The following is a 144179-nucleotide window of genomic DNA, read 5'->3' as shown; positions in this document are numbered from 1 at the left end:
TACTAACTCCTAAAAATATGTATGATACCTCATTGGATTTGGAATGATGTCTAGAAAAATGTTTATTCCCACATAAAAAAAGTTCAAAAGCTATTAACAAAAAACGGCCAAGTGCGAGTCGGACTCGCGCACGAAGGGTTTCGTACCATTATGCAAAAAACGGCAAAAAAATCACGTTTTTTGTTTGGGAGCGCCATTTAAACATTTATTTTATTTTAATGTTTCGTTCATATATTCAGATTTGTGTATGAAAATGTGAAACTATTATTTCTAAAATAAATTATTCGTCCCTAATTTACACAAAATTTATACCAAATTTGATCTCATATCAAGAGATAGGTATAAATAGAGGCAAACTGGAACGCAGAAGCCGACTTTTCTCCTCCCTTTTTGGGGGGTAGCCAGGACTTAATCTCGTAGCTATTTAGTGCGTCAGCTCAGCTTTGTATGAACCAAGGAATAATAAATAGTGTTAAACGATATCCCCTGAGGCCAAAGTACTTACTTCGCCTACTAAGAGGCAAATCGCGACTTTGTTATGGTTTATCGATAACTTATCACATCACTAGATTATCGACTTTCAATGTCGACTATTGCCCATCACTTTTCAGTCCGTGTACGTATTTAGAAACTTGACCCCGCCCCTAAAATTAGTGCGATAAGGACAACTGCAGCTTAGGCGAAAAATCCTGCGTAAAAATCTCAAAAATCGAGGTTTCGTACTCGACTGTTTCCTCCTCCAAAACTTAAGCAATCGTAACCAAATTTGGAAATCTAAATGATTATGAAATTGTCTGTGTCGGACTGTTTTGATTTTTTGGCTAATTGATACCAGTTTTGAATACCACGCCTCTCATTGCGGCATAGTCAGTGAGGCCATTTTTGGCCATGTTTGAAGGGCTCTAGCGCCTTAAAAAACAAAAATATCAAAAAAAGCAAAACACACCGACACAGATATTGACAATATTAATCTGTGTTGAAAAAATCATTCCTCTAGCTTCAAAAACCAGGGAGGAAACAGTCGAGTACGTTTGTATGGAGAAATGACCACTCCTGTTGGCTCTTAAGAGACTCGCTTTCAGCTTGTATTAACCCACACGTATTTTTATCCCTTTCATTATCACACCTACCGCTATACCCAGTATCCTATTATCACAGTACATAAGTCACATAAACTACTATTGACCATCACTTCAATCGGGGTCGTAAACAGACCATCGGAATTGTAATCTTACGTGCGTAGTCGTCATCAGATATATCGGAGCGGCCGAGGTGCTCAAAAATATCTGAACACGCACTAACGCCTTGACAATAGAGGCGTGTTCAGATGTTTGTGAGCACCTTGGCCGCTCCGATATATCTGATGGCGACTGTACAAGCGCACCTCGTGAACCCCAAATAGTTCACGTCGTTCCTTTGATTCTTTCATTTTTTTTTTATCATAAACTGATCGGCGATTGGCCCTAGTCACACCTGATGGAAAGTGAAGACAGGGCCTAAGATGGAGCTCACCGGTTCAGTAACAGCCTAATCACTCTTGTTTTAAAGAGACCGAGGTCATATTGATCAGGGAATACAGATCTTTGATAAGATAAGATAAGATGTTTCTTTGTAAAGTCATGTACATGTTATTAAAGTTCTACAGGAAGCTTCCATGACACCCTGTCAGGGCACAATTGGCACAACAATTTGTCTTATATCTAGCTTATTACTAATTTACATTTAAATTACATTTACAGGTCACGTATGCTATTATGTATAATTAATAATTGAATTAATGTTGAAGCGCTGGTGGCTTAGCGGTAAGAGCATGCTACTTGGAATCCGGAGGTCGCGGGTTCAAATCCCGGCTCGTACCAATGAGTTTTTCGGAATATATGTACGAAATATCATTTGATATTTACCAGCCGCTTTTCGGTGAAGGAAAACATCGTGAGGAAACCGGACTAATCCCAACAAGGCCTAGTTTCCCCTCTGGGTTGGAAGGTCAGATGGCAGTCGCTTTCGTAAAAACTAGTGCCTACGCCAATTCTTGGGATTAGTTGCCAAGCGGACCCCAGGCTCCCATGAGCCGTGGCAAAAATGCCGGGACAACGCGAGGATGATGTAATAATTGAATTAATGTATAATTAATAATTGGTTAGAGATTTTTTTGTATATGTATGAGGTATAAATAATTACAATAATTCAATGTTAATGTTTGCTTAATTGCTATGTTTGATAGTTACTTTCTCTTTGTTCCTTCACAATCTACATATAAATACGACTAGGATCATTCATCTGCCAAAAGACATGTCAAATCTTCCCCCCTACACAACATAAACAAAAACAACCGCTTACAATATGTTTATTAATCATACGCAGGAAAGTTATAGTTCCCCATCACTTTGCTGGCGACGTAAACACATTTCCAGGCAGGTAGCCGACCTCTTTACGAGATTCCCTGGATATTTACATAATAGCGAGACGCGGTTGAGTGTTGAGTGGTTCCGTATGTAAAAAAAAAATGCCTTTATTATTCCAATTTCAATTGTTACATGTCATGCAATATTTTACTATCAATAGTTTACTTTGATTACATTTTTTTAGGGTTCCGTACCTCAATAGGAAAAAACGGAACCCTTATAGGATCACTCGTGCGTCTGTCTGTCTGTCTGTCCGTCTGTCACAGCCTATTTTCTCCGAAACTACTGGACCAATTAAGTTGAAATTTGGTATACTCGTACATATGTAAGTTTGTGACCCAAAGACGAACATGTAACGTTTTTAAACACGGGGCCACTTTTGGGGGGTAAATGAGAAAATAAAAAAATAAAAAATTTCAAACTATCGTGTCGTTATCGTGTTACATATCAAATGAAAGAGTTCATTATGAAAATCTCAAATATATATTTTTTATAATTTTAGGATAAACAGTTTAGAAGTTATTCAAGAAAATAGGCAAAAAATGACTATTCCCCCCCCCCCTTTTATCTCCGAAACTACTGGGTCTAAAATTTTGAAAAAAATACACAAAATAGATCTTTACCTATAAATCACAGGAAAACCTATTAGAAATGTGCAGTCAAGCGGAAGTCGGACTTAATTACTTAGTTTTTGATCCGACCCCTACGGGTTTTTTAAAGACATTCACTCACGTTTCACATAAAAAATACATTGTTTAAACTGTGTAATGTACGGAACTCTTGGAACGCGAGTCCGACTCGCACTTGGCAGGTTTTTTGAAATCGCATGCCTTTAAAATATTTATGTGGTGTTCTAACAAATAATATTGAATATAATTTATTATTGTATTTCACATTCGTGCAATTACATATTATAATTTTTCATTATTTATAAATTGTTCATTGAGATATTGAGATAAGAGTAATTATTAATTAGATATTGTTTTTAAAATTTGAACACATTATTTAGGTGTGGACCCCTCGACGAGTAAAGGCCTCCTCCAGGCATTTCCAATTGTCTCTGTTAGATGCTATTTCCGTCCAATTTTCCCCGGCTATTTCTACGATCTCGTCTTTCCATCTTCCTTTTGGTCTTCCAGATCTGCGGTCTCCGTCTGGCCCTTTCCATGTAGTCAGTAGGTTCCGTATGTATTCATCATCATCTTCCATGCGTTATCCCGGCATTTTGGCACGGCTCATGGGAACCTGAGGTCCGCTTTGCAACTAATCCCGAGGATTAGCGTAGGCACTAGTTTTTACAAAAGCGACTGCCATCTGACCTTCCAATCCAGAGGGTAAACGAGACCTTCTTGGCTTATTGGTTCATTTGCCCCATCATCAGCATTTAGTTTGTATAAAAGTTTTGTAATTAGTCAATAAGTACTTATATTAAATCACATTTAGAAACGGGTCTATTTTATTTTGTTACCTTTATTTACCGACGTTTCGACACAGGTTTCACTGGTCGTGGTCGCGGCTAACTGACGTCCCAGCAAAATGTCAAAACAGAGATTTGTGTGACTACCCCACGAAAAGTGCATTTAAAGTTTGAGGTAGGCATCACATTTTCAAACCACCCACTACACATAAAAAGTTAATTATTGTCAATAGTCCGACACAGAACACTGACAACATCGGCGCACACATCTGAAATATGTGTGTGATTTAAATGTTTTAAATGTTATAATAAGTACTTATTCATTCACGTTCGCTGTTCTATTAGATATCGTCATTCGTGTTCCAAATTAGGGTCAGCCGCAATCGAGGGAAGCCAGTGCTGTCAAACTAGTTTAACTTGGCAGACATTCTGAATCATATTAACTAATAATCACTTAATTAAACGTACACAATATCAAAATGGAATGTAATGCCCTTCCACTTCAATTAGTCAAATTACTATCAATATATGTATCAAGTAAAAAAAGTTAGCAAGGTACAGTACATATCTGTTTTGCTTTACAAATAACATGAATAGAAAGGCGATTTGTCTTCGCCGTAACTGGGAGCTTTTCTTTTTCTAATGGGATAGAATATTTATGAGCTGCAATACTTGCAATGTGATCTTGTTGGTAATACGTTCAGTTAACCTGTTTTAATACGGTTTTGTAATTTAAAACTTTACTACACTACTTTAACCCATATAAACCCAGAATTAATTTTTGGGTCTGAGCTCCTTGAGGGTACAGGCTCACTCTCCTACAAATTTTAATGCGTAGGAATGAATTTTATTCAGTGTGTCGTAAACGACCCCATGGGCATATGGGTAGAAAAGGTTAAAATTTCGACTGAAAACATTGACTTCAACCGCATCTCACGCAAATATTATGAGTAAAAATTCATGATATAATCGAGTGACAACGAATCGATACGGTTTTTGACCATCTATGCCTTCTCTAAAATGACATATAGTTATGAAATAAAACTATGAAAACGGATTATATCGCGTATATTGAATTTATAATACATCCCGACGTTTCGAACTCTTTACAGCGTTCGTGGTCAACGGGTGACTGAGGAAAAATTACAAAATGCAAAAATACCCACATACTAAAATAATGAACAATCATAGACTACAAACTTTAAGGCTGGTTGTACATGCAAAATCGGTTCATAAGGCTAGTTATACACTATAATTATTTTTCAAGTAAAGATATATATATATATACGCGATAAAAATAAACTATATTCCTCCCTTAATTCTTTGATAATTTTTCCTCAGTCACCCGTTGAGCACGAACGCTGTAAAGGCGAAACGTCGGGATGTATTATAAATTCAATATACGCGATATAATCCGTTTTCATAGTTTTATTTCATGAGTAACTATCGCGGTAACCGAAGACAATATTATGACATATAGTTAATTAATATTAACTATATTGTTTCACATTATTTAAATCTATTTATAAATTATTTAAGCTAGTTATTAATTTCGTTTACGTAGTACCACTGTATTTATCACATTAAATAAAATAACGTGTTCCTAGAATATCAGAATGTCTTAAGTAAGTAGTATTAATAGTTTATAAATTAACCTGGACATTTAACATTTAATATTTAGCATCATTATTTTATTATTTTACTAATTTTCTAAACGAACTTGACACTTAACGCATAAACGTCGATAAAATATAAAATTATACATATAGATTTTATTGCTATTTGTATGAGATGCATGTAATTTTACCTAGACTTAAGAAAATTGAGTGCCCTGACAGGGTGTCATGTACCTACCATCCTCAAACTGTAACACCTAATGTATTATGAACATGACTGCAATACAATAAAGAATAAAGAATCTTTTGTATAAACTGGGATAAATTTTCAGCCCAATGATAATAATATAAGACACTCATATATATAAATAAAAACTCATACATATATATAAAAGTGTGAATCGAATTTAAAAAGTGTCTGTTATGATACTCTATGAACAAATTAAATAATTTTCTATGAAAATATTTTAATTTGTGTTTTTTCAAGTAGACACACTACTATTTAAACTAGTTTTACTAGTTAGTAGACACTAGAAACTAGTTAGTAGACACATTACTATTGTCTGTAATGATGTTGGTGTTGGTATTTATATAGATGGTGCTATTGATGTATTGATTATTTTTGTAACTTTTGAGTACAAAATATATCTAATTTCCGATTGTCAATTATTCCAACCTGAAAAATTAATAAAAACTCGCTTCTATCGACTATATCTACATCATTGTAAAACTGTAGGCACTTAATTAAGTTATACACTAAAAATACGACAATGATCCCATTACTGCCCTAGTGAACAAAAACGAATCAGCTACCTCATATCAAGGCATCTGCACCTAACGAATGTTAATTAATATTAAACAGCCGACCAATCAGGTGCGCGCGTTGGGCCACGCCCATCGCCGCCATTCCTGCGTACGCGCTTGATCGTTATAATTTAAATGCTAATTAATTTGTAAGTTCGTTGATTGGAGCGTCGGATGTTGGTGCTTATTTCGCAAGTAAACTGTTATCGTTAAAATCACGACGATTAAGTTTCTTATAAACTAAACTTATGTGGCTTTCCCAGATAAGGGTCCCTGTGCTTCATGTGCAATTTTCAGATAAAATGGTATTTATTGCACTAGAAGCATAAGGACGCTTCTGTTTTGGAAAGCCACTTACACAGGGTGGCTTAAAAATAAGTGCATTCCCGTTGCCAGGGAGGTTTTTGGATTATACTGAGCAACTTTTAGTATGGGACCAACCACGAAATCGCGCAACCGAGCTAGCCAGGGACTTTTAAGCAAATATAACGAACTCACAACTTGCTCTCATAAAGTAGCGTGACATTTTACTTTACTACGTCACAATGCTATTTTGGTTTTACCATCAATCAAACACTTACGTCATGTCTGAAACCATTCAGTCATTAAAATAAAGCAGTTAGAGTGTAGATTTTGTCGAATTAAGGAGCAAAATGACATATTTACGGCGAGAGCTTACACTGAATCCTGAACGACGCGAAGGATTAAATCATACAGAATCCCTATTCTGTTATAGAATCCTAAGCGCAGTGAGGGATTCAAGTGTTAACGACCTAGGTGGAAATAATTTTGCTACCATGTGACACATAGGTAGGTAATACCCATGCAAAAGAAGTCTTAACATCACCCATGAGGAAACTGTTATGTTCCAAAATTCGAATTAACCTAAAAATATAGTATGCAAAAAATAATATAAAATCCTAGAACAGAAAAGTGTCACTTTGATCCCTCCTAGCAGAGGGAAGAAAAGTGCCACTTTGATCCCTCCTAGCCGGAAAGAAAAGTGCCACTTCGATCCCTCCTAGCGAGAAAAAAAGCCCTTTTTCGAATAGATGATGTGAAAAATAAATTTAAGAGCAATGCAAACGGTCATTTTGTACAAATTGATAGAAAATTGCTTTCCTTAATTGGTGCAGTTAAAAATGTGCTTGTCATTTTATTTAAATCTCTTATCTAGTACAGTCGCCATCAGATATATCGGAGCGCCCGAGGTGCTCAAAATATCTGAACACGTACTCTAACGCCTTGACAATAGAGGCGTGTTCAGATATTTGTGAGCACTCACATATAAATCTCGGGCGCTCCGATATATCTGATGGCGACTGTACAATTTTGTCATTATGTCAGGATTTTTCGTGAAGAGCATTTATATGTTGTAAAAGGACGCTTTTTGGTTGATTTATTCACATTTATACCAGCCGGATAGACATGTAACTGCCCGAATCTATTCCATCCAAATAAACGTTACGACTAACGTTCATCTGAGGGAAACAGGTCAACTGATGTATTTCCCGTTGATTGCCCTAAATAATGACGATAAATAATCGGAAATAACGATGTCTTCCCTTTAAAACTGACTACGAGCGTTCCTATTGGTGGCAAAAGTGTAGGCGAGTCCATTTTCTCGATCCATTTATATCTAGAGACTTTATACATCTCTAAATAATTTTAGTAGAGTAAGACCAAGCTTAATTAGCAAATACAGCTAAAGAGAACGCGTCGTGAAACGTGTTGCCAAATTTTTTGGTTTTTTGACCGAGCGAAAGTGAAAGGTCTCCTCTGCAGGTCGCATTTCTCATAAAATTTGTGAGCAAGTACAGTAATCTTTTTTGTTAGCCTGGCCCTAAAACCAACAGAAATTAAACTTAGGTCATAAGATAGGTATTTATATGTACTTCATTTCTTTCTATGGGCACCAAGCGGAATTCCATTGCAGAACTGAGATATTGGTATTTTAGTCAAAATGTCGCCACCCTTATTAACGAGGCAGCAGAGTAAAAGTAATTAAATTTATTGCTGCTGGGTAGATCTGATGTTCGCGCACCTCCGGATGAGCGCGGCGAATGGTTTGCCGCGCTCGCCCGGCGGTGTGCTCTACTGCCTAGGTAATTAGGCTGACATTTTGACTAAAATACCAATATCTCAGTTCTGCAATAGAATTCCGCTTGGTGCCCTAAGAACGAAATGTAGTATATAGAAATACCTATCTAATGACCTAATTCTCAACTCTGTTGGTTTTTTGATTATTTTGACGCATAGTCCTTTGAGAAGAAAGCGGACTTTACTGGTCTTCAAGTCTTGGACTCAATAAGCGGTGGGAATGAGTTCCCTGTTGTGCCCACCCGAGCGGAAACTTAATGGCCAATATTGAAAAAATTGGATCTTCTATTATTGGGTAACATGCTTTTTTTTTTGGGTTTTTTGATCGTTAGTTACCCTTGCTTTTGTTTGTAAAAAATGAGTGTGGGTATAGAAAGTGAATAAAATATGGTCAGTGGTTCAGTAGCCACCTATTAAATAAGTAGAAAAAAAAGTGTGTGCGTGTAATCTTTAAGCGCCATTGAAGTAAAACTTCTTTGACGATGACGTTTATCGCTATGTTGGCACTTGACGTGTGTCTCTCAGTGTGTCCTATTGTACGTGTGTCACTACTGAGCGTTACTTCCGTCAGAAAAAATCTGAGTTACCCTCTAGTCGCGCCTAAAGAAGTTTTACTTCAATTAAACGAATGCCAGGACCGGATATTTATAAATGTTATTGATTTTAATGTTTTGTCAGAATTAGATTAAGGTACCTATTAATTTTATTGTTATGTCAAAATTGGATACATCGTAAAGTTTTAATGAGAGTCCATAAAAGTTTGATTTATTAAGAGCTTTCTCCAAAAAGGTGAGGATCTCTAAAAAGGGCTCGTTAGAAACCGTTTAATTTCACATATTTGACGAGGGAGAAAATTGAGATACATAATTGTTCCAAATCGATCAACTGTAATTTGTAATTTTTTTACAAGCGGTCGACCCGCATGATGGGAAGACATCGTGGCATGCGCTTGCAACTCATCATACTCAACTCATCATCATCAACTTGTCATAATCATGTAATTCGTTCATGTGTTTTGTTTACCTACTTAATTATAATGTCGACCATCTTAGATGATGTTGATAATATTTGATGTTGTCAAACTGCGCGCAGTACAGTACAGTTGAGTCGCGGGTCAATTCCCGTGTGGTCATTTTTAGGGTTCCGTACCCAAAGGGTAAGGGCGTCTGTCTTTCTGTCTGTCTGTCCGTCTGTCACCAGGCTGTATCTCATGAACCGTGATAGCTAGACAGTTGAAATTTTCACAGATGATGTATTTCTGTTGCCACTATAACAACAAATACTAAAAACAAAATAAAATAAATATTTAAGTGGGGCTCCCATACAACAAACGTGATTTTTTGCCGTTTTTTGCGTAATGGTACGGAATCCTTCGTGCGCGAGTCCGACTCACACTTGGCCGGTTTTTAGAGTTCCGTACCGAAAGGGTAAAAACGAGACCCTATTATTAAGACTCCACTGTCCGTCTGTCTGTCTTTCTGTCTGTCTGTCCGTCTGTCACCAGGCTGTATCTCATGAACCATGATAGCTAGACAGTTGAAATTTTCACAGATTTCTGTTGCCGCTATAACAACAAGTACTAAAAACTCCCATACAACAAACGTGACTTATTTGCCTTATTTTGCCTAGTGGTACGGAACCCTTCGTGCGCGAGTCCGACTCGCACTTGTCCGCTTTTATGAGCTCTAGTCAGACTTCGTTAGTTATCCTAGTTCGTTGTAAGTACGTCATTGACTCTATTACTATATCCGCAGATGGCGCTTGCTTTTATCTTCTCAATTTATACGATTGTCATCAATTAAACTTGGGACGAAGCACTAACGTTCGTTTGTTTGTTGACTGTCACTGTCAACGACACGAGTGGGCTGTCGTCAATGGCTGGATAAGGGTTGGAGGATACGTCTTAAGATATTTCGATTTAATTATTTTAACTTTTTTTATCAATGATGTGATTTCTTCCTGTAACTGCCTTTTTGTGATAACAAACGAGTAGAGCCGCCTGATCGGATCACCCTTGCCCATGGACATAATCATCGGAGAAGCGAGGAGAGGAGAGGATCATAATATTACTTATTAATCAAGCATGACGTTCTTCTGAAACACTCTGAACTGATTACGTCCACAGGTCATCATCCTCCTAGCGTTTGACTACTGTGACGGGGTCCGCTTACGTTCACAGGTGACATTCCGAAATATCGCATTCACCTGAAATAAGATCACAATGTACTACAACTCATAAACATGTCTAGCAAGGACTTGTGACTTGTGATGACTTGTAACTCTGGTAGCCGTTTAAGAAGAATTAACACTCTTACGGTAGATGTTGCTAGAGCCATAGTGGCTCATATATGGTGGAAATATTCGCTGCATTGGGTACAAGTGACAGTCTTGGTGACTCAGATGGTAGAGCACTGTACTAGTGATCCAGTGGTCGTGGGTTCAAGTCCGACCTTAGACAGTGATTTTTTCCACTTTTAATTTATTTCTAAGCTTCGCGTTCTTGTTCGAGCTGCTGAGGTGAAAAATTATTTACCTACTCTAAATAGGATAGGTACTTTAAACCTTTTACGCTATGATCTAGGAGTGAACACTATGTATACCTGCGTAACTGTAAACATTTTTACCATTTTTTTTAATAATCCTCCAAAGTTATATAAAGTTAATTCTATACAACAATATGAGATTTATCTTTGGATGAATCCCAAGACTAGCCTACAAAGTTGTTTGGGGTGTATCACCTCAAAACTGCCACATCACGGCGCCTATATCTTCACAACATTATGGCGGGCGTGGGTGGCGACATGTTGATTCTAAAGATACATCTTAAGGACTTTTCAAACTGTAGAAATCTCAACTTGATTTGATACTGATTGGACGTTACTCTTAGTCTATCTTGATTGTGCTTATTGAATAAAATAAATACTATCTCTACTCTACTACTTTATACGAAAAAAATACAATTTCATGCTTGGTTCGAGACTCATGTAACGCTACTGGAGACCTGAGAGCTGGCAACTGCCTCGCTATGTATCAGCCTAAAAACGTTGCCAGCATCTTCGATACTAGGCGATTTTAAGTACTTAATCGAATTTTAATTATCGTGAGTCATACTAACATTGTGCTAATTTTACGGTTTTTGACGTGATAACGTCTTATAAATCGATGAACACCGGTAGAATGCACGAAAAAGTGTCACGTTGTGGACAGATCTCCATGGTAACGTTGTGGGTTTTTTTATCAATGTTTTCTTATGACGTTATCACGCAAAATCATCGTCCGTAAACCAATTTTACAGACAACCATTTCTAATTAGTATTTTTAATCAATCGCGCAACAAGTTACGGAGAGCCTAGGTCTTAATTATCAACCACATTTTTAAGCGCAAGTGACTAAAATACGTGTTAAATCGTAAAATAAGCTCAGTGTCAATTTTTAACAAAAATTTTAATACAGCGTTTTGTTTCTATATATAATATTATTTTTGGATTCATGTTTCGATTTCAAATGTTCAAATACGTCTCTTTTTACCCGCTGTTTTATTCTTAACAGCCGTTGGAAATTGTCATTTATTCCTATCGACCATAGTATTTACATGATGTTCATTATTAATTCAAGGAAACTTGTAGCCTTAGAAATCCTATTCTTTACAAAATGTAAGTTTTCAAGATGTTTATTTACAAGTGAAATTTGTTTTTATTATTACATACAATAATTGCAGCTACGTTTAACCTTACCCAACCCAATTTTACCTACACCTGCAAAAACAGTGTTTCTTTAATACAGTTTAATGATCGTAATAATGATCGCCTTTCGCGCATTAGGTATTGGAGATATGCTAAACTTGAAAGGTAATGCTTGATTTGGATATACATTTTATTATGTAATAGCCTGGAGGTAGCTAAGCTGGTGAGATGTAACTTAGAATAGTTCCAGTCAAACGCTGATGAACCCAAGTATCACTTCAGGCGCGGCCAGGAGCTCCACGCTCCTAGAACGCGGCTGGCAAAGGCGAAAAAGTACATCGGTCCTAAAATCTACAATCAGGTCTCCGACGTGATAAAGACTGCGAGAAATAATAACCTGTTTGTATGCAAGATTTCTTAAGCAAGTAAAATTATAAGAAAAGTGTATAAAAAAGTACAGTCGAGTTACTAAATAGTACATTCACGTGACATTCATACATGGACTCTAAATCAACGCAAATACGCATGTTGAGTTGTTGTATATGGAATATAAATTATAATTGTAAATTTGAAAATGTGACGTGTAAAATTAAATTATAAATAAAAAAATTGAAAATTGAAAATTAATTGGAAAATAAATATTCAAGGTAGATACTGTTTTTATTATTATGTATTATATACATTATTATTAATTGTTGATAAAGTACAAGAGTTTCGGTGATTTCTTCACAATCCTAGCGAGCAGATCATACAACTTGGTGCCCGGGACAAGCTTCGATGCGAATGGCTGGATATCCTTCAACAAGAGTAATAGAAAATACAAATACCTAATATATATTTTGCAATTGAAAACCGATTACGACTTGCGCGAGTGCAGCCTTGCGATCGGTGCTACAGATCGCACCCATTGTCCGTTCCGATTTCGGATGTAGGATCCAACATCTGCGTAGTCAGACCGCAGACCGTAGTGCGTAAATGCATTTCCCACTCCGAAAAAAAAGGGAGCCGCCTTAAGTGGTCACGCACACTTCAACAAGCATTATGCCTACACAAACAAACAAATATTCTCGGTCCGACAGGCTGACGGGGGGCTCCGACATGCCTGAAATTATCGGAAGCGCCTTTCCGACATATGATGTCGGACGGAAGGCGCCTATGACAAAAATAGCTGCAGCTGCACATATCTTACATTTTACTTCCATCCGACATCCGATATCAGATCCGGCATTGTGAAAATGCTCTAATTCGTAAAGGAGTTTTACCCGTGTATGTCTGTTTCCGTATTCAAAGATACGGTGCTTTATTTGATAATGACTGGTGTATTTATACTAAGATTGTGTAAAACTATTAATTTGTTTACCAATGTTTCTTTTTGATGTTTATTTTTCTTTGTTCTTAAAATAGTGTCTGGCTTCACATCTTCTTTCCACACGCCATCCCAATAGTCCTGTTAATAATATTGATTTTAAGAGAATGGACTGACAAAATGTTGCTGCCATACAATCGAAGTTACGCTCTCAAACTTCAAACTTCAACATTTGTGTCGTTTTCAAGCAAAAGGTACCACATTGTCGCTTGTCATAAGTACGCTCTGACAGGTTTTTCGTATAAAGATACAAGCAATTTTCGTCCTTATTGTAAGCGACTTTTACACGCCAACATGGCATTTACATACTAGCAATAAAATAACACATGAACAATTATAAAATACAACTAATTGCAAATATAAATTCAAACTAAAGTATTACAATTACTAAGACAATTACAAAAAAAAAAACAATTATAATATTAAAAAGAAACACAGATAAAAAAAAAACTATGAAAACGGATTATTTTATGTATTATAAATTCAATATAGGTACGCGATATAATCCGTTTTCATAGTTTTATTTCATGAGTAACTATCGCGGTAACCGAAGACAATATTACAAAAAAAAAAACAAATTATTTAGAGCTGCAAATGTCTAAATGTCAGAACTAAAAGATTAATACAGTATATTTTTAAACGTCATGCTGATACATGGCATGAATATAAAAGTAATTATTTCAGCATGTTTCGAAATGCTGTGTAGAAGATTATGAGTACTTACACCACTCCTCAGCATGTACTGTCTGATGACTTCTTCCGTAGGCTCGCTGGGCTTAGAGGAATATTTTTTCGTACCGTTTTTCATCACAGCTACGACTACATCAGCTGGTGCCTAAAACAGTACAATACTTATATTATTTTCACCACACCAGCTCGTAAGGGCTCTTTTAGTTGCTTGAAATAAAGATTTTCAATTCAATTATTGAATTATTATTATATATAAATTATAGAATTAAATATTATTGCATACCAAAGGGAGTGTTTCTGTCCAGTCGACGGCGCCGAGTTCGCTGAGGTCTTTCTACACTTCGTCTCTCCAGCGGTACCTAGACAGACACGACAGAAACGGCTTCGGACAGAGTAGCATGGCAGTCTTTGGTGTCGGAGGCCAAGATCCACTTCGGGTCGTCGTGCCACAGCAGTAAGTAAGTAAGTAAAGGGAGTGTTAAAGGAAAATAAAACAGTGATTAATATTTAAGCATGCTTACCATTATTGGTACTATATCTGTCGTGTCTTCATTGTCCCTTAGAACTTTTTTTGACGACTGCAAAAAATAAATATAAAGTTACTTTAGGTACGAGAATGTTACATTTCATTTCTTACATAATATAACTACGTACCATAATAAATTGTACTATTTGCTCAGGACTCGGTTTTCTATGTTTAACTTTTCTCTGAAAATATAAGTCGATTTATTGTATGTGTTCTACTTATTCATTGAATAGTTATTTCCATTAGTGAAGGTTACTAGCTATCTGTCCCATCTCAGAAATTGAAAAAATAGAAAAGTAATAACCGCATAAAAATCAAACCAGTCGATTTTGCAAACTTACCAAGAGTCAGACCAGGGATTTTCTGATCATCATCATCAGATACCATGTGACATATCGAGTAGTTGCTTACTTGCTACTAGGAAACTATTCATATTCTGCGCCGCCGACTATAGACTTTATTAACCTCTTGTACGCGGCCTGTCAGATTTGATCATTGATAAAGTGACCTTGACATTTAAAATAGTAGATTTAAATTCACACGCACGGATCCGCGTCTAAGCAAACGAGGATAATCCGAAAGGAGGAGATACAGCGGCGGACCAAAGTAGTTGACATCAGTCGACGGATTGCTATTTACTCTGACTGAAATGATGCCAGGTGCGTGGAGGCCTTGTTCTAAGGCCGGATCACAGACCTCCAACCAAATGGGACGATGACATTAAAACGATTGCAGACCCACTCAGGAGGAGAGAAGCAGCGAATTGGGCAGCTCGGACATAGACTAATAATACTAGACCGCCAATCCCCTTAACCATTGCGTAACCAAAACGCTGCTTATTTTCGTATTGGATATCTAACGTCGAGTAGTGGATTTATCAGTACCACTACTTGACACTAGATGCCACGAGTGTCGCAACAGACGAAAAGTATATTGCTCAACAATTTACAAATATCACGAGCGGAAGGAGTTAAAAACAGAGTTCCGATTAATCCGGTTATAAAATTATAGTTAAACCAATTTGTCAGTCAGTAACAACCAGGAAAATTATAGGTACTCATCCCTTTCTTTTTTGGGAGATAGTACTAGTGTAAGACAAAGATAGTATGATTCTCTCCGTCTATGTTTGAAATGAGACAGTCCTTTGACAAACTATAGCTGAAAATTGTTGAGCATTTGACTTTTCGTTCATCGCGACATCTGGTGTCAAGTAGCAGTACTGATAAATCCGCTACTTGACGCTAGATGTCTTCTTCTTCCTCGCGTTATCCCGTCATTTTGCCACGGCTCATGGGAGCCTGGGGTCCACTTGACAACTAATCCCAAGAATTGACGTAGGCACTAGTTTTTACGAAAGCGACTGCCATCTGACCTTTCAACGCAGAGGGGGAACTAGGCCTTCTTAGGATTAGTAGGCTATGTCGATGTCGAAAAGATGTCGTCTACGAAAGTAAGCATGTATTGGTTACGCGCTGGTCAAGGGAATTGGCAGTCTAGTGTTATTAGTCTATGACTCGGAGGTAAATTGGGGAGGCGTACCTGTACCTGTAAATGAGATATTACTAACAGGACTGATTTACCTCCTTGTAAGGGTAGACAGGAACAAACCGGCGGCCCAGGTCTTTATAATACCTCGGTTCGCGATGATGATTATTGCCAAAGAACTCCGCTAAATCACCAGCTTCCAGCTCCCGTTCGTACTGTTTCAGCTCCTCCAGCTCGCCATTGCCAAGTTTCAACCTATTGTCGTGAGTGGATGTTAAAGTTGAAGGCTCATCATCTTCGATTTCCTGGTTTTCATTACTATTATTGATACCAGTATTTTCGTCATCATCTAAAAAATCTCCAGCTTTTGCGGCGTTTTCGTCATCTCCAGTAAAAACGTTAAATTCGTCATCGATTGCGTCGTTTTCATCATTGCCTTCACTTAAGTTCTTGCCTTCATTGCTATCAATTTCATCGTCATCAACTCCTTCATTTCTGTCATTCTCTCCACTTAATGCCACATCCACATCATCATCGACGCCAACATCGTCATCAATGGCATCATCATCATCTCCTGTTCTCTGTAAATCAATGTAACAAAAAATATTTCAATTAGTTCAGCATTTCTGATAGTAAAACTAAGAGGAACAGAATCGTGATAGGTAGATATCAAGTCTACTTTTTACAAGAAAATTTGATGTAAATGAGTGGCGCGACAGTATCTCGCCCTATATTAAACAGAGACTGGTAGTCTATCCAGCGGGTGGGATACCGTCGCGCCGCTCCTGTGCTAGACTTACTAATACTGTCTGATCTTATACGGCAAACTCTTTAAGAAAAAAAAAAACTTGCAAAAAAGTACGAGATTATGGTATATGTTGACATTAAGGTGCTGCAATTTTTTTGTACCTAAATGTCGTTACCATGGTTGAAATTCTAAATGGTCATTAGTACACTATCTAATTATTAAATATATCTTACCAAATTCTTGTAATGTAAAGGATATTTACTAGAGACTAAAGAAAAAGAACACAAAACACAAAAGATAACTAAAGTAACACAGCGCATGATGGAGTTGGTGAGCTAAACTAACTGCGTTTATTGATTGTGTGTTTTCAATTACAAAATTTAATTAAAAGACAATTCTGGTATGCACACGTCTACGTTTAGTATATCTGAACTGATAAGAATTATTGATTGATTTTAACTATCTCGACGTACAAAAGTTAGTTATGTTTTCATGAAAAGAAATGAGAGTAAGACACGTTTCGTGATTTTTAGGGTTCCGTACCTCAAAAGGAAAAATAGGATCACTCGTGCGTCTGTCTGTCTGTCCGTCTGTCACAGCCTATTTTCTTTAAAACTACTGAACCAATGAAGTTGAAATTTGGTACACGTACACGTAAGTCTGTGACACAAAGACGGACATGTAACGTAAACAAATGAATTTTAAAAATGGGGGTCACTTTTGGGGGCTAAATGAGAAAATTAAAAAAAAAAATAAGTTTTATAAACTGTATCGTGTTACATATCAAATGAAAGAGCTCATTGTCAGAATCTCAAATATATTTTTGTTGTAATTTTAAAATAAATAGTTTAGAAGTTATTTAAGAAAATAGCCAAAAAATTACCATTGGCCATTTATCTCCGAAACTACTGATTCAAAAATTTTGAAAAAATCACAGCAAAACTTATAGAAATGTGCAGTCAAGCGTGAGTCTGACTTAATTACTTAGTTTATGATCCGACCTCTACGGATTTTTTAAAGATATTTTACTCACGTTTTACATAAAAATACGTTGTTTAAAATTGTGTAACGTACGGAACCCTTGGAACGGGAGTCCGACTCGCACTTGGGCGGTTTTATCTATCTAGCCAACTTTAACCTTTTATTAATGTTTTGGTTGGATTCTGCCCTTGCAGATACAGTCTTAAAAAAAAGTTACACCGATTTTTTTCATGTCATTTGCATTTGATTATTATTCAATATATCCATACCCGTCCCAACTTGTTAACTATGTAAGTATGTATATGCAATCTTTGAAATGCTCTTTTATAGCTTGCTCAAGGTCTTTATCCAAAAAAAATGGAAAAAACGTACAAAAAGGCTCGAAATTTTTTTTAAACAGGCATTAGAAAGACCTTATCACCTAAATCAGTGACGCGTTGTTTTATCGACATTTTATTACGTATGACTGAATTTAGGAACGCGCCTTCTATTTTTATTGCTGGCCTAATGGATTTCTGTAACACGATCCTCGATTTCTGTACGGTTTTTTACATACGTTCGCTTTTAAGGTGTACCGCGAGCTTTACTTATCTTGTGGGGTGCGATAAATCTTTGATGGTTTTATTTGATCTTTGTTTTCAAGTTGCGGAAGTGTTATTGTTTTACGATTCTCACGTATATTTTATATTACCGTAGAACCACCCAGCTAATAGTCCAATACAAGTTTAATATGTAATTAAGTATTTTATGTTTTTTTTCTAGTTTTTTTTCCATTCATGAGAATATTTTGCTTCAACTGAGCCATGCAAATAGTAACTGTATACACCTACACTAAAAATAGTTTCATGATCAAAAACCAGTTGAAAATCAAATTCAAAGCAATCTATTGCGGGAATCTGCTGAAAATTTTGACAATGCTTCAATAAACATTAATTCTCCGTCACATCTGTTAGTAATAACGTTAATATTGAGCGCCACAAATCATATTTAAATTCTGGAATCATCTCGCAAATCCAGAGCATAATACGCCCCAACGCCACCCCATATTTGTTTTAAAACAGATAGTGATGGCCTTAATAGAGACCCGTGCACAGAAAACATAAGCGCAGTGGTTTGACTGCCAAGTAAGTGAGTAAGTAAATATTCTTTATTGCTCCAATAACAATACATTTTACATGTAAAATTACATGAAAAGAAGAAAATTATTAGTCCAAAAATCAAACATGTATTAGAGAATTAGGTATACATCTCTCTCAAATTGTAGTAGGTAGTTAATTATTTTAAGATCATTATAATATAGTTCGGCCCAGGACTGTCTCATTTTAAACATAGACAAAGACAATTAAATTGTTTTTGTCTACGCTGGTACTAGCACTCATAAGAAAGGGATGAATATAGTTTTCCTTGTTCTTATTGACTAATTGGTTGTGTTTGCCAGACTATATAACGTTTGCCCGGGGACATAGTCTTGGAACCCAAAAAAACTAGTTTTAAAAATCGCTTAAAATTTTTCTTCTTGATGCGCTATAAGCGATTGTCTTTCTTATAGAGCATCCTGGATATACCTACTTACTTAAACTATATTTTCATGTAACTATTAGATTAAGTAACTCCAAATTGTGTTATATGTTACCTACTTAATATACCTAAAATATAGAACTTAGTGTAAAAAGAGATTGATACTTGACTCCACAGTCAAACTAATTACAGTTTTGTGGAGCTTTGTTAAATTGTAATTTTTTACATTTGATTGTAATAAATAAAATTAATAATAAAATACCCAGGCTTTTGCAGTTGTGTTTATAAATGTTGCTATGTATTTTTCATGTCACTGTAAATGTTATAATTACTGATAAAATAACCCATAAGGCCTAGTTGTAGAAAAAAATGAATTTTGAATTTATTGCATCTGTTTAAAGTGGGTTGTCGGAGAGCTAGCTAAATGCTAATAGCGAAATCTAGCCCCAAACTAAGAAAACCTTGTTCTGTTGTTATAATAGTCCTAAATATTTTACAAAGAAACCAGTGAGAGGGCCATTTTAATGAACACTGTTTTTCAGCAGATTTGGAAATTTTTATGTTATTTCTACTCAGAATCACGAGTTCATTTCTTCCATTCCGTTACCGTCATACAAAGTCTATTAGGGCATTTTCACTTAGTTCCATTTACCTTTTTTCGAAAATCCATCAACCTCCCAAATTCTACTCAAAATCACGTGGACTATCGATTTAAAAAGAAAAAAAATATATCATGTATGAAAAACTGGGGACACTTTTTTCTTTGTCTCATTCAATAGTAGTCGTGATTCTAAGTCTAATAACCCAAAAATTGGTTTAAAAAAAAAAGAAAATGGTACCATTTATTCTGAAAACCCCCATGAAAGACTCTTATGAGGGTTGAATGAGCTCGTGATTCTATGTAGAACTGGACTGTAGGTACAACTTTAAATAAAAGGTCCCAAGAATCATTTTAATATAAACGTAAACATTTTTGCCTGCTAACTGTATCGCTGTGGTCGAGTCAGGGTTCTGCAATGATACTTCATATGGCAGCACTATGCAAATCGCAATTAGTCCAATAAAGACCCTGGACCCGGGATAACGACTCTAACAAATTTACTCGACACTCCTTTCGTCCTAACAGCAAAAAGCCCTATTAACATACAAGCCTAAGGGCGCTTACGGCGTTTTAAACCAACAGGTCGTTAGGGCCCAGATTTTTATCATTTGGGAATAACTTTTGAATGGGATACCGGACGAAGGGTAACGGCAAATATATTCACGTTTTTATGAAGATTTCTTGCGATAATTGAATATTTGTGGTGACCCTAAATTATTGAAACTATTTGAAACTACGAACCTAAATTACGAAACGCCCCAATTTTTACTTCCCAGCCTAAACGGAAGAAGAGATAGTTTTACTAAAGCTAACTGATAGAATTCTAATATGGGTTTTATATCAGTGCACGTTCAAATTGGCCTGTATGTCAAACTGTAGCCATTATAAGATTGTATTACTATGAGATCTCACCAGATATCCATCTTCTCTCTCCTATCGATCGGCATAATATATTCAGCAACAAGCACCCTTGTCAAACTCCGCTATCTGACGCCCCTCCAATGTGCCCATTCCGTTCGCCATTTGATCTCGTTGGCCCCATCAAATATTAAGACCATTTAATCCCGAGTGATGTTTACTTCAAACAGTTCAGGTTGAGTGACGTGTAAGGAAAGTTGAAGGAAAATTTGTAGTTCCACGTTAAAATGTAGGCATTTATTGTACGTAAACTTTATTGTGCTTATTGTGCGTTATTTTTCTTTGTCCATTGCTGTCTTTTTTACCACAATAAATGCCTTTTTATCGGTCATCATCATATATTTAAGTTATACTTTCGGTGGACCGATTTCCATGTATGTCAGTCCTCTGCCTTCTCCTTGACATCGACACGACGTTGAGTTTTTCCTTTACTTGATCTATGTACGTTCTTCTTGGTCTCCCTCTCCGTCTTCTTGCCTCAACTCTCCCTTCAATGATGTTTTTGATAAATTAGTCGTGTCGTAGCAGGTGTCCAAGCATCATTCCTCTTCAGTTTTCTATGGTTCTCAACAAACTCCTCTTCTCTCCTACTATGCGTAAAAACCTCTTCAGTCGTTTTCTTCTCCGTCCAACTGACCTTTGCCATTCGCCGCCAGCTAAAAAAACATATTATTAACACAATGTGTTAAAAACACATTTTAAATTTAATTAGTTAAACAATGTTAGTTTTTAAACTGATTTTGAGACGACTTTGATCACCCATTTAGACTGGATACATCTCTGACAAAGTATCTAATATTTTATTGATTCCATATTTGTAATTGTTTTTTTGTAAATTTTGGTTTTGTATTGCTTGTAAAAATTTACATGTAAAAGTGCCCCTGTGGCCTATTTGCTAAACAAATGTTTGATGTTTGATGTTTGACGTGCTTAGAAAGATATTGTTAAGTGTAGCTGCAGAGCTGCGTAATAAAGTCCCTTATTTTTTTAACACTTAAAGATACTTTGATAATGATATTGACAGTGCCAGCAGTAATGCGGTAACGCTTCAACAGTAAAAGCTAATCCGAATTTTGAAAATTTGCGATTAACGCTGCCATCTGAAAGGACCATACGGCCTGTCAGTTGTTCGGAACTGGCAAATTTTTGTTCTAACTGAGAGGCCGATAGTCAGTGGGCCCCTTTATGCCGCAGACTGGATGCAAGCGGCGCGCAGAGCGGCGAATCAAGGCTGATACATTTGGTCTTGTCCGTCGAGCGCAATGTATGAGTGACCTTGATTTGCTGCTCGCCGCGACGCGCGCCGCTTCTGTCCAGTCCGCGGCCTTATGAGGTTAGTTCCAAGATTGCTGTTATAATTAAAAACTCAGTTCCCGCTATTGCAAATAGGGAATATCATTCTGTATTCAACTCCGAAAGAGCATTCAATAAAAGCACCAATATCTGGCATCCGAACGCTAGTAAACAACCAGATATTAATACTTGTATTTTAATAACCAGCCAAGTGCGATTGTGATTCGCGGCCTTGGGTTTCCGTACCTAATATTTATTTATTTATTTAAACTTAATTGCAGAGTAAAAAATATACAGTTACAAAAGGCGGACTTAATGCCACACGCATCTACCAGTCAACCTTTAGACCAAACAGAGAAGCAAAGTTATAACACATCTATTGTATTTTTTTTATTTTTTCCTTTAAGTTAAACTAAGAGCGTGGGACTTTCAATCCGGAGGTCGCGGGTTCAACAAACCCCGTCTCGTACCAATGAGTTTTTCGGAACTTATGTACTTACAAAATATTATTTAATATTTACCTGTTGCTTTTCGGTGAAGGAAAACATCGTAAGAAAACCAGACTATACCTAGGCCTAGTTTCCCCTCTGGATTGGAAGGTCAGATGGTAGTCGCTTTCGTAAGAACTAGTACCTACGTCAATTCTTGGGGTAGTTGTCAAGCGGACCCCAGGCTCCCATGAGCCGTGGCGTGGAAAAATGCCGGGATAACGCGAGGAAGAAGAAGTTAAACTATAAGCTTGGCTAGTTTTAATTATTTGCTTGTGAGGAAATCGGACTAATCCCAATACACGGTCTAGTTTCCCCTCTGGGTTGTAAGGTCAGATGACAGTCGCTTTCGTAAAAACTAGTGAATTTGCCAATTTTCGGGAGTAGTTGCCAACCCGACCCCAACCTTAATAAAAAGGTGATGAAGGAAGATGATGGTGTGTTCGCCCAGTGACGGAACCCTAAAAACTTGCGGAAACCAATAGGTTATCAATATTCATAAACAGTGTTGTTTCTGAAGCGAAGCCAAGCAATAAACAAAGACTTCAACTTTGCCAACCGCTTCCAAGAGCTCTTACTTATATACACTAAGAGCTGGTCACCGAAAATGGTATATGATAATAATAGCTCAGTTTTTCGAGGGCACAAACGTACCAGTGACAGTGATTCATTAAATATCGACACAACTGTTAACGATATCGTTATCAAGCAATTTCGAAATTAAGTAGACAGTGTTAGCATTATTATCTATTTGCAAACCTTTTTGATTTATTAGAAAATAAGAGAATAAATTAATTTTTAACTAGCAGAAACGTCTGCGATCGATGCTATTAAGCTTAGAATAAATTTAAAAGTGGAAAAATTACTGCCTTGGGTGAGACTTGAACTCACGGCCTCTGGATCGATACTCCAGCGCTCTGCCAACTGAGCCACCAAGACCTCATCCATAGTCAGCAAATCTTCCGGGACCCTAGCGACATCTACCGTAAGAGTGTTAAGCTTCTTAAACGGCCACCGGAGTTCCAAGTCATATTGGAAATTCACCAGTTACGATGTGCTACCCATTCTAAATTAATTTGGATGAGGTCTTGGTGGCTCAGTTGGCAGAGCGCTGGAGTATCGATCCAGAGGCCGTGAGTTCAAGTCTCATCCAAGGCAGTAATTTTTCCACTTTTAAATTTATTCTAAGCTTAATAATAGAATAGTTTTTATTCGTAGACACACAGAAAATAGACATAGGTACATAAAAAAACAGCCAAGTGCGAGTCGGACTCGCGCACCGAGGGTTCCGTACTTTTTAGTATTTGTTGTTATAGTGGCAACAGAAATACATCATCTGTGAAAATTTCAACTGTCTAGCTATCACGGTTCATGAAATACAGCCTGGTGACAGACAGACAGACGGCAGCGGAGTCTTAGTAATAGGGTCCCGTTTTTACCCTTTGGGTACGGAACCCTAAAAAGAACACGGTGAAAATAAAGTGTCACGAAATGGCCCCATCTCAGCATGCTGCTGGCGACTTCCAGCGCTGATCTTCCGATGAGACCATCAAGTGAGAAATAACATACAACTGTAAGTATGTAATATCTGGCATTGACTCAGTCATTCTGGCAATAGGTAAATAATCGAATTCAGTTTATTTAATTTTAAAATTACATAACTGTACTATCTTATGTCAAAATTTTATGGACATCGAATTATAGTAAGTTCATAGAGTAACTTATACTAGAGCGGTACTGTCATAGTAAATTTTGTAACCCCAGTAAATTCACTGCCATCTGTCGACACACTTTAAAACTAAAAATGAAGATTTATAAAAATACGATAAAATGTATTTAAATATGGATAAATGATTTTTTTATTTGCATTAATTATTTTTATGATTTTGACCCATGTTCTTTCACTGATATGCGTTAAAATTGTTAAATAACAAACGAAACCGTCAACGCCATCTATACGACAGTAGGCCAAAGCTAGTAGCCCTCTGAACGAGAATCAAATTTTCTTGATTTTCGAGGCACGTTTTTTCCTTAGACTGTATCCATCTATTACGGAGTTATATCTATCTTTGGTAAGTTTCACTTGTCCTCGCACTTTTTAAACGTCCGTACCGTACCATTATGTAGTATATGTATACAGTGCGACATAAAATAGTAGAAATTAAATGAGAGCGCCACTTTCTTTGTATCAGAACTGTCATATTTTTGACGTAAAATGCTTAGTCTTCAAAATATTTAAATCACTACGGTTTCACTGACTTGTTTTTTTGGCGACATGTATTAGGTGCACTCGTGCCTGAGGAAGGATTCCCGACGAATCCGAAACATGTCGCCAAAAGCGATTAAAAACAATAGTGAGTGAAACCAAATATGTAGTCTGTGGTGAAACCGTACTGATCTTAATATTTTGAAATATGTCTCACGATAGTTTAATTGTGGATGGAATTTTTTTGTTCCATTATATTTTATTTCTACTCTTTCATGTCGCAATATAATATAGTAACCGGAAAACGTTATACATATGTCATACATATGTCATATGTACTACGACATATGTATACCGCTTTCCGGTTATATCTCTTAGACTACAAGAGCTCTTACTTAGCGCGCTCATAAATTTCAGTTTGCAACTTGCACTTGCATCGGCAACATTCGATCAATAACTTTTGTATAGCCTCTATATTTGCAAGCTAATATGCCACATTAAAACTTGCTATATTAGCTCCGTAACTTATATCCAGAAGTCGTTAGAACCTCGTGTGATGATTAGGTAAACTATACCCTGTTGCTCTGACTTAGGGATCTGTATTAAAGGGAAACCTTTGTTGTGATGTATTGATAAAGGGATATGAAGTTGTAGTTATGTCACAGATTAAACTTCTAGACGGAGCATTTAACTACAAGATCACAAGTTCCCTTTTATTGTTTTATATTAAACTAGCGACCCGCACCGACTTTTCACGGGTGCAATGCTGATGTTTTATACATATAAAAATTCCTCTTGAATCACTCTATCTATTAAAAAAACCTCATCAAAATCCATTGCGTAGTTTTTAAGATCTAAGCATACATAGGGACAGACAGACAGCAGGAAGCGACTTTGTTTTATAACTATGTGATTTTCCACCAATCCAACACACGCTTGGGCGGTTTTTAACATACAAAACATTCTGATAGACGGTTTTTTACAAAATATTTTTCATTTCTTGTATGTTTAGCAGTAGAGTTTGGTATATGTTTCAAAGTGTTGGGATTGTTGCAAATAAAAGGTCAGACGCGGTAGCAATAATTAGTCTATATTAAAAGAACTCAAACACTAAACTAACAAAAAATACAAGAAAACGTAGGGAACGAGACGATATCAAGCTCAACCTGTGAATACAAGGTAGTTACAAGACAACTTGTCGAGTTGTCGTCTAACTCAGAACTTTTATTTGCAACAGCCACAACACCTTTAGCACAGATACCAAACCCCAATTACTAAATTGGTGACCCCACTGTCAAATATGAAAGGAGGTTAAGGAGGAAAAGCTGCAAGGCTCACACAACAGTGGCTCACCTTGTAGTTTATAGCTTAGGTGGTTTTTTTGTCATTTTTTTATGTGACCTTTTTTGCCACTTTGGGTTATTTCTAGTCAGGATCGCCAGCCCTTTCTATCCCTATAGGAGAAAACAAGTTTTCCAAAATTTCCATACATTTTCCATTTTTGTTACCGACATACAAAGTATATGGGGAAATGGTAACACAATAGGAAAAAACCTTGGGACATTTTTTTATCCCATTAGGATCGAAAGAGCTCGTGATTCTAAGTAGAAATAATACAAAATTTACGAAAAAAATACAAAATTAATAAGTGGCATTTTTTAAAGAAATGCTCAGTTATGGGTAGATGGGAGATCTTTTTTTGTTTCATCTAGTATAAGTGATCTGTCATGAAGTCACGTGTCTTGTGTTACCGAGTTAGCTCATGTAGCTGTGAAAGCTTACAAACGAGGGAGTTTGATTGAACCTTGATATATAGGAGGCCGATTCTGATTAATCAATGTGTTACGGTGCTTATAATACATACATACATATAATTACGCCTATTTCCCGGAGGGGTAGGCAGAGACCACGGATTTCCACTTGCTACGATCCTGACGCTGCGTCTTAAGTGGGCGAACACTTGCGAACGCGAAGCGAAGCGGCGCGGCGCTGCGCGGCGGCCCTAATGCGTTCGCGTTCGCAATGAGATCGCCCACGTACGACACTTCTATGGGTATCGCTCCGCGCCGCGCTGCTTCGCGTTCGCGTGTTATTCGCCTACGTAGTACGCTGCGTGGCATACCTCTTTCGCTTCTTTCACTTTCATAACATTCCTCATACACGCTCGCCGGTTTGGGGTGCTTTTGACCTGACCTTTCTTGATTTCCCCGATCTGATCAGAGAAAGTCCGCCGAGGCCCACCCCTTCCAACTTCCGCTTCTACTTCTTTCTTATACACTCTCTTTGTTAGCCTTCTTCACTCATTCTTTCCACGTGTCCAAAGCATCTCAACATAACTTGATAAACGAAAAGTGGAAAAAAATACGCTGTCTCGGGCGAGACCTGAACTCAAAAAAATATGTCAAAATATTTTTGAACCAGTAAATTGACATTTTTTGTTGCCAAGTTTATATTTTCATTATGAAACTAAGCTTTTTACGTTTTTCAAGGAGCTTTTAAGCCATTAATCACCTTATAAAAAATTTTTTTTAAAAATGTTTCACACAATAACAAACTTATTATCATTATCAAAGTACTTCGGGATGCTACTATACCTGCCTGCCGCTTTACCAACCGAGATTCACCCGTTGACAAGGAAAATTTCCACAAAAAAAGATATACAAATAAAATAGAGCCAGTAAGACATTTTATGTGCAAAACATCTACTCTAATTTCTTTGTTGTACAGTTTCTAGCATCGACCAGGCAAAGCTAGTACCAGTCAAAGATATAAAGGGTACACGAAAAGAACAAGTCTAGTCACTTTTTTTCGAAAATGAGATTGTAATCTCAAAATATAGAGCCCTCAATGAACTATTAGTTACAACTTCTGTTACCGCTGCAATTTTAAATATAACTCCTTTTTTTCTCACTTTAATCACTGCTACACGAAATTAATATGGTTAATTACCTCCATCGTTCCTTTCAAACAGCGATAACTCAAAATGTTGTCACACTGACTAGACATGTTCTTTCCGTGTACCCTTCATATTATATGGTACTTAAATATTCATGTCAAATGTCAATGTCACGTTATTTCGGAATGTCGTTTTAAAATGAGAGCGTAACTTCGATTGTACAGTTACCATCAGATAAATCGGAGCGGCCGAGGTGCTCAAAAATATCTGAACACGCACTCTAACGCCTTGACGATAAAGGCGTGTTCAGATATTTGTGAGCACCTCGGCCGCTCCGATATATCTGATGGCGACTGTACGACGGCTAGGTTCTTGTGATCTATTCATACATAATTTATATAAAAAGAAAAATAAATCAGAACTCGACCTAATAAAGTATTAATAACTATCCCAAAGGATCTCACGAGAATATTGCATTATTACTATTACATCATGTTAACAATAATTCCTTTACGGGATTAAAAACATATCATTCACTCTTCTATTTGTAGGCCACCCGCATTTTGATTCATTGTATCCATCGTCCACACTAATTGACGTAATGTAAACCTTAAATCAATGAGTGTAAGGTTCACCTATGTTAAGTTAGTAGGTGGGCTTGAACTTGGGACAAAATGACCCATAATTTCCTAGTTACGGCTCCAGGGAGATAACTCGAGCTAACGTATTAATCTGGAGTCATAAATATTGCTCAAAAAAGGCCACTTAATACTAGTGTTGGTACAAACTCAAGTCTTATGATTCTAAATTTGAAGGTCTCTACTCGTTTTTACGAGTACGAGACTGTAAGTCCCAAGTTGAGTCCTTTATTGAGTGTTTTTTTAAACGCTACTCCAAACGACTCGAGTCTCCGATTAAAGACTTCGTCAATAATTTTGTAGGTTATATATAAATACTAGTAGCAGGAAATAAAATAAGCGTTATTGTATGGTGTACCTAACCTACGAATTTTACATGAAGACTGCATTTTGATTTTTTTTCTCAGAAAAGGACTCAAGTCTACAAAACCCTTTAGACTTGAAAATTTAGAAGAAGTGAATTAATATAAATAACTAAATATATTAGGACATTCTTACACAGATTGAGAGAAGTCCCACAGTAAGTTCAAGAAGGCTTATGTTGTAGGTACTCAGAATATATACATAAATATATAGAAAACACCCAAGACCCAGGAACAAATATCGGTGTTCATCACACAAATAAATGCCCTTACCGGGATTCCAACCCAGGACCATCGGCTTCACAGGCAGGGTTACTAGTATCACTACCCACTAGGCCAGACCAGTCGTCAATTATATACATTATTAAGTTGAAAATAAACTCGAGACTCGAGATCAAAATAAACTCGAAACTCGAGAGCGGACTCAAAGGACTCGAGTATTTACCAACACTACTTTATAAGTTTATACTAGCCATCACTGACCATTGGAGAACCTTAATATCGTTGTAATAAGGTATATAATTGTCACGTGAAAGATTGTATGGATGGGTCTCAGTTGATGTTGAATAAGGGATAATTGGGAATGTCAACGATAGAGTTATTTATATTTTGATTAGATAGACTTGTGACCTAAGGGTATGTGTAGTAGGTTTGCGTTTTACAGAAGTTAAGAATATTAGAGGGAAGGTATAGATAGACCACCAAAGGAATTCTCCGGTTTTAGTCGAGTTCTATTTTTTTTCTTCTTTACGTATCGTAAAATGTGCCTACCTACTTTGCTCCAAAATTCAAATTTCAGTTTTTTTTTTAATTATAATATAAATATCTATAGTCTAATATACTTATAAGTATATACAACTAATTATAATAAATAAACATGTATATGACACAAATATGACATAAGTACAGTCGCCATCAGATATATCGGAGCGGCCGAGGTGCTCACAAATATCTGAACACGCCTCTATAGTCAAGGCGTTAGAGTGCGTGTTCAGATATTGTGAACACGTCGGCCGCTCCGATATATCTGATGGCGACTGTACAAATAAGTGTAATATACGCATAAGTATTTACCACAACGATATTCAAATTTTATGTAATTTTTGACTTGTAACCTAATGTTATCAATAAATTTTCATTTTCATTTTCATTTTAGGTTAGAGTGCAATTACCCAGTGGGGAGCAATGTAGGCACATTTTAAGTTTAACGTACCTAAGTCGTGAAAGAGGAAAAATGATCGGCCACCTGATACGACACGACCAATTCATCAGGAACATCATAGAAGGGAAAATAAACGGAAGGAGAGGTAGGGGAAGGCCAAGAAAAAGTTATATGAGCCAAGTAAAGGAGCATGCAGGGGCCGTGTCGTACCAGGATACTAATGGGCTGGCTTCGGATCGACCAAGGTGGAGACAACTCCATCACGCTGCACCGACATGAGCCCACAGCTCTTAAATTGATTGATTGATTGACAATTATTACGCCTGAAACTTGTAAAAAATACCTCTCTTCTTCTTCATCGTTCCCTCATGACTGAGGATCGTGACCAAGAACTATATCCCTCCATTTAACGCGATCAAGGGCTATGTGGGCTGCCCTCTGCATGGAACCACATGCTTGTCTAATGGAATCCGACCATCTTGCCGGGGCTCTTCCTCTAGCGCGCTTGCCTTCAACTTGCCCCAGTATGATGTCACGTTAGAGGCTGTGGTGCGGCGATCGCATTATACCTACGTTAAAAAAAATTGTTTTAGTCTCCGATAGTATTTCCGACAAAGAGAAAATAATACTTCTTATAAAGTTACCTGTGTGAGTGGACACATGGGAAAGAAAATAATCAACAGCAATCGACTGTGATGAAAATAGCGACCGGAGCGAACGGCAACGGGGGGTCAAATAAACATGGAATCCTTTATAGGTCCATCGTTTAACTGAGGAAGTTGTTAAGGAGTTATTATGATGGTCAGCTACGGACTGCTTAAAGGTTTGGCTTAATGAAGCTGATTTGTGTAATTTTAAGTAGGTAAGTAAAAATGTAATATATCTTAATGTAAGATAATGTAAAATGTGTAAACTAGTTCTAATCCCAAACTCTGCCACTTTTCACTAGAAAATCACCGGTCTTCTTTACCAATCGCCTGAATCGGAAAATTTTTCAATTATACAAATAAAAATCCTTTTTACTGCACAACCTCAAAATAAATAAAATTAATTTTTCAATTATTTATTTAATTTAAAAACTTATAGTACCTATCGCTCATAAATACTGTTCCTCATACGCTACCGTTTGTTTTAAATGCCCACTATTTCATAGTACCCGAAACGGGCAGTAAACATGCGGAATTCCGGCAGTTTGGGCCCGTCCAATGCTTTTAAAAGTTAATAAAAGGTGCAGCGCCATTCAGTTACCTCATTAAAAATATCACACGAGGAATAAAAATAAGGCAGTTCGGTATAAATAACCACGAGCTCCATATAAATCTTGGTTTGCAGTTTGCTAGGGCTGGCAAGCGGAAAATTCTGAATTTTGGACGGTTCGTTTTTGTAAAATTTTTAGGGTTTATATCCATTTAAGTATCCAGGTTGATTTTACTTTTTGGAAATAATTATTATTTTTAATACCAATTCTATAGTACTTTATCGATTTTTGGAAAATTCTAAAGTAGATTAGCTCTTGTGATTTTTAAAATCTCTCCTAGGCTCTAACGATGCAAAGTTTAGATGAGATGTCGCTGATTAAAGGTGATATTCCGATGTCAACTTCAGCAGCATTACTGTTGCAACATTACTGCTGTAGAGTTAATAGACATAGACATAATTTATTGGTAATAAGGTATTATAGGTCACGTACCGCCGCTGTATACAGATACAGCAAATTGACAGCATTTTCCTTGATAAAATGAGTGACGTTCGCCGCCTCATTGCTGCCTCGATTATGATGTTCAATCCGTCACTCTTTTTATCGAGGAAATTGGCATTGACGCTGCCGCAGTAATTGCAAAAATAATGCAACTGCAGTTGACATCTGAATGTCATTTACACTCGGTCACCGTTGTCGCAATAGCCAACATTTTTTCTATCACAAAAGACATCAATTTTGAAATGCCATGTCTTAATTTGATAAACAATCAAACCAAAGGAGTTTTCCTTTGATATGTATGACAAGGCAAGGTACATGGTGTTCCAATTCCAAGTAATGTACTTAGGTACTTGCGCAATAGATAATAAAGTAGGTACTAATGACGACAAATGTGACTTTAAGAACTGGCCAACACTGGTGCCAATTATTTTACATAGTATGTTAGTGATAATAATTATTAGAGTAATTCCAGATAATGCAACCGAGTTATATTTCAAAATTTTACTTTAAAAGTTGTCGCTCAACCTAAACTGCCGCTCCGAAAATTCCATAATTTCGTCGCTCAAAACCGCATTTTGCGCCAAAACTGCCAATCGCCAACCCTAGCCAGCCTAGCGGCTACCCGCAATGAATACTCGAGTTTTCCCTCAACTCGGGGGTGTACGGGAATATGGGAATAAAATCCTGGATTTAATCTCTAACTCACCGTTTAATCTTGGATATCGCGGTTAATAATAAATGTATGCAATCAGGTTAAATTGCATTGTGGGGGTTAGTTGGGTATAAATGTTATAATGTGTTGCATGTTGCATGGGTTGGTAGTGATGATCGTGTTTTGTTTTGGAATTGGCTTAGGGTTATAGATTTTGTTAGATTCTGTGCGGGAAGAGAGTGTAGAATTTTTTGGATCCCAATACATTTCTCTTCCCGAACAGACTCTAGCTGGGTTACGTTATAATGCGGGAAATTATGTACAATTGAGTATTTGACTGTATTTCCAATAAATTATTTTACACAAACATTTTTTTTTTTTTTTAAGTTATGGTATTTGAAAAGGAGGAATATATGACAAACTGTGAAATTTTGATTGGTCAAGAAAGAGTAGAACAAGTGAAAGAGTTTGTGTATCTGGGAACATTATTCACTAGGGACGGTAAGCATGATAAAGATATTGAAAGGAGAGTGAGTGCTGGAAATCGCGTGAATGGGGCACTTAACGCTTTTATGAGCAGCCAGAAGGTGTCGCAAAAGGCACGGTTGGCTGTGCATAGAGGGGTGCTGGTGCTTATGTATGGTAGCGAAAGTTGGGTATGGCAGAAGAGGCATCAAAGCCAAGTCAATGCAGTGGAAATGAGAGCGTTGAGAAGTGTATGTGGGGTGAGATTACAAGATAGAATTAGGAACAGTGTGATAAGGGAAAAGTGTGGACTGAGCGAAGATGTAGTGACAAAAATTGAGAAAGGTATGTTGAGATGATTTGGACACGTGGAAAGAATGAGTGAAAGGAGGCTAACAAAGAGAGTATATAAGGGAGAGGTAGAAACGGGAGTTGGAAGGGGCAGACCTCGGCGGACTTTCTCTGATCAGATCGGGGAAATCCTGAAGAAAGGCCAGGTCAAGAGCACCCTAAACCGGCGAGCGTGTATGAGGAATGTTATGAAAGTGAAGGAAGCGAAAGAGGTATGTCAGGATCGTAGCAAGTGGAAATCCGTGGTCTCTGCCTACCCCTCCGGGAAATAGGCGTGATTATATGTATGTATGTTTGTATGTATGTACATTTTTACATTTACAACATGCATGAAATAAAGCATCAGAAGATTAATAGAGAAACGTAGACAGCAGTTATTTTTAGACACAATTTCTCTTTTAAAACCCGTATAGAACTTTAAGAGTAGGTATTTTGATTGTGACGTCACAAGCTAGTGTTTGATATTCCATAGTAGCAAAACCGTTTTGACAGTTCGAAAACAGAAACTATTCTACCCTATTCATCCCCAGTTATTAGACATTTATATACTTTTACAGCAAATTACCCATATGAAAAACGAATCACTTCAAAAATTCATATTCAGTGACCAGCGTAGAAAAGTAAACTAATTTTAATCGTTTAAAACCTTTAACCGTTTAAAGCATTTCTGTAAATAAAATAGGGGCTTTCGTTTTTTAATAAAATGGCAGATTGATAAAACCAGTTCGCACAAACTTATCTAAATAATTATCTTTATTATATGTAACTTAAATATGTAACCATTTCCACATTTTCGACTCGGGTTTAAACCTTTTTTTTTAGTATGAGTTAAGGTTATGCGACTTTCCTGTGGATATTATAAAATAAATGAACTTTAAAGCCTACTTTTCGTACCAGACACCTATAAACATGTTCGTTGGAACATGTTTATGGATATTGTTTCAAAATATTTTCAACCATCGAATTCCAAAAAGCTAATTGTTAACCCAAATTGTGTATAGGTAGTTTTTCCGAACGTTTTAGATTCGCTTTTAAGAAAAATACCTATGACTAGCCACCACGTAAAGATACCAACGATAACAAGAAAAACATCCCGAAAACAATGATTCCACTCCCATTTTTCCTATTTATCTCTCCCGGAAAAAAAAACTCTCCCGGAATCCCTTTAAGAAACGGACACAGAATTAAAGCGTATTTGTCGTTAGATCCGACGTTACTCATTAGGAATTCCTCAGTCGGTATTTGTGTCACTGCGTGACAGGGATCAGGCAGTGGGATTTGGGGCATTAATTATCAATTTGTAAGGAGGAAAAATTTCTCATTACAGTACAGACGAACTGTTTGGAAACCTTATTATAGTGTGGTAAGATGTATCGATTGGTACAGTTTGAAAAAATACTGTACCGTTGCACATAATTAGATCTTTAAATTATCGGGCCTGTCTTTACAAAACTTGCCTTCGTCTCGTGTTTTAACTTCGGCCCCTGAATTTTAAGCACCCTTATTATGTACCTGTTGCACAAACTACTATAGCAGCGTGTGTTTAACGTACAATATCGCCGCTACACTTACTCAACCTCGTATCTGCAACACTCATTTGATGACAAAAACACCCGTATTCCGAATGAAAGAAAAGCGACATTTCCATCAAGCGACCAAGTTCCAAGTGAGTGAGTATAGCGACGATATGTAAAAAAAGTAACGTGTTAACGTCTATTTATACGAGCGGCCTGCATCGTCTCCAAGCGGCATTACAACAAAATTGACGGAGTAATTAGGAGTCACAGCGGGAAATCTAATTCTGTACATTATGAGCACGTTGAAAACGGTTTTCACACACAACAGTATTTAAAGTGTCACAGCCAGTATCGACAAACTTAATAAATTGAAAAAATACTTTCGAATTGAAAGCCACGACAAGCTAGTATCTAGCTAGTGATTTTGAAATTTTCTACACAGATTTTTTTTGGGATTTTCTCGCACAAAATCAATTAGTACCGTCGTTCCAAACAATTAAAAATTGCCCGAAACTGCCCTCTCTGAAATCGCTCATCTGTCGGTTGATAGGTAAAATCTTACTGCAAACTAAACAGATAAATTATCTATAATAGCTATACACAAAGTGATATTCTAACTATACGTTTGTATGAAATAAATCGATGTCTATAAAACATTTCATTTCAATTCTTCACTTCGAATATTTATTCAAAACCACGCCAAACGGTACCAGGAACTCTCTCCAAGAAAAACACTCCAGTAAAAGGAAATAATAAAGCCAACTTCTAATTTCTCGCTGGCAAAATCAAATGTTTTTCCAAATCTCGCTTTCTTTGTTCCAGCCCTCTTCATATCAGCTTTGCACGTGAGTTAAAACAAACGTGTCTTAGTGTCTAGAAGAAAATAGGCGCAAGTATGTGAAGGGAGGATCATAAATATCTGGCTATTGTAATGGGATAAGGTTCCAAATTGATTGGTCTTCATGGTCTATAAATCGAGGGTTAGGTGTAGGTATGAGAGTATTAAAATAACAGTGGACTAACGGTGTATAAGGTTTATTTGGTAGTCTTACCGGGGACTTCGTCGGGGCCATTAGACGTTATTACGATAGTGGACCACCGCTTGTCCATATAAACGAAGTCCCCATTTTCCTCTTTGGATATTAACACTTTTTTTTACGCGCTAAATTCAATTCTGGAAAATAAGTATATGGGTAAAATCGGATTTAAAAATGAACCATGAGGGCTACCGTTTTTGTGCTCACCAGTTGTTGACTCCACTGTAGATGTAGGTCCAGAAAAACAGATCTCAAAATTCTTCTATACTTATTTTTAAAAAATCAATACATTCTAATATACACAAAAGTATTTTAACGACTAAATGTGCCATTTTTTTCAACTTGTTTAATTTTGCATATATTTTAGTTTGCACTTTTTTTAAAACACTAACATTGAGCTATACGAGTGTCTATTGTTTACCAATACCATGATTAATCAAAGATGGACAAAGATTTACTACAATTATGAATCAGGAGTGAAAATTCCCGATAAAAAAGCTTGAAACCTCCTAAACTTCTATGCATTTGACATTTTGAAAGACCGCGAAATTAAACGCGTTAAAATATTTGTTGGGAAATGAAATTTGGTAAAAATATTTCAGTAAAATAGCAGGATAATTGCTTTGTCGGGGTGAGATATGAGGGTATCCACGTATCATTTGCGGAATTTGTAATATAATGTACAAAAAAAAATCTGCCCTTTCGTATCTGAAGGAGCCCTTGGTATGTTTTGAAAATTATTTTAATTTTAATTTAAAACACGCGACTGAAATGTAATGATGTGATATATTGAAAGCTGCTTGATAGCTTTATTCAATGGCTATATTCCGCTTGCTTGGCTTAGCTATATTCCTAATAAGTACAGATTTCTGCACGTTATTAAGAGGCCGGTGTAGATTTTAGTCGCAAAAATGTAAAATTGATAGATTTAGTCGGTGAAATTGTACACCTTTTATTACCAAATTGAAATAGCAAGTGCTGGTTTCTATTAGCACGTCTTCTTATCTTGCCTTTTATCAGATCAATTCTTTGAAAACAGATTCACTAAATTAGTAATGTTTTTTTTTCTGATGGACGTTTAGGTAAACGCGCGTAAAGCACTGATTTTGTCGCTCTTATTTGTAAATTTCGTAAAGTTTGGACTGCTAAAAATGGTAAATTTATATTACACATGTTCTGTACTTGACCTTTATCAGATTACATTTTTGTTAGTATGACTTAGAGTTCGAGGAAATGAAAGTTAAACGAATTCAATTTTCTCTAGAAATTACTTCAAAACAAGTGACAATTTCTCTGAAAATCGACTTAATTTTAGGGTAATTTTGATACTTAAACAATCTACAACATTTGCTGAAAAAATTCTTATACATCAATTTGTATAATTTACCACCATAATTTTTTGATGAATTTTAAAAAACTACCCCTTCTCTTCATATATTACCGGTGATGCACGCTCGCGACCTCATTATTAAAAGGCAAGATGAGAAAACGTGCTAATAGAAACCAATACTTGTTATTTAGATATTACGTAACAAAACGTGTATAATTTCAACGACTAAATCTATCAATTTTACATTTTTGCTCCAAAATCGACTACGGCCTCTTAAGGTGTCGTCCATCGTCCCCGACGGAGCAGAGTAGACAAAATGCCCACAACCCTTTAATCGGCTCGCTACCCATATTTAAATGTTAAAATTCTCTCAGCCCCAATTTATATAGAAATAAAATAAATAACATTATATTAATTGGCTGTTTATTGTCCGACATGTACCAACGGAATGGTTTTTCGATACAGGTGGAGTATTGAAATGCTCATTTACATACGCGTTTCCGTTGTATGGAGCCTTTTAATGGATATGTGGACTCGGAGCCATTTTTTAATATACTATAAATTAATAGCATAGTAAATTTAGCAGCAGGTACATTTATATATATTTATATATTTATTGTTGTATATATTTATTTTATCTTCATATTACATTTATATTTGTGCCTATTAATTTAGCATTTAGTTTTAGTGTTCTTTACACACCCCGCACCAACTGCTTGTCTGTTTGGCTTTAAGGTTGACTGGTAGAGAATGCCGTGTAGCATTAAGCCCGCCTTTTGTCACTGTATATTTTTACTGTGCAATAAAGTTTAAAATAAATAAATATAATATTTATTATTACTTTCAGGGGACTTAAGTTATAAAGTTACCTCCGACGTTTCGAGGACGGCATTGTTGTTAGGTTCTTAAGAGGAAAGGGACGGCCGCTTCTCTATAAAAACGTACTCCCCATTTTCCTCCCTGGATATTGACATTATGGAAAATATCGTTACATAATTTGATGTATATTAACCATAGCTATGCCCCTACGTTTGACTTTGTTAGATTTTTTGATTATTGTAAAAATTAAGAGAGAAAAACAAAATTCATACAAATTTTTCAGTGCACCTAACTCTTATAATAATAAAAAAAACGTAGTTGTTGATATACAACAAATCGTTTTAATATTTTTGACACGACTGCCCAAAAAAAAAGGATATTGTTTAATAATGTTAATATCCTCAGAGGAAAATGAGGACTACGTTTGTAAGAAAAGGCGATTTCACCCTCCACTTTACAGATTGAGTGCCGGGAACCCGCTCTGCAGGTTCTTATAAGGTTAAATAAATAATGTTGAATTGTTATTGTAGCAATAGTTCTCAAAGCGGACATTTTTACTCAACTAGCTCCTGGACTACATGAGAAGTAGTACCAGTGTAGTTTTAATACACCTTAAATTCTGCACAAAAGTACCGAGAAATATTTACATGCAGGCTTTTAGGCAATTTGACGTGAATGTTGCCCTTTCAACAAGTTACTGCACTTTTATGGAGATGTATTTTTTAACGAGGAGTTTTTTCAATACTGTTTTCATCATAACTTTTTTCGGCATTTTGCAGTAGTGGAAAATATTATTTGGTGTTATGTTAACAGACCCCATTTTTAGGGTTCCGTACCCAAAGGGTAAAAACGGGACTATTACTAAGACTGCGCTGTCTGTCTGTCCGTCTGTCACCAGGCTGTATCTCATGAACCGTGATAGTTGAACAGTTGAAGTTTTCACAGATGACGTATTTCTGTTGCCGCTATCACAACGAATACTAAAAACAGAATAAAATAAATATTTCAGTGGGTCTCCCATACAACAAACGTGATTTTTTTTGCCGTTTTTTGCGTAATGGTACGGAACCCTTCGTGCGCGAGTCCGACTCGCACTTGGCCGGTTTTTTTTAAATTTTAAACTTATAGAACAAAGTCAACCCCCGCGTCTGTCTGTATGTATGTATGTTCGCGATACTCAAAAACTACTGAACGGATTTTCGTGCCGTTTTCACCTGTCAATAGTGTGATTCTTGAGGAAGGTTTAGGTGTATAATTTGTCTAGGTTTACCCGTGCAAAGCCGGGGCGGGTCGCTAGTTTTTGATAAAGACACAAATAAAGGATAAAATAAAAGGACTCGCGTTAGAGTTAGAACGGTCCGGGTCCAGGCCGCGGCGTCCGACATTTGTGACGTTTTCAATCAAAAGGTACATTGTCGCTTACCATAAGGACGAAAATTGCTTGTATCTTTATACGAAAAACCTGTCAGAGCATCCTTATGTCAAGCGACAATGTGGTACCTTTGGGTTGAAGACGACACATTTTGTTTTCTATAAAGGTTCAAAAGGTACCACATCGCCGCTTGCCATAAGGACGCGCTGACAGGTTATTCGATATATATAAATAACGAGCAAATAAAAATACGAGCAAATTTCGTCCTTATGATAAGTGACAATGTGGTACCTTTTAAATGAGAACGTCACAAATATGAACCATCAATGGACGCGCAAGGTATAAAATAAATATAGTTGGTCAAACCAAATTGTCAGTAAGTAAATAAAAATATACCCATCCTTTTCTTTTGGGTGCTAGTACTAGTGTATGACAAAGATAGTATGATTCTCTCTGTCTATGTTTGAAATGAGACAGTTCTTTGACAAACTATATAACAGATAAGGCAAGCTCATAATTTTGTTCCTTTCATTTTTTAGCTTCTTTTTCTTTGATGACATAGCTGCCTTCATATTATTTTCTAAGACGCCCTCAAATCAATAGTCACACTTAAAAAGCAGTTATCCCGTATTTTTACTAAGATATTTCTGTCCCCCGTTGTCGTTCTAGCCCCATTGGCTGACGCCCTCTTAATTTCCAGTAAATCGAGCCACTTCTTAGCGATGGGCCACATCTGAATAAACATCCCGAGACCGCTGCTTAAGGCCAAGCGCAGACGGCCGACTTTCTTAACTACCTATTTTGCAACGGTGCGTCATACTGTCCGCGCGCCAATTCCGTGCATTCGGAGGTCGAGGAAGTGGGGGTGTGTGCGTCGCGCCCGTACGTACAAAATGACACCACTCGGTCATGACGCCCAACATTCCTAACATTCCTCAGCCGTGCACCAATTTCGCGCGCGGAGAGTACCTGTAATTAAGGTCCAAGATGCTTTTCGATATATTAGTAACTAGCGACCAGCCACTGTATCTCCAGACATGTATCTCATGAACCGTGTTACCTAGACAGTTGAAATTTTCACAGATGATATATTTCTGTTGCCGCTATAACAACGAATACTAAACACAGAATAAAATAAATATTTAAGTGGGGCTTCCATACAACAAACGTGATTTTTTTGCCGTTTTTTTGCGTAACGGTACGGAACCCTTCGTGCGCGAGTCCGACTCGCACTTAGCCGGTTTTTACAAGTTTAAGACTGCGAACGACTCAGCGTTCAAATCTTTAGCTGCGTTTGTCGTGCTACGCTGCGCGAGGCCGAAAATAATCGTCACATGTACCTATGACTAGCCACCACGTAAAGATACCAACGATAACAAGAAAAACATCCCGAAAACAATGATTCCACTCCCATTTTTCCTATTTATCTCTCCCGGAAAAAAAAAACTCTCCCGGAATCCCTTTAACAAACGGACACAGAATTAAAGCGTATTTGTCGTTAGATCCGATGTTACTCATTAGGAATTCCTCAGTCGGTATTTGTGTCACTGCGTGACAGGGATCAGGCAGTGGGATTTGGGGCATTAATTATCAATTTGTAAAGAGGAAAAATTTCTTATTACAGTACAGACGAACTGTTTGGATACCTTATTATAGTGTGGGAAGATGTATCGATTGGTACAGTTTGAAAAAATACTGTACCGTTGCACATAATTAGATCTTTAAATTATCGGGCCTGTCTTTACAAAACTTGCCTTCGTCTCGTGTTTTAACTTCGGCCCCTGAATTTTAAGCACCCTTATTATGTACCTGTTGCACAAAATACTATAGCAGCGTGTATTTAACGTACAATATCGCCGCTACACTTACTCAACCTCGTATCTGCAACACTCATTTGATGACAAAAACACCCGTATTCCGAATGAAAGAAAAGCGACATTTCCATCAAGCGACCAAGTTCCAAGTGAGTAAGTATAGCGACGATATGTAAAACAAGTAACGTGTTAACGTCTATTTATACGAGCGGCCTGCATCGTCTCCAAGGGGCATTACAACAAAATTGACGGAGTAATTAGGAGTCACAGCGGGAAATCTAATTCTGTACATTATGAGCACGTTGAAAACGGTTTTCACAAACAATACTGTTGTTTGTGAAAACCGTTAAAGTGTCACAGCCAGTATCGACAAACTTAATAAATTGAAAAAATACTTTCAAATTGAAAGCCACGACAAGCTAGTATCTAGCTAGTGATTTTGAAATTTTCTACACAGAATTTTTTTGGGATTTTCTCGCACAAAATCAATTAGTACCGTCGTTCCAAACAATTAAAAATTGCCCGAAACTGCCCTCTCTGAAATCGCTCATCTGTCGGTTGATAGGTAAAATCTTACTGCAAACTAAACAGATAAATTATCTATAATAGCTATGCACACGCTATGCACAAAGTGATATTCTAACTATACGTTTGTATGAAATAAATCGATGTCTATAAAACATTTCATTTCAATTCTTCACTTCGAATATTTATTCAAAACCACGCCAAACGGCACCAGGAACTCTCTCCAAGAAAAACACTCCAGTAAAAGGAAATAATAAAGCCAACTTCTAATTTCTCGCTGGCAAAATCAAATGTTTTTCCAAATCTCGCTTTCTTTGTTCCTTAGCCCTCTTCATATCAGCTTTGCACGTGAGTTAAAACAAACGTGTCTTAGTGTCTAGAAGAAAATAGGCGCAAGTATGTGAAGGGAGGATCATAAATATCTGGCTATTGTAATGGGATAAGGTTCCAAATTGATTGGTCTTCATGGTCTATAAATCGAGGGTTAGGTGTAGGTATGAGAGTATTAAAATAACAGTGGACTAACGGTGTATAAGGTTTATTTGGTAGTCTTACCGGGGACTTCGTCGGGGCCATTAGACGTTATTACGATAGTGGACCACCGCTTGTCCATATAACCAAGTCCCCGTTTTCCTCTCTGGATATTAACGTTAAAGAACATATTTTTACGCGCTAAATTCAAATCTGGAAAATAAGTATATAGGAAAAATCGCATTTAAAAATGAACAATGAGGACTACCGTTTTTGTGCTCACCAGTTGTTGACTCCACTGTAGATGTAGGTCCAGAAAAACAGATCTCAAAATTCTTCTATACTTATTTTAAAAAAATCAATACACTCTAATATACACAAAAGTATTTTAACGACTAAATGTGCCATTTTTTTCAACTTGTTTAATTTTGCATATATTTTAGTTTGCACTTTTTTTAAAACACTAACATTGTGCTATACGAGTGTCTATTGTTTACCAATACCATGATTAATCAAAGATGGACAAAGATTTACCACAATTATGAATCAGGAGTGAAAATTCCCGATAAAAAAGCTTGAAACCTCCTAAACTTCTATGCATTTGACATTTTGAAAGACCGCGAAATTAAACGCGTTAAAATATTTGTTGGGAAATGAAATTTGGTAAAAATAGTTCGGTAAAATAGCAGGATAATTGCTTTGTCGGGGTGAGATATGAGGGTATCCACGTATCATTTGCGGAATTTGTAATATAATGTACAAAAAAAAATCTGCCCTTTCGTATCTGAAGGAGCCCTTGGTATGTTTTGAAAATTATTTTAATTTTAATTTAAAACACGCGACTGAAATGTAATGATGTGATATATTGAAAGCTGCTTGATAGCTTTATTCAATGGCTATATTCCGCTTGCTTGGCTTAGCTATATTCCTAATAAGTACAGATTTCTGCACGTTATTAAGAGGCCGGTGTAGATTTTAGTCGCAAAAATGTAAAATTGATAGATTTAGTCGGTGAAATTGTACACCTTTTATTACCAAATTGAAATAGCAAGTGCTGGTTTCTATTAGCACGTCTTCTTATCTTGCCTTTTATCAGATCAATTCTTTGAAAACAGATTCACTAAATTAGTAATGTTTTTTTTTCTGATGGACGTTTAGGTAAACGCGCGTAAAGCACTGATTTTGTCGCTCTTATTTGTAAATTTCGTAAAGTTTGGACTGCTAAAAATGGTAAATTTATATTACACATGTTCTGTACTTGACCTTTATCAGATTACATTTTTGTTAGTATGACTTAGAGTTCGAGGAAATGAAAGTTAAACGAATTCAATTTTCTCTAGAAATTACTTCAAAACAAGTGACAATTTCCGTCTTCTCCGAGACCACGGGGACAACGCCGTCCTCGAAACGTCGGAGGTGGGTTTAATACTTATTTTACGCGATTAAGTCCCGTCGTTGTAAATAATAAATAATAAGTGACAATTTCTCTGAAAATCGACTTAATTTTAGGGTAATTTGGATACTTAAACAATCTACAACATTTGCTGAAAAAATTCTTATACATCAATTTGTATAATTTACCACCATAATTTTTTGATGAATTTTAAAAAACTACCCCTTCTCTTCATATATAGTAGTAGTAGTAGTAAACTCTTTATTGTACAAATATACACATTAAAAATTACATGGTACAAATAATAAGATGTACAAAGGCGAACTTATCCCTATGAGGGATCTCTTCCAGTTAACCTTTGAGTAGATGAGAGGAGAAAGTGAAAAGAGGGTGACAAATGTAGCAAAATGTACAACAAGGTACCAGAAAGATAAAGGATATAAATACATACAAAATTAATAGGATAAACATATAATATATTACACAAAAAGGAATGGGGAAAATACACTAAAAATTGGAAAAAAGTAGAAAAATATAAAGCAACATACAATACAAATATAGGCACATTAGTCAATCAGATAACCACAGCTTCTTTAACCTCTCCTTGAACGACGCAAGCGATTGCGCCTGTCTGAGCGAAACTGGCAGCTCATTCCACAGCTTCACTGAACGCACTGCGAAGGACTTGTTGTATCCACGAGATTTGTGAGAGGGGATGGCAAGTGATAAATTCGCGCTAGAACGGAGACGGTGGCCACTGCCTTCAGCCAGAAATTGAAATTTTTGAGAGAGGTATACAGGAGAAGAAGGTGTAAAAAGAACATTGAAGAGAAGAGAAAGAGTGTGAAGATCTCTGCGGCGGCGGATTGGAAGCCAATTGAGTTTATGACGGTAGTAAGATACATGATCGAACTTCCGTAGTCCGAAAATGAATCTTATACAGACATTCTGTAAGCGCTCTAACTTGTCCAAGAGCTCTTCTGTCATGTCAAGATTCACAGCGTCGCCGTAGTCGAGTAAAGGCAGTAACAGAGAGCGAGCGAGCATGGCTTTGGTGTCAAGTGGAAGAAAGTTCTGCAGGCGCCTTAAAGAATGGAGCGATCCAAACAGCTTTTTGCTCAATTCAGTGACATGAGGCGCCCAGGAAAGTGTCTGATCCATGGTGACCCCTAGATTTCTGACAGTGGGTGAGAAAGGAATTGGTATACCATCAAAGAAAATTCTAGGTGCCACCTGCTCAGACAATTTGGAGATGTAATAAGGACTTCCAAAAACGATCGCTTGCGACTTCATGGCGTTGACTTTCAACCCGAAAGATGAAGCCCACAAACAGACGGATTCTAAGTCGGCGTTAATTTGGCTTACGAGGGAATCGAAATCGTCAAGGTTGGCAGCTGAATAAATTTGCAGATCATCTGCGTAAAGGTGGTAGCAAGATTTTAAAGACTTAGTAATGTTATTTATGAAAATGGAGAAAAGCAATGGAGAGAGAATACCCCCCTGGGGGACGCCAGAAGAAAGTTCACACCAATCAGAAAGATTATCGTCAACTCGAACCCTCTGACGCCTCCCAAAGAGATAGCTGCGAAACCAGGACAATGAAGTGGGTGAAACATTAAAATGATTTAAAAAGGCTAAGAGAATGTCGAAATCAACTGTGTTGAATGCGCTGCTAAAGTCCAAGAGAACCAAAATTGTGATTTTTTTATTTTCTATATTAAGGCGAATGTCGTCGGTGACTTTAACAAGCGCAGTGGTAGTGCTATGCCCGGGGCGGAACCCGGATTGGAAAGGGTTAAAAAGGTTGTGTCTGTTGAGGTGCGAAGAGAGACGTCTATTGACAAAACGTTCAATTATCTTGGAAAGGACTGGTAGGATCGAAATAGGACGATATTGGGAAAACGAGGAAGGATTAGACACTTTAGGAAGTGGAATTATGTGGGCATTTTTCCAACATGAGGGAAAGACACCAGAGGAGATAGAAAAATTTATTATATGCGACAGTACAGGAGCAATTGAGTCCGCCACGAGCATAAGCATATCCAAGCTCAGATTATCATCACCGACGGCTCTAGTTTTATTAGACTTGAGTATTGAAATAACTTCTTGCGTGGTAATAGGGCCAAGATCAAAGAGAGCAATGTCTGAAAGCGGAGAATTGGCTAAAAGGGACAAAGAAGTTTGCTTGACAAGCGGGTCAAGGCAAACAGGGGAGGCGCTGAAAAATTGATTAAGAGCGTTCAGATCTAGAGTCTCGATAGCATTGGGTTTGGCCTTGCCAACACCAAGTGATTTTAAAAAACTCCAAAGCTTAGTGGGAGGACATTCGTCAATAGAGCGATATATTACCGGTGATGCACGCTCGCGACCTCATTATTAAAAGGCAAGATGAGAAAACGTGCTAATAGAAACCAATACTTGTTATTTAGATATTACGTAACAAAACGTGTATAATTTCAACGACTAAATCTATCAATTTTACATTTTTGCTCCAAAATCGACTACGGCCTCTTAAGGTGTCGTCCATCGTCCCCGACGGAGCAGAGTAGACAAAATGCCCACAACCCTTTAATCGGCTCGCTACCCATATTTAAATGTTAAAATTCTCTCAGCCCCAATTTATATAGAAATAAAATAAATAACATTATATTAATTGGCTGTTTATTGTCCGACATGTACCAACGGAATGGTTTTTCGATACAGGTGGAGTATTGAAATGCTCATTTACATACGCGTTTCCGTTGTATGGAGCCTTTTAATGGATATGTGGACTCGGAGCCATTTTTTAATATACTATAAATTAATAGCATAGTAAATTTAGCAGCAGGTACATTTATATATATTTATATATTTATTGTTGTATATATTTATTTTATCTTCATATTACATTTATATTTGTGCCTATTAATTTAGCATTTAGTTTTAGTGTTCTTTACACACCCCGCACCAACTGCTTGTCTGTTTGGCTTTAAGGTTGACTGGTAGAGAATGCCGTGTAGCATTAAGCCCGCCTTTTGTCACTGTATATTTTTACTGTGCAATAAAGTTTAAAATAAATAAATCTAATATTATTATTACTTTTAGGGGACTTAAGTTATAAAATAAAGTTACCTCCGACGTTTCGAGGACGGAATTGTTGTTAGGTTCTTAAGAGGAAAGGGGACGGCTGCTGCTTCTCCATACAAACGTACTCCTCATTTTAGTCCCTGGATATTGACATTGTGGAAAATATTTTTACATAATTTGATGTATATTAACCATAGCTATGCCCCTACGTTTGACTTTGTTCGATTTTTTGATTATTGTAAAAATTAAGAGAGAAAAAAAAATTCATACAAATTTTTGAATGCTCCTAACTCTCATAATAATAAAACATAACAAATTGTTTTAATATTTTTTTAATAATGTTAATATCCTCAGAGGAAATGAGGACTACGTTTGTAAGAAAAGGCGATTTCACCCTCCACTTTCGGCTTTACAGATTGAGTGCCGGGAACCCGCTCTGCAGGTTAAATAAATAAATAATGTTGAATTGTTATTGTAGCAATAATTCTCAAAACAGACATTTTACTCAACTAGCTCCTGGACTACATGAGAAGTAGTACCAGTGTAGTTTTAATACACCTTAAATTCTGCATAAAAGTACCGAGAAATATTTACATGCAGGCTTTTAGGCAATTTGACTTGAATGTTGCCCTTTCAACAAGTTACTGCACTTTTCATGGAGATGTATTTTTTAACGAGGAGTTTTTTCAATACTGTTTTCATCATAACTTTTTTCGGCATTTTGCAGTAGTGGAAAATATTATTTGGTGTTATGTTAACAGACCCCATTTTTAGGGTTCCGTACCCAAAGGGTAAAAACGGGACTATTACTAAGACTCCGCTGTCTGTCTGTCCGTCTGTCACCAGGCTGTATCTCATGAACCGTGATAGTTGAACAGTTGAAGTTTTCACAGATGACGTATTTCTGTTGCCGCTATCACAACGAATACTAAAAACGGAATAAAATAAATATTTCAGTGGGTCTCCCATACAACAAACGTGATTTTTTTTGCCGTTTTTTGCGTAATGGTACGGAACCCTTCGTGCGCGAGTCCGACTCGCACTTGGCCGGTTTTTTTTAAATTTTAAACTTATAGAACAAAGTCAACTCCCGCGTCTGTCTGTATGTATGTATGTTCGCGATACTCAAAAACTACTGAACGGATTTTCGTGCCGTTTTCACCTGTCAATAGTGTGATTCTTGAGGAAGGTTTAGGGTGTATAATTTGTCTAGGTTTACCCGTGCAAAGCCGGGGCGGGTCGCTAGTTTTTGATAAAGACACAAATAAAGGATAAAATAAAAGGACTCGCGTTAGAGTTAGAACGGTCCGGGTCCAGGCCGCGGCGTCCGAGTTTTGTGACGTTTTCAATCAAAAGGTACATTGTCGCTTACCATAAGGACGAAAATTGCTTGTATCTTTATACGAAAAACCTGTCAGAGCATCCTTATGTCAAGCGACAATGTGGTACCTTTGGGTTGAAGACGACACATTTTGTTTTCTATAAAGGTTCAAAAGGTACCACATCGCCGCTTGCCATAATGACGCGCTGACAGGTTATTCGATATATATAAATAACGAGCAAATAAAAATACGAGCAAATTTCGTCCTTCTGAAAAGTGACAATGTGGTACCTTTTAAATGAGAACGTCACAAATATGAACCATCAATGGACGCGCAAGGTATAAAATAAATATAATTGGCCAAACCAAATTGTCAGTAAGTAAATAAAAATATACCCATCCTTTTCTTTTGGGTGCTAGTACTAGTGTATGACAAAGATAGTATGATTCTCTCTGTCTATGTTTGAAATGAGACAGTTCTTTGACAAACTATATAACAGATAAGGCAAGCTCATAATTTTGTTCCTTTCATTTTTTAGCTTCTTTTTCTTTGATGACATAGCTGCCTTCATATTATTTTCTAAGACGCCCTCAAATCAATATTCACACTTAAAAAGCAGTTATCCCGTATTTTTACTAAGATATTTCTGTCCCCCGTTGTTGTTCTAGCCCCATCGGCTGACGCCCTCTTAATTTCCAGTAAATCGAGCCACTTCTTAGCGATGGGCCACATCTGAATAAACATCCCGAGACCGCTGCTTAAGGCCAAGCGCAGACGGCCGACTTTCTTAACTACCTATTTTGCAGCGGTGCGTCATACTGTCCGCGCGCCAATTCCGTGCATTCGGAGGTCGAGGAAGTGGGGGGGTGTGCGTCGCGCCCGTACGTACAAAATGACACCAATCGGTCATGACGCCCAACATTCCTAACATTCCTCAGCCGTGCACCGAATTCGCGCGCGGAGAGTACCTGTAATTAAGGTCCAAGATGCTTTTCGATATATTAGTAACTAGCGACCAGCCACTGTATCTCCAGACATGTATCTCATGAACCGTGTTACCTAGACAGTTGAAATTTTCACAGATGATATATTTCTGTTGCCGCTATAACAACGAATACTAAACACAGAATAAAATAAATATTTAAGTGGGGCTTCCATACAACAAACGTGATTTTTTTGCCGTTTTTTGCGTAACGGTACGGAACCCTTCGTGCGCGAGTCCGACTCGCACTTAGCCGGTTTTTACAAGTTTAAGACTGCGAACGACTCAGCGTTCAAATCTTCAGCAGAAGAAAGAAAATAATCGTCACATCTGCAGCGAGCCTTACGGCTGTGTACGAGTATAATCTCATCAATGCATCAGAGCGTCTGTCCGCTCATAATTAACATTTAGCAGACGCGTTTGGCTAATATTTACTGGTGAAGATGTTACTGCTGAATTGCTGATAATTTAATTGTGAACTGCCATTCTGATTCCTTTCAGGTCTCAATTTATCCAGAATTGGTTAAACTTTTAGGTTTTTCTTCCAACTGCCTTATTTCTTGATATTATGAATAATGAAAATAATGAAGAGTAATGAATAGAATTAGGCGTTACTTTGCGGAAATCCAAAATATTAATTTGCTAATCCGCGAAAAGATAACATGTTAGTCAATCAGTGTTAACCCGTTACAGTTAATTGCATGTAAAAAATACGCAAGTAATTATAACAGGTTAGCACTGATTGACTAGTACGTTATCTTTTCGCAGATTAGCAAGTAATATTTTAAACATATTAATAACGGGTCACTCACGTATTTTAAGTCGAAAAACGCTCGACTGTTTCACTCCATACCGAGGAGCGTCATCTATTCACATCATCATCTAATATGTTTAATATGTCTGTGTCTCACGGAAGTTTTGTTATTAAAAGTAATATTTTGGTATTAATTGATATTATGAACTTAAATTTTAACTTGAAACATGTTTCAGTATCAAACACTTGTGTTTAGATTGCCAATTAATTAGTATTTTATTCCATAAATTAATTATCAAATCATAAATACTTTGTGTGCCTGAACACAGTGCAGCCAAGTGAAAACGACAGGACTGGATTACATTACAATTTCACAACTTGTATTACTTAGACGCCAAAGATCATTGATGTTTAGCTTGGTAGGGTTGGCAACTTCATTCCCAAGACTTCCAAACTTCCGAAGACCAAGTCTAGACTATTCAAGTATGCATTGCGGATGGCTTAGAGATTGCACAATGTCAGTCTATTAGACTGATAAGCAAGTGCAATGATTTACATTGGATAGGTTTCACCTGAAATGCCTGCGTGACATAATGAACATCTCGTGGTCTGATCGTGTCAGAAACACGGAAGTTCTACGTGCTAATGTTAGCGGCATTGAAGCCTAGTCATGTCTCCCGTATGTCCAATGACAGAGTGGACAAGCGCATCTTTTTATTTGGGCTGCAAAATGGCAAACGGAAACAGGGCGGCCAACTTTTGCGCTATAAAGATGTGCTGAAGCGCCACATGCGGAGACGTGACATAGAACCATCGCACTGGGAGACTTCGGCACAAGATCGGCCGAAGTGGAGGTATACAGTGGGTACAAAAGTGCAAGACTTCGAAGAGCAGAGGCGAGTAGATCTCGATGCGAAGCGTGACGAGTTAAAGGCCCGACCTGCGGTCATCAATTACAATTTTGTCGGAGGGGTGCTAATGCTAACCTGCAGTGAATGCGGCCGTACATTTGCTGCTAAAATCGCGGTTATGTCAGTCACCTGAGAGCTCACGAGCGTCGCTCTCAATAAGCAGTACTAAACAGTCGCCGTGGTCGAAACCGGCCAGGACAGTATGATGATGGTGAACTAAGTGCAGCCTGAAATTGATGTCATATACTGAAGAAAAAGTGAGCAACCCCTCCAGTGGCGGAGGACGGATTAGAACCGGGGTCTTCAGCAATCGCGGCTAGCGCACTGGACCTCTAGGCTACCTCTTCATGGCAGTACCTGTCCCAATTTCTCGAGTATATGCCATCTTGGAAAGACTAGGCGTCTTTGACCAACTATCAAACGTGCGTCAACCAATCAATTCAAATTATATCTTTCCAATGGGTTTATTTTTATTTTTTATTTTTGTTGAAGCTAATGAAATTGTTGTGCACTGAGGTGAGGTGAACCATGATAAAGAACACGTATATAAAGTAAATGCGTAAAAACTTTTTATATTGCATAATTTTCCACACATCTACATATTGTTTTGTTTAGTCAACTCAACTGTTAGTGGCAGATCTTAGGTCCACCACCTTGCATTTTTGAGACAAAGCAAACCGTTTGGAACAGTTGTTTCTGGGGGTGATCTAAGCTGATTTAGCCCGGTTGCCACGAGGTCCCCCCCAGCAGGTGGGCAGGAGAGGGGGGGGAAAAGTGGCTCCGGCGCGCCTCACTCTAAGCTTTATATCTGCATACATCTAGCAAATATATCAAGTTAGGTGTCTTTTTCGTATAATTCGAGGATGAAGAATTCATTTCTGTGACTAAATTTTCACTCACCCATACAAAAAATACGAGAAATTCAAAATTCAAAAATTTTCTTTACACTTTTTTTTTCAAAAATCCTCTACATAATTAAAACTATGGCGATTTGCTCTAGAAAAAAAATACCTGTGAATAGCCCAGTTATCCTTCTATATAAAATAGTAAACTTGTCAAACATTTTTCTTTTATAACTCTGTTAAAAAAATGTTTTGTGTCGCGCGGCGTACCCGCGTTGTAAGAGAGGTATGCAGCTTTTAGGATTTTTAAGTATGTTTAGATGATTTCTGATGAGTTGTTATTCTTCTGTTCGTAGATTACATTAATAAATTACTTCTGGACGTGATATATATACAAATATATAAATAAAGACTGGGAAAACTTTACTATTAACTAGCTTTTGCCCGCGACTTCGTCTGCGTGGAGTTAGTAATTTGGGTAGCTTAATTTTTATCCAATATGCTTTTTATCGATTTCCCATACAAACATCCACCTCCCTTTTCACCCCCTTAAAGGATAATTTCTGATATAAAAACCACCCCGGGACTCAAACTATCTCTATATCAAATTTCAACTAAATCGGTCCAGCGGTTTAAGCCTGAAGAGGTAACAGATAGACAGACAGACACACTTTCGCATATATAATACTAGTTCTTGCCCGCGACTTTTATCCAATCTCCTTTTTATTGATTCCCCATATAAACTTCCACCCCCCTTTTCACCCCCTTAAGGGGTGAGTTCTGAGATAAAAACTATCCTATGTCCTTCCCCGAGACTCAAACTATCTCTACACCGAATTTCAAGTAAATCGGTTCAGCGGTTAAAGCGTGAAGAGGTAACAGACAGACAGAAAGACACACTTTCGCATTTAAAATATTAGTATGGATGTGATAAAATTAACATAGTTAGATGTATGACAAAAAATGTGGGTTGAAATAAGATATATATTGTTCGCAATTGCCACTACATGCACATAAATATGTCAGTGCATTTTAGTTTTTTTTAACGCAGTTGCACCTCCCTGTGCATTTTGTTTTGCAGCGGCAACGAATAAGCTCTAAACAAGCAACAGCCGCCGCAGGTAGGCTTGTCCAAATGGGCTCCCAATAACCTGTTGCTGAGGGGCTATAATATGTCCCCAAACATAGCCTCCTTGGTATACTGCACGGAGAATAATGTTTACTTAGGGCATCTTCCGTTGGAGGCAGATTCTCTAACTGGAGATTTCTTCGGCACTCATTTACACTCGTACTTGTACCTGATCTGAAATCAGTAACAAAATGCATAGTGTTAAAATAAGTCTAGGGTTGACACCTCGCGTAATTCAAATTTGTTCAGACTTAATATTGTAAGACTTACTTGAGTTACTTGTCATATAAGACAATCACAAATTTTTCCAATATTGGCAACGCCTGCTCAATATTGCCTTGTTTGCCAAATTTAAATCCCTTCGTTACAGCAGGATATGCGCTCCAAGCTTGAAATACGCTTTTTGTCCCCTTTCCACACAAAAAAGAAATAGTGTCGCAACCTGAAAAGGCGTGGAAGAATGGCAAGACTTCTGTCCTTTCTGGTCCTGTAAAATAAATTATACATCTATGCGTTACAAATAAAATCATATATTTAAAGGAAGTTTGCAGCACGCATAATTTATTTCACAGTACCAGAAAATACAGTAGTCTTGGCATTCTTCCACGCCTTTTCAGGTTGCGACACTATTTATTTTTGTGTGGAAAGGTGAAAAAAGCGTATTTCAAGCTTGGAGGGCATATCCTGCTGTAACAGAGGGATTTAAATACGACAAACAAGGCAATACTGAGCAGGCGTTGCCAAATTTGCCAATATTGGAAAAATTTGTTATGGTCTTGTATCACAAGTAAGAGTCTTACATTTTAAGTCTGGACAGATTTGAATTACGAGGTGTGAATTGATTCCTAGACAGTATTTTAACACTATGCATTTTGTTACTGATTTCAGATCAGGTACAGTACAAGTACGAGGTACGAGTGTAAATGAGTGCCAAAGAGTACTTTATACAATAAGAAATCTCCAGTTAGAGCAGGGTTTCTTAAAGTGGGGTCCACGGACCCCTTAGGGGTTCGTAGCATGTTTATCAGGGGTCCGCAGTAAGTCAAATATCTACTGTAAACATACTTATTAGGAAATGTTGTAATAAACTTGACGAGACCTAAGTGTAATGAAACTTATAATAAAAGTAAATTTTAAAATATAAATAAGGGTTTTTATTATTTTTCTAAAATATATTTTAACCGGGGTCCGTGGAATTGTTTAAATTGTGAAAATGGTCCGTGACAGCAAAAAGTTTAAGAAACCGTGAGTTAGAGAATCTGCCTCCAACAGAAGATGCCCTACGTAAACATATTCTCCGTGCAGTTTACCAAGGAGGAGTTTGGGGAGGAGGTTTGGGGACAGATTATATCCTCTCAGCAACAGCTACCATGCCCTGCTGACTGGGGCTGGTCCAAACAAAATGGTTATTGGGAGCCCATATGGACAAGCCGACCTGCGGCGGCTGCTACTTGTTTGGAGATTATTCGTTGCCGCTGCAAAACAAATGAGCAAGGAGGTGCAACTGCGTTAAAAAAACTAAAATGTACGGACCTATGTGCATGTAGTGACAATTGCGAACAATAGATATCTAATTTTAACCCGCATTTTTGTCAAACATCTAACTATGTTAATTTTATCACATTTATAATAACTACTGGCAAATTTATAAAATGTAGGCGCGAAGGAATATCGTCCCATATAAAATTTGAATTTCGCGCCTTTTTCTGCTGACATGATTTGCTTGACCAACTATATATCACATCCAGAAGTAATTTATTAATGTAATCTACAACCAGAAGAATAACAACTTATCAGAAATCATCTAAACATACTTAAAAATCCTAAAAGCTGCATACCGCTCTTACAACACGGGTACGCCGCGCGACACAAAACATTTTTTTAACAGAGTTATAAAAGAAAAATGTTTGACAAGTTTACTATTTTATATAGAAGGATAACTGGGCTATTCACAGGTATTTTTTTTCTAGAGCAAATCGCCATAGTTTTAATATTGTAGAGGATTTTCGAAAAAAAAAGTGTAAAGAAAATTTTTGAATTTTGAATTTCTCGTATTTTTTGTATGGGTGAGTGAAAATTTAGTCACAGAAATGAATTCTACATCCTCGAATTATACGAAAAAGACACCAAACTTGATATATTTGCTACATGTATGCAGATATAAAGCTTAGAGTGGGGCGCGCCGGAGGCACTTTTCCCCCCCCTCCCCTGCCCACCTGCTGGGGGGAACCTCGTGGCAACCGGGCTAAATCAGCTCAGATCACCCCCAGGAACACCTGTTCCAAGCGGTTTGCTTTGTCTCAAAAATGCAAGGTCCCCTTAGAAAACGGGATCTAAGATCTCTAGCTATGTATAGGTACGTACCGTAAGGTCGGGGTACTTTAGCCCTTACAAGGTTACTTTGTCCACCCATGAAAACCCATTTATTGAATCTTATAAATGACACTAAACGCTTACACAAAAACAGAATAGTCACATAATGTCGTTTTTAAGAATGTACGAGTACCTATCAATTCAATAAAATAGGTTTTCATGGGTGTGCAAAGTAACCTTGGAGGGCTAAAGTACCCCGACCTTACGGTACCTATTATTACACTTTTTTTTTTTAATCGTATGCCACTTTTACTGTTTTCTTTTTTTCTTTTTAGGGTTCCGTGCCCAAAGGGTAAAAACGGGACCCTATTACTAAGACTCCGCTGTCCGTCTGTCCGTCTGTCCATCTGTCCGTCTGTCCGTCTGTCCGTCTGTCCGTCTGTCCGTCTGTCCGTCTGTCTGTCACCAGGCTGTATCTCAAGAACCGTCATAGCTAGACAGTTGAAATTTTCACAGATGATGTATTTCTGTTGTCGATATAACAACAAATACTAAAAAGTACGGAACCCTCGGTGCGTGAGTCCGACTCGCACTTGGCCGGTTTTTTTTTCTTTACGCCCTACAAGTTGTGACTAAGAGGCGATAGTTAATAAATCTACAACAATAAACACATACTAAAACAACCATTACTTTAATCCTTTTATAATGTGGCCTCTTCTAACGGTACAATAATCTAAACTACTCGTACTGTGCGCTCACATTAGGAGCAGCTACACTGATATGTTTGTTCCAAATGACTCACTAAAAGTTCTTGATAAGAGAGCAAGGGTTAACAGAATGTTTAGGGATAAAATCATTATAAAAGAGTTCGAAAGAACATGATGATGACACCAAAACACTAGTAAAAGAAATTTCTACGCTTTTTGCGTAAAATTGAAATTGAAATTGAAAATCTTTAATTGAATATATTGAAATATATTAGTAAACACACATAAATTGTAAAATAAATAAATTAAAATTATAAATAAATTAGCTTCAATTCAATAAAATTTGATTATAAATTACACATCCATTAAATTCCATTACTTTACATTTAAAATTTATAAGTCAATTAAATTAGATCTAATTACATTAAAAATATAAATACATTAAATTAAATGACATTAAAATTATAAATTTTAAAAACACAATCACTTGACATATTGCCAAACCGATTTGACTTGCCCAACCCAGTGTTTTTGAATTGGACAGTCGAATCTGTCTGCAATCAATTTCAGAATGCTGTTGTGGCTATTTCTTACACGACTCCACATGGATGCAATTTTTTTGCGCATGATTGCATGGAACATGGAAGTCGTCCGTTCGGGCCTCAGCAAACATGCCTGAGGCACTGCACCATTTTGGTAGCCCCAACAGCATTCTGAAAGCATTATTATATTGCACTCTTAGGGCATTATAAGCTCGTAAAACTCGGCTTGCGTAAAAATAATATATTCGGCGAAAACTTACACACGCCCACACATTGTAATATGATTGTATTTTTATTATATATACAGATTATTAAAATAAAACAACTACTTGAATATGTCCATTTGGCAAAAATATATACCAGATCATGCATTTTCGTTGGCTAAGAATACCTATAATACATTAGATATTTCTCTTGTCTGCCTAATTGATATGTGGTACACCACACTGATTTAAACTTTCACGATTTTTACTCATTATTATTTACAACGACGGGACTTAATCGCGTAAAATAAGTATTAAACCCACCTCCGACGTTTCTCCGAGACCACGGGGACAACGCCGTCCTCGAAACGTCGGAGGTGGGTTTAATACTTATTTTACGCGATTAAGTCCCGTCGTTGTAAATAATAATGATATGTGGTAATTAAGTACTTATATAATATTATAATTTTTTTTTTTTTATTCTCACAATAATCTTTTCTCAGTGGAAACTTGCATTAATTCTCGTGTAAGTTTCCAGAAACTTATAAGTAGTGTCTACTAGCTGGAAACTTTAACTTTTGGTCTGGTCTGGCCATCAGAAATCACTAAATAGTATAAAACAAAGTCGCTTTCCGCTGTCTGTCCGTCCGTCTGTCCCTATGTATGCTCAGATCTTTAAAACTACGCAACGGATTTTGATGCGTTTTTTTAAAAATATATAGAGTGATTCAAAAGGAAGGTTTATATGTATAATTTGTAAACTACCCGTGCGATGCCAGGGCGGGTCGCTAGTGTAGATATAAAACGAGGAATATACAAATAAATAAAATTCATAGAACATTATAATATAAGTAAATAAACAGCCATCCCTGACTCGGAATAGAAGACTCGACAGAAATGCCCTCCCTATCTTATCCACCGCGATACCTTACGGGCACTTCACATAATGACCGATTTCATTAAACGGCCGGTCAGACAACTCTGTATGGCTCGATAACTATTGTAGTCAGAGGGCAATGACAAAGTTGCATAATGAAACAAAGCAATGGTAATTAATGTCATTAATGTCTGACGCGATTAAATTTTATTATTTTACCAACTATTTATTATGTGTATGTACAAAACGCGAGAGTATTGTTATAAAGCAATGGTAATTATAAAAACAATTTTTTTTTTGTTGAAATATTTTTTAAGTAAAAAAAGCAACTTTTTTTTTGGAACAATAGATAGATAGATGGATAAACCATTTATTTGTTTGCCACAATACACACATATAATAAAGACACAAAAGAGATACAAAAAGCAACATTAAGATAAAAAAAAAAAAAACCGTAGGATTGCTGTGTGCGTTGCAGCAAAACAAAAGGGTTCTGGCTCAGTTATACGCTCCGCTCTTTCGAGCGAAGCACTGGTAATTCTGCTTGAACCCAGAGGTCACTAACAGACTATCAATGTAGACAGTAATGTCATAATAGTAATAAATAAATTGACCAAGATATTTCTAATAAAATTGCCATTGTAATGTCTGAATAAAATAAAAGTGTCGTAGGAATGTAAAGGTGTGGTGCGGGTTTGTGCGTATATGTAGCAGTGTTGGCCGAACGTTAATTGCAATAAACCATTAACCAGACAAATTGAACCGTAAACCGTAACGGACGGTAAGTACAGTTAGCATTAACGTTTCGGCCAACACTGATGTGTAGTATTAAGAGCTCGTTCCCACTATGTCGGATGTCGGGACGATTTTTAATCGGGTGTCGGCGCCTTTGTTCACACTAGTCGGCTGTCGGGACGATTTTTAATCGGGTGTCGGTGCCTCTGTTCACACTAGTCGGCTGTCGGCCACGACCGCAGCTGGTGCCATTTGAGGTTCTCATTTGATTCGGGAGGCACAGGGGGTGCGGCGCGGGCGGGGTCGGCCCGACATTCGACATCATGTGAACAGCGCCGCCGACACGATTTTTTTCTGGACGGAGGGCTGACAAGACACACGATATTTTATGTCGGATCCGACACAAAATCGTTGTCGTTCGTGTGTGAATAGCTTCATATAAAATGTTCTGCCGCTACGACACCCGATTAAAAATCGTCCCGACATCCGACATAGTGGGAACGAGCTCTAACAAATACAGCAGTAGAGAACGTCCTACAATATGTTGATATTCATGCAACATTAATAAAAAAAAAAACATTGGAGAAATCGTCCTTAGGGAGGCAAATGCAGACGAAGATGTTTTATCGTCTGAAAAAATTAAACTCTCAATTTTAAGAAAACATTATTATGAAATCCGTTTCGAACGGAAAATTTGTATGGTAATATTTCGCTGACCATAAAACAGAGTAATGGTGGCCCTTCGGACCCGGAGACGGATTCTGTCCTTAACAGTTTGATATGGTTTAAATCGGATTATGATACCTTTTTTAAAACTGTCAAAACGATTTTTCTACTATGGAATTTATATGAAACACTAGCATGTGACGTCGCAATCAAATAACTTCTCTTTATAGTTTGATATGGGTTTTAAAATAGAAATAACTGCTGTCTACGTTTCTCTATTAATCTTATGGTGCTTTATTTCAAGCATGGTGTAAAATAATTAATTTTAAATACAGTCAAACACCCTATTACTTAGAACTGTAGGAAACCCATTCAGTGTATGAGGCAGGTAGCAAGACCACTGCATCCGGCCATGACCATAGATGTTTGGTAGTAGAAGTAGTAATAATAACTTTATTGTACACATTACAGGTTAACCACCAATAAGTGCGAACGAAATGCCATTTCGTTAGCACTAATCTAATTGACGCAGCGTGCAGCGGCGCAACTCACGCAAGTTTTATCAAAGTCGTATCAATATAAGATACGTCACGGTCAGACGGTAAAAGACCCGACGGGCTCACCTTAGTTCCCTGGCGGAGGGGGCGGTGTCTTTTATGGGATGCAACATGTGTTAGCACATTTGCTGCGTCCTTTGCGTCATGTGTGCCCGTTGCTGTCGAAACAGCCGGACCATGGTGCAGCGAGGCGTCCGAATTGTTCAGAGAACTGGGTCGGCGGCTGAGAGAGAGGGGGAGCGATCCCCGATCTGGATCTTGGCTTGTCCAACAAGTCTCCATCGCCATACAGCGCGGCAACGCTGCGAGTGTGATGGGGACTTTTGGACCTGGCATGCCACAGAACGGGTCTTAGGTTAGTTAAATAGTTTTAAATTTGTGTTTGTAAAATAGTATTGAAAAATATATATATATAAGATAAAAACCACATAAAATTATCAAATCAGAATGGGCCCCATAACGGCCCCTTGGACCCGATTGACATCTTTTCATTAAAGTAAAAATTGCTAATGACTTTATCTCCATATTTTTGCATGAAAACGTCAGCGCTTTACTTCTTTAAGGAAAGTGAAATGAATTTGGGATTTATTTGGGTACGTACTTACGTAGTTGCTATGCTAACTGCAAAAAATCTAAAGGGTTCAGGCGAACAGACGTTCATCAAAAGTCGGTCGAATTGAGCTCTTTGTGGATTGGGGTTACTTTGATTCCTGGGAATACTTTGATATAAACTACTTCATGGTTAGACTTAATTTATACTTTTTTAAACGCAGTATTTGGATTCTTTCTAGGGTTCCGTACCCAAAGGGTAAAAACGGGACCCTATTACTAAGACTCCGCTGTCCGTCTGTCCGTCTGTCTGTCACCAGGCTGTATCTCGTGAACCGTGATAGCTAGACAGTTGAAATTTTCACAGATGATGTTTTTCTTTTGCCGCTATAACAACAAATACTAAAAAGTACGGAACCCTCGGTGCGGGAGTCCGACTCGCACTTGGCCGGTTATTTTACAACTGGTTACGGTCATGTCAGTGTGTGAAAAGGCGCACATTTAGAAAAAAAAGTTTCGTCTACGCAAATGAAACGATAGGATCAAGGTTTCATTTATCTAATAATCATCTTAAACAGCTGTACCTACGTAATAATAGTGTCTATTGTAATAAGTATTTTTAACTTGCCTCTGTCTTTTGTATGTTATATTATATATTAATTTTGTTGTTTTTCTTGTTACCTGTCGTGATTGTTTCACCGGATGGTCTCACCGGAAGATCAGCGCTGGAAGTCGCCAGCAACATGCTGAGGTGAGACCATTTCGTGGCACTTGTTCTTTTTATTTATGTTTCTCTGTTCTGTATAACTTTCTATTTGTGTGTGCTAACGAATAAATTATTTCTATTGTATTCTATTCTATCTTGCTACACGGTTTTTCTTTCTTCGCCTAACTACGCGACTTTCCTTTAAGTATAACGTTAGCTCACAACAAAAATTGAAGGTAAGCCTAGGTAAATCTAAAAACAAAAGAAAATCACGAACTACGCTCTCATAAACACATTTCCAGGCCAACAAGATAATGAAATCGCACCTGAAACGGCACAAACAACCCAATTTGGTCCAATCCCCTAAAAGTAAGTGGATGAAGCCGCAACGGCTATGTTGCCTTTTACGGGAATTATTCACGGATACATCTGCTTGTGTGTTGTCATTACACTACATTCTAATTGATACAGGTCTTAAGGTAGCGTTCAAAAATCAATGATCAATTTTACCCCGCGAATCAAGATAACCACAGTTTACGATCGTAATGTGGGCTAACTTGTCAATGCTAGTTACATCTAAACTACGGGTATTGAACCAATTTGGATTTGAATGAGGAGTTAATGGATTTCTGGATTTATTTTTAACGTAAGCTACATATTTAAACTACTTGCAAAACACACTATAGGCACAATAAAAACTGTAGTCATGTTGAAAAACTTTTGTACCACAATAACGCTGACAATTTTTTTTTACTACGGCATAATTGTAAGTAATTTTAACAAACGTTTGCATTTGTGTATCAAGGCTAAACGAGAACATTTTGTACATAATACGTTTTGTTTTAGTTAATTGTAGTTTTAATTTTCAATGTAAATTTTTACTACACATGTAAGCCCAAAAAGGAGATGGCGTGACGACCTGGACTCTTTTTGTGGCGACTGGCGGGAGCATGCACAAAGCCGTGACGAGTGGCGGAAGACAGGGGAGGCCTTTGCCCAGCAGTGGGACACAATATAGGCTATGAAAAAAAAAATGTAAGAGAAAAATATCCCTAAAACTTTTTTGTCAAACAAAGTATAGGGTGATACTTTGAATTTATCTAATCTATGAAAAAAGCATCAGTTTCTAAAACACTTCATTCTTTTTATCCTGGATGTAATATTTAACAGCGATCTGCATCTTTTGACACTTTCACCCCATTTGACACTCGAATGGAGATGTCCGATGTTTGTTTTAGGACTTTTTCACATTTTTACAGTTTGTTGACAGGTTTACTGGTATGGAAACTGTTGAATAATTAATGATTGGTAAACCGAGTTGTTTTTAAATTATGGCTTTGTGACGGAGTTCAGTGGTTTTATGCCTATTCCAGGAATCTGTATATTTTATTATTATCTCTAACAACATGTTCATATAGTGGTAACATGTTAAAAGAGCTTAATGTACACTGCTTAGGTCAGAAAAATGTAATCAGGTCCCAAACACTTATGTTAGTGCTTACACTTAACTTATGTTTTCTGGAAAAATCTTAACAGCGCGAAGTAGAATTAGTCACGCGCGGTACAGCACTATCTATCGGATAATTCGGTAACTAACATTGACTAATTGCAATTAAAAGGGAACGTGTACAACGGTTAGCAAGAGTAGGTAGATGTAGCTATCCGGTTGTGTTCATTTAAAAAATAAAGAAAAATTACAAAAATTACATTACTATGTTGCCTCGCCCATGTAAAAGACAATTAAACTCACAACGAATGAACGTATCCATTACATTTTTTATTAAACTGTGCTGTTACTGCAGCGCCGTTAAAAATTAAAATGAGCTCCATCTTCATACAATTTACTACTAGTTAATTTACTGGAACGCGAAATAAAAATTAAAACGGAAGCATTCCCAGCAAAATAAACGATAAGCTGTAAGGCTGTAACTACATTTAAAAACCGTACTCACTTACTCCATTTTTCTTTGAAGCACTAGGATAGGTACTGTATTACTACTAAAAGAACCTATAGCTGCAGCTCTTCATATCGGCAGCTAAATTCGTAAACCTCGTAACTGCATTTCAAAGACATTCTATTTGCTACTTTAGCCAACAATACTTAAAGTTGCAAACCGCTTATCTCCTTTCCGATGAGATAGGTTTACGAATTTAGACGACAATGTGTAGTTACCACGTTTTTCCATGGAGCGATACAATGGTTGTTCCAGAACTAAAAGGGTGTATGTAAGTGTGAAGATTGTGTGTTTTTATGGCATTTAGGTTGTGGTAAAAATGCTTGTGAATACACGAGGGTATCTCGTCTGTTAATTTGTTTACACTTCGCATGTTCCCTTGGAGTTCGGAAAAAATGTGATAACATAACAGTAGAACTTCAAAATATATGCGAGTAATATTTTTCAGTTTTTATAATAATTATGCATTACTCCGTCCGCGACTTCGTTCACGTCAATTTCGTTAATAATGTAGGTAAATACCAGTTTTACCTCCTTATGAGGCAATTTGTTTGTGTTTATCACGAATATTTGTCCTGAGATACGGAAGTTATCTATGTATCCAAGTATATGTATAATTTATTTATTTCTTTAACTATGTATATCTTTCTTTAACTATGTAGAGTAACTAGACTTATATTGACCGGGATATAGACCGTGATTACCTTTTGTATTATTTGTGAGCTCCCGATATTTCGACGCAGTTACATGCATCATGTTCACGGGTGACTGAAGATAGCGGGTGGGTGTCAAAGTTGTGTAGACAGCGCTCTGTCTACCCTCATTCTTGCGCGTCGGTTGCGTTCACTTTCAACGTTACCAACGGTCGCATTCACACTTGTTGGTCCGGTCGCGTTCACACTCGTTGGTCTGTCCAAACACACTACACTCACGGTGTCACTACGCGTGTTTGATTCGGATATCAATGGTTTTTTACACAAACAAATCACAGGATTCCACACATTTGACAGTTTAAACCCATCTTCACGATTAAAATTTTTGTATTTGTGAATTTCAACGGCTTCTCTTACCAATCTTGGTATATAGTGGCGTTCTGTCGAAATGACCTTGGGACTATGCAACTCGATCCAGTGATTTGTACCCGACTCAAGGAGATGCTGAGCAATAGCTGACTTGCGAACGTCATTGTTCTTGACCGCAGCAATGTGTTCTTTAATTCTGCAGGCAATAGTGCGTTTGGTCTGCCCAATGTACGAACTACCGCAGCTGCACTCAACTTTGTATACACCAGGTTTTTCCAGGGGAAAATTGTCTTTGGGCGACCGCAGAAATTGTGCAATTTTCCTGTGCGGGGTGAAGATAGTTTTTACAGAGTAGTTATTTAGTATTTTTGATATCTTGTCTGTCACACCCTTGACGTACGGCATAAACGCTGGCTGTCTCTCAACGCGATGAGTAAGGCGCTTGGTTTTGGGTTTGGTTTATGTAGAGTAAATCGTCAATTACTGGCCACTGTATAATAACTGGCCACCTTATACTAAAAAAAAAAATGAATTCTATTCACCTATAAACAGAATTCAGATTTAGTATGTATAAGGTGTCAATAACTGGCCACCCTTCAATAACTAACCCATCTTATACTAAAATGAATTGTGTTTATAGGTGAATAGAATTCATTAAAAGTTTTAGTATAAGGTGGCCAATTATTAAACAGTGGCCAGTTATTAAAAAGTGGCCATTAATTGACGTTTTACCCTATATTATCGCCTAGTATGCTTAGTTTGCGGCTATGCTGATCTGTGTAAGATTGTCCCCAAATATTTACTTATTTTATATTTGTTTGATAGTCTTTCTGCGCTGTTATTTTCTCATCATGGGCCCCTTAGGGCGTCTGTTTATTATTTTCCACATCTAACGACACTGGTAGAACGTAATAAAATAGCCGAAGTTAAGACCTCTGGAAAATTAATAGGGGGTATTACTGTAATGTTCTGCCACCAGAGTGCAGCACAAGCCCGTTTAGTAAACCATAGAGTAGTTTATACATACTGTGCCTTTTACAGTTTTTTGACAAGTTTTCAGAGATAATGAAATATGACATTGATTAGGTACACCAAGGCGGTTTGTTTACAGATAACCTACCGGGAAACGCGAATCCGAAATTTCGCTTCTGCCTCTTATTTATCGCTCGAATATGCAACAGTGATGTTAAATAACGAAATTTCGATTTTCTTGTTTTGCGATAGACCCCCAGATTGTGTTAGTGGCGCCCCCTGCGCAGAGATTCGCGTAATATTCCCTATTAAGAGCCATATTTGAAAGAAAAAAGTTAAATGTTTTAATTTATTAGCGGAATCCAGTAAGACCTGTACCCGTACCATGAGTCACTGACACTAACGTCTACGTTATTTACTTTCACACATCTAGCTCGCACTAATATGCGAGTACGAGCGAGATGCATAGAAAGTAAGTTACGTTCTCGATAGCGTATATCAGTGCCAAACTGGTGGTAGCCACACTTTAGGCCACACGGGCACGGTCGCCTCCGTCTTCGTCCCAACTTCTCGAGTTTACAAGGTTTACAAGGTGTAACAAAAATAGTAGGGATCCATATTAAATCACATTTAGAAACGGGTCTATCGCGAATTTATTTTGTTACCTTTATTTACCGACGTATCGACACAGGTTTCACTGGTCGTGGTCGCGGCTAACTGACGTCCCAGCAAAATGTCAAAACAGAGATTTGTGTGACTACCCCACGAAAAGTGCATTTAAAGTTTGAGGTAGACATCACATTTTCAAACCACCCACTACACATAAAAGTTAATTATTGTCAATAGTCCGACACACAACACTCACAACATCCGCGCACACATCCGAAGATGACCTTGGCTTTAACTTCTGGATCACTGGTCCCCAAGTTGCCGATAAGTTAAAACCATCTTCCCTATTAAAATTTCTGGGGTGCTTCTTGATTTCAATCGCTTCTCGCACAACTCGAGGATAATAATGGCGTTCAGTGGAGACAACTTTTGGTTTATGAAGCTCAATCCAGTGATGTGTTCAAACCGCGAAAGTTTTAAATATTATAGTAGGGCGTCGACGCAAGCTCCTGATGACCCTACTCGGTGCGGAGTGAAACATGTCGAGCGTTTTCGACTTAAAACACGTGAGTGACCCGTTATTAATATATTTAATATGTTATAGTAGGGATCCGTTTAAGAGCATGTTTGGTATCCTGTAAAATTAAATCGTCTTCTGATTAGGAAAAAGTAGAAGAAAAAAGTTTTCAACACGCGAAAATAGTTATTTGTTTTACAAGGGGGCAAAGTTGTTGTTTAACAGCTCGTGCTGATATTGATACCCGAGCAAGCGAGAGATTCCTAAATTGAAAAATGGAATCTTCAGTTATGCGAGGGTTTCAAAGCACGAGGGTTAAACAAAATTTGCCCCCGAGTGACACAATTTTTCACCACACCAACCCAAAGAAAATACGTGCAAGATATCAATTAAAATCAATCTAAATAAAATCCGAATAAATGTCATTAAATATTTATCATTCAAAATAATCATTAAAAAGTCAATTCTACCAGTTAAATTAAGGAAACAACTCAAAATTCGCATTTGATTACTTTGCCTCACATGTGGGTAAAATGTAACTTTCTTATCAGTTATTGAACAATCAAAAGAGCTTTTACCAGTTGGTGTGGTATTTTTATTCCATGGGACAGGTCGTTTAAAATAGTGTTACGTCTCACAGTAGGTATAGTTATTTACGATACAAGTGCGGAAAAGAGGAAATTCAAAACGAGTGGCGATAAATTAAAACACGACCGCAGGGAGTGTTTTAAATCGACACGAGTTGCGAATTACCTATTCGCACGTGTATCGTACAACGTTTTACAGTACATATGGCCCTTTAAACTTTCGACATATGCACGAAAAGTGCTCTTTTACGCACTAGTGCGAGAAAGTAGCACCATGTGTACTGTAAAAATTTTTACAAAATATCATCACCATCAAATATTATTCCCCTTTTATAGGGCTACCCATGAAGCAAACATTTTACACGCCTGCTTAGGTAGCCAATAAAATTTAATAATATGTGCTTAGTTTATTAGCTAGTGACCACCCGTAGTAAAATTACGAGTTGAAATTATTGACACAATAACGCACGCTATGGCTTAACTGTAGTAGCTATGGGCCCTATTTGAAACTTTTGAAATATACCTTGTGATATGATTATTTTGGTCATGAGTTTCATGAGTAAAAGGTATTTTCTATGGGCAGATATTATTACTATAGACAAGCCACAGCAAACAATCATAGAGTAACTTATACTAGAGCGGTACTGTCATAGTAAATTTTGTAACCCCAGTAAATTCACTGCCATCTGTCGACACACTTTAAGAGCCCGTAGTCGATTTGAAAACGCGCGAAGATACGACTTTTACACAGTAACCGAACGCCGGCCGCTGCTTGAAATAACGCGACCGCCTAAACAATATTGATACTTTCCCAACATTATGCGTCACTTTATAACTTTAATTAGGTTAAAATAAAACTTTCGGTAAATTTGATATAATCGTTTATTACTCTTAACAATTTACCTATGTATTCATATAATACATACAAATTATATAGCATGATGATAATGATTTGCACTAAGGCAATATCTTATATATATATAATCATCTTACTCGCGTTATCCCAGCCTTTTTGCCACGGCTCATGGAAGTCTGCTAGGGTCCGCTTGGCAACTAATCCCAAGAATTGGCGTAGGCACTAGTTTTTACGCAAGCGACTGCGATCTGACTTTCCAACGTTCCAAGTTCCAACCCAGAGGGGAAACTAGCCTTTTGTTGAAATTTGGTATAAAACTATCTGTAGTTTGAATCCCGGGGAAGGACATAGAATACTTTTTATTCAAGAACTCACCCTTTAAGGGGGTGGAAATTTGTATGGACATAGTTTGAGTCCTGGGGAAGGACATAGGATAGGTTTTACCCCAGAAACGGGGGGGGGGGAGGGGGGGTAATGGAAATTTGTATGGGATCCAATAAAACCGATTTGGATGGAATTTGATATTATGGAGATAGTCTTAATCGTTGGGAAGGGTGATAATAATTTTTATTTCCAAAGTCATCCTCTTCTCTTCTCCACTCTTCTAACACTCGCTCAACGTGTGGTTGGTTGTACGATGAATACTGCTCAAGACCTGGAACACCTGGAGTGCTTCTGGGTGCAAAGGGTCAGGGGTAACACTCGCTCAACGTGCCGCTGGTAGAGTATGATGGGGAAAACTTAAGACATGGAACACCTGAAGTGCTGCTGGGTGCAAAGGGTCAGGGGTAACACTCGCTCAACATGCCGCTGGTAGTGTGTAGTGTACGATGGATACAGCTCAAGACTTGGAACACCTGGAATGCTTCTGGGTGCAAAGAGTCAGGGGTAACACTCGCTCAACGTGCTGCTGGTAGTGTATGATAGGGAAAGCTCCAGACCTGGAACACCTGGAGTGCTTCTGGGTACAAAGGGTCAGGGGTAACGGGTAACACTCGCTCAACGTGCCGCTGGTAGTGTATGATGGGGAAAGCTCCAGATCTGAAACACCTGGAGTGCTGCTGAGTGCAAAGGGTCAAGGGCAAAGGGTGGGTAACACTCGCTCAACGTGTTGTGGGTAGTGTATGACGGAGACAGCTCAAAACCTGGAACACCTGGAGTGCTGCTGGACGCATCGGATCAGGGGTAAAACTCTTTTAATCTGAAGTTAGTAGAGTATGCTGTAGGCAGGTTAAGTTCTTCAAGACCTGGAACACCTGGAGGGCTGCCAGATGAAGCAGGCACCTGACCAGAGCTACCACACGTTTAACATGCAGTAGGTACTGGGCGTTAAAAGGGGGTGGAAGTTCTGATAACAATAAATGAACCTGAGTTCCACTTAGTACAGCCAGGGTTCATCATCAGCTCTATCTTGGGTACTGCTCTCCCATTTGCTCATCAAGACGTGTCAGAAGACCAAAACAGCGTGTGCCTATATTGCACCAAACCTGAGTTCCACTAGGTACAGCCAGGGTTCAGCATCAGCTCTATCTTGGGTACTGCTCTCCCAAGTGTTCATCAAGACGTGTCGGAGGACCAAAACAGCGTGTGCCTATGTTGCACGAAACCTGATTTCCACTAGGTACAGCCAGGGTTCAGCATCAGCTCCATCTTGGGTACTGCTCTCCTAATTGCTCATCAAGACGTGTCGGAAGACCAAAACAGCGTGTGCCTATGTTGCACCAAACCTGCGTTCCACTAGGTACAGCTAGGGTTCAGCATCAGCTCCATCTTGGGTACTGCTCTCCTAATTGCTCATCAAGACGTGTCGAATAACCAAAACAGCGTGTGCCTATGTTGCACGAAACTTGATTTCCACTAGGTACAGCCAGGGTTCAGCATCAGCTCCATCTTGGGTACTGCTCTCCTAATTGCTCATCAAGACGTGTCGGAAGACCAAAACAGCGTGTGCCTATGTTGCACCAAACCTGCGTTCCACTAGGTACAGCCAGGGTTCAGCATCAGCTCCATCTTGGGTACTGCTCTCCTAATTGCTCATCAAGACGTGTCGAATAACCAAAACAGCGTGTGCCTATGTTGCACGAAACCTGATTTCCACTAGGTACAGCCAGGGTTCAGCATCAGCTCCATCTTGGGTACTGCTCTCCTAATTGCTCATAAAGACGTGTCGGAAGACCAAAACAGCGTGTGCCTATGTTGCACGAAACCTGATTTCCACTAGGTACAGCCAGGGTTCAGCATCAGCTCCATCTTGGGTACTGCTCTCCTAATTGCTCATCAAGACAGACCAAACCAGCGTGTGCCTATGTTGCACTAAACCTGCGTTCCACTAGGTACAGCCAGGGTTCAGCATCAGCTCAGCTCTATGTATACTAAAACCTTCTCCAGAATGTAACAAACACTTTTCTAAAAACCGCATCAAAATCAGTTCAGCCAAATGCGAGATAATCGCGAAAAAACATACATACATACATACATACATACATATACATACAAACATACGGGTCAAACTGAGAACCTCCTTTTTTTGAAGGCGGTTAATAAACAAGTACTTACAACCCAAGGATTAAAGTTTCTGGTCGCAGTTTACACGCACACAGTACAGCCAACCACGCAAACAAATATAACTTTTTACACGGCGAGCGACGCACACAATGATAAATAACTTCGTCGTCGTCGATGCAACGTGCGGAACCGATCAACAAACGTCCTGCCTCTACCAGCTCCCGCGCGGGACTGAGGCCGCGAGCGCGTGTCACCGATGTTATACCAGAAAAAGGGGAAGTTTTTAAAAAATCGTCAGAAAATAAAAGTTGCAATTTAAATAAAATGAAGTACAGCAACAGTTTAAGTAAACATTGCAGATTATTTGAGTATGCAATCTACGTCGAAAATAAGTAGATTTTCGGAGAAATTGTCACTTGTTTTGAGGTCATTTCTGGAGAAAATTGAATTCGTTTAACTTTCATTTCCTCGAACTCTAAGTCATATAACAACAATGTAATCTGATAAACCTAGAGTACAGAATATGTGTAATACAAATTTACCATTTTTAGTAGTCCAAACTTTACGAAATTTACAAATAAGAGCATCAAAGTCAGTGCTTTACACGCGTTTACCTAAACGTCCATCAGAAAAAAATTCATTACTAATTTAGTAAGCCTTTTTTCAAAAAAATGATCTGATAAACCTAGAGATAAGAAGTCGTGCTAATAGAAACCAGTACTTGTTATTTCAATTAGGTAACAAAAGGTGTACAATTTCACAGAAGAAATCTATCAACTTTACATTTTTGCGACTAAAATCGTAACCGGGCTCTTAAAACCAAAAATTAAGATTTATAAAAATACGATAGAATGTATTTAAATATAGATAAATATTTTTTTTTATTTGCATTAATTATTTTTATGATTTTGACCCATGTTCTTTCACTGATATGCGTTAAAATTGTTAAATAACAAACGAAACCGTCAACGCCATCTATTCGACTGTAGGCCAAAACTAGTAGCGCCCTCTCAACGAGAATCAAATTTTCTTGATTTTCGAGGCACGTTTTTCCCTTAGACTGTATATAGATACAGATACTATTACGGAGTTATATCTATCTTTGAAACAATGAAATTGTTGCAATCGCAACCGAACAAAACGTCGTAAGCGCCGAAAAATTATGGCGCTTACGCGTTTAGGTCGCGACACTAACGCTTCGCTTCTATGGTTTGTTGTCAAAACAACATCAATTCATGGCGCAAAATACTGGTTCTCTGTACCGGTTCTATACGTTAGTTATAATAGTCCAATGTCTATGGGCGAATTTATTTATATAACCTACAAGTTTTACTTAGTTTGAGACTTGAATACTTATGTAGGTAAAATTGTCACCAAATATTGTTATTGGCAGTGATAGACGCAGTCTACAGTACCCACCCGGTAGCGTTTGGATTGAGACTACACCAGCATTACGCGGCATTGCTGCCGACTGCAGTGCTGCCGCAAATATCTTAAATCCAGGCAGCAACATCGATTTTGACTTTTTGACATTTGCAACTGCGATGCATTCGGCAGTTATGTTGCGGTGCAATACTGTCGCAGTAATGCTGCCTACTGCATTACTGCAGGAAATGTCAAAATTAATATTATTTCGATAAATTTACCATTTTAAAGATAAAGTTGACTTTTGGATGGTAATAATTACGACAAATTTTATTATTATGACAATAATGAACTGAAATAGATGTCATATATTATATTAAAGAAAAAATTATGAAGCCCTCCAGTGACTACATAAAAACACAAATCAGAATATTTAATAAAATAATTTGATTTGTTCCCAAAATTGTGTATAATAATGAAATTAAGTAGGTATGGCAACTTAATTGTAATACTTATTTCTACGCCGATAGAGGCAGAATATGACGCACATTGTAATTTTACCATCTTTGTACCACATTCTTTGAAATAACCGTTAAATTTGTATTTATATAAAATTCATGCTGTCAGCTCTCCCTAAAACCCCCTTAAACTGCTCTAAACATCGCCATCCCCTTTCCACCTAACAAAACAAGCACATTATTAAATCCCATGCACAAGCGTAATACCATGTTATTGCACCATAAACTTGTATTTTATCATGCAATGCATACAATGTACGAGACATTCATATTAATAAATATTAATATAGGAACATTAATTTTATGATGCCTAAGAGGTAAACAAAGCAAAGTGAATATTTACTGCGGCCAGTACTTCCGAAGTATGTGGAATGATGGACGGCTTGCGGTATGGCGGAAAGAATACTTATTATAAAGGGGGAAGTAAATTTTCATTAAGTCTTATCTAGACATGGGTAATTTAATACGTTTTAAAATATAAGTTTCTACTTTCCTAGTTAGGTATCTAAAGTTTGTTGCTCACATGCTCGTTGTTGTGGAAATATGTGATTTCAGTGTCGAGGATCACTAATTTTATATAGAATCTTGGGATTTTTATGTTTTTTTAAATGTACGGAGTTCATACGTCATCTTAGTTTCGTGGTTTCATTGATCTTCTGAAACTATTATTGGTATCGAGTCTTTTAAGTATAAATTGGACGAACTCGACTGCTCAGCGCTTAAAAACTTGAGTATTTTAAGTCCCGAATCCGCAGTCCTTTAAGCGCAACTCGATAAGACTTTAGTCTCCGAAAAAATAATCCGTCAACAATAAATTTTAAAGGTCTAAAAATCTAAGTCTTATTTATTCTCACAAAAATACGATTTTCAAAATCATTTTTGCAAAAACATGAAATCAAACAAAGAGAAACTGTAAACTTTTTTTTTCCAATTAGTATAAATCTTTTTATTGGGAAGATTGGCCGTTTACTAATAAAATATAATTAATTCTTACCAAAAATCAAACGAATTAATTAAAAGAATCCACCACGGCTAAGCGATTCACAAAATTAGACTTCCAAAAATCAAAAACGAATTTGTAATATGATAGAACATCGTTATTTCTGGAACTTTTCTAATTATTACTTTACTTAGTTCAAAGGATTTTAGTCCGTATTAAAAAGTGTTTATAATTCACGGATTCGAGATTATGGAGTTTGTGAAGTTATGAACTGTCGGTTCATCCGGCCGGAAGATTGTTCTTTGATATGATTAAAGAGGTGAGGACTGGTTTATGTGGTAATTAAGAACTTTGAGTCTATAACTCTAGGTCTATGGCGTGGACAACTTTATTAACGATATAGTTTCTATGTTGTTAGGAATGATGATTATTTAAAAATATGACGTAGAAAATAGTTATTCGTTTTACAAGGGGCAAATTTGTTGTTTAAAAAGTCCTTGAGCTGATATTGATACCCGAGCAAGCGAAAGATTCCAAATTGAGGATTTCAAGGCACGAGTGTTAAACAAACTTTGCTACTGAGTAAATAAAATACATTTTTTTTTCACCACAACAAGGCGAGGAAACATTACAAATCAAATCCAAAAGGACGCTATTAAATATTTATCACATATTTATCATTCAAAATCAATTCCACTGTAAAAAACTATTATTGCTAATATAGCAATGCGTTACAGCAAACAGCTCTTACAACAATACATTAGTTTTCACCACACCAGCTCGTAAAGTTCGCTCGTAAAGGTTTTATTTATTCTTCAAAAATTTATGAGAAAGTTGTATTTTATCCACAAGAGCGACAAAGCAATTTGATGCTAATGTTTGAACATTTACCGAATCTTTTTTCTTTACGTCGGCGGCAAACAAGCTAACAGCCTACATGATGGTAAGCGGTCAACAAGTCACCATAGTTTACGAACGCTTGAAACATCAAGAATAGTGTCAAATTTTTTTTTATGTTTTTATGTATCTAATTTTAGCTTTCCTTTACAGTTTTTGCCTAAATCAATCTAACGGCGCGATTCGGAAAACGAATTAGATTCACTAGATATGAAATAGTAGAGGTATGTTATGTGACGTTCCACGGAAAAAGGTACCTTATGAAAGATTAATAATAGCGTAAGCGCCAACCGCCATAAGGTACCTTCATCCGTGGGACGCCACGGATCTTTACTATTTCTAGTGAATCTCTATAATTCATTTCCCCAATCGCGCCGATAATATGGAAAATAAACGACTCTTTACAAACAGTAGTTCACCCACACGGTCTGCTATAGAAAAAAAGACCTTTCAAAATACATTTGCGAAAAAGTTACCGAATAAATAGAATTAAATATGGTTTCCACGTCGCGTCGATGGGTATTTTTTCGGCACCAACCGGTTAAAAGCACAAACAGTTAAACTTTTCACTTACTGAGTTTGTTTACTGGCCGCCGCGGCGCGGCGCTAGCGTCGCTGATAGGGTAACCAGACTTTAGAGTATGTTAAGGATAGAATTTAAACTGTCGTGAGTCATAACTAATATTAAGCTAATTTTACGGTTTAACTCACGTATTTTTGAAGTAAAACTTCTTAAGGCGCGACTAGGGAGGGTAATAAGCCATCAAATTCTTAAAATTGTTTCTTGACCTACAGAATAAAGAATGTGATAGCATTGAGTCAACCTTTTGTAAAGTAAAATTCATTGTTTAACTTTACAATTAAGACTAAACAAAAAAAAATGTCTAAAAATTACGAAGCCTGTTGCAAATATCATAGCGGTTTGTGTTGGCCGTTTAATAAATTTTATATACATATTTAAAACACAAAAGTATTACATTTGAAATCGATAAATAACAAATCAATATGATATTTCTAAATAATGTCTGAATATTACAGGAAACGTATTACTTTAAGATATGAATAGAATAGAATACATTTTTATTCGTAAGCACTAACAAACGAGACATTACATAATATGAAAATAAAACATAGAATAAGATTAAAGTGCCACGAAATGGTCACCCTCGTCACGAGAAGTCGAAAACTCAGCTCTAAAATGTATGGTGACGTGTTTTGCAGGCGTGTTTGAGTTAGCGACTGTTTTAGTTAATGCCATTTTGTTTGTTTGTGTGTCTGCGGATTCTGCTTTATTGAATCTCAGTTGAATCATGTGGGTCATTCGGGACATCTGAATTTTGCATGTTCTCGAAATTAACCATAGGTATGCATTCAGCGTCAGCAGTAATGCTGGTATAGCCTGAATCCGAACGCTGCAGTCGTCATTCAAATAATCACCTTTTAAAATAAATAAATAGGTAAGTATAATTTAACGGCAAAAATACACCTGCAGAACATAAGTGCTCTTTTTATCAACTTATCAGTTCATCTCCATACATTGACCACCACCCTATTCAAACCAAACTTTAAAACACAGATCTATATTAATGAACATTAAAAAGCCTTTTTTGTCCGCCATTATTTTGTTTTCGCGACAACCGGAAACGGATATAGAGGGAGACAGAATAATAGCCGTCGGAAATGGTCAGACATGGTGGATTCTTACTTTTTTTCTCTCATACGCTGGACATTGCTAACTCAATACAGGCAACATACATAGATAATATCAACCTTGTACAATTGGAATAGGGTTAGTTTTTGAATGAGTAGGGAGTAGTCTCAAAATTACGACTAGGTATAGATTCAGTGGAGCGTGATGCTAGCGCCATGGAGATATGGCTGATGTACGGTATTTTTTGGCGGGGAATTTGAAAATTCTTTAGGTTTAGCTTTAGGAAGCTTAAAAACAGGGAGATTAGGGAGACGTAAGTACATCTCCCTAATCTCCCTGCTACCGTACCATTTTTTTATGCTTGTACGTGAGTAAGTACGTGAGTAAGTACGTGAAGCATTAAAAAAACCGGCCAAGTGCGAGTCGGACTCACACACGAAGGGTTCCGTACCATTAACTATAAAAACGGTCACCCATCCAAGTACTGACCCCGCCCGACGTTGCTTAACTTCGGTCAAAAATCAGGTTTGTTGTATGGGAGCCCCACTTAAATCTCTATTTTATTCTGTTTTTAGTATTTGTTGATATAGCGGCAACCGAAATACTTCATCTGTGAAAATTTCAGCTGTCTAGCTATCACAGATCACGAGATACAGCCTGGTGACAGACGGACAGACAGACGGACTGCGGAGTCTTAGTAATAGGGTCCCGTTTTTACCCTTTGGGTACGGAACCCTAAAACTAGCTCGTAAATTACTTAAATACATCGATGGCCTCATTCTGTACGTTATCAGACAACACACGAAGGTATATTACACTCAAGAGCAATCAACTCGGGTCATTTGGTATAAAGTTATTCATATACGGTGACACGTTTTCATGGCCTTTGATTGTAGTTGACGTAATACTAACGGCTGAAGTAAAGAGGTCATATATCAGTATGCGACGTGCATGACTAGATGGGAAAGTTCACGATAAAGGCCTTTGGGCTGCAAACGTTGAAGTGAATTTTGAAAAGATGAAATATGAAAAGTGAACAACTTTGAGAACAAATCATATTATTTTATTAAATACTTGCGTATTTTAAGTAGTCACACTACTATAATATATATAAGTTATGAACTGTAATATATGTCATATATTAAAGAAAAAGTGACGAAGCCTTGGCCACCTCGCCACGGCGGTACCCGTCCCAATTTCTCGACTATATGCCATCTTAGTAAGACTAGACGTCTTTGACCAACTCTAAGGGTTTTTCTTTAATATGATGTCATATATTATTACAGTTTATAGTGAAAAGTGAAGTTTAAAAAGAATTAGGAAATGTCATTAATAATGTTGTATTGAAATAATTTTTTACCCAGCAGAGCAGTCTGCGAGCGATATTACAATTTTTTAAATTAATAAAAATTGAAAAATTCACCGCATCTGGCAAGATTCCCTAAACCTCTATTTGCGCCTGCTTAAGGCCTGTAAACATAAGGAAGCAATGGAAAATTGTACACAGACAGGTCTGGCAAGATTCGGTAGCTTAGCTGATTAGAGCTATCGGAACTGTGTTCCGAAAGGTCGAAGGGTCTTGCCCGAAGCAAAGACGTTTGTATAGTATTGACTTAAGAGCTGCTTGAATTTTTAAATTTTGGCTGTCATTTTCATTTTGTATTATATTCATATTCATATTTTTTTATTTGTATTAATCATACATTGTCATGGATGCGTAATTTACATTATTAATATTATTTTATACAATAGATATGTCAGAAATATATACAATTAAAATTGGGTTTCATTGTAAACATTGGAATAATAATAATAATAAAATAAGGCAGCTTGTGGCGAGCTGTTGGGGAGTGACGACCCCACGGACCCGAGTGCTCCAGAGAGTCGGTCAGGGTCTCCGTCTCCGGCGAGTCTTCGTCGGTCGGAGTGGACCCCAAGGGGACCCGCAGGACTCTCAGCTCTGGCTTGCCTTCATTGGCCGTCCAGAGGGGAGTCGTAAGAGCTATATGCTCCAGGGGTGGAAGTGAAAGATGCATAAGACGCGAGTTGGCACAGTGGCTGGAAACAGCCACTGGGTAGAAAGCGGCGCACACCTCTCGACACCCCTGAGCCGCTCACACCGGTGTTGCTCCTGGTCGTCTTTACGACGGCAGTTTCAGGGGCCCACCTAGTCAGCGGCGAGTCACCGCCTGCCTCGATAACGTGTACAGACATTGTTATGGCAGGTGTCCGGACCTCTCAGCAATAGCCCAATCTTTTGACCAGCCAAACTTCAATCCATAAACCGGTATACTGTTCACTTTTTCTACAATAGTCCCAATGCCTGCTGCGACCGGTTCATGGGTGTCTATTGTTGCACCTGTGAACGGGTTCCAGCAGGCATTCTACATGACATTAAAGCTCTCCAAGGGGCCTCTACGTGTTGGATCTATATCCCCACGCAAGCCTATCAAAAGACCGGGATTTATAGGCCCGTGAAATCCAGAAGGAGATACAAATAATAATTAAATTGTCAATAAAATAATCATACCCCGTTCCAATACGTTAGGAGTGATCCTAATTAGCCTTCCAGAAATTCCTTAACTGAGTAATACGCCTTTTGGATCAGGAAACACTTGAGTTTTTTTATAAAAATGGGATCTGAGGCAACATCCTTTATATCAGACGGTAACCTGTTATAGATGCGTGGGCCTATAATTTGGAAGAAGTTACCTGTTTTTGCAAGCCTGTGCCTAGGTATTACTAGTATGCAGTAACGCCTGCAAACGAAGCCATAAAGCTTAGAAATAAAGAAAGAAGTTTAAGAAGTGTAATACTCGTAATACTCTTACGGTCGGTGTCGCTAGGCGCCTATCTAAGGCGCATATAGAGGAAATATTCACCATCCTCGAGTGAGACTCGGTAGCTCAGTTGGCAGAGCGATGGGCTAGTGATCCAGTCGCGAGTTCGAGCCTTGCCCCAGTCATTTTTTCCACTTTTTATTTATTTCTAAGCTTTATTTGTTCTGGTTTATATTTGAAGCTATACCCCTATATCCTTTTCAACTAACACACCATTATCTAATCACTCACACAAGTAGTTCATTAACAATACAGATAACTCATAAGACAAAGCAACAGGTAAAGGTAAAGATATCGCATATGACTTCCCTAAAAGCTTAAGTTCCAAGTTCCTTTATTTAATACAAACTTTGTAGGCATTAAAACTAATAGTGAGGCTAATTCTGTTTTTACATATTGTTTTGATACGACCTAAAGTAGTGTCATCAGCGCTATATGCTCTCTGTCACTCTTAATTAGTGCGATAGAGATATATATAGCGTTTCGTTCGCTACGGCGCTAGCGAGGGTCATATTAGCTAGGCTCCTAGGCATCTCACGCGCACAAATAAGTGCAAGACGACTGTTGATTGCGTTACGTGAGAACCAATTGGAGTTAAGGTGACGTTCAGATGTCAACTGCATCTGGGTTACTGTTGCGGCGTGTTTGTCCACCGCTGTATCTGTCAATTTCCTTAAAGTGAGTGACATTCGCCGCCGCATTACTGCCGCAATTATGACGTTATTTTGTTAAAGACATTTGACAACAACGACGTCACAACAGTAATGTAGCTGCAGTTGAGATCCGAACGTCACCTTTAGCAGACGTTGATTGATGAAGGTCACGCTGACTCAAGGTCGTAACAAAATAATATCAAAACCATATCAAAGTTTTAAAACAAAATCGGTTTCCAAGAACAACAGTGAACTGAGTTTGCGTACTTTTGTTAGTTGGATTTGAGATGGTGGGTTTCTTTCGGGCTGGTTTAACATGATTTAAACTTGGTAGTTTTGATAATTAATCGTACTGTCTGTTTTGTTTGTGGTTTTGAAAGTGAAGTACTTATTATATCTTATTATACCTACTCGTACAATTTTAAGTTCTATTGGTATTTAATACACTTCTGTAATGTTATAGAATAGGATGTAAGATTTATTATGTGAATATTATAATGATAAGAGAGCCAAATGGGGAAAGAAAGCTGAAACCTGTTTTATTGTTGTAGCGAAAATATTTTTTGTTTTACCGATTCCAAAATTTTTAAAGGAGGTGCGAATGGTTAATATACTTATTCCCAGATTTCTTGAAGACGTCCGGAGAGGTTAAAAAAATAATTTTGTTTGAAAAAGAAACGGGAGAGAAAAATCTTCACAATAATTGTAACATTTGGATGTCAACTCATTTTATCAAGAAAATTGACAGATATAGGCGGACGGCGGCAACAACAACGCCATATTTCTTTTAGTATCTTACCTAATGTATTTGTACAAAATTTCGTACCTAGTAGTAAAAGCAGGTAATTATGTAGCTGGTAGACTTTCGATCAAACGCTTAAAACGTGACCACAAGTTCGGTATCTCACTTGAGTGAATTTTAAAGTAGGACTCACGCTAGACCGGGCCGGGGCCGGGCCGGAGCTTCCGGCGCATCGTTTTCTATGGAGCCGACCTATGTACTAGTTTTCGTTCCTAGTCCCATATTACAGTCCGGAGACGCACTTGCAACCTCTGGTTTTGCAGACGGTAATTGCTTACTATCTGGTGTTTCGTTCGCTCGTTTGCGGTTTGCCTTATCATAAAAAATTAGATCATAACCATACCAATTTGTTAATAAAGAATCAGCCACATATTTTAAAATAAAAATTGGCCACCATATTTGTTTAACCGGACACCGAAATAAAACGAAAAGCGAAAAGGAGCAATTTCCGGGCATCTTATTGTTCGAGTTAATCGAAATTAAGCGATCCATTACGAGATACCGGTTGGCAAACTTTACACACGGCTATATAAATATATGGTTAAGGTTGCATCCGTATTGCGACTGCGCGTTACTGTTGCAATATTACCGCTGTAGCGTTAACTAATAAGGATATTGCCTGTATTTAAAATAAATGATTTCACAACATACACGAAAAGCACCAGAAAATTTTTAGAAAAACATAGAACGGTTATTTCCAGACATATATTTTTATTTAATCAATCCGAAAGAACTACAAAGAGTAGGTAACTTGACCGTGACGTCATTGTTTTGTTTTCATATAGATTCTATAGTAGCTAACTGTTTTGACAGTTAGAAAAAAGAACGTTAAATCTATCACTCATTTTATAAAGGAAATTGACAGTGTCATCGCCGCGTCAACGTTGCAAAAAGTAATGTTGTCGCCGTCCGAATATCACCGTTTAAGATTGGTTAGCTATGGGATTTCATCGTTTACTTCAAGGATACATACATGTCATACAAAATAAAATATTACAAAAATCTTAACCTAAACTAGAACCAAACACAAAAACTATTCACAAAATGCGCCCCGCGCCCCTCCAGACCGTTTAGGTAACATTAATATAGGAGACAGCGTTACCGTTATTGCTGCAGTATTGCAAGTTAAAAATCTCTTAGTTTGCTCCTTACACCATTTTTATATCTCTGTTTAGCCCTATGGTTGAGAATCCCTTTATGCATTAAATCCGGCATTTTTTTTATATTTTGGGAAATAAAGTTATAATAAATAAATATTGGAGTGCAGCCAACTGCATTGCTGCCTGGAATGCCTGTAATGTTGATGCCTGGATTTACTGCAGTAATGCAGCAACGCCGCTGATGCAGTCCGAATCCGAATCTTACCTTTACACACAGCTATTGGTTATTGTATCGATATTTTACGCGTCGTTGGCCGTCGATATTGTTTTGTTTTTTGATTCTTTATTGCTTTCACGTTCGGGGAACTTGAGATTGCGTTGATATTTATATACGAAATACGAAAAAGTTTTATAAAAAATATATAGACTGTAAGGTACTGTAAAAATCACGCACTTGAACCCTGTGGAGTTGTAAAAGAGAGAGACTAAGGAAACGTCCTACTATTAGAAATGCCTATAACTTTTTAGATGATATAAACTGATTTTTAATGGCATAAAAAGGTGTGCACTGTACTTACGTCCAAGCCTATGTCATCATTATTTATTAGTTCCATGTAAAATACATATACCTACGGCAAAACGACAGATATTTGAGACACCTCTGTAACTTAAAGGATACCCCACTAGCCATTAGTGTTCGTTTTTAAAATTGATTTCAATCGCAATATTACGAGTTGTTTTTAAACAAGTCGAATACAACCGTTTCTATACATCCCCGTTGCGATGAAGCGCATCGGCATCAAACTTGTACCCATTATTTTAACAGCCCATCGATATTGCTTTCCCATTAATTGACCAATCTTCAGCCTTATTGCTTAAACATTAAGGTCTAAAAATTATCAGTTAAAATTTATCGCTATAAGTTACCATCATCGACATCGATACACAGACTACTGACCAATCTACACCTTTAAAACTAAGAAAATAAGGGTGACTAATCGTCAATAATTTGTATGTTGCTCTTACTTACCATCGTTGGCAGAAGAAACGGATTGTTCTTAGACTTTATTTCAACGACTTAAGGCTTATTATTGATCAAATTAGGGTCACTAATGGTCAAATGCGTTTTTAGCAACGCATTACTCAATTTCCTTACTAATTTGTTTGGATATTTGCTTTATAAATTGGATTTTATTAAAACTGCAATGTTCTGTTCTCATGCGTTTTGTTCTGGCTGATTTAATAATAGGGTACTTTACATTTATTTTAAAAGGTATTAAGTACTTTTACTTTAGAATGAGTTCGGTTGTTTTTAGTTTTTTTGTTTAATGATGTATCAATAACGGATATTAAGTTTTAGTTGAAGCGTGACTGATGTTTGAGCATGAATATTATAATTAAGTCATTAAAATGCATTTAGGTTTGTCTATGATGAGTAAGTACGTTAATGTAGGCGGTGTTGAAAATAGTAGACACAATTTTGTGTTTATTTAAGGGGAGACTAGCCGAGGTGGGAGACTTGAACCTTTAATAAATAAAAAACCGGCCAAGTGCGAGTCGGACTCGCGCACGAAGGGTTCCGTACCATTACGGAAAAAAACAGCAAAAAAATCACGTTTGTTGTATGGGAGCCCCATTTAAATATTTATAATATTCTGTTTTTAGTATTTGTTGTTATAGCGGCAACAGAAATACATCATCTGTGAAAATTTTCAACTGTCTAGCTATCACGGTTCATGAGATACAGCCTGGTGACAGACAGACAGACGGACAGACGGACGGACAGACGGACAGCGAAGTCTTAGTAATAGGGTCCCGTTTTTACCCTTTGGGTACGGAACCCTAAAAAAAACACTTAAGGTACCGTTCGGATTCAGACTATACCGGCATTGCTGCTGCAGTAATGCAGCGCAATTGCTGCAGACTGCTTTGCTGTTGCCAATGTGAAAAATCCGGACAGAAACACCGATTTAATGAAAAAATAGAAAAGTTCTGCGTTTCGGGCAAATCTCGAACTTGCGACCTTTCGGAACAGCAGTCCTGTAGGCGACGGAACCACAAACTATGCTGCACGCGTGCTGGCAGCCTGGCCGGTACGGATGCCGCTGCCAGCGCGCGTCTTTTGTTTAGGTATAGAGTTTTTTCCTGTCAATGAGCGACAAATGTATATTTTTGCACATCGTATGTAATTTTATGTGTAAATAGCTTGTTGCTTGTAAATATTTTGTGAGTTTTCTTGTGTGATTGTGTAAATAATGTGTAATAAATACTGTACAGACAAACTTTTACGCATTTTATTCATTATCGGCGGCCCGACAACTTACAAGTCCAATCGCTCTTAACCAACTGAGCTACCAAAGCTTACCAAGACACGTGCACATTTTTTCATTCCTTCCTTTTTGTTTACACACCTTAGGGAGGTGCATAGCGACATCTACCGTAAGAATGTTTTTTCTTAACGGCACCGAAGTCTCAAAGTTATATTGAGAATTCACCGCTAACAATGTGATAGCCCGTATTAAACCTAAAAAAATAGTTAAGTTAAAAGATGTCTCCAAAAGGGTAAGTTAAGTAAAGTAAGTAAAGCTAAGTAAGTTACTTTACCTAGTAAGTAAAGTCAAAGATAAATATAACTCCGTAATAGATGGACACAGTCTAAGGAAAAAACGTGCCTCGAAAATCACGAAAATTTGATTCTCGATCAGATGGCGCCACTACCTTTGGCCTCCTCTCGTATAAAGGCCGTTGACGGTTTCGTTTGTTATTCAACTATTTTAACGCATATCAGTGAAAGAACATGGGTCAAAATCATAAAAATAATTAATGCAAATAAAAAAAAATCATTTATCCATATTGAAATATGTACATTTTCTTTTTTTTTATAAATCCTAATTTTTAGTTTTACAGTGTGTCGATATATGGCAGTGAATTTACTGTGGTTACAAAATTTACTATGACAGGACCGCCCTATCCTCTTTGGTAAAGTCAACTGCAGAGAAAAGTTACTCCCCTTGCAGTTTATACTTATTTTTATTTCGGTCACATTAACTAATTCGGGCTCGAAATTAATTCTATCTATGACAGCATCGTGATACATCCCCTTTATTTAACTTTTCTAATAATATAAATGGAGGCCAGTAAGTAAAGTAATAATATTAGTTTTATCCCCTCGATTGAAATGTCACCCGCTGTCAACTGACAACTTTCCCTCTGTTTGTCTTTAACATTCTTATTTGTAAGAAAAATCAATTGGATTAATTTATCATGAAGAAGTAATGTAGGGATCTTGAGGCACGGCAGTGCCCCCGCCAAGTCGAGCAAAACAAAGAGGCACGGCCGTACCATCCTTTTCTCGAAGTCACTCAGGCAATTTTCAACGTTCTGTAATTTTGTGATAGTTTAAGCTAGAACCCTGAATTTTCAGTAACGTATAGAGCATAACATGATTTAGATATATTTTCAATAACATGTAATTTTAACATGTAGTTTAAGAATTATTGCATGTCAAAGTTCCTTAGTTTTGACACTGACACACTCACTCACAATCATCATAATTCTAAGGTACTTCTAGCAGACCAACAAGCTCCAAATTTGAAACGTAATTAGTTTTTAGAGTATTAAGCCAATAAAAACTTAAAAATACTTCATTATCAGTCACGTTTTAAAAATTTAATAACTGCACAAGTAAGTTTGTAATCCTATATAAATATATGCGACAACAAAGTTATGTTTACAGTTCCTACAATTAGGTATAAGGTACGTTACGTTGTACGATGTGGGTATGAATGAAGATGTGTATAATTATGATATGTATATACATAGTATGAGTATGGTATGGGTATGAGTACACGAAAAGAAGGACTGCCTACAAAAAGAGATGAGATCCCATCAAAACATTACATGTAAAAAGATGCAAGTCTCGCAACGCAATTCTTCTACTACAAAAAAGTTTTGAGATGTAATGTGAAACCAAGTCGGTATTTTAGTCAGTGCTTTACTCGTACCGTAATTATCGTAATCGTAAATATGTGTATTAATGCTCAAACTGCATGTGATTAGCGCTAGTTATGTTTAATTAGAATTATTTTTAATAGTTGTCGATGATCCTTATGTCATTATGCAGCCGTGAGATGACCAAGTCATCATACGTATTAAAAAATAAAGATATCTAATATTGATACGATTTTAACACCCCCTGGCACTCTGATGGTATGCCTTTTTTTTTTTTTTTTTAATAAATTTTTTCGTTGATAAAATACTTACCTAATACCTAATACTTGCTCTTTATACTTAAGATGGACTAATTACCTACCTACCTAACCGTTATACTATAACTAAGAACAGCTGTAAAAAGTAATTAAATAAATTCATTTGTATATTTTGTATTTGTAAGATAGTTTGTGACGCGGGTAAGGACAAAGGATATTATAGTTTTTATCAATCATAATTATCATTCTACGCAGACGAAGTTACGGGCAGAAGCTAAATAATATAGCTGACATTTTATTTCAGTTTCAGCGAAGTATTTCAGCGAACACAAAACATAAGGCAATGTTAAACCAAACTCATAAATTGCGCGATTCCTTCGAGACTAATTACACCGAAACATAACACTTTTTACCCCTAAGTTTAATAGTCCTTTTCCACTTCCAATGCCCTTTGAAGTCGCCATGAGTTAGCGGCAAATTTCTTATTTAGACAATTTATTACCCACGCGTTTTGAGGCATGACCCCTATATTAGTACTAAATCTTGATTTACGCCTCAAACGGCTTGTCCGTGAGACTACGTTTTCAAATAATTTACGATTTAAGATTCACATTGGTTTAAACTTTAAAGTGGGATTTGGAGTTTAAAAAAACCGGCCAAGTGCGAGTCGGACTCGCGCACCGAGGGTTCCGTACTTTTTAGTATTTGTTGTTATAGCGTCAACAGAAATACATCATCTCTGAAAATTTCAACTGTCTAGCTATCACGGTTCATGAGGTTCACGGTTCCTGGTGACAGACAGACGGACAGACGGACAGACGGACAGACGGACAGACGGACAGCGGAGTCTTAGTAATAGGGTCCCGTTTTTACCCTTTGGGTACGGAACCCTAAAAACGGTTACGTACTTGAAACTAAGCGGTATTGATGGCGTTACAAAGGTGATATATGAATGTTAGATGTCTAAATCGGAATGAAGATTATAATTTAAAAATGAGAAAGTTTGTAGGTATATTTGGGAGTTTATTACTGAAAACTCAAAATAAGCTCGTTATGTGTTTGGATTAGATACCGGAAGCTTAGTAATTTGGATTAATATAGACACAGACCATATAATACTGTATAGGCTCAAAAACATTCGGGAAAATAATATATATACTTATAAAGTACGCAATTTAGATTTTCGAATACTTTATTTTATGATGTGCACAGAAAATTCACGTAACTTTAACTCATACTAATAAATTTTGACTAAATTTTATGATAACGGAAAACATGGAAATAGTTATGCTTCCCGCGGGACTTAAACCTGCAAACCTCCGCAATCCGTGCTCTTTACCAATTGAGCTACGGAAGCCTACCAGAACCTTGCAAATCTTTCCATTCCTTCCCTTATGTATACACGTCTTTGGTAGCACGGAGGTTGCGGGTTCAAGTCCTGCCAGAAGCGTAACTTTCCATTTTTTACTTTAATATAAAATTTGGAGTATATATCGCTCGCAGACTTTCAAATTGTAATGAACCCAGAATTCATTTCACTCTTTTTGGCAGTTTGAAAACAAATTTCACAACCGTGAAAATTCGAATAAAACCTAAAAAGTGGTTATTCAACTATGAAGCATTCAATCGATTACATCAACAGGAATATAGAACAAACTGTAAAATAGCAGCAGTATTTTTAAAAACAAAACATGAACTGCACACTTAACGCATTTAGGATTCCGTATGATGGGATCTTTATTACATGCCAGATAGAAGATCGCCGAATCAGAGATAGCAAAGCTTTTCTATAAACTATTAAAAGAAACTTTTCTATAGAGTTATACAACAAAGAATTTGGATTTGGATACAACGTAAACGAATACAGCAAATTGAAGACAGTGACAGTAATAAAATAACCCTACATAATATCACCTGCCATCATGTTATAGATACCTTTTTTATTTATTGTAAAATACAATCAGAATATTGTCTTTTTTTAAATTATGATGTGAAAGTCGCTAAAATGATTGTTGGATAAATTGGGTAGAAATATTTTCTACTTCGATATTTTGTTTAGAACTAGATTTGGAACTTAATTGAGAAATGTTACTTATTACATTACAACCTATATGCACTATAAAGAACCATTTTTCCTTTTGTGTAATCCTATCTGGAATGGATAAAAATCTGTACGTATTATCGTCCGTCTGTCTGCTTATTAGGTTGTATCTGCTTGAAATTTCCTCTCTTTGTGTCTTTGTAAATTAAAAGTACATTAAATATTAGTGGGGTCTTTTTACACACGTTTATATTAATTGATATTTTTACAAGCTTATAATATTACATCTTCCTATTGTTATAAAATCTTGCAAAGTATCAATAGCGGCGTGACTATAGAAAACATGATACATATAATTTGAATACAAAATTCAGTTTCACGCATCAGTGAAACTTGCAAAAACACTATTTTTCTATAATTTGAAAGAAATGTTCACTAATAAATCAGGATGGAGCCGAGTCCGATTCGCGCTTAATTAATTTAAAACAAAACCAAAATTGCGCTAACGCTTTTACTCCCCAAAATACGGCTTCGAGAATTCCCAAACTTCAACTTAAGACGATTCTCGCTGATTTGGCCTTGAGCGTCTCAGCGTCTCTGTACCCGCACCCCGCTCACTACGATCGTACGTGAATTTCGTCTCGGTGCGGCGACTGCGGCGGAACGAGGTTCAAAGAATAACCTACAGCTATACTAGCCCAGAGGCGCGCGGCATTTGGCGTTTGTGTATCTTTTGCAGATATTTTGTTGTTTGAGTATGAGTAGATCATGCGTGTAAATTATAATAAAAATATATTCCCTTATGCATTATACTTTACAAGCCTCAATTAGTTAATTTGTGTTTTATCTGTTTCTTACAAATAAATACCTAAGTCAAATCGACGGATTAAGATTTATAGCTAAAGCTTGGTATGTACTAAATTGAGGCGTACAGTGCGTTTATTTTATACAGTTTTTTTTATCCGTAATAAATAAATATAAATAATGCCATTAATAGTTAACTTATAAAATTAAAGTACCTACTAGCTTCATATACTACTACACATGTGTTATTTTTCGAAGTTCGAAGTTTTCTCAATCATTACGTGGGAATATCATCATTATTAGGGTTCCGTACCTCAAAAGGAAAAAACGAAACCCTTATAGGATCACTCGTGCGTCTGTCTGTCTGTCCGTCTGTCACAGCCTATTTTCTCGGAAACGACTGAACCAATTAAGTTGAAATTTGGTGTATATATGTAAGTTTGTGACCCAAAGACGGACATGTAACGTAAACAAATTAATTTTAAACACGGGGGCCACTTTTGGGGGGTAAAAGAGAAAATTAAAAAAAAAGTTTTTCAAACTATATCGTGTTACATATCAAATGAAAGAGCTCATTGTGAGAATCTAAAATGTATATTTTTTATAATTTTAGGATAAACAGTCAATTCAATTCAATTCGATTCAATTCAATATATTCTTTATTCAAATAGGCCTAGCAACAAGCACTTTTAAATTGTTTAGAAGTTATTCACGAAAATAGGCAAAAAATTAGCATTCCCCCCCTTTATCTCCGAAACTACTGGGTATAAAATTTTGAAAAAAATACACAAAATAGATCTTTACCTATTATAGATCACAGGAAATCTTATTAGAAATGAGCAGTCAAGCGTGAGTCGGACTTAATTATTTAGTTTTTGATCCAACCCCTACGGGTTTATTAAAGACATTTCACGCACGTTTCACATAAAAAATAAATTGTTTAATTCGAGTAATGTACGGAACCCTTGGAACGCGACTCCGACTCACACTTGGCCGGTTTTTATTACAAGCGCGCCACAACCAAATCAGCGCTTTGCAGTCATTTATTTTTTTAGTGGTTAACGGCTATATATGATGAACCCCTGTGGACGTCAGCTGCCGCGTCGTTGATGGGTTGAGAAATGGCAGCCACCGAAACACGCAAAAAAAATGTTATCGCCTCCCGCTTGGTACTGTGTCAGATGATAGTTTAGATGCTATTGTGAATTAAAAAAATGGTCAGCCGGTTGTATCTCGGTGGACCGTCAGCTGGTCACATGAACATATAAAAAAATCTTTTCAGTCATCGCATCCCATTTCATACTTTGTCAGATGGTAGTTTAGATGATATTGTTAATAAAACAAATCGTCGGCCGGTTGTATCGCGGTGGAAAGACCGTCAGCTATTAAAACATTATTGTTAGTTTAAAAATAATTTTAATTGATTTAGCCGTTTAATAAAAATAACCAAAGTTAGCCGCAAAATGGCCTGTGTTATTATTTTTATTACGGTAAAACTATAAATATCAGGAAATAAGTTTAATTTTATAATTGTTGAACAATAAATGAAGATTCATATATATTTTTTTCATAATTTTTTGTTTACCCATTTAGAAGACATAATACACCAAGTTGACCCCAATGAAATAATTACTGAAATCCAGAAGGAGATACAAATAATAATAAAATAATTAAACGTTTATTAACAGGCAAGAATCACCCATGAAAAATTTACAGACATAACTACAATTACACTATTTAACACTAATTACTACTTAACTAAACCTACAATAAACTTAATAGTAAGTTTTTCCGTAAATAAAAATACGATAGGCCGTTTTGCTAGTTCTTAATCGATTAAAATTATTTTTAAACTACAAAAACAATGTGTTTTAACAGGTACTATTCATACATACAACGTAATAGGTAATAGGTAGCTTATGTTAAATCAATTATTTATTGTTTCGAGATGGAATGGAACATTATTCAAAACGTAAAACTTTAATGACATTATAATATGTCGGTTAGAAAACATTTATTTATTTATTTCAAATGAAGTTTTCTCACACATACGTATATTATAGTATAATATATACGGATATTATCATTACATTCATTGTAATAGACCGCAAAATACCATGTTGCGCTCGCTAATGCGCGTCGCAACCAAATCAGCGCTCTGCAGTTATTTATTCTTTGGCCACAATAACTCCGATATTATGGCACTTTGCTTGTGCATAAGCGAACATAGTGCAAGGAAAGCACGGAGCGACGAGCGACACAGCCTCCTCGTCTCAAAGCTGGCACACGACTGCCGGCCACGCCATTTTCAGGCTGCATACGCATGAAATGTGGAAAAACGTTCGATTTCTTAAGAAAATATTTTTTGATTAAGAAAAGCTATGTTGTATTTGTAGAACCTGTTAAAACATTTTTGTTAGTTTAAAAATAATTTTAATCGATTAAGCCGTTTAGAAGTTATAAGCAAAGTTAGCCGCAAAACGGCCTGTCGTGTTATTTTTTTTCGGTGAAACTACAAATTTCAGGAAGAAAGTCAAATGTTGCGATTGTTGTCTATAGAGTGAAGATGCATATATATTTTTTTCATAATTTTTGGTTGACTCATTTAGAAGTTATAAGCTCTAAAATGTAACAGTTTTTGGCCAAAAACTGCGCGAAGCGCCTTAACGGGTTTGAATTTCAAAATTTAAAACTCCTTCGGTTCATCAAAATTCCCCCATCGGAACACCAATTAATGGGGGCTTATTGTAAACAGATTGCTTAATTAAGAACAAAATGAATAAGCGTTTAGCGAGTAGGTAACATGAAGTCAAATTAATTTTAATGATGAACGGCATACAATCTTGAAAGGCAAACTTAATTTTCTAGTCTATTATTCATTTGGCAGTGGAAATGGCGAATCGGGCAAAAGTTACAGGATTGTGTTGGGAGGAATTGTGCAAGAAATTGTATGTAGGAAGTCTATGAATTTTTAAGCAGTCGCTGACTATCCAATATTAATATATTGGATAGAGATGTTTTCAAATTTAACTATAAAACTCTTGTGAGACTCAAACATATTAAATACGTGAGTTAAGAATACGTGAGTGACCCGTTTTAAAATAATTTAATATTTTTTGAGATGTTTTCAGTAGGCAGCGCTTTAGTAACTTCTGTTTTAATGCATTCTCAATAAAAGTATTTTAAAGAAATTGTAAAGAAATTTAATCGCGTATAAAAATTGTAAAATTAATTTATAAACAGAATAAAATTTTATTAAAATTATTACCGGTTAAAATTACATTACAATTAAAATTAAACTTAAACTAAATTATAATCGCAATTACAGAATCGAAGTTTTCCATACTTCAAGAACTTCGTCTTGAAGTATGGACTAGAGTAGGTTTGTCAGACTTTGACTGTCATTTGTGACTTTTGTAACAGACATTCGACCATCAAAACAAACCTGATCGACTGATACCATTAATAAAAACTTATCTCTAGCTTATTATACAGTGTAGAAAAAAATTATGGGCCCTGGAGGGAAAGTACCTTAAAACCTTAAGTTAGCTCATTTTACTAAAAGGTAACATTCTTTTATTTTAAAAAAGAAGCAGAACTGCATTCAAAGATTTTGAATTCGCTTCCCTTGTCCGGAAATGGAACGGACTAAAAATTTAAAAAATACTAAATATTCGATTTTATGGATAATTTGTACGACAGACGAGTGTAAGACCTAATGTTTCTCGGGAAAATTTCAACATTAACATGAACTGTATCGACTAGTCAGGCGATACAAGAGAATTAAAAAAAAACTGTGAGCGCAGTTTTCTTTATTTAAAAAAATAAAAGAATGTTTCCTCTAAGTAAAATGAGCTAACTTAAGGTTTTAAAGCACTTTCCCTCCAGGGCCCATTAATTTTTTCCACACTGTATATTCACAGTGTTCGTTCAATTTTTCCAGCCAGGCTCGCATGTGACACGGCCGTTTATAAAGCACTGTGGCGACCCTTAATAGTCCGACGACAGCCAAATGTCACCAGCGTTTGTTTGGACACACTCGCCCTATTTTGTGGCGGTTTTATTTGTTCAGGCTAAGTTATCGCAAAGTTTCGGGGGATTTTTATGGTAATTCTAGAGTAGGCTAGGTTAGGCGGTCTTGTTTTTCATGTATTGCTCCAGTTAAATCATAAGCTGAGAAGTGCGAGTACTAAGTCGGTTATTCATTAGTACTGTAGAACTGTTCTATTGGCTACCGAAAAGGTTACCTTCTTTTGTGTCTAGGTGATTTAAAAAATGGTACAGAAAGCAGCGATGATGACAGCCCTGTCTGTTACGTCCATCATGTAGAGTTCTGAGCAGCGAAAAACAAATGCCACAAGTAAAACAAAACTAACTTAAAATAAATAAAAAATCTAAAAAAAAAAAACAATCGAAGTTACTGTGGTTAATATATCTACATCAAATTGCGTAGATATTTTCTATAATGTTAATCCAGAGAGGAAAACGGGGACTACCCTCCCATAGAAAATGGACCAGCAAAAATGTATGAAACAGCCAAATTTCTTTTCGCGATTTCGGGGTTGGTCCCATAGTAAAAGTTGCTCAGTATAATCCCAAATCCTCCCTGGCAACGGGAATGCACTTATTTTTAGCTACCGTGTATATTATATTCATTCCTACGCTGAGCCACTAACTTGAAGATTAGAGTTTTGAATGATTCACGGTTAGTTTCACTAGACTTATATTGACCGGGATATAGACCGTGAAATAACAAGTGTGAATGCGACCGATGGTAACGTTGAAAGCGAACGCAGCCGATGCGCAAGAATGAGGGTAGACCGAGCGCGGTCTACACAACTTTGACTCCCACCCACTATCTTCAGTCACCCGTGAACATGATGCATGTAACTGCGTCGAAATATCGGGAGCTCATAAATAATACCAAAGGTAATCACGGTCTATATCCCAGTCAATATAAGTCTAGTGGAACTTGAAGATTTATTAATGTTCGCTAAACCAACAATCACAACTTTTCACCACCATAAACTCTTAAAAAGGGTTATAATGTCCATGTAGCTCGCGTGTCCGCCGCCAATCCGGCCAACCCACGCCAATTAGAGTGATCTACGGCTTCAGCATTAAGTATTTATAAATTACGTCCTTTAATAAAAACGCCCGAAAGTGTTATTATTAATGAAGTGAAAACGAACGCGGTTAATCATTCACGCTAAGGGTTTTGTGGGACGGTGAAATATCGTGTGGTGATTATTGAGACGTCAACGTTTTATATTTTCACTTCAAGGTTATATTATAGTATAAAGTAGTGATAGCAGTCTGGTTCTGACATAATAATTTTGTCTAAAAATACGCAGTTTAGTGGGTACGGTAAATTACAGTGGTACACCGGAAATTTGCTCATCATTTGCTATATCACAAACATTGAATTGAATGGCATGAAAAATTCTCATCGCCTGACATAGTAGGCAATATTGAGAAAGTTTAACGTTCCTAAGTACAAGCCTATTCTAATCATTATACTTAATAATATAATTATAATCGAATTTAAACTGTTGTGAGACATAATAACATTAAATAATTTCACGGTTTAGACACTTGTTTCAGTCACTCGCGTGACATGTTTCGGAGAGCCTAGGTCTCGGTTAGGCGCGAGTGACTAAAACAAGTGTTATATTTCCCTAAAACCTAAAACACTATTTTTCTGTATATTTAGTACTACCTTTTGCCCGCGACTTTGTCTGCGTGGAAGTAGTAATTTGGGTAGCTTATTTTTTATCCAATCTGCTTTTTATCGCTTTCCCATACAAACTTCCACTCCCTTTTTTACCCCCTTAAAGGATGATTTCTGGGATAAAAACTACCCTATATCCTTCCCCGTGACTCAAACTATCTCTATACCAAATTTCGACTAAATCGGTTCAGCGGTTTAAGCGTGAAGAGGTAACAGACAGACAGACACACTTTCGCATTTATAATATTAGTACGGATATGTTGTAAGTACCTAAATGTGGACGCGTTAAGTGCTACTTGCACCATCCCACTAACCCGGGGTTAAGCGGTTAAACCGTTAACCCAGTGTCAAATTGAACTGGTAACCATAGTAACTACAGGTTTAACCGGTTAACCCCGGGTTAGTGGAATGGTGCAAGTGGCCCTAAGTGACACAACTGGTGCTCGTATATTAATTTAGAATGGTAGCGCCAATGTCTTTGAAGTTCATATAAGTTAATTTAGGATGTACACTCAGCGCCAAATACTCTGTAGCAGTCAAAGTGGCCAAATAGTTTGGTACAGCATACTAAATATATGGTTTACCGAAATAATTGATCAGTGGTTAATGCTTTCTCTCTCTCTGCCTAGCTAGCCTTATCCCATCATTTGGGGTCAGCTCTCCTAGTCCTCCTTCGCCAGGACGCTCTGTCCCGGGTTGTCTCAGATGTGACATTTGCATCTTTCATGTCCTTGTTTATGGTAGCTATCCATGTTTGGAAGGGTCTTCCTCTCCATCAGTGGTTAATGCTGAAATATCGTTAATTGAGTGAAGTCTCAATGTTAAACATTTTTACTTTCGGTGAAAATTTGTCTGAATGCAATTTGGATTCAACAAAACATTTGTACAATGCTTGGTTATTACATACAATACAGTACAGTTAGCACCAGTAGTTGCTAAGCGGGCGAGGTGTTCAAAATGATCTTGACGCGACTTTATTGTTAAGAGAATAAAAGCGTGACAAGGTAATTTTGAACACTTCGCCCGCTTAGCAACTTCTGCTCATGACTGTAGTAGTAAAAAACAGAATGATAAAAGCTAATCAAAACATAAGCATCCGCGTGCTGCATGTTAAATAAACAATAAAAACACAAATCAAATCAGGATTCAACAGTTATCCTGATTTATTGCCAGGATCAGGACTTCCTCAGTTATTTTACGATTGGCGCCAGGCCCAACATGAGTGTTTTTCTAAACTGTTATTCCACTAAAGAACGTCGTGTGGTGTAATTTATAGACGTGAGAATTTAGACAATGACAGTTTACGATGCAGTGGGTTAGGTTTTTGGTTTTATGTCTTGTAATGAGGCTAATAAAGTGCTAAGAAGGTATGTATGTAGGTACGAGAAAATATATACATTAAAACATGACCAAATTCGTTCATCTATGATTGGCCTAATTGGAATACCTACCTATACAGTATTCGAATTAGACCGATGTATTGGTAACTACTATTCTAAATTATTGTAAAGCCTAATAACTAAAAGAAAAATATAACATTTAAAACTTTTGCGTTTTGAACACATATTAAATCACATTTACAATCGGGTCTAACGCGAATTTATTTTGTTACCTTTATTTACCGACATTTCGGCACAGGTTTCACTGGTCGTGGTCGCGGCTAACTGACGTCTCAGCAAAATGTCAAAACAGAGATTTGTGACTACCCGACGAAAAGTAGACATCACATTTTTAAACCACTAAGCCCCCGGCAAGCTCGGCCGAATTGCACCTTCCCATACAAACGTTGTTCCGCTCTCATTTTGAAACTACGTGTTGGATTATAATGAAACTTTGTACATATAATTACATGAGGTATATCTAGGTCCGAAATTAGTTTACATAGCTCCAGTTTATAAAACAAACGAAATAGAGCAAAAACAAGTTTTGTATGAAAAACTTAAATTCGCTGAATTGTAACTGGTATCTGAAGTTACATAAACTAGTTACATACATAGATATACCTTATCCTATTGTAACTACAAAGTTTCAGAGCAATCTAGCTAGTCGTTTTAAAATTAGAGCGGAACTACGTTTGTATGGAGAACCGAGCTTGCCGGAGACCCTTAACGACATGGAAGTGTCCGCTCTTCATTAACTCTTCCAAATTAATGTCAATCACTTTTATTGGCGGATAAATAAAAACAAGTAGCACTTCGAGGTGGCCCTACTATAAATAACATTAAACGCTATTCAACGAAATTATCTACCTAGCCTTAATTTATAACTTTTGTGCCTCGGTCAGTGGTTTTATTGGAGTGTTTTGATCTAATTAAAATATCTTTAAGTTTTTAGCCAACTTAGCCTTATTAATGTTGAACTTTCAAGTTGAGGAAGATATTAATTTTATTAACTATTCGATCAATGTTCGGGGTCTGATACTTGCGACGGAAATGAAAAAAACGTTTTCATGTGGCCGATTCTGTCTACAATTTTATATGTAAGCCTCAAACTTATACTTTGATGACGACCGGCCTGGCCTAGAGGGTAGTGACATGTGAAGCTGATGGTCCTGGGTTCGAATCCCGGTAAGGGCATTTATTTGTGTAATGAACACAAATATTTGTTCCTGAGTCATGGTGTTTTCTATGTATATAAGTATGTATTTATCTATATAAGTATGTATATCGTCGCCTAGCACACATAGTACAAGCTTTGCTTAGTTTGGGGATAGGTTGATCTGTGTAAGATCTCCTAATATTTAGCGTTAGCGACTGCGTAAACTCGATTGTAGTCCATCTCGCTCGCACTGATGGATTGGTTCGATAGAGGGAATACGATCGAGTTCACGCCGTCGCGAACGTAAATGTCAAACGTCAAAGCGTGGTACCCGTTAGTTACTTAGTTAATAATATGTACTGGACATTTTCCGCAAATTGACAACCATTGTGCCTATTTTGCGTGAAAACGAGGTAGCACTACTCTAGCCACCCCAACTCTTCCACGCAACCTAGCAGTGTCTTCAGGTTGCTAATTGCCTCCTTTAGTGCGCACGGAGTCCCTAGGTATTGGTTCCTGTATACTTCTACCTGTTTACAGTCTAGGAGAATATGTTTTGCTGTTTCCTCTTCTTCCATGAACGCTCTGCACATGGGGCTGTCTCTTTTACCCATATTATGTACATATACGTTTGTTTATGTAGTGTGTTCTGTCTTGTAATTATTCTACTATTTTGCATGGTTGGTGTCTAGGTGTTTTCAGTAGTGTTTAGGTGAGCTTGTAGTTTTGTTAAAAAGTAAAATGAAAACCATATCAAATTCGTATAAGCAAATCGGCCTCCATTTTATAACTGAGTTTGTAAACGTTTTGAATTCTTGGCTTTTTGTTCGTGACTGTTATACTTTTCTCGGAGATTAATAAAGGGTATTTTATGAGTTGGGGATAAATTTAATATTTCTGTAATATATTGGAATAACCAGGTCGGAGTTTGAGCTCTTGCGATAAAGAAAATGGGTCAAGTGCCGAGGTTTTCTTAAGAACAAACGAATTTAATATTAATATATTTTCGTTTGTATTTTTGATAAACTGTCACCATGACAAAATATTAAACCTTGTAGTCTGCAAAAAAAGTTCTTCTTATGTAGATTATTCATTTAAAACTTTATTGCACAAATAAAGAAAGATGTACAAATGGCGGACTTACTGCCGTTGGGTCAAACCAAATGTTTAAAGCTTGTAAAATGGGTTGTGCTCAGAAGAATTTTGATCCAAGCACTTTTTTAAGTACGTACCTATCCGTGTAAGTAAATATAGACCGATAACTTTTTTTTATTATCTATGTGCGAAGTTAAATAAAGCGACGCCAACGCACGATGTGGTGAAAATATGAACTTTCATGGGATGATATCTTCATACCAGGGACCGGCCCGCTATCCCTTATCGGGGTTTTATAAGGGTATTGCATAAGGCTTAACTCACCATACCCTTTGCCAGACGAAACCCTTTGTTTTGCTTTTAAAAACCCTAATATAAAGCTACCACATTTGAGTAATCGGTAGCCCAAATACCCTTACAAAACCCTTATCATCCGCTCACCAACACCTTGCATTATGCTTATAAGGGTTAGCCTTATAAAGGGCTTCCCTTTTAGCATATAAGCGTGGTAATTTAAGTCGTCTACCTTGTTCATAAAGCACACATTACTTCGAATCCGAGCGATCGTCGGCGGCGACGGCGGCGTTCTTTGATTAGGCACGTATTTTCTTTCCTTTTCATACACTACCGTAGATATATACTAATCCTGTCTCTTTCACGCAAAGGGAAACCTTTACAAAAAGCGCTTAAAGATAAGGGTAACCCTTATTAAGAGCTAGCCTTATTTTTGGTTAGCTTTTCGGTAAGGGTTAGTCAAAGGTAAGGGTATGAATGGGCTTGCAGTTCAAAAGGGAAAGTCTTTCAATGTGTTAGCCGTGTTTAAGTGTCGCCCATTGAAAGGGTTTTATCGCGGAAAGGATTGTCCGGTCCCTGCTTCATACTATTGGGCGGCTGTCAACTGTCAAATATGCAATATGTCCCACACCCGCTAGGGCGGCGCCACAGTCATGAACGTAGCGTATAATAAAATCAGTTATTATGTAAAATAAACTGCCTGATATGTGCTATGCCTTTCATTTATGTGTTACTTTGTATAAATATGAAATTGTTTTTCTATTTCAATCCTAAGCGTATGTGAAACACCACACATAACTACATTTCTCAATTTTGCTAAAAACACAGTAAACGGCATTTTACGTGTGTTTCAATGTAATCATGCGTACAGTTTGGCGTGGATATTTTTTAGGGTTCCGTATCTAAAGGGTAAAAACGGGACCCTATTAAAGACTCCACTGTCCGTCCGTCCATCCGTCCGTCCGTCTGTCACCAGGCTGTATCTCATAAACCTTGTGTAGACAGCTGAAATTTTTACAGATGATGTATTTTTGTTGCCATTATAACAACGTACTAAAAACAGAATAAAATAAATAGGTACTTTTTAGTGGGGCTTCCATACAACAAACGTGATATTTTGCAGTTAACCCTTCGTGCGCGAGTCCGACTCGCACTTGGCCGGTTTTAATAATTTCATTACAGAATAGGGATACGGAAAAAAACGCGATATATTTTTTCCGGCGCCAAAATAATATTATGTTTGTTTAGGTAGCCCGAAACATAAAGGGTACATTTAAAAAGGGTTTCAAAAATATGTTAGCGTTCTGAAGATTGTATTTAATTTGTTATTTACCGTTTTTATTCTCATCAGTGGGATTCCACTCATGAGTAAAAGCAAATAACTTGCGGGCGTAACATTTGTAATTTAAGAGTACCTACCTTAAATACCAATAGGTAATCCTATCTTTAAATAAATAAGTAGGTAAGTGTAATAACGTTCTGAAGAAGCCTACCCTCTTTTTAAGATAGCTAATTTCTTATTTCTCAAAAAGTTAATAAAAGTAGGTACATGGTTTTTACATGATGTATGATTTTATCGGACGCCCCGTATCGCTGGTGCGACATGGTGGAGGCGGATTTGCGCGAACTTCGAGTCACCACAGGACCGAGAAAAGTGGCGCTGTCTTGTGGCGGAGGCCAAGTCTCATTTTGGGTCGCTGAGCCAACGAAGTAAGTAAGATTTTATTTACGTTGTGATTTTGGTGTTACCTTTTACATGCTGTATTTATTGTACAGGATAAAAACAATTTTTTAGAGTCGGTATACGCTAAGTCTGCACACCAAGTGCTACGTCAAGTATAGCACACATTGTCACTTTGAAGTCGGTGCAAAGTTTTTAATGATATAGGCGGCAAACGAGCTGATGGCTCCTCTACACGATGGGCCATCATGCTGGCCCACTAAGATGGGCCAGCGTGTAGAGAGGGTAGTGGTGTCGGATGGCTTATGGCGCGGCGGGATGGCGATGGGATGGCCATGGTGGCGGTTTTTCGTCCGCACGCGTACGTGGCTCATTCCGTAGTGCGTGCTCTCAACCATCGCATCTCCATCTCACTGGTCCAGCGCTGGGCTATCGTGTAGAGGAGCCATAAGGTGGGAGTATGCTCTTGAAGGTAGTATCGGTCTGGAAATATCGTGGGCGACAGTTCATTCCACCATTTAGCTGTGCAAGGCAGGAAGTCTCTGGAGAAATGCACAGTTGAGGACTGCCAACTATCCTAAGTGGTGAAACACGACGAAGAATGTATCCGTAGACTATCAACTACTAAAAGTTATAAAAAAATTGGCTAAGTGCGAGTCGGACTCGCGCACCGAGGGTTCCGTACTTTTTAGTATTTGTTGTTATAGCGGCAACAGAAATACATCATCTGTGAAAATTTCACGTTTCATGAGATACAGCCTGGTAACAGACAGGCGGACAGACGGACAGCGGAGTCTTAGTAATAGGGTCCCGTTTTTACCCTTACGGAAACCTAAAAATAGTGTTAGGTACTCAATCTAAAATCATTATTCATATTATTAGTTACTGTTTTTTTTAGCCTAGCGGAAGCCGAGTTAAAGTTACGACTTTAATTTAGTTATTGCATAAATAAAGTAGGTAGCTTTTCTACGTTCCTGGAAACCAATCTCTGAATTAATTTCCAACATTGCAACCAGAAATAATAAACACAAAAAGCGCTCTTTGTATCAAAAAGATGCCAGTACTCGTAAAAAAACATTTGCCTCGCAACTTCTATTGGTGTCTGGCGAATAAAAAAGGGAATATTTATAAAAAGGCAATGCCCTCGAGCCAACAGGTGTATAGTAGGGCTGTTAAGCACATAAAGGAAGAAAGCTTAAAAAGGTTTAAATAAAGTCAGTTTCGGATCGCGAAATAATGTAGCGTTGCGTTTTGATTTGATGGCGAGGAAGGCATGAGCTGAAGCGATTTTTTGAAATCAGACGATGTCGATAGGAATAACTGTTGCGACATATTTGGCCCCTTTGGCAGTGTTGTCTATTTGATGAATGAAATAGAATAGAAATAATTTAGAAATAATTTATTCGTTAGCACACACAAATAGAAAATTATACAAAACAGAGAAACATAAATAAAAAGAAAAAGTGCCACGAAATGGTCTCACCTCAGAATGCTGATTGTAATTAGTCGCTTTCAGTAAAGGAAAAGTATTGTGACGAAACCGAACTAATATTCGTAGGTACTAGAGCTAGGATTCATTCGGTTAAAAGGTTGGATGGCAGTTCGCTCTGGTTATCATTAACATCTGCGCCAATTATTTCACAAAAATGGATGGATGGCTCAAGCCTAACCCTTATTCTCTCTCTATATAATACTTTTTATTAATTACTGATGTGCCATCGGACAGTTTTCGAATTCACGTAATTTCTACATGGAAAAATTTCGGAAACTTCTTTTATTTTTGTATAGGAATAGAAATTTTCCTTTTCCATAATGAAAGTTTCCTTTATTTCCTAAAATTTTCCTGGTATTTTCGAGAACTTATCGAATTTTTTAGAAACTTTCCGCAAGTTGCACATCTGTACTCTTTATGATACAATTTGGAAAGTACCTTCTGAGACAAGAAGGACGTTTTGAAATAAACCAGTCGCCCGAAACTTGCGCCCACTAATCCCGCGCACAGAAGACAAACTTCCAGAGGTATAAAAAATTGTATCAAGACTGCTGTTTGCGGCCTCCAGGCTATTGAAAATTAAAATGGCGGCCAAATTTCTTTGTTAACTCACGGTGGGTTAAGCCCGTTTTGTTAGACAGTTTGTTTATATAACGTAACTGGATGAGTAGAAATTACATTGTTTTCAGCCGTAGGGGTTTTGTCGAGGTAACACTGTTTCTTGGTTTTTAGGTTCCTGTTATGAGTTCTATGAAGTTAAAAATATATAAAGGTGCATCCACACCGAAGTAACTTTGGTGGAGCAACACTGTGCAATACGGTAACATAAGTTTTAAAATTAGCTAATTACTTACTGTTTCACAGTGTTTTTCTCCACAAAAGTTAACTGCGGTGTTGTTGGTGTTAATGTCGCTGATGTCTAATAGTTTAGTGCGCTTCTTTTTTCTTTCTGCTTCTTATTTTTTCGTTCTGTTCCGTTCTTTTTGTTGAACTGGGAAGCGTTGTGGTAGTTATACGTATTGTCTGTTTATCAAACTTTTGTAGGTATATATAAATTAATGTAATTTTGTCAAAACACCGCGTAAACATAACCAATTAAGTCACAACGATTTTACTTACGTTATTATTAATTGCTTAAGTGAGATTTTTAAGATGTCCCAATTGTAACTTATAATGAACCATTTGGGCACCTTAAATGTTCCAACTCTTAAGGCCCACTTGCACGTACAAGTGTCAAATTGTACTGGTAACCATGACAACTCCAGGTTTAACCAGTTAACCCCGGGTTAGTGGAATGGTGCAAGTGGGCCTAATAGATATTGTACAGTCGCCTCCGTCGTTCATGTACAGCTCTAAATCAAGACCTCTACTTTGATAATCTATCGCGAAATATCCCGATGGCCTAGGCCTCATCACCATAACTGATTTGGCTATTGTCGCAGGAAAGCAACAGGTCTCTAGGGCTTTGGCGAGCGAAAAAATGTAATACTCAACTCTGGGTTAAATTGATATTAAGTTAACTGGTTTCCGGATAATATTGGTCCCGTGATAAAATTGTATAGTATTTTTAAATTTGTGACAACGCCCGGCTACTATAAAAACCGGCCAAGTGCGAGTCGGACTCGCGCACCGAGGGTTCCGTACTTTTTAGTATTTGTTGTTATGGCGGCAACAGAAATACATCATCTGTGAAAATTTCAACTGTCTAGCTATCACGGTTCATGAGGTACAGCCTGTGGTGACAGACAGACGGACAGACGGACGTCCGAACAGACGGACAGCGGAGTCTTAGTCGTTTTAACCCTTTGGGTATGGAACCCTAAAAATTACAGAAAATCAAAATAGGCACATTTATTGTCAGAGGAATAGATGAAAGAAGGTATATTGGGGAAGCTTCGAAAAAGAGTTAATTTTGAAAATAGCAAATATCTACTAAACTAAAAGCACTTTCTGCTGTAGCAACAGCTACGCAGCGTATATTTCGAGGATCTCGGAAACTGCTCTAACCATTTCTAGCTAGGTCTTGTCTCTGGGAAAACGCGAACTTTTGAGTTTCTATGTTTTCCGAGCAAAGCTCGGTCTCCCAGATATTATTCAAATTATGAACTCATTTCAACCCAATTTCCGTCAATTCATTCGCAAAGTGCGTGAAATAAAATAAAATACCAAATTTCGTGAAGCGTTTAATTAAGTTGTTGTATTGCGGTGTTATTTGGTATTAATTGCATTTGATGTAAATTACATCGAATTTACTGTCCAGTGATTTGTTTAAAATGGAACGTGAATTGCGTACACTCGTATTGCCATTTTTGGTGATCATATTCGTATATCTGACCGAAATATATTTGCGATTTGTAATATCAACTCCATTATAAAGTAGGGACGCTAAGGACGAATAATTTCGTACATTGACCCACCATTGTAGTTTTCCGTATTGTAGTTTTCGAGTTTTACTTGTTTTAATCGTAACGTGTTTCAATTGTCCCCGGTCAGCACTAATTGGGCAATAATATATCTACTAGCTTTTGCCCGCGACTTCGTCTGCGTGGAGTTAGTAATTAGGGTAGCTTATTTTTTATCCAATCTGCTTTTTATCGATTCCCCATACAAAGGTCCTTCCCTGGGACTCTGGGAATATTAGTATGGATGTTTTGATAATATAATATACGTAATATAGAATAGAATAGAAATAATTGATTCGTTAGCACACACAAATAGAAAATTATACAAAACAGAGAAACATAAAAAAGAAAAAGTGCCACGAAATGGAAATGATGATGGTGGATGTGGAATGGTGGAAATGGATGGTGGTGGTGGTAGGGTGGTGAATAGAAATGGTGGGTATACGTAGGTGATATCAAATTTAATGGAATCGAGCGCCGAATTTCAATAAATGAGACTTTAAACATGAATAGGTTCAATTGCATTATGATGTGTGATTTATTGGAGCTTATCAATATGGCTTTCGTCATTTCACGTCCGAATTATTTGGTTATTAACTAGATTTATTATCTAGAAACCGACATGAATATCATAGCCCATTCAAATGCTACATTTCACCTTAAATATTTAAATAAGGGTCGGCAGATTTTTTTATATGCTATTTGTTAAGTTTTCTTCTTTCTCGCGTTATCCCGGCATTTTTGCCACGGCTCATGGGAGCCTGGGGTCCGCTTGACAACTAATCATAAGAATTGACGTAGGCACTAGTTTTTACGAAAGCGACTGCCATCTGACCTTCCAACCCAGAGGGGGAAATAGGCATTGTTAGATTTAGACCGGTTTTCTCACGATGTGTTCCTTCACCGAAAAGCGACTGGTAAATATCAAATGAGTTCGTAAGTATCGTACGTAAGTTCCGAAAAACTCATTGTGTATTTGTCAAGTAACTTACAATAATCCTGAGGGCTTTCATTTCAAAACTATAAACCTTGATATGATAAGGGCAAGTGACCATTACTCATGCACTGTTAGTGCTTGAAAATGGAGACCTGCTAGGCTCTCCGAAACATGTCGCGCGAGTGACTAAAAATACGTGACAAACCGTATAATTAGCTTAACGTGTTACGCAGCTTACTACGTAGGCGAACAACACACGAACGCGATGCGGCCCGGGGTGAATCAATCCTTTGATACCTATAGAAGTGTCCTACGTGGACCATCTCGTTGCGAACGCGGACGCCGTGGGCCCGCCGCGCTGCGCCGCGCCGCTTCGCGTTCGCGAGTTGTTCGCTTACGTAAGACGCAGCGTTTGTGACTCAATGACAGTATAAATTCGATTTCAATGTTTGTAGCTTATCGATAAAACGAGCAGATCTGTTTACAAATAATAGATTTCATATCACAATCCTAGTGTACCTAGTTACCTACACTTACTTGTACATGCTATAACTAATCTTTTTGCATTTATCTAAAAATAAGCTTATTATTTAGGTGGTATAATGCCTAATCCTTCAAATATTATTTTAATAATTAGAGCACTTTTTTATCTAAAGAATGACCGAAAAACCTTTAAGCTGGATTAAAATATGAAGACTAAGACTGTCGCATAAAAGAGACATTTAGTTATATAAATTCACCGAAAACATTTAATATTTAACTAATCCGCTTACCTCATTGTGATAAAATAATGAATTTAAGTACATTAAAATCTGTAGTTCTCGACAAAACGTATGCGTTCAACATTGATGGTTGTTAAACTTTTAATCCTAAAGAAAATAAATATTAAGTGTTTTAATATTATGTGAAATAGCTACTTGTATCCAAAGCCGTTTCTGTCTAGTCGACGGCGCCGAGTTCGGCGACGGCTTTGAACAGAGTAGCATGGCGGTCTTTGGTGTCGGAGGCCAAGATCCACTTAGGGTCATCGCGCCACAGCAGTAAGTAAGTAAGCTACTTGTATAGTTTAAAATCAGAGGACGGTACCAATACCTAGATGTCCATGAAATTTACAAAATAAGAGACTTAAAGGCGTATTCTAATTTTAATAACAATCCTGGCTTGTTATGAAAAAAATAGCCGGGTACAGTGGCTCACTCGAACTAATTCCAACATGAGAGAGGCTATTTGCTTCCCTCCTAATACAATATAAACATTCAGTAATCGAACAAATTAAAATGGATGGGCAATGATTATTCTAACACGTAAGGGTGCTATAGTGTATAGCGAGATTTGATCGACTGAGCTACTGTTTGCGTTGAGCCACTGTTCCCTCCTTGACCCTACGCCTGTTACGCAGCGTCTTACGTAAGCGAATAACTCGCGAACGCGAAGCGAAGCGGCGCGGTACGGCGGGCCCCCCATGAACCTAATGATGTTGTTAATTATTGTTTATCACCAATAATGATGATTATTTTTCTGATGATTAGTAGAAAAAAACATTTTTGCATACAATTTGGTCACCCTACTCAATGTGACGTCTTGTTGCTTTCCATACAGCGTATGTTAAAAGTCATAGGGTGACCATCTGACCATGATGATGAAAAAAAAGAAAAATTAAACTAATTATCTTTTAATCAAATACTACCATATGATAATGTGGATCATTTAGGGCCAGAAAAAGTGCTTTTGTATCACGACCCAGAAATCACCCTGTATATAAAAATGAATCAAACATACAACAAACATCCTTATATTTGTCATTAAAACAACACTTTTTTTTTGTTGTTTGTGGTCAATAAAACCGTTTAATATACATGTATGCAGTGAAGCTAAATAAAAGTGTGTAAAAAGTAAATTAGCATTTTTTGCAAAATTCGTATTCCTGGTTGGTCACTGATAATATTGCTACCCCCATTTATAAAAACCGGCCAAGTGCGAGTCGGACTCGTGCACCGAGGGTTCCGTACATTAAACAATTTAAACAATGCATTTTTTATGTGAAACGTCAGTGAAAGGTAAATTGCGGTTTACGATTTATGACGTATTAAAAAAAACTACTTACTACACATTACATCATATATTTTTTTTTAGTTTTATCATTCTCTTATTTTAGAAGTTACAGGGGGAGGGGGACACACATTTTACCACTTTGGAAGTATCTTTCGCACAATCTATTTAAAAAAATTTTATTACAAACCTCAATATCATTTTTGAAGACCTATCCATAGATTCCCCACACGTATGGGTTTGATGAAAAAAATTTTTTTGAGTTTCAGTTCTAAGTATGGGGAACCCCCAAAATATATTGTTTTTTTTTTTCTATTTTTGTGTGAAAATCTTAATGCGGTTCACAAAATACATCTACTTACCAAGTTTCAACAGTATAGTTCTTATAGTTTCGGAAAAAAGTGGCAGACAGACAGACAGACAGACAGACAGACAGACAGACATGCCGAATCCATAACGGTTTCGTTTTTTGCCATTTGGCTACGGAACCCTAAAAATGTCCTTTATCCACTTCATTTCAGAATGGTCATTCTTATCTCGATTCCTTAGAAATATAATATTCAAAGGCGAATAAAATTCAGATGATATTTTTCGAATAACGAAACACATCAGAAAGGTCTGTGAATCTGAATACAGATATCATACTTTAGAACCAGAAGGTATTATCTACTTTCAAATTTCATACAAATATCGTCTTTTATATTCTGGATGTCAGGTCTGTGTCGTTACTTTATTGCTATGGATTCTTTTGTAGTTAATCTACAAATGAAAAGGTCATAAAAGACGTGGATTTTCAATGGGAATAGGTCTTTTTTGTAGATAGGGAAAGCTTTGAGCTAATATGCCCTTTGCGTATGAAGTATTCAACGCAGTTGAGTCAAAATAAGTAAGATCTGTAGGCCAATTCGAAGTTCGAACTTACCTACATTTTGATCTAAAAATTATATCATTATGTTTACATGTTCGCTCGTAATTGTTTTGTACGACGTCGGGTCGTGTTTGAAATCAAAATTTAAGTTCGATATAGCCTCTAAGAAACCAGCGTTTAAGTCGGCAACACGCAGGTGACACCAATGTGCACGTGTGTCTATAGGCTACGGTAACAGCCTACTTCACGTAAACAAATATACTGATGATTGTTTGCAACCGACGTATCAAAATTAGTTCTTAAGGGTAAATCCGCTGAGGTGGTCTATTTGTACTTCATTGATCTCATTTTGATATCATTCGCAGCGCATCTCATTGAGGAACATCGAACATACATTTTGACATCAAAATGATGTCTGTTTGTTATCATTCGCCTGTGCGTCCCGTTCTTGTATAAATAATAACAATAGGACATTATTTATATCCAAAGCAGCTTTAAATTACGCAGCGTCTTACGTAAGCGAACAACTCGCGAACCCGAAGCGAAGCGGCGCGGCGCGGCACGGCCGGCCCACGGCCTTTGTGTTCGCAACGAGATCGCCCACGTAGGACACTTCTATAGGTATCAAATGATTGATTAACCCCGCGCCGTATCGCTTCGCTTCGCGTTAGCGTGTTGTTCGCCTACGTAGTACGCTGCGTTAGCCTACTGGTTTAAAGTCGAAAAAGTGCATAGACATAGATTTGCGAAACAAGTACGAAACTTTATCACGTACAGTGCAATAGTGCAGTGCATACGTACTACTGCAATTGATATTATTATTTAAAATATGGTCAAGAGCTTATTTTGGCTTAAAGATATGAAAAAAAAAAAATTGGTAGGCCTGTATGCGACCAATAACATATTATGTTATAACCAAGTATGCTTCAGCCGGTTGTCATATTATTTTGTATAAATATTATTTTGTCTATAAGTAATTATATTTAAACATTTAAACTAAACTAATAACAATACAAATTAGTTAATTTTGCATCTGAAAATTTGAACTATTTCGAATTTTGAATATAATTTGAATAATTTTCCGTCTCGTAATAAATAAAAGTTAGATAGTAGTAAAATAGTAGTAAAATACTCGCTAAGATACTGGAATAATAGAGCTGAGATCAAACGTGTATTCGTATCTTATTCACAAAAGATTCTCAAGTAATAATTCAGGCATTTGAAGCGTATCGGAACAACCCTAAAATAATAGGGGGTGAAAATGGAGCACCCGAAATTTGCATGTCTGCAACAGAGATAGGTAAATGATAAAGAATGTCATTGGCATTGACAATTAAGACTTGAACCCACGACCACCGGATCGCTAGCCCGGTGCTCTTCCATCTGAGTTACCAAGATTTTACCCAATACAGCGAATATTTCCACCATATGGTGGCTTTCCATCAGAGAAGGGTCATTGCGCTTCAAGTACAATAAGGACCATTTTATCAGAAATTCTAAAAGACATTCTGATGGAATGATACTTATTGCCCATGCAGCGTAAGGACCCTTCTTTAACGGAAAGCCACATATGATCTTTAGGGAGGCCCTAGCGACATCTACCAGTAAGAGTGTTATACTTATTAAACGGCTACCGGAGTTCCAAGTCATATTACTAGTACAACTTACAAGTGACATTGTCAATGTTTGACGGGATTGGTTAATTTAACAGTGATATTTATATATGCTATATTAGGTAGGAATTAATCCTGGATCTCGATTCATATGTAACAATTTGTTTTGGTTTTTAGCTGGTTTTGACACGACCTTGACGATCGTCTTGATGATTGGCGTGTATCTCACGCACGTCTTTCACTTCTTTTCGCATGCACCACTCAGAGTGAGCGGTTTTTAAGGTCGTATCAAAGTAAGATCAAATCCGTAACAAGTTGTTAAATCAGAATAGGAATCCTTATTGTCAACCGTTGCGATAAATATCGAAACGGGGTGCTTTTCGATACAGTGTTTTTCGTTTAAATTTTATTCCGTTCGATTCAAAGATGAAGCATAGCAATTTTTGAAATTTAAATTGTCCTAAAATTACAATTTTCGGAACAGCAGTCTAAACTTTTCAAAATTTACAAATAAGGCCTCTGAAATCAGAGCTTTACGCGGGTTTTCCTAAACGTTCATTAAAAAAAACCTTATTAATTTAAAAAGTCGTTTCTTAAATCTGATATTTTAAAGTAGAATAAGAAGACGTGCTAATTGGAACAAGTACTGTTTATTTATATTGGTGAACGAAAAGTGTAAAATTTCCACGATGTACATTATTAAATTGTAAAACGGTACTTAATCGCGTATTTAAAATCGTGAAAGTTTAAATCAGTGTTCAACCATGAAAACTATCAATTTAAAAAATACTTATTTCATGATAGGACTCTTAAGCATACTGTAAAGCATGTATGACCCAGATATGGATCATGCCCGTGTAAACATTGACAGTCCTTATCATTCAGTGGTCTCCGTCTGCACCTATAAATTATACATGCCAAATATGTTAAGTGTCCCCCTCGAAGGCTCAAGTGTTATCAGAAGGGAAGATGGCGGTCAAATTGCAAGCTAATTAGCCTTAGAGGCTCAAATTGATTGGTTTAATTTGAGTGAAGTTTAAAGCCTTCATTTCTAATTAACAGCCTTTAATTTTAAACACGGCTGATCAACACATAGTGTATTACCTTTGAAGGTTTAGAAGCGGTATTGGCGGCCCTTGTGATCCCGGAGAAAGACTAGTGTATGCCTAGCGAGCCTTTTGAGTCTTTTGAAGAGCTAGACTCGTTTTTATTACTATTAGATTTTTTATAACTATTAGCAACGAATATTAGTACAAGATTTATTCACGGTGGCTAAAAAATAAGTGCATTCCCGTTGCCAGGGAGGTTTTGGGAATATACTGAGCAACTTTTACTGTGGGACCAACCCCGAAATCGCGAAAAAAATTTGGCTGTTTCATATATTATTATGTTGGCTGGTCCATTTTCTACTAATTTTTTTTCGTGATTTCGTGGTTGGTCCCATAATAAATATAATCCCAAAACCGCAACAGGAATGCACTTATTTTTTAGCCACCCTGTACCCTGTATACTAGATACATGTTACGTAAATGTCGATGCCAAGTTTAATGTAGTTTAAGCCTGCCGTTTTGAAATGAAAGAAAGAAAGAAAAGACATTTATTGTAAAGACCTTCTACAAACAGCGCCAAATCAGTTACAAAAAAAAACTTACTCACTAAACACTTAAAGCTAGGTACAATGGTAGTTATAGAAAAAGGAGTAAGGTAAGGGTTAATGAATAATGAATGATAAATGAGAGAGAACTTCAATTGTATGGGAGCGGAAAGCTCAAGTTTCGTACCTCTCATTATAGATACCTACCGATTTCCTGGGCCAGCTCTTAGATTAAATAGAAAAATAAATATACACAAACAAGACAATTAATATATAAGAAAAGGGGAAAGCATAAAGTGCCACGAAATGGCCTTGTTTCAGCATTGAGACTTCCGATGAGACCACTAAATGAGAAAAATCTCGGCCGGTAACAGACGAAAAGAAAAGAAACATATATAAAATAAACTGAAATAAATTAAATAACTAAAGTAAACAAATTATTAAATAGAAGAAGAAGAAGAAAGACATTTATTCCATAAAGCACACATACACAGGACAATACGATGAAAGAAATAAGATGCTTAAAAAAGGGAATATAAAAATAATAGCAAAAACAAAAACAAAAATAAAATTATTCACACATTAAAAACATAAAAATTACACACGGGTCCAGCAATGTGTGCAGTAGGGAAGAGGCCCTGTCTCAGCATATTGTTGCAATTTGCAAACGATGCAATTCCAACGTTGAGAAACAAGAACAGTTATACAGAAAATAGATACAAGATTATTAGAATTATCTGTATTAATTCATTGTTAATTATTCACTAAGGTACGTTGTGTTATTAATGTTATTATCACATTAACACGTTTTCAAACACGAAAATTAATACGATATCAGTTATTTCCGTAAACACTAAGCGATCTACAGGGTATGTCACACTTCACAACGTTACGAAGGTATTTCAAATTGCTATTAATTTAAAGGAGAAATCATTATACCTTACAGACTACCTGCTATAGAATACGCTTTGTGAAACCTTTACCATAGAGAAATAAGTAAGCTTAGTGCTCACTCCATACATAAAAACCCATTTAAATAATCTACCCAAATTAGACCTTAATGTAATAGATATGTAATAGATATAAGATATGTAAGTTAATACTAACAACTATGGACTGTAACTGTCTGAAAATAAATTATTTTTATTTCTATTTTTATTTATTTTTATTATAGTATTTTTAAGTAAAGACCAACAAACTGTCAAGCAGTTTGGCGAAACCATATTGTTGTAATTGTGTATTAATACTTTTGTTAAAAAAAGTTTTAAGAGCTTTGCGAAAACTTATTTGTATTAAGAGTGAATCTTAATAAGTATTAAGTTTTTAGCATGTTTTAAACTTATTAATAGTACGTTTTACCATCTCTCATACAATGTATTATTAGGTATTATGTCAGGAAACTCATGTATGGAGTAAGCACTTTGGCTTATTATTTATTTCTCTATGCCTATTCACAGACACGTATAAGCGCTATATTCAGACATCGGACCCTACATATACTTACATATCAATGTAAACAAAGTTTTTATAAAAATATAATTTTCTTGAAAGTATAAAAATGTAGGTAACAAATTAAAATACTTACGGCAATTTTCACCATCCCATTAACCCGGGGTTAACCCGTTAAACCGTTAACCCAGTGTCAAATTGTACTGGTAACCATGTTAACTTCAGGTTTAACCGATTAACCCCGGGTTAGTGAATGGTGCAAAGTTGCCTTTAATCTACTGATGTGCGATCCGAAAATTTCCAAAATTGCTAAATTTTCACATGGTAAAATTTCAGAAACCTCCCATATTTTTTTATGGCGATCGAAATTTTCCATTTCTAAAATGAAAGATTCCTTTATATCCTCGAATTTAAACTGTTGTGAGACATACTATCATTAAATAATTTCACGGTTTAGACACTTGTTTTATTTATTCACGCGACATGTTTCGGAGAGCCTAGGTCTCCTAGTAGATCGACTAAAACAATTAAGTGAGTCTAAACTGTGAAATTATTTAATGTTCCTTTATATCCTGTAAAATTTCTTGAAACTTCTGGAAACTTTTTGGAACTTGCACATCTGTAGCTTCATCTAGCAAGGAAGTGATCTATCACACCTTCAACACATCATCAAAAGCACGTACAACAGGATTAAGATGAAGCGGGAATATTACAAGGTAGCGCGTGATGCACGAGATTTGCGAATGTTAGATCTGATGAGTTAGTAGGTCTTTATATTCATAAATATATATACACGCTACCGTCACATGGGCGTAAGGTGAAATATTCATTCACTATTCATTTTTTTTATACAATAGTCATTGTAGTAACGAAACGGCCAAGCCACATATTTTGACTAAGGTGTAGAGTTTGTGAAGTTAGAGCTTGTAGAGCTAGAAGCTTGGCTCTACAAGTGATCTGATAACTTTTTGACAGTGCGAGCCTTATAGTTTCGTCTTGGCAACATTTTACATGAAAATGTTTTTGGTGAGTTTCATTATCATCATTCCACGCATATGAAGTCACGGGCTAATATAATAGCTAGTATAGTACTTAACTCTCTTCAGTACATAATGAATCGCTATTGTAGGTAATTATCTTAAAATAACCAATGTGAGTATGTGAAGCGACACGTGCCGCGCTCGGGAACCGTGAAGTGAATGATATGCACGTCTCCACGATATAGAGTGGGTTTAGAACAAGTAGAACTGATCTTTTTTTATTATACTCAATAGTACTAGCCCTAATATCCCTACTTTTGTAATACTAACTTTCACCCGCGATTTCGTCTGCGTAGAATGATGTGATGCACCTTAAGGGTCTCCGGCAAGCTCGGTTCTCCATACAAACGTAGTTCCGCTCTCATTTTAAAACGACTAGCTATATTGCTCTGAAACTCTGTACTTACAATTGGATAAGGTATATCTATGTCTGTAATTCGTTTAAGTAGCTTCAGATACCATAGTTAAAAAAATACAGCGAATTTAAGTTTTTCATACAAAACTTGTTGTTGCTCTATTTCGTTTGTTATAAAAACTGGAGATATATAAACTAATTTCAGACCTAGATATACCTCATGTCATTATACGTGCTAAGTTTTATTACAATCCACCACGTAGTTTTAAAATGAGAGCGGAACTACAATTGTATGGGAAGGTGCAATTCGGCCGAGCTTGCCGGGGACTAGTAAGTGTTAGTAAGGTTCAGACAAAGTTGCGCTATCCATACAAAGCACTAACTTTGTCACTGTTTATCCGTCTAGTGTTTCTACGAGCTAATAAGTTTCACATGGGCACTAAAACTCCCGTAACGTCTAGACTCAATTAATAGCCGGGTTGTATTCTACGCAACCCCTTACAAACTGCAAGGGGTTGTATTCCTAATGGTTTAAAAAGCCTTCGGCTTCGGCAAACCAGTTAAAGCATGGATCTAGTATAACTGGATCGGTCATGAGGGGCGGGGGGAAATTACCGAACGGGATAGTCTTATGTATCTTTCAGTAGGAGTAGCAGAGAAAGCGCTGTTGTTGTTTGTCCTTGCCACAGTCTCACATTTTTTTATTCCCCACCGTAAATTTAGTATGGTTTATGGTGGGCTACAAATCTACTCGACCAATCATATTGTCGCATTGTGTATGTTCTGTCCCTCACCGGCGCACGCGTATAGCTGATCTATGTAATGCTAGGTCTATGCTTTGTTGCAGGAAATATCAATTATCCAGGACATATTGGTGAGAAGTCGCGTTTTTTTAATGGTAAATTTGAAGAACTACTTGTTTTTAAGACTGCGCTAAAAAAACTTTCGTGTCTTTAAAGTCCTGAATCGAGTCTTTTGTTGAGTTCGCAGTACCTAAATAAAATACAATAAAACACGGAGAGTCAAGCTCAGAATATTCCGGTCAAACGTAAAAACCGTATTGCTGTATGGGTGCGAGACGTGGAAGGTCACAAAAGACATCTCGCGCCAGCTACAAGTCTGTATTAACCGCTGCCTCCGCCGAATTCTCGGTATATACTGGCCCGAGAAAATTTCCAATATCAACCTGTGGAGATGCTGCAATGAGACTCCGATCGACCAGCAGATCAAGCGCCGGAAATGGAGTTGGATTGGGCATACACTCCGAAGGGATCCTGAACACATACCGAGGCAAGCCCTAGACTGGAATCCCCAAGGAAAGAGGAAACGTTGCCGTCCAAAGCAGACCTGGCGCCGGACTATCATTGTAGAGGCGAAGGCTATTGGGAAGACTTGGAGCGAAATCAAGCACGAAGCTCAAGACCGATCCAGATGGCGGCGCACTGTGGACGCCCTCTGCCCCACCTAGGGGACATAGGACAATAAGTCAAGTAAGTCAAATAAAATAAGCGTTATTGTATAAAGTGCCTAACCCATGAATTTTACATAAATACATCTTAATATTTTTGTAAAAATTGAGCGTTTTTTGAATATGACTTAAGCCTACAACAGACTCAGATCTCTAGCAAGTTGGAAAGAACTCGAGTTTCGACTTAATTATGTCTTAAAGCAGAGGACTAAATAAAAGGCAAATCACCTATGCGCTGGACTGACCAAATAAAGTCCGCAGTGGGAAACCGCGTATCTGAGTGCTCACAAATAATACAAAAGGTAATCACGGTCTATATCCCGGTCAATATAAGTCTAGTGTGCTAGACAGTCTGCCAACAGGGAGAAATGGCGGGAGATCGTGCGAAGAGCTGTGTCCGCCTCTACTACCGATGCGGACGCCTCAACGTGACCACGACCGCTCTGTCAAGAGCGATACGACAGAGAAGAAGATAAATAAAAGGACTCGAATCTAGACCAACACTACCGACATTGTTATTAACATTACCTGTATCTTGCTGCCGATATAGTTATTATTTTATAGCAGTACATGCAGCAGCAGTGTATTCGTATCAAAACCATAACAAGTTGTTAAATCGAAATCGGGCTTCTGGTTCCTGGAGGCAACCGCTCGGTAAGTATTAGATATAACAACGAAGGAAAAAATTTAACGGGAGGACCCGGGTATGTCCTTAAACTACGTCTAAAAGAGAGGCATGGGCACTGTGAATGACCTCTCGCTTTGTGTGGTAGGGCACAGGATAGCGGATGTCATTCCAGATCTAGAGCAGAGCCCAACTGGGGAAGTACCTCCACCTTACAGAAAACCGCAGCCAAATAACACTAAACCCTACTCATAATGTTGTGTTCCTGCCGGTGAGTAAGGTTGCCAGAGCTCAACGAGGGAGAGGAGTGTTAGGGTCGGCAACGCGCATGTAACTCCTCTAGAGTTGCAGGCGTACATAGGCTACGGAGACTGCTTAACATCAGGCGAGCCGTATGCTTGTTTGCCACCGACGTAGTATAAAAATAAAACGAAATAGGGCTTCTGGTTCCTGGAGGCAACCGCTCGGTAAGTATTGGATATAACAACGAAGGTATCTTATGAATATATACTACACAGCCCTTATTACAGAAAAGGCAAATCATATTAGGGAAACCTCGGTGGTTAAGACCTTTTGAAGTAAATTAAAATGGCTTAACTCGTCAGGGTAACTTAGGATTAATTGATGATTATGCTTTTAATGACTGTCTGTTTTCAACCGACTGATGAAGGAAGGAGTATGTTTTTGTGGGTAGGTAAATAGTTAGGCCCCGTTATCAATGTTGCCATTAATTGAAAATATGGCTTGGCAAAAAATATTTGCAAAGAAATCAAGCTAAGACCTACTACTTACTAAAGAAAAAGCGACTAAGCGCTCCAGTGGCGGAGGCCGGATTCGAACCGTCATCTTCAGCTAACGCCCTGGACCCTGGACCACTAGGCTACCCCGTCACATTTCGTCCTCTTACTGATACCATAGAGTAACTTATACTAGAGCGGTACTGTCATAGTAAATTTTGTAACCCCAGTAAATTCACTGCCATTTGTCGACACACTTTAAAACTAAAATTAAAGATTTGTAAAAATACGATAAAATGTATTTAAATATAGATAAATGATTTTTTTTATTTGCATTAATTATTTTGATGATTTTGACCCATGTTCTTTCACTGATATGCGTTAAAATTGTTAAATAACAAACGAAACCGTCAACGCCATCTATACGACTGTAGGCCAAAACTAGTAGCGCCCTCTGAACGAGAATCAAATTTTCTTGATTTTCGAGGCACGTTTTTTCCTTAGACTGTATCCATCTATTACGCAGTTATATCTATTTTTGCTGATACTGATACTTGGGGTAACTCCAGCCAGCAGATCCTGCAGCAAGGACTAGAAAGGGTCGACTACAAGGGGGAGGCGATGTTGATACGAAATACCACTGTAAGCTCTCGTGGCACTGCTGATTCAACCTAAGCGGCAGCGAGTCGGTGGAGTATGTCAGCGTCACCTCACACCGGCTAAGCCTCAAACGCGAAGTTTGCGCGTACTATGAACGAGCAAACCGGCTTATTACGCAACAACCACTGCAACATAGGCAACTAATGGGAAAATACCTACCTAAATAATATACGTACAGATTGAAAAACTTTAATTTTCGATGGAAACGTCCCGCGCTGCAAACGTCAGGCTTTAATTTCCGCTACGGTTATTTTGCGCAAGTTTAATCCAAAGTTTACCGGTGCACTTACGTCACTGTTGCTACAACTGACGGGCTGGATGACTTTTATTTTGTGTAGTGTGTAATACAAGTATTTCTTATTTTTAAATTATTTTAAGCGGGTTACTCGCGTCGTTTATTAAGTCGAATAAACGCTCGACATATTTCGATCCAAAAATTCGAGGATCTTTTTCTCGGAGTCCGGAGAAACCGGTACGTAAATCGGGGCCGTAAGTGGCGGTCTGAACCTATAACCCTTTCAACCAAAATTAATGTTCTGCATTGCTCTACCTTTATTACCTTAACATGCAGGAAACTATCTATTTTATAGAAATACTTAGAATATCTATTCAGACATGCCTAACAAGATGTTTAATGAAATACTAGGGCCTAATTACGCTCGCTGCATCCTCTATAAATAATCTTAATTTAAACTTGCTTTGTAACTTAGTAAAGATTAAATTAAGTGTTTCGTCGGCAGATGAACAAAGTTTAACAAGGTGCATGACACAGACATGTTTAAATAGACTTTGCATGCAGCGCGATTCGTGTAAAAATTAAAAAACCGGCCAAGTTTGAGTCGGACTCGCGCACGAAGGGTGCCATTACGCAAAAAACGGCAAAAAAATCACGTTTGTTCTATGGGAGCCCCACTCAAATATATTTTTATAATAGTATTTTATTTATAATAATAGTATTTATTGTTATAGCGGCAACAGAAATACATCATCTGCATGTGAAAATTTCTACTGTCTAGCTATCACGGTTCATGAGATTACAGCTTGGTAACAGACGGACGGACAGACAGACAGACAGACGGATAGGCGGACAGCGGAGTATTAGTAATAACTAATTGGACCCTATTGGGTCCCGTTTTTAACCCTTTGGGTACGGAACCCTTAAATGAAAATGAAAAATGAAAATATTTATTTACTAAGAGTTTACAATTCCTAAAAGATTAACTTTAGTACCCGCATTAGGCGCGCCTGTATCGCAGGGACCAATAACAGTAGGTAGTTTAACTTAATGTTGGGTTAGCTAGGACTAAAATTCTAAAACTACACAGATTTATAAGCTATCGGAAGTACACTAAAAACAATTAAATTCAGTTTGTTTGCGTCTCAAGTTTTAGTAATTTATAATTTGTACAATTTTCTCTGTCTCGTCATGGCGACATTGTAAATATACCTTGATATGTACAGTCAAGGGCATAAATATATATACATATATATATATATATATATATATATATATATATATAAAATATGTGTACGTTCTTACACCTTAGACAATAAAGTCGTGTTCACATATTTTTGAGCCATTTTCTTCGATATTTTTGCCTTCGACTGTATTTAAGGCTGTACGTTTAGCAAAAACAGTGCGCACCAGCGGGTCATGTCTTCTTTGATGTGTCTGTAGATGAGTGATCTATTTGAGTATGTATCTATGTTTTACGTTAATATTAGAGCGGCGACAGATCCGCGGGTGAGATGGGGTAATTAGCAGAAACAGCTAATTTCGCGGCGCGAGTCGAGTCACGTGCTGTGCTCGTCATGTCTCATGTATAAGTAGATAACTTGTAAATAGGTCGGGTTGAAGTTAATTCATATTTAATTTTAAATTATATACCTACGCATTATATTATTAAACTGTCGGTTTTACGGGGTTAGAGATTTAAAAAAAATATATAGGTACCCTGTCTCAATACGGCGATCTGCTCGGTATATTTCATCTCTCACAATGCAGGTGCTAGACAGAGAGCGATATATATTTTGATATCGTTTGCGTGTGTGGTGCTTAGCGATACTGTAAGATATCTGTCGGTATCTGTCGGTATCTGTCGGTATCTGCCGGTATCTGCCGATATCTGCCGATATATTATCGCTCCGTCTGTGACGAGATTCACAGTTTGAAAGAAACCCTCCAATCATAATGTTCTTACTTAGATAATTGGCGTTACTGTAAAAATCTGTTTCAATTCATTTAAACTTTATTGCACAACAAAAATAAGTACAAATGGCGGACTTAATGCCTTAAGGCATTCTTTACCAGTCAACCATAGGGCAAAACAGAGATTCTCGAAGGTCTGTGCAGTGAGAAAAATATTAAAGAGAACAGCAACTATTAAAAATCGGGACATTAACATTATTCACAATGTTACCTACACAAATATACCCAACTAGTATTACTACCTACATATATAGTCATAATTTTAAAACTAACACGTATCGCGTACAAACTTATATACGAGATCAAGTGCGGGTAGTTCGCAAAACCCGCGCGGCAAGATGTTGATACAATTCCTCGCCAGTCTGCCTGTGACCACGAACGTAACGTCACGTTCGAAACGTCAGGCCATAAATAAACGTAAGTTTGTACGCGATTAAGTCCCGCGTTAGTTTTAAAATTATGAGTGAAAATCGTGTTAGTTTAAATCAATATACATATAGTCGCTCGTACGTATGTATGTAGGTAGATGTTTTATAGGCCTCGTTAGGATAGATATTACACGCAATTTACACTGAAGACAATGGGCGATAGCAGCACTAATTACTCGCCTTCAGAATCTTGAACGCTGACATTCTTCAGCGGTAGCCTACCTGGAGCTGGGAATTATAGGACTTGGCATAATTATTGTTGAAGCATCTTATTATTATTATTATTAATTATTTTAAACTTTATTGCACAATATAACAAATAAAGAACAAATGGCGGACTTAATGCCTGAAGGCATTCTCTACCAGTCAACCACCAGGCTAAACAGAAACAGTGATAGGTGCAGGCATTGAACAAAAATCTTATCATTATTTAATGTAAGCGGAAACGTATTATCACAGTGTTGTGTTCCTGCCGGTAAGTAAGGTTGCCAGAGCTCAACGAGTGTGCGGAGTGTTAGTTTCGGCAACGCGCATGTAACACCCTCTGAAGTTGCAGGCGTCCAAAGGCTAGTGTCGTGTTCCTGCCAGTGAGTAAGGTTGCCAGAGCTCAACGAGGGTGCGGCGTTAGTGTCGGCAACGCGCAAGTAACACCTCTGGAGTTGCAGTCCAAAGGCTACGAAGGCTGCTTACCATCAGGCGGTATGCTTGTTTTCCACCGGCGTAGTATAAAAAAAGTGACATCCCTAGTGTGCAAAAAGTTGAAAAACAAACTTAATTACTTACTTACTGCTGTGGCGCAACGATCTTGGCCTCTGACACCAAAGACCGCCATGCTACTATGTCCAAAGCCGTTTCTGTCCAGTCGACGGCGCCGAATTCGCTGAGCTCTTTCTGCACTTCGTCTTTCCAGCGGTACCTAGGGCGTCCACACGGTCTTTGGCCACTTGGTACTCCAGAGTACGCCCTCCAGACTGCGCGATCTTCTCCCATCCGGACTACGTGCCCAAGCCATCGGAGTCTGGCTGCTTTCGTTTCTCCAATGATCTTCGGCGCAGACACCAAATCTTCAATCTCCTGCTTCATGCGGAGTCTCCAAGTTCCATCCTCTCGACGAAAAACAAAGCAAATTTCAAGTTTTTAGTTTCAAGTTTTAGTTGATAGAAAGACCAAGTGCAGCTAGTTGATGTCATCTTTAGACAGTCTTTCTCCGAGATCACGAGGGCAATGCCGTCCTCGAAAAGTCGGAGGTATTTTAAAGTTTACGCGATTAAGCCCCGTTAAAGTAAATAATAATGTGTAAAAATTACGAACGGGAACAACCAATAATTCCGAAATATATTTTTCCGAATTTCATAAGCACGATTTTCATAATCCCGATTTTTTTATAAGTCCGAAATATCATAATTACGATTTTTAAAAACACGATGGAAGAAAATCACGAATGTGCTATTTCCGAAAACCACGAATCACGAATGTGCTATTAATACTTTTCCGAAAAATTTTTTTTCCGAATTCTTAAATTCCGAAAAACCATTGTCCGATCGGAAACAAGATAATTCGGAATTCAAAAATTTGGTCTTTTGTAAGGTCGGAAATATGAAATTCGTGATATTCAAATGAAGACTCACGTTTTAGTGCATTCGGCATAAAATATTTTTGGCATAAAAATTCGGCATAAAATAAATTCGGATTCGGAGATTCGACCTCCAAGAAAACGAACTGTTGCCAGATAAGTGGGTTAGGTTAGGTTATAACTGCGACCCCCAAGTAAACGAACTGTTGCCAGAAGTGGGTTAGGTTATGTTTGAACTGCGACCCCCAAGAAAACTAAATGTTGTCAGAAGTGGGTTAGGTTAGGTTAGAACTGCGACCCCCAAGAAAACGCACTGTTGCCAGAAAAGTGGATTAGGTTAGATTAGAACTGCGACCCTCAAGAAAACGAACTTTAACAATATATTCGGAATATCGTTATTCGGAAATTAAAAAATTGGGATATTTAAAATAGGAATAACGTCAATTCGGAATTATAAAATTCGGAATAATGGCAATTCGGAATTCGTGATTTCAAAAATCGTAAATGTAAAATTCGGCGTTTTTCACTGTCGGAATTGTTATAATCGGAATTATGTGGTTTAGAATTTAAAATTTCGGAATTCGTGATTTAAAAAATCGTAATTGTCAAATTCGGTGTTTGTTACCATCGGAATTGTTATAATCGGAATTATGTGGTTCGGAATTTACAAAATTCGGCTTTTCGGAAATATAAATCTTCGTGATTTTCATCATTCGTAATTACGACAGTCGGAATTTTGATAGGTCGAGCATTTAAAAAACGGAATAATAAAATTCGGTATTCTGAAATTCGGCATAACGTTTATCGGAATTATGTAGTGTACCCATCACGAACGTTTGATTCGATAGATAGATAGATAAACCATTTATTCGTCTGCCACATTACACACATTATAAACAAAAAGACAAAAGAGAAACAAAGGCGGCTAAGGGGCGGTACAGACAGACTGCGACCCGACTGCTACTTGTATGCAGTTCCCATACAAATTGCAGTTGGGTTGCAGTCCGTAAAAAAGCAAAAAGCATAAATGAAATGTAGGTAGCTTTGCGTCTTTCGTAGCTCTCTATTTCAGCTCCTTGCGGTCTCTACTGAGCTAGAGTAAAGCAGGGCGCGGTGGGCCCCGAGGTATGTTGATGAAGATGTTTGCCTCCAATTAACTCTTGTTCGCAGTCGGTTTTGAATGCTAATCTCGGAATTCATATTCTGGGGCGCGGGTTGCATTATTAGTTGTTGTTTGACTTTGTGAAAGTGGATTTAATGCGATATGTTGCACTCATAATTATGTTATAACATCAAAATTCATACTGATTGTTCATAATATTAGTCAAATCCTGTTAACAGTATTAAAAGTAACTACCGCATTGAACCCTAACTTCGCAGTTGGTGCCCGTATTGAATATATGTAATATAACGAAGGTTTACCATTGACCACTATAGTTTGAATCTTCTCAAATGATTTTTACGCCAAAGACCCTAATCTGTTAAACAAAGGCCATTGTTTCTTTTCTGCGAGCGCGTGGCCATTGTGTCTGAACGCGTGGCGATTGCGTCTCAGGGCGTGGCACGCGCTGGCACAATGGCCACGCGCTCGCATGAACTTTTGTTTAACAGGTTAGGATCTTTGGCGTAAAAAATCATTTGAGAAAATTCAAACTATACCAATTAAGCCCGCATCGAATTAAACTTTAAAATTCCTCGCGACAGTTTAACATCGTTCGGAATTAGAAAAACGAATTAAATTCCGCTAGCATGTTATGTTAAAACTTCAAACTCGCTGAGGTCGCTGACCGAACTCGAGCCGATTCCATAATATTGAATAAGTTTTAATTAAAAAGCCCGTGCCGAAGTTTTGACACGATTAGCGGTCGCAATCGGTCCCGGGCCGTACAAATGTGCGAATACCTACTGCGAATGCACTGAATACGTTCAGTACAATTGCAGCAGCATTTTATTTTATTTATTTATTTATATTATTTTATTCAAGACAACAAATTAATGGTCCAATGAGTGTTAGTTGATCCTAGCCTACGTAAGTACTTAATTAGTTTGATTACTGCTGCTGTATAAATATGGATATACCGTCAACCGGGATAAATAGGGATTGCTGGGGTGAATAGGGACAAAACTAAAAATATGATTTACCTGACAATTTCTTAATAACTAGGTACCTACACAAATTGTATGATACAAAATATTATTTTCAATCGAATGATGCAATTTGTGTGGGTATTTGTTAAGAAATTGTCAGGTGAATCACATTTTAAGTTTTGTCCCTATTCACCCCAGCCATCCCTATTCACCCCGGTTGACGGTACTTAAAATATTTATATCCGTAACTCTTTATGACCCTGATCCCCGCAATACAAGGTTCGCTACAATATGCTTTTGATAATTTGCCTTCAATGATAAAATAAAAAACCGGCCAACTGCGAGTCGGACTCGCGCACGAAGGGTTCCGTACCATTAATGAAAAAAAACAGCAAAAAAATCACGTTTGTTGTATGGGAGCCCCATTTAAATATTTATATTATTCTGTTTTTAGTATTTCTTGTTAGGTATAGCGGCAACAGAAATACATCATCTGTAAAAAATTCAACTATCTAGCTATCACGGTTCATGAGATATAGCCTGGTGACAGAAAGACAGACGGACAGACGGACGGATAGACGGACAGCGGAGTCTTAGTAATAGGGTCCCGTTTTTACCCTTTGGGTACGGAACCCTAAAAAGATAATATTGATTTTGATTTTGATCTGACAATTTCCTTGATGAAATGAGTGACGGCTGCGAATGCATAGCTGCGAACGTCACTCAATCAAGGAAATTGACAGATACAGTGATGGCAACAACGACGAAGCAGCAGTTACAGTGCTGCAGTAGCCATTTAAATGTCACTTTAAGCCCACCAACAAGGCTTCCCGTCCTATACTTACTTAACATTCAAATATGGAAATTCTGTAAGCCTAATGTGTCTTCATAAAAGCGGAGAGTAACCTATGATAGTGTTAACCCTTATCTTGGTATTGTAACACCCGTGATACACGGAACATTAAAAAATCTAGCAAGTTCACTTTATTACTTAAAAAAAAATTCTGCTGTAAATATATCGGTCTACTCTCCTTTATTATAGTAAACAATAATGCATACAAGTGTTATTGTAAATTAATTAGTAATAATCAAAGGGTTGCCGCGGAAACAACATGGTTTTAACATAATCTGTTATTGTATTAGGAATATTAGGATTTACATAGTGGTCGTATTTAAAAACATTTAACACACAAAATATTAACATGAAATTGATATGTATCATATTTGATACATTGCAATTAACTCATGAAAGTACATGTTTATTACATTTAATACATTGCCAAGTTGTCGTCAAAATACGGTGCACATGATTTATTTTATTTTTTTAAATTTGTGGAGATTTGCAAAACATGATTTAAATATGTCATATTAGTTATCATACTATTTACTGAACTTTCATTTTTTTTAGTAATAGATATTATTTAAACTGTATATTCGTGCGCTGTAGCCTATTGCTACGCCGTAGACCGTAGCGTGGCAAATTGTATTTACTTATGGCAAAAAATGCCTCCTTAGTTGTTTACTTTCTCCATTTTACACTACTTTTTGTTAACGTTTTTTATGAATCTCTACAGAACAAAAAAATTCTACCATGTGATCCTGTATTCGTAAATATGATTTATTTTTACAGGTATTCGTAAATATGATTATTGTGGTTTAATAAAAATAAATGATGATTTCTGTTGCATTACATGTTTTGTTTGTAATGCAACAGAAATCAATAATAATAAATAAAATGTAGGCAACTTTGTCGAGGGGTCAATTGTATTATATTTGTATTAAATATGATACATATGATTTTCCGAATCTAGAAGACCCCGGTTTTTTTTCATTATTTTTTAATAGTCTTGTATGGTCAATAGGTGACAAAAAACTAAAAAACCGGCCGACAGACAACAGAAATACGTCATCTGTGAAAATTTCAACTGTCTAGCTATCACGGTTCATGAAATACAGCCAGGTGATAGACAGACAGACAGACAGACGGACAGTTGAGTCTTAGTAACAGGGGTATGGAACCCTAAAAAAATATTAAAATTTAAAATATTCTGAGCCTTGCCAAGATAAGGGTTAATATCCCGCTAGCAAGAGTTATTGCCCGTTCGCCGTTTCTCGAAAATATATGGGACAGCCAATATTACGTTTCAGGAATAAGTGACTATTAATTGTTTAATTGTTTATTTATTACAAAATATGTAAGCATTAGGTACAATGTGTTATGGGTATTCAAACAACGATATAATATTTAAATACTTAAATACATACAAAACACCCATGACTCAGGAACTAAATAATATCTGTGCTCATCACACAAATAAATGCCCTTACTGGGATTCGAACCCAGGACCATCGGCTTCACAGGCAGGGTCACTACCCACTAGGCCAGACCGGTCGTCAAAATAAAATGAAAAAGTTACTATTGGCGGGCAATTTAAACTAATGCAATAATAATAAAACATTATCCGAACTGGATCAGCGCGTGTGCTAACTTCTGTCTACAAGTCAATGAATGATATCTGAATGATGTTATTTAGTTATCTTGCATCTCGCTCGTGCTACATGAGTAGACAATAACTAGCGACATGCAAAATAACTGAATGACATCATTTAACTTCTAAACGATAATACAATATATGTTACAAGTATAAAACTTAAAAACTGAATCTAAAAATAAATAAAACTAAATCCACCGGTGACAGTAGAGCTGGCAGCTTCCTCGCACACAGAGTAAGCATTGCAATCATCTACGGCACCATGCCGCAGGGGAATAGTTTTTAGTTATTTATTTTAGGACTAGTTTTATTTATTTTCAGATTTAGTTTTTAAATTTTATACTTGTAACATATAATGACATTATTTAGATGTCATTTTGATAACAGTGTGCATTCGAATTGGCCTATTAGTTATCGACACGCGCTGATAATATTTTGCAGCCCAGCACGCTTGCTAACCAGCATAACTTTGCTAATACGCTGCAAATAATTTCGCGTCCCAGGTCATAAATTGAGCACAGTGTACATCCTACTTTATTTAACGGTCACCGGCCAAATAGCGAAATGTCCGGCCCGATATTAACAGCGACATAGTTTACTGCGCGCGCCGCCTGTTCATTACGGCTGGAGATATCTAAATAATATGGACTGCTAATTCGCTCTGTGCATTAACCTTCCATATTTGTGTGGTGTATTAAATATATTAATAACGGGTCACTCACGTGAGTGACCCGTTATTAATATATTTAATATGTCTGTGTCTCACGGAAGTTTTGTTATTTGTGTGGTGGTTCAAAATTGTGGGTTCAAATCTCGGTTGTGCTGTATAGAGAAGAAAATGTCGTTCTCTAAAAAAATGCAAAAAAAAAATGATCAGTCAGGAGTGTCAGGACCTACATGGGAAAGAAACTCAGAACTCCGTCAGGAGGAATTTTATTTTATCCTTTTTTGAAGTCGTTTTTTTCAGCAATCCATAAACTGTGCCTCGTTAACTGATCGGAGCAGTTGCTGCAGCTGTGAGCCATGCGCGCCCGAACAGTTGAGTGATATAATATTATCTACCACTAGGATTTAAAAATCTTAGCTTTCTTTCTGTCTCAGTGGCCATTAACTACTGTCCGACCGAATTCAGATATTTTGACATGTAAAAGTGCCCCTGTGGCCTATTTGCTGAATAAATGTTTGATGTTTGATGTTTTGAAGGTTTGATTTTGCTCTAATTTCAGCCGGAAATGAACGTTCGGTCAAAACTTGATTAGATAGTACAAATAGCAGAATAAGCAACCAATTGTCACTTACCACCTAAGACACTATTGTACCTACTTATTCTTTGCAAATAAATACTTACTTACTTACTTACTTTATGCCAAAACTTGCTGAAACCGAAACGAAGCCGAAACTTCGGTCGGACACTACCGAAAATAAAGGTTCCGTTTCGAAAATGATTTTCGGACCCTACCATCAACTCAAAATAATGCATAAATGCCATTGCTGCTAACGCCTTCCAACTTTCTGATCATGCCAACCGTATGGAGATTTCCAGTCTATATTATTCACTCGTCTCCTGTTACGGCGCTCAGTTTTATGACATTCGAATTTCGAATCGGAATAATTGACCGGTTTTAAATACCGGAACCGGCGCTTAATTATTGTTAACTTATAAAATTTATTGCGTTACGAGCGACACAGAGAAGGGAATTAGTCGCGTATTGGATTTATGGGAGCTGAATTGGGGTTTTAGGGTTCCGATGGACGCTAACGGAACGCTAATATGGTACCTAACGGCCCGGCCACGACATCGCGCGGCGGCGGCAGCGGCGAGCGGCGGCCAAAGGTGGGAACGAAAGGTCCGATCGCTGTGTCTCGCTCCAACCTATGGGCACCGCTCGCCGCTGCCGCCGACACGCGATGTCGTGGCCGGGCCGTAGTATGTTGTTTAGATTGACCGATTTAATACATACAGGTATAATAGTAGTGTGTAATATAATAATATTAATAATTGCTAATGCGAAAAAGTATATAAAATTACACTTAAGTCGTAGTTGATCTTATTATATGTATTGGTATGTAGTTTAAAAAAAGTTCCATCGGCAATTCGGCATTTGAAACTATTTTTTTAAATACCGGCACTCGGACAATATGGGTAAAAGTAACATTTGGCCATTTAAGGAAGAAATTAATTGGAAAACATTGTTGTTTTGAAATTTAGGAAAAATAAAGACAATGGCATTATGATATTAGGTGCAACGAAACCAAAGCCAAAAAATACTATAACCCCACATTTTTCGTAATTTTACGGAACTCCTATCGTGCAAGTCCAACTCGTAACTGACCGAATAATTATTTTGATGGTACTAAATTAAATTTTACGTTTCCTTAATTTATTTGAAGAAAATGGACGTTCTTAAGAAAATATTATTTAGAACTTAATTAATTAAGTCCCTTTGAGATATGGCCTTTTCCTTATTCCAATCTTGAAATCAGAATGAGATTAAAATTTAACAATTCTATTAAGTAGGACAAATGTAAATTTTGTTATTCTTTCGTCGTATATCCATACAACTCGATTTCCACGAGTTTATCTAATTTGAAATTAGTTTTAAAACAAACAGGCGAATTTAGCTCCAACTTGCTCAATGGCTTTGTGAAGCGCCACGCCACCATTGGTAGGTAACTAAATACATATGTATATTTTTTACTATAAATAGAAACGAATAAAGAAATAAGTATTATGAGAAAATCTTAATCGACTTAGTTCCACAGTAATGTCAATAACTTAAAAAAGTCATTTATTAAAAATATTTATCAGTATGGTTTTTACTCACTATTATTTTGTGACGATCGCGGGGACATGGTGAGTGCAGTGTGCTTGACTTCGTTCGATACAGCCGCCCTACCAGATCTTCACTTGACGACTCCATCTGCGGACTGCCCCGCGCCGCCCGCCCCCGCCCCATCAGCGCGTGCGCAACGAGCGACGAGGCGGGCGTACAACCGCCGCGGACACTCGTGCCTGAAGATGGATTCCCAAAGAATCCGAAACATGTCGCCAAAAGCGACTAAAAATAATAGTGAGTAAAAACCGTACTGATAAATACCTATATTTTGAAATATGTCTCACGATAGTTTAAGAGCGAAGTCATTTATTGTCGCAAAAAACAGAAAACTTCAAAAAAACAGCAATGTTTTTTTTAATTATGATATAGGCAGGCGTTTGACCACGATCCCACCTGATGGTAAGTGATGATGCGGTCTACGGTGGAGCACATTTACCTATGAGATACTTATTAACTCTTGGTCAAAGAAAAATAACGCACAATGAGGTCTACGTACAAAAAAGGATTGTGTTGTAGGTACTTGAAGACGATATAATAATATTACGTATCCTGACGGCTGCTCGCTCGTACCTTGGTTCCTATGGCGACCCCTGGCGTGGGACGTAACATGCGTTGACACGCTGGCCCCATCTCACGTCCTCTCTCTCTCTCACTCTGCCAAGAAGCCAGGGACGCGGACGGCAGCAGACGACGCCCAAATTGCCAAGTGTCGCAAATAATATATGCATTTTAGAAAACTAACTATGTATTTGCGGCACTTGCGATTGAAACTTTCGGTTCTTGCTCTTCAACTCGTCAAACACCAAAAAACTAGTAAAAGAAATTTCTAGCATTTTTTTTTTGTAAATAAAATACGTGAATCGGGTACACAATGTACGAAAGACGGGCAAAAGACATTTTTGTCGACATTTGTATGGCAGCATTTGTACGGCTACTTTAATGTGGCATGCAAATTTCGACACAGTGCCATACTTATGTCGGAAAGGTGCCTTACAAATGTCGTCAAGGTCTTACAAATGCCACAAAAATAATAAATAATGCCATTTTGATACTGCCATAGAATGTCGAAACAATTGTCGAATGTCAACGTATTCGAAAACGAATGTCAGTAATAATGGCTGAATAGTGCCATACAAATGTCGATATTTAAACGTCCATATCTAGCTAACGTATAAAAAGTAGTGGGGGCCTCGTACTTGCTACGGTTCTGATCTTATTTTCATAATTATGACCTTGATGATCTCTCACGGTGATTGATGCACGCCAAATAAAGTGCAAATCAAACTCGTATCAATCATCATCATCATCATCATAATATCAGCCAGAGGACGTCCACTGCTGGACATAGGCCTCCCCCAAAGTGTGCCACAATGACCGGTCTTGCGCCACCCGCATCCAGCGGACTCCCGCGACCTTTACCAGATCATCAGTCCACCTTGTGTCTACCCACACTGCGCCTTCCGGTACGTAGTCGCCACTCGAGAACCTTTCCGCCCCAATGCCATCGGTTCTACGTGCAATGTGCCCCGCCCACTGCCACTTAAGTTTAGCGATACAATCACTCGTATCAATACCAGTTCAAAACCAATACAAATTGTTAAATTAGAATTAATGTCCGGGTACAAATGCAAAATGTAAAAAAAATTTAAGCTATATTGCCGGCAATTTCAGCACTAGCGATATTTCAAACTACTTTCACAACACTAAACTCCATCCTTTACGTACCTGACGAATCCTTTGATATTATTGAGTTCAATTTACGTTTTCATATCCAAAAGCGTTTCTACAAGCGTTCCCTGCGCCTTTGAGATACAACTCATGTTGTAGGATGTGATATTATTAACTTTGTTATATGTTAACACGGATATCATTACATACTTTAGCTACATGAAAGGCTAAGGTGTATTAGGTACCCAGTTGCTGCTTTGATATCTTATTTTAAGCCTTATCGTTATGAATAAAGAGATTGAATTGAATTGAATTGAATTATTGAGGTTACTGTGGGACTAGTTCGATCTGTGTAAGATTGTTCTTTAATATTTATTTATCTTGTTCAATTATTTTTAAAAGAGGATTTTTTTTTGTATTTTCGTTATCCATAGAATGTCCCGTTTAAAAAAAATCCTACATGCGTATCAGAAAATTTGTAAGTGATATTATGTATTAATTTTATTGCCAAAGTGACGTCAGATCAGATATAATAATATATAATATAATAATAATAATATTATATGGACATTCTTACATAAATTGACTAAGTCCCACGGTAAGCCCAAGAAGGCTTGTGTTATGGGTACTCAGACAACGATATATATAATATATAAATACTTAAATACATAGAAAACATCCATGACTCAGGAACAAATATCTGTGCTCATCACACAAATAAATGCCCTTACCGGGATTCGAACCCAGGACCATCGGCTTCACAGTTATCACAGTTATATGTGTTATCGTTTTTTTGGGTTCCGTATCCAAATAATAAAAACGGGACCCTATTAGTCCTATTCACAATGTACGGAACCCTTGGAAAGTCCGACTCGCACTTGGTCGGTTTCATATATTTTTTTATTCGCTTTGATTTTTTTAAATATTTCAATATAAATAATTAATAACCGGTTGTTGGTTCTCTTAAATATGTAAGCGACTTATAAGTTAGTATTATGAAAAGTATAAGTCTTAAGATGAATATGTCCAAGACTAAGGTTATGACGAACATCCCCGGTAATTTGATTCCAATCATTAAGGTTGGGAACGAAATGCTAGAGATGGTCGAGCAATACTTGTATCTTGGACATATTCTATCATTTGACAAAGCACAGCAGCAGAAGGAGATCTCCAGGAGAATCCAGCTGGGTTGGGCGGCATTTAATAAATTAGCGGACATCCTGAAACCTGTTAACATTCCACAATGCCTGAAAACTCGCCTCTTCAACCAATGTGTCCTGCCCACCATGACATACGGTGCCGAGACATGGACGCTCACTAAGGAGGCTGTGCATAAAATCCGCGTAGCACAGAGAGCCATGGAGCGCGCCATACTCGGTATCAAGCTTCAAGATCGAGTAAGGAATGTCGAGATCCGTCGACGCACCAAGGTGCAAAACGTTGGTTTCGCCATTACCAAACTAAAATGGAGCTGGGCGGGACATGTTGCTAGGCAGAGTGATGGCAGGTGGACTAAAATGTTAACGGAATGGTGGCCGCTTTCGAATGAAAGAAGCCCCTGGCGTCCATCGGCTCGTTGGGTGGACGACATCCGGAAGGTTGCGGGTCACTTCTGGATGAGATTAGCTCAGGACCGGGACAAGTGGCGTACTGGAAGAGAGGCCTATGCTCAGCAGTGGGCGATAAAGGGCTGATATGATGATGATGATGATGATGATTATGAAATAAATATAAATGAAGTACAATTGACGATTAGGAAAAATTAGCTTTAAATTTATATTCTAGTTAAGCGCAAATACCGCCTTGCTATTTTTTGGTATTTCTCATTTTTCTTTCATACGTTGTTTCGTTGAAAACGTCGGTATTGCATTATTTTCCGGAATACACCGGATATCCTCGCAACCACAAAGGTGGGGAGGTCCAATGAAGGATTTTGTCAATGATTATTGAAAAGTTGGAGAAAACCCCAAGTTACAGATATATAGTTCCTTGGCAAGATTACGCAAAGGTACCGAATATTTAATATATGCACTCGTAAAGTGCATACTAATATGGACCTACGTGTGGTATAAAAGTTAATTCCAACTGGTGTTGTCATATCAATACTTGATAAATAAATATAAGAGCCTCGGTAGAGAGTATCATTTCGTTCCATTTGGAGTTGAAACTCTAGGTCCATGGGGTCCCGGCGCGCATAAGTTGTTTGCAGAAATCGCGAAGCGTCTGGTTGACGTAACTGGGGACCGAAGAGCTGGCGGCTTTCTCGCACAACGTATCAGTATTGCGATACATCGGGGAAATGCAGCCAACATCCTTGGTACAATGCCTCAAGGGCCTATTTTAGATTTAAGCTAGTTATTAATTTCGTTTACGTAGTACCACTGTATATATCTTGTATGTAAATAAATGTCTATATGAATACTTGTTGCAAATTAGTTATTTTCTACACTCTCATCAGTCCAATCAATAATTATTCCAACATCATACAAACCACATAAGTAATACCTAGAATTAAGTGAAAACCTAGATTTATTTTATTATTATGAAAGTGCTTTTCTCCTTATTTGCTGCGCCCAACTGGGTACATAATGTGATCAATAATTATATTTATATTCCATCTGTGTAACCATTATGTGCAATAAATGATTGAGTATTGAGTATTGAGTATAACCACTGTTAAGTTACCGTTCGAATTCAGACTACACCGGCAGTAGGTAATCCAACGTGACATTATTGCCGATTGAATTGCTGCAGGAAACGCCAAAAAATTCAATTATAGATAAATTTATGTTGCTGTCCGGATTTTTTACATTTGCAGTAGTAATGCAGTTGGCAGTCATTTCGCGCTGCAACACTCCAGCAGTAATGCTGGTATAGTCTGAATCCGAACGGTACCCTCAAGCGGAAAAGCTTCAGTTTGAAAGTCGCACATCTTAATGGGCATCTATTTACATATATGTCTGTGGCTTCGCAAATCCAACAAAGCCGGCCAAGTAGGTATACGTGAGATATGAGATTGAAATGGAAAAGATGGTTTGACTCATAACGGATTTGTTTTGGTCAATGACTGGTTTTGTTGAGGATGAGGTTTGTCTCATAATACGTTGCCGGCTAACAAAGGCATAAGGTAAATGTCAAAGGGTCTCCTCAGAATCACAAATAAGCCGGGAACTCGCGGCGTGATTCGGAAAATGAATTAGAGATTCACTAGATATGAAATAGTAAAGATATATGTCAACGAGATGGAGCGACGACCTGGTGAAGGTCGCGGGAATTCGGTGGTTGCGAGCGGCACAAGATCGGTCGGAGTGGCGAGACTTGGGGGAGGCCTATGTCCAGCAGTGGACGTCTATCGGCTGACATGATGATGATGATGATGAAAGATATATGTGACGTCCCACGGGTAAAGGTACCTTATGGCGGTTGGCGCTAACGCTATTATTAACGCCGCTCCAATTAATATTGGATGGCGCTTACGTCGCATAGCGCCGCAATAATTTGCGGCGGTATGCGACCCCAGGTAGCAAAATGACGTCAGCGACGTCGTAATGACGGCATTATTATTCGCTGACGTCATTTGACGTCATTTTGCTACCTGGGACGTAAGCGCCAGAAGCCATAAGGTACCTAAGGTACCTAACATATCTTTACTATTTCATATCTAGTGAATCTAATTCATTTCCCGAATCGCGCCGTCGGTATAAACCTTCATTTTGGCGTTCTGTAAATTGTCTTAAAAGTCACAGAAAATGTCGAGTATTTGAATTACAAAAGTTGAGGTTTAGTACAGGCCAATTCGATCGTGCGTCTGGCTCGCGCCAATATATGTACGGACAAGTACGAGTGAAATGCACGATATTCCATATTCTAATTGGCGTGCTAGTGTTTGACAGCCTATTTCCAATAGTTGACAGCCCTTTAGGCCAGTTCCCAGGTAGCAAAATGACGTAAAATGACGTCAGCGACGTCATAATGACGGCATTATTACGTCATTATGACGTCGCTGACGTCTTTTGACGTCATTTTGCTACCTGGGTTTTGGTCATATGGTATCTCAACAAGGCATACAAAAAACATAAAAACACGCTTCAAAACATAACCCACATGTTTTATTATCAAGCAAAGAACTTGTCCAAATCTGTTTAATTTTGTGAACAAGTATATCAAAATCTCATTTTATTTGCTCTTAAACATAATTCCGATCTCAGAATAAAACTGGAGAGTAATCGCGCATATATATCCACGTCATATCCAGGAATAGTTTCAGGACTCATACAAATTGCGTATACATGTGAATAATTCATCAAAGAAATGGCGCTGACAAATGAAATGAAATCTAATGAATATCATATGAGCGGGGATTTGAGATGAGTGTGTGAACATCTTTATTTTTAGGTTGTTGTGTTTAGGGTTCTTTACAATTTAAACGAACTAAATGGGTTAAAAGGTAAGTTCTCATCTACTATTACTTCTAACATAGAGTAACTGATACTAGAGCGTTACTGTCATAGTAAATTTTGTAACCCCAGTAAATTCACTGCCATCTGTCGACACACTTTAAAACTAAAAATGAAGATTTATAAAAATACGATAGAATGTATTTAAATATAGATAAATGATTTTTTTTATTTGCATTAATTATTTTTATGATTTTGACCCATGTTCTTTTACGGATATGCGTTAAAATTGTTAAATAACAAACGAAACCGTCAACGCCATCTATACGACTGTAGGCCAAAACTAGTAGCGCCCTCTGAACGAGAATCAAATTTTCTTGATTTTCGAGGCACGTTTTTTCCTTAGACTGTATCCATCTATTACGGAGTTATATCTATCTTTGCTTCTAATGAATAAAGGTACCTTTCGGATTTAGACTACGTATATCAGCATTACTAAATGAAATTATAAATAAATATTATTGCGGACATTTTACACAAATTGACTAAGCCCCACAGTGAGCTCAAGAAGGCTTTGTTTTGTGGGTACCTACATAACTATATTATATACATAAATATACAAAAACATAGAAACATAGGTCATAGCAAAGATAGATATAACTCCGTAATAGATGGATACAGTCTAAGGAAAAAACGTGCCTCGAAAATCACGAAAATTTGATTCTCGATCAGATGGCGCCACTAGTTTTGGCCTACACTCGTATAGAGGGCGTTGACTGTTTCGTTTGTTATTTATAATTTTAACGCATACCAGTGAAAGAACATGGGTCAATATCATATAAAAATAATTAATGCAAATAAAAAAATCATTTATCCATATTTAAATACATTTTATCGTATTTTTATAAATATTTATTTTTAGTTTTAAAGTGTGTCGACAGATGGCAGTGAATTTACTGGGGTTACAAAATTTACTATGACAGTACCGCTCTAGTATAAGTTACTCTATGGTCATAGAAAACACCCATGACTCGTGAACAAATGTCAGTGCTCAGTGCTCATTACACAATAATGCCCTTACCGGGATTCGAACCCAGGACCATCGGCTTCATAGGCAGGGTCACTACCGTCTAGGCCAGAAGACTAGGATTACTGCTGCAGTAATGCGGCGCGACATTACTGCCGACTGCATTGCTGCCGCAAATGTCACAAATCCGGGCAGCAACGTCGATTTAGACGTTATTTATTTGTTTATTTATACACATAAATTGCTTTGAAATCATAACCATTTCTGTAATAGAGTAAAAAGTTATAGTCAAACGAACGTAAATACAAATTAATTCAACTCTCGAAAGAGTTCTGTCGTTCTGTGATTATTGACTTTAAAGAAGTTAACTGAGTATTTCCCAAGTTTCTCAAACTTTCAAGGTATCGGCTTTTGACTCTCCGGATTATGATACTTTTGATTTGATGATCTTGTAAATAAATAATTAATTAACATTATTAGGACAATTTTGTATAAATGGACCTAGTCCCACACAGTAAGCTTAATAAGGCTCGTGTTGTGGGTAGTTGACAACGACATATATAATATATATATATATTATGTTACCAAAAAACGCGTTTTCACTAGTAAAGTTTCGCAGTGTCATGGTGAAACTAGTTTAAATTAGGGTTTTTTTAGTCTACTAGTAATAGTTTTCGCAGTGACTTGGTGAAAACTAGTTTTCCCTAAGTACTCTAAATTAATTTCAGTTAAAGCTAGTTTTGACTTGGGAAAACGCGATTTTACTAGTTAAAACCTATTTGGCAGAATACTGGCAGAGCGATAAAATTAGTTAGGTGCGACGACGAGCAAAGCGAGGAGAGGTTAACTGTGACCAAACAGCGTAAAAATATATATCGGAATGACAAAAAAGATAGAATACACACGAAAAATTACGTGATAGTGTCTATGTACATATTTTAGGTATAAATTGCTGTACCATTAGCTAAGAAAAAACTGTAATTTTGACAATTTCTTACTTAGGTATTCAAGTTCTTTTGCCGGTAAAAGACAAATCCAGATTAAATGCTTTATTAGATTACATTAGGTACTTTATATATTAAGTACAAAAGTTTTGTACTTACATATTTATTAATTATCTCTGAGATTTGGAAACAATGAACAATTTGAAACATTCGTCAAAGCGCTTTCTGTTTCTCGAAATTGTAATTAAAACTTACTTGCGAATTTATTATAAATCTATGAAAGAACATACACGCGCGTTAAATGCTTACAAAGCAGACGTTGAATTTTTGAAGTGGTTATTTTTAGGATTTACGAGTAAGTAGGTACGATGATAAGTATAATTTAATATCTGTGGGCCGATTGATATTTTGTTGTATTTTTTTCGTTAGATTTTCTACAAAATAAGAGCAATTTCACCGTATGTTCTTAAAAGAGACAATATTTTCTATAATGTCAGTATCCAGAGAGGAAAATGGGGACTGCGTTTGTATGGCGAAGCGGCCTCCTTTCCTCAAGCAAACTGCAGAAAATAAGGGACTACTAGGATTATTGTCTCAATATTGAGCCGGGCGCCCGGGGCCCGGATCCAATATAATGGAATACTTCAGTTATTTGAACACGGGTACTTACAAAATATGCCTCAGGCCAGTATTAACGTACCATACAATGGGCAACATTATTGACGTATTGTAAACTTTAGTGCATGGAAATAAGGTAGATGTCAGGTGTACGTACGTTGATATACTATGGACATAATTACTGACTAATTGTGAATTTTATTAATACGGAAATACGGTTGTTATTAGTACATACAGATACTATATTTGACGACACTATATTTCAAAAGAGCGGGCCGTTTCGGGGATTATTTGGGTAATCTTTTCTTTGGTGGATAAAATAAATGTGCCCAAAAATAGGAGTTTTTTACCTTCATAAGTAGTTAGTTTTTTTTACGAATCTTTTGTATATAACTTATTGTGATAAGAATTTACATTTTAATTCACAAAAGTAAAGAATATCGATAGATAGTCGCTAGATGGGTGCCACTATCGCACACACAGCCATTATACCTATATCGCATGACCACGATGCACTTGGTAGGTAGATAATCTAATCTTAGAAATATTGAAACGGAATTGAGTTCGCTTTTGGATTAGGACTGCAATTAATAATCAAATTAGCTGTTGTCGTGAAATGAAGTTACCACATAAAACAGTTATATAATATAATTATAATGAATATTGTAAATTTGTTTAATAGCGATGTTGACTGTATATTTTACAATTGGTACATTATTTATTTGACAGCATCTACAAAATAAAGCATCAGAAAATGATTAGAAAAACGTAGACAGCTTTTATTTTTTGACACGATTTCTATTTAATAAATCGGATTGAACTAAAAAAAGTAGGTGACTTGACCGTGACGTCACTTGTTCTGTTTTCATATAGATCCAAAGTAGTAGTAGATAGTGGCTAATCGTTTTGACAGTTCGAAAAAAGAAACTGATTTGACCAGCAGGCAGGTCTGGTACCCTATTATGTTTATTTCAGCACTCAATTAAAAATAATCACATAAAATACGTTCTGCGAATCAAAAAAAGTTAAAAAACGTTGACTTTGACCCTGCGACGCAATATGGCTTATAATGACTTCACACAAGGTTTCGCCGGGGTCATCGCGCTGTAAGGGTCTTTGTGACCCCTTTATTACATGCACCGTTTAATATCAGACACAATTATAAGTTTGGATCCAGATTTGTTTATATGGCGGAAGGGCAGTTCTGTGCCCAGAGGGTTTTGTTGCTTGAATCTTTAGATTATAATTTCAGTTGTAAAGGCATTGCAGCAGCGGAAAACGGGTAATGTCACACACACACGCGCGCGCGCGCGCATACACACACACACACACACACACACACACACACACACACACACACACACACACACACACACACACACACACACACACACACACACACACACACACGCACACACGCACGCACGCACGCACGCACGCACGCACGCACACACACATATTTTCGTACCTTCTATTTCCAATCCACTATGACGATTCTGGTGTGATGTAGCTTTAGAATTATAGTATATCATTGCTGTACTGTATTACTAACTTATAATTTTATTTTTTATTTTATTTATTTTTATTATGTGTTTTTGTAAACTGTACATTACGTAGCTACATGAAAAAGGGCTTCAGTACAGTATTTTACTTTTTTTTATTAATTAAAAAAAATTCCACAGCATTAACATAAACTTTGAAATTTATAGTAGTCAATATTTAGTAAGTAAAAGTATTCAGTATTATGTAAAATTACATACAAAACAAGCTAGGCACCAAATTAGGTTATACCTTGTCAGTACCTAAAGGCCAGTTTTATCAAGGAATATGTAATGTATTGAAGTTGAGCGAGCCGTAGACGAACTAATAGACAAGTTTAGAGCATTGTACATTGTAACAGTTTGCATAAAACAGCTTATATCCATTAGGACATAAAGGCGCTTAAGCCCTTTTAGAATGCCCGGAAGCATTTAATGTTACTTAGTAACAAGGGTTCTAGTTCCAATTGCCAACCTACGTTCTTGTCTTGGATAATAAAGATACTGATTTTGAATATTTTTGCGTATATTTTTTTTATACATTACATTTTCTTTCTATACAGCACAAAGTTTGAACCCACGTTTTCTGACCGGGTCTCTATTGTTTCCCATAAAGTTTGAAGTCATAATGTATTGTTTGTCCGCATTTTCGTTAGTCATAATTTGGTTTTTCTCAGAAACGCGTAACTTTTCAGGATTGCCATAAAATAAACAACCTAACCTATCTATATAGGATAACCTTACGAAAATCCTGAAAAGTTAAGGCGGTTCCCTGAGCCAGAATGCGAAAAATCTTATATGATCATGTTTTTTTAAGAGGCGTTGATATTTGTAGACGTGGAAAAAATATATGTAGTTTTTGACTATATTATCTTTAACAACATAGCTTCCGATACACGAATTATGACACTTCGCTCGATACAATTAATTCCCAAAGTAACCTCTAACTCGGACTTTTAATCCTACTTTACTCGGTTATTTATTATGTGATACTATGAACAAAAAAAAACCAATCTTAACATAAATAGTAATTTCATAGCTTTAGAATTTCGATATTGTAAGGCAACGTTTTTAAAATAAATAAAAACTGACAAAATTCGATCGAAATTGACACTTGGCGCATATGTTCTTTCCCGTTCTTTCTTGCGAAATGTGACAGACAGCGGCAAACCGGCCTTAACGGTTTTAGAATTTTATTATGTAATTATATATATTAGCTTTGCTGACAGTAACTATGGATCTAGAGGACACAGTAGTTGGTTTGCTTTAATACCAACTCGCTTACAATTGCGCTAGTATTAGGAATAGCAGGCAAGGAGCCTACGGCTCTGAGGATGCATAATTTTGTTACATACGTTTTCACTGAGGAATCAGATTGTTAAGCAAGTTTGGTAATTAGCTGCTCTGTGGCTAAATTGGTTTGTTTGAGAGAATATTCATACACATAGGAGTACAGTCAAGTGTAAAAATATGGGTGCATATGAGTTACTCAAAAATATGTCTCATAGTTCTTAATTCGCTGACATAAAAGGTTTGGGTCATATTTTTGAGTATGATGTGTGTATATTTTATACTTCACTGTACCTACAGGTTTCAAGTGTATGTATCACTCAGTAGCTATGTAAACATTTACCTAAATAATAATTAGAGTTGAGCACGGCGCGCTAACAAACTGGTTACTCCAGTTTGGCGCATAAGTATATGTAACTGTGTAATGGTTTTATATGAATAAATGAATTAATAATAATAATAATAATATTTAATTTAATAAGACCGATACCGAGAGGCTGTTCTTATCACCGATCTGTCGCCTAAATAAATAGGGTTTAGTTTTGATTTTATATATATATATTTTTTTATACCACGTCGGTGGCAATCAAGCATACGGCCCGCCTGATGGTAAGCAGTTACCGTAGCCTATGGACGCCTGCAACACCGGAGATATTACACGCGCGTTGCCGACTCTTTAAAAACCTGTACACTCCTTTTTTTAAGAACCCCATACTGTAGCCCCTCGGGAAAACCTCGGCAACTCATTCATATAACTGGCCTGAATTAAAATTTATATAAAAACCAAGAAGTCATCAAGCCTTTGATAATTTTAATACCTAATATAAGTATAGGTATAACATGGTAGGTTCCTGTCCTAATAACAAGTCACATTTTTCTTTAGTACCTACTGTCGCAGTCAAATCCTATATTAAGCATCCTAGTTTTTAGGGTTCCGTACCCAAAGGGTAAAACGGGACCCTATTACTAAGACTCCTCTGTCCGTCTTTCCGTCTGCCCATCTGTCCGTCTGTCCGTTTGTCTGTCACCAGGCTGTATATCATCAACCGTGATAGCTAGACAATTGAAATTTTCACAGATAATGTATTTCGGTTGCCGCTATAACAACAAATACTAAAAAGTACGGAACCCTCGGTGGGCGAGTCCGACTCGCACTTGTCCGGTTTTTTTTAAACAAAATGATTTCATAATTTAATCTTTAACAAGTTAACTAGACGAGCAGTGTTTAACACAAAAACACTAAATTTTGAGTGTTTCTTAATTCCTGTAAGCTGTATCCACTTGAGATGTCGATCATTTGGCTTTTAGCACGTGGTCTTCCACAAGCGAACGCACATGTGGTGAAATAGTTTGGACAAGTGCGAAAGCTTGAGGACTGAAGGTTCCGTACGTTTAAACACTTTTAAACACAGGAAATACATAATTATGTATTCCCTACTTCATGAAAATTCTGTCTATCAAACACAAATGTTATTTTTGTGATCATAATCTTATGTTTTATAATAATTGGTATTTACATACTTAAGTATACATACCTTTTATATACCTAAGTATACATAAGTGCCTGTTAGTTTGCGATAATTAATTTTATTTTTAGGTTTACTTCTAGTTTTAATTTTATAATATTAGTTTTTAGTATTGATCTGTATTTTTATGAATATTTTGAAATAAAACGATACATTTGTATTTTTAGAAGTACTTATTTAATTACTGTAGGGTTCACACTTGAGATGTCGATCATTTGGCTATTAGCACGTGGTGTTCATCAAGCGAATACACATGTGAATTGTGAAGTAGTTTTGTCAATTGTGAGGGCTCAAGCACTGAGGGTTCCGCACAGGAAGACATTTTTGAGTTATTCCTTGCTTACCATCGAGGATTAGGTACAATTTTTTTATTTACTTACTCCTAAATTCTGTCTGTTACTTACAAACAAAATGTCCAATAGATGCATAAGTGGTAACAGGGTTTGCTATATAACTGAACCCAAAAAAGACGCCCTGCAAAATGCTTTTTGTTTTTATTTAAATTAGAACCCTAAGGCAATACAATAAGGTACAATATTTGATATGCTCGTTGATAAGAACAGTAGAACTTTGTAATTTTTTTTTCACTCTATTTCAAGTGTTTTTCAGTTTTCTGTACATTTTATGGCCGTAGTAATTTGCATGTGTGAATTCGCGTAAATATCCACACCTTTCAAGTGTTTCTTCCGGAGAATTTAGTTTTTCCCAAAGGTCAAATTGACACTTTGTATTTTATTTATTATAATGACATCCTGACTCATTCAAGGAAGTTGACGAAGTTAGAGGAAATGGGAATTTCGATTAAGATTATTTTACGTTGTAACCCACTTAACTGTTAAAGTGTTCATAGAAATAGATATTATTATAAAAAAAAAGCTTTTATTTCAGGCATTTACCCATATTGCGTACAAAATTAAATACTATTTAACAACTAATTTTTTTTTTGAATTTTATACTATTTTACAAACACAAATTTAAAACTATCAACTAACCTAAGACCCGTTCTGTGGCATGCCTGGTCCAAAAGTCCCCATCACACTCGCAGCGTTGCCGCGCTGTATGGCGATGGAGACTTGTTGGACAAGCCAAGACCCAGATCGGGGATCGCTCCCCCTCTCTCTCAGCCGCCGACCCAGTTCTCTGAACAATTCGGACGCCTCGCTGCACCATGGTCCGGCTGTTTCGACAGCAACGGGCACAAAATCGTACGCCCCCTGTAACCCGGAGTATTTGGCATGCTTATTTTTGGCGGCAAACAACTAATTGACACTGTCAGTCATGTTAAAAATAAATCTAAATCTAGTTTAGTCATTTTCTGGTCTGATCCATGTGAACAGAAATCCATTATAATTGTGACTATCTGAGAATCTTCAACAAGCAGCCTAACGCTGCGTCTTACGTAATACAACTCGCGAACGCGAAGCGAAGCGGCTCGGCACGGCGCGGTGGGCCCACGGCGTTCGCGTTCGCAACGAGATCGCCCACGTAGGGCACTTCTAATCAAAGGATTCAAAGGATTCAAAGGATCAAAGGATTAGGAAAGGGTATCAAAGGATTGATTCACCCCACGCCGCATCGCTTCGCTTCACGTTCGCGTGTTGTTCGCCTAAGTAAGACGCTGCGTTAAAGAATCAGCTTCTACTCGCTCTAATTTATTTGTATAACAGTTTTAGCAACGAAAACTCGCGTCGTTTTAAAATGAGAGCGTAAATTCGATTGTATGGGAGCGGCATTATAATTGCGGATGACTTAAAAATGATGTAGTTTGTTCATAATGGCTATACTAATAACTATTTCATTACCAGTTACAATATGAGTCCTTTCATTTATTACCATAAAGATTAGCAAGATCAAGATCCAAGGCAGTAGTTTTAGGGTTCCGTACCCAAAGGGTAAAAACGGGACCCTATTACTAAGACTCCGCTGTCCGTCTGTCCATCTGTCCGTCTGTCTGTCACCAGGCTGTATCTCATCAACCGTGATAGCTAGACAGTTGAAATTTTCACAGATGATGTATTTCTGTTGCCGCTATAACAACAAATACTAAAAAGTATGGAACCCTCGGTGCGCGAGTCCGACTCGCACTTGGCCGGCTTTCCCACTTTTAAATTTATTCTAAGCTGTATACCTAAAGATATCTAATACTCTAAAGCGAAGTCAGTGCCATCATGAATGGAGTCGTAATATTCAACCGTATTACAGTGTTCTGGACTCTGGAGGAAGCGCCGGGAATAACGATTCCCGGAACGTTATTGTGTAATAATTACTTATACCGCACTTAGCTGCGTTCCGGTAAGGAGACTATGGAGACGGACTGCCTTTTCAGTTTAAAAAAAATAGACAAACAATTCATTATTGATACAATGTTTTGAAAGTCTGCTATTTACTTTAGTCTGTTTTTTTAACTTTAATGTACTACACCATACATTTCCTAGACATGAAACTAATTAAGGTTTCCATAGTATTTTATACGAGCTACTTATAAGCCCAAAAAAAAACAGACTATACATATCAAGACAATTCTAAGAGAACTGAATAAGGTTGCGTTCATTTAATTTTCCTTACCCGTCCACATTTTTAAGAATTTTTATGATTGTCATCATAAAATTAATATAATTATTATTATGTCGCTGCTGTATGCTTCTTAGCGCCACTTGCACCATCCCACTAACCCGGGGTTAACCGGTTTAACCTGGAGTTACCATGGTTACCAGTACAATTTAACACTGGGTTAATGGTTTAACGGGTTAACCCCGGGTTAGTGGGATAGTGCAAGTGGCGATAAATGATAGTTGCTCGTGCGATATTTCTCAATTTAGTGTGATAATTCGTGTGATTGTCTTTTGTTTATCGCGTCTGAAATTTGTATTTGCCTCACCCGAGTCTATTTAGTTACATCTACATGGTCCTAGAATATGAGTCGATTTATAAAAATTACAACCAAAGTGAGGAAATAATATATCCTGTCGAATTGTTCACTCGGTGAAAAGTCCGTCTCCACTTTATTGTAGCCCAGCAGCCTCGATAGACAGACGTTCCCGGGCCGTTTTAAGACGTCCATAACTCCTTGTTCCTAGCGCAATTATCGCCGAACACACTGTTATGCATCGCACTTAGTGTTTACGCTGTTGGCCGAAATAATACTAAGTGCTAGATATATATTGTATAATAATTATCTACACGTACAGAAGTGGCGAGTGGAACCAAATTGTCAATGGGCGTTTCAAGAAGTATTGTTATTTTTAGAAACATGTTACATATTTACCTCTTACTTATAATATACGAATACGAGTATTAGGAAATATTCAGATTATTCTACTTAAAATCTGTTAATCTTTTGATATAAAATAATTATCCTTATTATCAAAATAAGCGATACCTACATTTATTTATTTATCGTATGGCAATCAATACACACACTTCTTAAATTATAATAAAAAAATAGTAAAACGATAAACCTACAGATAAAATAGTATAACGCGGGGCGCATAAATGTGACGTTTTCAACCAAACGGTACCACATTGTCGCTAGTCGATAAGGTTGATTTCAAATTGAAGCTTTATGGAAATAGCGCCTTATTGACAACCGACAATAAGTACCCTTTTGGTTGAGAATGACACAAATATTATAGTTGCTGTTGAATCAGTACGATTTTGATTGAATAGTCTTAATGTCTTAAACAAGGCAAACTCATGATCTTATCAAAATTACAGGGAACCTTTGTCTATGGAGATCCTTGAGATAGGTATAAGTTACGCAAAGGATCGCTTTCCGATAATAAGTACAACCAATAAGCCAGAGCCCTAACTTCTTCCCAACGCTATTTAAAATTCGTACAAACAAAACGCCAGTAACAATATTTCA

At 37.2% G+C, this 144179-nt stretch overlaps 1 protein-coding gene and 1 long non-coding RNA gene across 2 annotated transcripts; both read right to left on the bottom strand.

Annotated features, from left to right (window-relative positions):
• Nucleotides 1-12713: 12713 nt before the first annotated feature.
• On the bottom strand, nucleotides 12714-27800 carry LOC134744958 (uncharacterized). Its single transcript, XM_063678904.1, has 7 exons — nucleotides 27795-27800; nucleotides 16188-16673; nucleotides 14736-14789; nucleotides 14603-14659; nucleotides 14116-14226; nucleotides 13386-13472; nucleotides 12714-12821 (listed from the first exon to the last, which is right to left on the bottom strand). The coding sequence occupies exons 1-7, from the start codon at nucleotides 27798-27800 to the stop codon at nucleotides 12714-12716; spliced, it is 909 nt and encodes a 302-aa protein (XP_063534974.1).
• A 29660-nt stretch (nucleotides 27801-57460) lies between these two features.
• LOC134744739 (uncharacterized) lies at nucleotides 57461-138207 on the bottom strand. The gene is made up of 2 exons (XR_010128110.1): nucleotides 138090-138207; nucleotides 57461-57493 (listed from the first exon to the last, which is right to left on the bottom strand). It is a non-coding gene; the product is annotated as an uncharacterized LOC134744739 (long non-coding RNA).
• Nucleotides 138208-144179: the final 5972 nt, after the last annotated feature.

Source organism: Cydia strobilella, chromosome 10 (assembly GCF_947568885.1).
Source record: "Cydia strobilella chromosome 10, ilCydStro3.1, whole genome shotgun sequence".
Taxonomy (NCBI): domain Eukaryota; kingdom Metazoa; phylum Arthropoda; class Insecta; order Lepidoptera; family Tortricidae; genus Cydia; species Cydia strobilella.
Note: the sequence above shows the minus strand (reverse complement) of the source record. Positions and strands in the feature narration are given on the sequence as shown.

Bases quoted from the DNA above. Each gene is read 5' to 3' on its own strand.
- LOC134744958 (XM_063678904.1), bottom strand. The intron at 14,790-16,187 runs GTAAATCAGTCC...TTATATTTTCAG, and splicing joins CTGTCTACCCTTACAAGGAG to AGAAAAGTTAAACATAGAAA. The intron at 13,473-14,115 runs GTAAGTACTCAT...TATTATTAACAG, and splicing joins AGTACATGCTGAGGAGTGGT to GACTATTGGGATGGCGTGTG.